Consider the following 121,896-nt stretch of genomic DNA (forward strand, 5'->3'; position numbering starts at 1 on the left):
ATGAATAGAGGAGCCTGGCGGGCCACAGTCCATGGGGTTGCAAAGAGTCGGACACGACTGAGTGGCTAACGTTTTTTCATAACCTCAATGGAGGGGAAAGGGAATAACAACTTTGTAAAAAATACATAAATAGCAGCCAAAGCTTGAGGAGAGCCCGGAGAAGCTTGGTTTGCGCGGCTTTTAGGACAGCTTTGGGACTTGCCGGGTTGCCCAGCGCTTAGGGCTTCGTCTTCCAGTGCAGTGGGTGTGGGTTCAATATTTGGTCAGGTAGCTAAGATTCCCACGTGCCTCATGGCCAAAAATCAGAATAGAAACAGCAGAAGTAATATTGTGACAAATTCAATAAAGACTTTTAAAATGGTTACAGTGAAAGAAAGAAAAAAAGCAAACCAAAAAACCCCTTAAGAAATAGAATAGCTTTGCTTCCTACACTCTCCCAGGAGTATCCCCCTCTGAAAGTTTTATTTCTTACAATACCAGTGTCTTTTCAGAAGGCAGGCTCCTCAGGTTATAAGATGGGGTGTTTCTCAGAACTTAACACTCAGAAAAATCACCTAGAGATCGTATTAAAATGCAGACTCTGATCCAATAGGCCTGGGTGGGGGCTGAGCCTCTGGATTTCTAGTAAACTCTTAACTGCTGCTGGTGGTCCAGAGACCACACTTTGAATATCAGAGAGCCAGCCGAGAAAGCCACTCGTGGACACTGCATATTTCGAAAAATCAGACATGGAGCCCATCCATTGCTGCCCTCAACACCTTTCTGGGAGCTTAATTATCTGAGCCTTTAATTATTCTGGGGCTTCCCTTGTGGCTCAGCTGGTAAAGAATCCGCGGGCAATGCAGGAGACCGGGGTTTGATCCCTGGGTTGGGAAGATCCCCTGGAGAAGGCAGCGGCTACCCCTTCCAGTATTCTGGCCTGGAGAATTCCAGGACTGTATAGTCCATGGGATTGCAAAGAGTTGGACATGACTGATTGACTTTCACTTTTTAATTATTCTGAGTTTAATTCTTCTGTCTCTTTAGAGTCTGATTTGCAAACCATGCTCATGTTGGCACAGTACTGGAGGGAGATAATGGTGCTGTGGTTGTTTAAAGCCTACACACACTAGGGAGGTGGTTTTATCTCCGATTGTACTTAGAGTTAAAAGACATGCTCCTTCGAAGAGTACTACCGGGTAAAACTGTCTGAATGCAACAGACTGAAAAAGGGAATAAAATTAGTAGGAGGTCACTCGAGTGAAAAGAAACTACCTTTCAAACCAACCATCCATGCATGTCAAGAACAGAGTCCACGCACACAGGAAATTTTACTATGTACGTTTATCAGTGTCTGACATGACCCTTCACCTCTGCCAAGTTATTCATGTGCCCAGTGGTTGTCAAGGCAACGCTGATAACCAGCAGTGATTTCTCAACGTCCATGGAATGCCCGAGCCATCGGAGCAGACTCAGTTTGAAGCCTTCCAGTTGGTCACGCTATAAAGTAAGGGACAGCTGAGGCTCTAGGGCACAGTTTCTTAGTAACTAGGGGTACTGCTGAGTCTAGGACCTTCCCAGACCTAAAACTTCAGCCCCCAGCCTCCAGGAACAGGAGACAGTCGCCATGGGAGGAACCCTGCCTGGGCTATACTGGCCCGAAAGCAAGAACAGGGACAAATGTGGGTCTGCTAACACACTACTACTGCCCACCAGCCCCTCTCCCCACCCCCCTGCCCCTCCCTGCACCCCCCGCCTCTCCCCAACCTGCCCCACCCACTGGCCTTGGCGAGGGGAGGATAGTGGAGATGGAGCTACAGATATTGCGCCCAACACGCTCCACTGCCCCCTCCCCAGCTTGATGAAGTGGTTGGCTTGGAGGGTTAGGGGGCATCCTCCCCAGCTCTGACTTCCCCTAGACAGAAAACTTTCACTCTGTCCACAGATGCCTACAGCCCAATAACATAAAACTTCACTCACCTTTTTCTTTAATATTGAAAGATATTTCAAATGTACTGAAAAGTGCAGATGATTTTGCTAATATGTAGATACTAGCTTTATCAAGTCTTGCCTGGAGAATCCTATGGACGCAGGAGCCTGGTAGGCTGCAGTCGGTGGGCTCTTTAAGAGTCGGACACGACTGAGAGACTTCACTTTCACTTTTCACTTTCATGCATTGGAGAACGAAATGGCAACCCACTCCAGTGTTCCTGCCTGGAGAATCCCAGGGATGGGGGAGCCTGGTGGGCTGCCGTCTGTGGGGTCGCACAGAGTCAGACACGACTGAAGCGACTTAGCAGCAGCAGCAGCAGCAGCAGCAGCAGCTTTATCAAATATTGACATGAAATGTTTTCAAAAGAAACCAATGTCCAGGTAGAGTTGGTATTCACTGAGTATTCGTTCCCAGTCCTTTTTCTCTTCTTTTTTCCAGAGCTAACTATGACCATGACTTTGCTAGCTGTCATTCTCCTGCATATTTTACTATGACTTCAGTTGTTAGTGATAATATAAATATGTTATCTTTTGCTTGGCTTTATATAAATGCATGCCACTGTATGCAGTTTCTTAAAAAACTTTATTTCACCGAAAATTGTGTTTATGAGATGTGTCCATGTTAACATGTGTAACGCTGGTTCATTCACTTTAATCTGCTGTACAGTATTCCACTGCATAAATTAAAAACAATTATTTACCAGCTCTCCTGGTCTAGAGCATTGAAGCTGATTACAATTTTCACTCTTGCAAATGAGGATGCCATGAACATACTTGTGAAGTCGCCTTGTGTACAAGCCCTAGATTCATTACCTAGCAGCAGAGTTGCTGGGACACAGAATGGCATAACTTTCTTTCCAAAGTGAACCAGCTTATGCTTCTACTGGCAGAGGGGAGGCCTCCTATCTCTCCACGTTTTTACCAGCACTTCGAATAGTCAGACTTTACAGTTTCTGCTCATCTAGTTGGAAGAAAATGGAATCTTCCTCCCTCTTTAAAAACAGCCTCAGTTCAGTTCAGTTCAGTCACTCAATCGTGTCCGACTCTTGGCGACCCCATGAATCAGAGCACGCCAGGCCTCCCTGTCCATCACCAACTCCCGGAGTTCACTCAAACTCATGTGCATCGAGTCGGTGATGCCATCCAGCCATCTCATCCTCTGTCGTCCCCTTCTCCTCCTGCCCCGAATCCCTCCCAGCATCAGAGTCTTTTCCAATGAGTCAACTCTTCGCATTAGGTGGCCAAAGTACTGGAGTTTCAGCTTTAGCATCATTCCTTCCAAAGAAATCCCAGGGCTGATCTCCTAAAACAGCCTCATCGACATATATATTCAGAGACCATACAAATCATCCATTTAACTGTGCAATTTAATGGCTTTGAGTTTATTCAGAGTTGTGCATCCATCATCACAGTCAACTGAAAATATTTGGGGGATTTCTCTGGCAATCAAGTGGTTAGGACTCTGAGCATCCACTGCAGGGGTCACAGGTTCAATCCCTGGTCAGGGAACTAAAAATCCCACAAGCCTCATAGCACAGCCAAACAACAGCAACAACAATTTAAAACACCTGTGAAATATTTTCATTACCCCTGAAAGAAATCCGGTTCCTTTTAGCTGTCCCCCATACCTCCCTCCTCCCATCTCCCCAGGCCTAGGCAACCACTGACGTGCTTTCCGTGCCTGTAGATTTGCCTGGTCTGGACCTTTCATATGAGTGGAACCACATTTTCATTCTTTTCACAGATTCCTACAACTTGACCACACAACATTTTACTTGTGTTTTTCTTTAATTTGGGGGAAGATATCAACATGTGGTTGGTGACCATTTAAATTTGCATTTTCGTGATTGCTAGTAATAAAGACAATGTCTTCATAAGCTTATTGGCTAGTTGGGATTCTTCTTCTTGGAGCTGCATATTTACATTCTTTTATCCACTTTTAAATAGGATTGCTTCCCTTCTCCTTGTTTTCTTGCAGGACTTACTTCAATGGTCCACCTGTGTGTATGTGTGTGCAGTTGCTGAGTTATGGCCAACTCTTTTGTGACCCCGTAGACTGTAGCCCACCAGGTTTCTCTATCCATGGGATTTCCTAGGCAAGAATACTGGAGTAAGTTGCCATTTCCTTCTCCAGGGGATCTTCCTGGCCCAGGGATCGAACCCTTGTCTCCTGCATTGACAGGCGGGTTCTTTACCACTGAGCCCCCTGGGAAGCCCCTCAATATTCTGCACAGGGATCCTCTTCGACTCTATATACTGCCGATATTGTTGGAAGACAATGCTCCCTGGATTTCTCAGGGTTCCCTGCAGTGTCTGGACCTTTCTGAGCAACATGTTACAAGGGTAGAAAAAGCTCCTTTCTCTCCAGACTCATTTTCTCGTCCTTTTCTAAAGGTGATAAACCCAGAGCCATTTGTTTACATTCCAAGTGGTTGTAAAATCCCAAAGAGCCTCCTCTCCTCTCCCTAGAGTGGAATGCTTTAGGTCAGAGAGCAAAGGTCTCATCCTCTGTGTCCAGAGTGGGAGGGAGGGACCCGTGGTGAGCGTTGGCATCTCCAGCTCTGAGGGCCCTGGGTCTCCAGCTCCTCCTGGTGGTACCGGCCCCTCCCAGGCCCATCTGCCCTTGGCGTGTGGGCTGCTGGGAGTTGGCAGTAAGACTGACAATGTCAGCAGATCATCTGTCTCTTCTCTGATCCAGAAACCTCATGTTTCCAGTCAGGATGCTAAATGAACACAGATATAAAAACTTAACCCAGGGACTCCCCTGATGGTCCAGTGACCAAGACTCTGCACTCCCAGCGCAGGGGGCCCGGGTTCCATCCCAGGCCGGGAACCACATTCCACGTTGTTGACGGAAGATGGACGATCGGAAGATCGCAAGCGCTGCAACTAAGACTGGCCCAGCCAAGACAAATAAAGAATACATATTTTAACTAAAAAAAGAAAACGTAACCAATCTCTTCTCCTGCTCTGCAGCTTGTCTTTTCCCTTTTGGAAAGGAAAGCTTATCCTTCTTTTTTTCATTGTAGTAAATATACATACATAAAATTGACCCCTTTAACCATTTTTTAGTGTAGGTTTCAATGGCATCAGTATATTCAGTGTTATGCAACTATCAACTCTCAGAACTATCCATTCCTAGATGCTTTGCATCTTCCAAAACTGAAGCCCTGCACCCGCGGAACACGAAGTCCCCTTCCTTCCTCCCCCCTCCTCCCTCCCCCAGTCCCCAGCAAGCACTGATCTATTTTTCTGTCTCCACGAATTTGGTTACTCTGGGACCTCACATAAGTGGAATCAAACAGCATTTGTCCTTCTGTGACTGGCATATTTCATTCTGCATAAAGTCTTTAAGGTTCACCTGTGTTGAGGCATATGTCAACATTTCCTTCCTTCCTGTTTTTCAAATTGTGGTAAAATACATATAACAGAGAAGTTACTATTCTAATCATTTGTAAGCGTCCACTAGAAGGAAAGTAAGCCTCGCATTGTTGTGTAACTATTACACATCCATCCCAGAACTCTTCTCATTTTGCAGAACTGAAGCTCCGTATATCCATTAAACAATAACTCTCCATCCCTCCCTTTTCAAGGCTGAAACTATCCTATCCACTGGGTGCGTACAGCATGTTTTCTTTACCCGTTTACCTGTCCCTGGACACCCGGGGTGTCCCCAGCTTCTGCCTAATATGAATAATCCTCTGGGAACATGGTGCACAGATATCTGTTTGAGTCCCTGCTTTGTTTAAGCTGTCTTCTAGCTTTTTTGTTTTTTTGTTTTGCCTCGCTGAATAGTATTTAGGATCTTAGTTCCCTGACCAGGGATCGAACTCTTCATCGAAGTGCAGGGTCTTAACCACTGGACCACCAGGTAAGTTCCTTCTTTTTTTTTTTTAAGTTTTAACTCATTCATTTTTTTTTTTTTTTAACTCTTTCCTGTATGGTCTGTGCTTTTTTGTTTTTTAACCCCATGAAACATGATTTTTTGAATTTATCACACTTGCTGCAGTGGCCTGCCTATCTCTGGTTCCTGTTGTCCTAAAATCATAACATGGAGGCTGTTCACACCTAACTCTGGCTCTAAGCCCACCTGCTCAAACCCGCCGACTGCTCGCTGGCTGAGTTCACTCAAACCTGATCCCCTGGACCCAGTAAATGGGCTCTTAGGTCTGCTGCCCTTGGGCCCAACCCCCGACTCACGGCTCCAGCCTCAGTCTGGCTCCTCTGGCTGAGTCCTGCCCACTCTCACTGGTTCTTCTAATGAAAAGCCTTGTGCCTGATCTCAGTCCTGGAGTCTGGGGCCTCGTTGCATCTGTGCCTGATTCCCGACACCCTCCCCATATCGCCCCTCCCACCCCACCCCCGCACCCTCCCATCCTCCCCCACCCCGCCCCCACCCCGCCCCCACCCCTTCATCGGATTGCCTGAACCTACTCAGCGGCTTGCTGCAGGGAGTTTTCGGAACTCTTGCAGGCCAGGGAGGTCTTAGATGGCGGGGGCGGGGAGGTGGGGGGGCGTCGCTGCTTCTTCCCGGGCGCCGTTTAGACCCCAGTCAGAGGTAACCAAATTGACCATTATTCATTCTACCTTTTTTATGTGAAAATTAAGTTGATAAAAGGAAAGCAAACTAAAATAGAATCGGGGGCCAGCGGGGGGCACTCTCACAGCCCTCACACTCTGAATCATTTCATCCCAACAGGAAGAGATTTTTTTTTTTTTTTTTTGGCTGAACTGCATGGCTTGTAGGATCTTAGTTCCTCAACCAGGGATCAGTGATTGAACCCAGAGCCCTCCAGTGGACGTGCAGAGCCCTAACCACTGGGCCACCAGAGAACGCCCTCAAAAAGATTTTAAGCAAGTATGTATTGAGGAGCTAACAAGTGCCCAGCCCTGAAAATGCAAAACAAACAAACAAACCGATTGAAATCAAGGTCTCAAACCTGTGTGCACAGCAGCCCTATTCACAAAAGCCAGAAGGTGGAGTAAGCCAAGGGTTCATCAGTGGATGACTGGATAACAGAATGTAGTCCATACTCACAATGCAGAATTAGCCAGGCTTAAGAGAGGAAACTTGGGACTTCCTGGCGGTCCCGTGGTTACGCTTCCATGCTTCCAGTGCAGGGGGCTCAGGTTTGATCCCTGGTCAGGGAACTAGGATCCAGCATGCCACACGGCACAGCCAAAAAAATAGAAAAATGAAATGAAAACCTGCCATATTCTACAAAATGGATGAATCTGGAGGCAATTATGCCAAGTGAAACACACTAGTTACAAAAGGACAAATCCTATATGATTCTACCTAAAGGAGGTGTCTAGAGTGGTCAAATTCATAGAGACAAAATGCTGGAGGGTGGTTGTCAGAGACGGTGGAGAGGAAGGAATGGGAATTTAGTGTTTGATGGGGACAGAGGTTTATTTGGGAAGATGAGAAAGTTTTGGAGGTGATGGTGGTGGTTGCACAGCAGTGTGACGGTCCTAATGCCACTGACGTGAGAACTGCAAGAACTCTCCACGGGAAAGACTCCACTCAACGCTCTCTCTCAGTGATCTGCCCAGACTCTAGCCGGCTATGGCAGCCACAGGCCCCATCCCTGGAAAGACTCTACCGCCCCCACCCACCCCTGTGCTGTTCTCTAGAAAAGCTCAAAGCTGCCCAAAGAAATTTATCATTTACCCAGCCAACCCCTTGATAGGCTCATGACCTCCCTTTCTTGGAGAATTTACTGAAAACATCAAAACAAAACAGAAAAGCTTACAATTGTAAATCTTTCCCCTGTCCTTCTGAGATGCAGGTGTTTCTATTACAACCCAGGGCAAATTTTCTCAAAGACCTAAAAGCCGTTCCTTTTAAGTGTCATCACCAAGAAGAACAGGGCCTGCGACCCCCAGGGTCTGGGGGAGGGGAGAAGCCTCGCTGAGAAATGCCAGCTGTGGACACAGTGGGCCTGACGGCGTTTCCAGGGACCAGCCCCCCATCGGCGTTTGGTAACATTTAATTTCCCCGTCTCTGCTTGGGCCCTGCCTGCTGCTCCTCCCCACTGCCTATCTTCCTTGACGGTGCCCAGGCACCTCTGGCAGTTCAGAAGGAGCTCAGCTATTTCCCCCTGAGGTGGGAAAGAGTTCAACCAGATGCGCTGTCTAGCGAAAGAAGCCAGGCACAGGACCACAGAATATCATTCTTTGTTTAAAGTGGGGAGGGGCAAGGTTTACATATATATTTGCCTCTGTATGCAAAACCTGCGAAAGTCACACAAGAAACTGGTAACCCTGCCCTTAAAAAAAAAAAAAGTTGCCACTTTATTCATTTATTTATTAATTTTTGGTCGCACCTTGGCATGTAGGATCTTAGTTCCTGGACCAGGGATCACACTCACGCCCCCTGCATTGGAAGCACGGAATCCTCCTGACCGCTGGACTGCCAGGGAATTCCTGGCAGTAAATGCTTTTTAAGTTTACTTTTGGAGAGGGGAACTGAGTAGCTGGGGGTGGATTGAAGGGGAGTAAGATGTTCTTTTATGTCTTTTGAATTTTGAAACATGTGACTGATACTGTTTCCAGGGGGGAAAGATTTACATAGCAACAAAACAAAAAGTAGGGCCAAAACAGAGAAGGAAGTTGCAGAATTGCAAAATTCTATTGCCTTCTTAGTTGAGGTGTAATTCACATGTGATAAAATTCACCATTTTAAAGTGTACAATTCAGGGATGTGTAGTATAGACAGAGAGTTGTGTAACCATCACCACTGATTCTGGAATATTTTCATCCAAAGGGAAACCCCTTATCTGTCAGCAGTCACTCCCGGGTCCCTTCCCCTGAGTCCTTGGTAACCATTAACCTGCTTTCTGTCTCTATGGATCTGTCAACTCTGGACATTTTGCGTAAATGGGATCATACAACACGTGCTTCTTTCGCTCAGCAAAACATCCAGGCTCATCCATGTGGTAGCACTTGTCAGAATTTCATTTCCTTTTATTGCTGAAAAATATTCCATGCTATGGATATACTTGTTTTGTTTCCCTGCTGATGGACAGCTGGGTTTTTCCACGTAGGGGATGTCATGAATGCTGTTCAGTCGTTCAGTCCTGTCTGACTCCTTGCTAACCCCTTGGACTGCAGCACGCCAGCCTTCGCCATCTCCCAGAGTTTGCTCAGATTCATGTCCATCGAGTTGGTGATGTCATCCAACCATCTCGTGTCATGAATAACACTGTTATGCTAAGTTGCTTCAGTCATGTCCGACTCTGTGCGACCCCATAGACGCAGCCCACCAGGCTCCGCTGTCCCTGGGATTCTCCAGGCAAGAACACTGGAGTGGGTTGCCATTTCCTTCTCCAGTGCATGAAAGAGAAAAGTGAAAGTGAAGTCGCTCAGTCGTGTCTGACTCTTAGCGACCCCATGGACTGCAGCCCACCAGGCTCCTCTGTCCATGGATTTTCCAGGCAAGAGTACTGGAGTGGGGTGCCATTGCCTTCTCCAGAATAACACTGTAGAAATGCACAATTCTGGCTCACACTGAGTCCAAGTTGCCTAATACTCAATATGAAAACTGGGCAGCGTGTCCAGCTACAAAGTCAATGTTTTCTGTACACATTTAATACACATTTAAAATAAATTCTAGTGCAACTGTGAAAAGGTCAAAATTTCACTGAAGTCAAGCCTTCCCTTTTCTGTCCCACGCATTGTCACCCGCCTGCGTGTTTCCTTTACCCTTTCCTTCCTTCTCTGTCTTCTGCCAGCCTTTATCTCTCCAAATTCCCAGTCCCTCCCCATCTCCCCCGTCCCCAACAAAAGAACTAAATGTTCTTCCTCTATTAACAAATATTTACTTATGTATTTGGCTATGCTAGGTCTCAGTTGCAGCATGTGGGATCCAGTTCCCTAACCAGGGATCAAACCCAGCACTCCTGCATCGGGAGCTCAGAGTCTTAGTCACCGGACCACCAGGGGAGTCTCTAATCTTTCTTTCCTTTACGGGGCATTTTTTCATTCCGCTTCTGTTTGCCAACATATATAATCATTATTTCCAAATTAATACATCCTGGAAAAAAGAAAATTAAAAGCTGGCACCCGGGAGCCGTCTTTGAATAGTCACATTTACCATTCACTCTCCCTGCAGGCCCAGAGGTTTGTTGAAACCCGCCTGCTCCGTGGCTCTCATGAGACTGAAGCTGTGGTCTGTTCCAGCCCAGGTTCACTGGGCTCCGGAGACTCTCTTAATGGAGATTAGGATCAGCAGCAACTAGACTGTGGGCAGCTGCAGATAAGATCTGGAGAAGCAGGAGGGCAGTCTCTGTCTCACACTCACACACACATACACACACACACACCCCCACAGGCTCCCTTCAGAGCGACCTCTGTGCCTGGAGTCTTCCCTGGGAGTCAGAGTAAACACCAAAGATAAGGGCTCAGGCGCTTCCGAGTCTGATGCCATCTTGTCCATCCGGCCTCCGGAGAGATTTCCTAGGAGGGCAGGCTTGGTTGATCGGAGAGGGGTCCTCGGGGACCAAGGGTCAGGCTTTCAGGTCATGCTGGTACAGCCTGAATAAAACCTGCTGGACTTTTAAATTTTGTCATTGTCCTTTCAGTGGTTAATGTGCTCTTTATGGGAACACAGAAACATACCTCTTTCAACTGTGTATCATCGCCTCTGTACCTCTGTCTGCTGGGATCGGCCAGCACCCTGCCTCTCTGGGCCTCCCACCACAGTGCTCACTGCTCCCGGTGCCCCGGGTGGTCCACCCTGCACAGAGCCCCAGCTTGGTCTCAGCCCTCCCCGTCAGTCACCTGCAGCTCTCACGTGTTCCCGGGACCAGCAGGACAACGTCCCAACTCCGACGTGCCCTGAGGGGCGCCCCATCTGCCTTTACCATTCTCCGCTCACACCCCGACCCCAGCCTAGTGGGCTGACTCCCTCTCCTCTGAGCATCCCAGGCTCTTCCCAGCCCCCGCTCAGACCACACTCTGCTCTCTGACCACAATGCTCTTTATTTCCCTGTTCAACAAATATTTACAAAGTCCCCACCACATCCTCGTGGGGTGACACAGCCAGTGAGGATGGGGTAAAGATGCAGCACGCGGAGGGGTGTTGTGGGGAGCAGGGCTCCCGGAGGGCAGAAATCACTGGGGTGGAGGGGACATGGAAGAAAAAACCAGCACACCGAACTTGCCATCAGCAACTGTCAGGGAGACGTGGTCCCCCCCATCCTAGAGCAGAGGAGGCAGACACCTGGCTCGTGGCGAGCTCAGGAGCAGCCGGCCGGCGCCCTGAGAGGCTGCCTCCTCTCCCAGCCTCCGCAGACCAGACCTGAGAACGGAAGCTCCTGCCTCCTGCCTTTCATCTGGGGAGCCTCGGCCTAAGCCTTGTTCTGGGCAGCGTTTTTAAGCTTGGTGTGCGTGTCTCGTCTTGCCTCCCCAGCTCTCCGGGTCCCTTTGGGCAGGGTGGAGTTCCATACACGCTGTTTTGTACAGAGTAGGCAGCCAATAAATACCTGCTGAATGAGTAAAAGAATGCATGTCGGCCTCTGCTGTGTGCTCAGTCGGGTCCGACTCTTTGGTGACCCCGTGGACTGTAGCCCTCCAGGCTCCTCTGTCCATGAGATTTCCTGGCAAAGATACTGGAGTGGACTGCCATGCCCTCCTCCAGGGGCTCTTCTGGACCCAGGGATTGAACCCAGGCCTCCCACATTACAGGTGGATTCTTTACCAGTTGAGCCACCAGAGAAGCCTATGAATACTGGACTGGGTAGCCTACCCCTTCTCCAGGGGATCTTCCCGACCCAGAAATCGAACTGGGGTCTTCTCGTTGCAGCCAGATGCTTTACCAGCTGAGCTACCAGGGAAGCCCGTGTCCTCCTAGCTTCTGCTTATCTGTCCAAACTCCACCCAAAAAATAGCTCCATAAAGCACAGAGGATTGCTTTTCCCTATTTTACAGGGAATGCCGAATAGATTCATTCATCTGTGTCCCTAATGAGGCCTGAATTCTTCTGATCAAAACCACTAAATCTTTAGCAGGCTCACTGACCTAGAGAACGAGCTATGGTTACTGCTGGGGAGAGGGAGGGGGAGGAGAAAAGCAGGGCTGGCGGATTGAGAGGGTCAAACCGCTACATCCAAAGCAAGCTACAGGGACACGTCACACAATACAGGGAACACTGCTGTTTAGTCGCGACGTGTCCAGCTCTTCTGTGACCCCAGGGACTGTAGCCTGCCAGTCTCCACTGTCTCCACTGTCCATGGGATTTTCCAGGCAATAACACTGGAGTGGGTTGCCATTTCCTCTTCCAGGGGATTTTCCTGAATCAGGGATCGAACTTCTATTTCCTGCACTGGAAGGTGGATTCTATACCACTGAGCCACCAGGGAAGCCACATAGCCAATATTTTATAATAACTATGAAGTGAAATGAAGTGAAGTTGCTCAGTTGTGTCCGACTCTTTGCGACCCCATGGACTGTAGCCTACCAGGCTCTTCCATCCACGGGATTTTCCAGGCAAGAGTACCAGAGAGGGTTCGCCAGAGGATCTTCCCGACCCAGGGATCGAACCCGGGTCTCCTGCATTGTAGGCAGACGCTTTGCCATCTGAGCCACAAGGGAAGTCCTATAATAACTATAAATGAGGTAAAAAAGGTGAAAGTGTTAGTCTTTCGGTTGCACCAGACTCTTTGCGACCCCATGAACTGCAGCCCGCCAGGCTCCTCTGTCTGTGGGGTTCCCCAGGCAAGAATACCGGAGTGGGTTGCCATTTCCTCTCCCTGGGGACCTTCCTGACCCAGGGATTGAACCCAGGTCTCCCTCATTGCGAGCAGATTCTATACCATCTGAGCCACAGATTGGCCTATTAAAACTGTGAATCACTAAAAAAATTGTGAATCACTATAGTGTACACATGTAACATACATAATATTGCACAGCAACTATACTTCAATAGAAATACACATATCGGGTTGGCCAACAAGTTTGTTTGGGTTTTTCCATACATACGTACAGAAAAACCCAAATGAACTCGTTGGCCAACCTGATATCTGATTAAGAATAAAACCCACCATATACTGGTGGTTGGGAAAAAAAGTTCATAAAATAAAATTTATCTCATAAAAGGGGGCCTTGATTACCCTCCTTTAATAACCATAAAGTCTCATTTAAACTGAAAACACAAAAAGCAGAGAGCATAGGATAAGGGTAAAAACGTATGTTCCCCTTTTAAATGTCACTTCTCTCTTTTGCAGTGTCTAGAGTGATTTCTGGAGGCTTCCCAGGTGGCTACAAGTGGTAAAAGACCCACCTGCCAATGCAGGAGACATGAGACACTGGTTTGATCCCTGCGTTGGGGAGATTCCCTGGAGGAAGGCATAGCAACCCACAGCAATATTCTTGCCTGGAGAATCCCCATGGATAGAGGCGCCTGGTGGGCTACCATCCATGGGGGTTGCAGAGTAGGACATGACTCAGGCGACTGCGCATGTGTGCATGCGCAGTGATTTCTGCGCAATGGGCAGTGCGGCCAGAATCACAAGACACGACACAGCCTTGCCCAGCTCAGGGCTGGCCTCTTCCCAGAAGCTGGAGAGCCCAGCTCCTTCAAAGCCAGGACACCGAAGCCTTGGAGCAGCTTCTCACTCAGCAAAGGGCTGGGGACGCTCCACCCAGGCCCCAAGCACTTGCCAGCTTTTGTCTCTGGGAGAAAAGGCTGCTAAGTCCTAACTGAATGTGCAAGGAGATTAAAAATAATTGAGGCAGATCCAAAGCTCTGCTCCCCACCCTTCTCCTCTGGGCACCTGTGGCTCCCTGCTCCCGGGATGCCTGCAGTGGGAGGCGGCCCCGGGGAAGACCACCCCCTTCTTTCAGGCTGCCCTCCATTTCTTTACTTCTCTGGTGGCTCAGTTGGTAAAGAATCTGCCTGCAATGCAGGAAACCCGGTTTCGATCCCTGGAGGAGGGCATGGCAACCCACTCCAGTATTTGCCATGGACGGAGGAGCCTGGCGGGCTCAGCCCATGGAGTCTGACGTGACTGAACCTCTAGCACTCACTCACTGTTTTCTCTTTGGCTGAGGCAGCTGGAGTCTTCCTCCAGCCCTGCTGACTGCTCCTGCAGGCCCGCACACTGTCCTACCCGCCTTCAAGGTTGAAGGCAGTTTCTCTTCCGGTCTCCACTCCTTACGCTCTGTCAGGCACCCCAGTTTTTCCTATAACGTCAAACCCCCCACCTGCCCCCATCCCCAAGTGGCAACTCTCGGATCTTCACATCTCTTCACACACTTGCAAACTCATTAATCCCCAAAGCATCTCATTCTCTCCCCGCAAGCCTGATCCCGCCCTCCTTTTCCATCTTGATGGCTTGAACTGCTGTCTCCCCTGCTACCTGCCACCAGGGCCGGAGTCCTGGGAGTCAGCGAGATGCTCCACCCCCGCCCGTCTCTACAGCTGCATCTCCACCTGCTGTCAAGCGGGATCCTCTACACTGAGCCCCACTGCCTCCGCACGGCCCACTTCCTCATCAGCCTCCAAAGCGGCTCCTTTGTCTCCAGAGTGGCTCCTTTGCCTCCAGTCTCTTGCCCAGTCCAAATTCTACATGTTGGTCAAAGGGATATTTCTCAGATGACAATATGATTATGTTCTTTGACCGCACAAATTCCTTCGGTGGGACTGTACCGCCTAAACCAGTGGTTTCTAAACCCGGTTAATAGACCTGAGAGCGTTTTAAAATTTTATTTATATTTTAATTGGAGCGTAACTGCTTTACAGTTTAACTGTTTCTGCTGAACGACAATGTGAGTCGGCTCTGTGTATGCATATACGTCTCCTCTCCTCCCCTCTCCCAGCCCCCTAGTCATCCCAGAGCCCCGAGCTGAGCTCCCTGTGCTATACAGCAGTTCCCCACTAGCCATCTAGTTTACACCTGGTAGTGTATGTACGTCAATGGACCTGAGAGCTTTTTTTTTTTTTAAAAAAAATGGAGATTCAGAGGATCCAAGAAAGGCCGTGTTGGGATTTCCAGCCAGTAGTAAGAGAGTAGTCCCCTGCGCTGGGCCTGATTTTGAAAATCACTTGCCTTAAAAATCCACTTTAAATTCTTTTGACACACCTCGGCCCTGACACTTGTCCTGAGTAGCCATCCTGAATGATCTCATTTCCCACAGGGACAACCCGTCTCTGCCCAGAGCCCTTGGCTCACTCAATGCCCTCTCCAGCTGAAGGCAACCTGCGCCCCCAGGCGAAATCAATACCGTTCTTCCCTGGGTCTCTTCCAAACCTTGTAGCAGAGAAAACCTTCACGTGCCACATTGTGCCTCCAGTGCATTTTTTAAAAAGACACCCCTCTCTCCAGCTAGGCCCTGAGGCAAGTCTCAGCACAGAGCTTGCATACAATCGGGTCTCAATACATAGGCATCAAACGCAGGACTAAAGGAAGGGGAACACGAGGAAACACATTCTTTCCACCTGCAGGATTTTACAGAGATGAAATAACATGCTGCTACTGCTGCTGCTAAGTCACTTCAGTCGTGTCCGACTCTGTGCGACCCCATAGATGGCAGCCCACCAGGCTCCGCCATCCCTGGGATTCTCCAGGCAAGAACACTGGAGTGGGTTGCCATTTCCTTCTCCAATGCATGAAAGTGAAAAGTGAAAGTGAAGCCACTCAGTTGTGTCCGACTCTAGCGGCTCCATGGACTGCAGCCTACCAGGCTCCTCCATCCATGGGATTTTCTAGGCAAGAGTACTGGAGTGGGGTGCCATTGCCTTCTCTGGAAATAACATGAAGAACCACCAATAATTTTTACAGTTTCTGAAGTTTTAAAATTTCTGAAAGCCTGGAAACATGCCATTTTCTGCCTGAAGTCTGATATCTCCACATCATCACAACAGGTTTCTTTTTCCAGGATCCTCAACCAGAACCTCCAATCAGCACTGTCTTAGGAGAGGGAGATGTCAGCTCAGGTGCAGACAGTAAGAGACAGCTCTGTCTGCAATGATTTTAAAGACAGCAGTAAGCCAATTAAAACTCCCTCTGCTTTTTATTGGGGCTTCTCTGGTAAAGAATCAGCCTGTCAACACAGGAGATGCAAGAGATACAGGTTCAATCCCTGGCTCGGAAAGATCCCTGGGAGAAGGAAATGGCAACCCACACCACTATTCTTGCCTGGAGAATTCTATGGATGGAGGAGCCTGGCAGGCTGCAGTCATGGGAATGGCAACCCATTCCAGTATTCTTGCCTAGGAAATCCCATGGACAGAGAAGCCTGGCAGGCTACAGTCCAAAGGGCTGCAAAGAGTTGGACGTGATTGATCAACCAAACAACAAAAACTGCTTTTTATTATCACCATGTGCTGGCAATTCTAAACAATGTGAATAATAAAATTCTGCCAGTCCTCTGCCCACCAAGTAAGCCTGTCTTCTCGTGTTTCTGTCTTTGTTATCGTAGGTGAAGATAGGTATGATCTTTAAAGCTTTATCAATAAGAGAGAGAGACCTGAGATCTGTCCATGTTATTTCTGCCTCTCCTTGACTTTCCTTGGCAGGCTTTGAAAAGACTCTTAGAATAACACAGCAATAAAACAATTACACATTCATCCAAATGTAACATTTTTTGCTTCCTTTTCTCTTAGGAGCTCACACCAACAAAGTCAGAGATGTCCAGGCTGCCTCTGTGGTGTTTGTGTATCCTTCCTTAATCAGACAAGTCTGTTAGAGTCTGAGATGCGGTTCTGAATAAAGACCCATGATGAGCACATTTAGCTCATTTCATTCCTCCTGAAATGCTAAAAACCAAAGAAATAAAAGTGGCGCAGGACCAGGGAGAATGAGAGAGGAGACAATATAAAACTCTGGAAGCTGGAAAAGGTGGACCCATGGTAAGTAACTTGGCTGAAGTGAAAGGGTTGAATGTCACCAATGAGGGAAGCTGAGCACAGCTTGACTTCTAGCCCAGGATCCTGAAAAGATGCGGGAAATGGCAGCACCGGGATCTCAGGCGTGTCAGTCACTCAGTTATATCTGACTCTGTGCAATGCCATGGACTGTAGCCTACCAGGCTCCTCTGTCCATGGGATTCTCCAGCCAAGAATCCTGGAGTGGGTTGCCATTTTCTGCTCCAGGGGATCTTCCACATCTTTTATATCTCCTGCATTGGCAGGCAGGTTCTTTACCACTGGCGCCACCTGGGAAGCCTGGGTGACCTCCTTCATTGTCCTTTATTTTCTGGGGACACCTGGGTTTCCATCACGTGCAGGCGGGGCTCACACTGCCTTAAGGCATGGACACACACCCAGCCTTCAACAGCTGCATCCAAAGCAACCCTAATTTGCCTCCTCGGATTCCTCTCCCCTCAATCCATGTGATCTGGAAAACAGATTTCTGCGCCTGCCAGGGGGCTGATACTGGCTGGCAGGAGCCCAGCCTGAGGCAGGTGGACCAGGAGCACCTGCTGAGGTTGTGCGGGGCCTCCGGGGGCTTGAAGACAGAAACAGCTGAAATTTCAAACTCCAAATGCAATGGTTCAGGGATCTTTTCTGCATTTGCCTTCTCATAGGGCCTTGCCCTTTCTTTGTCACAGAAATGTTTTCCCATCGTCAAGATCTTTGAAGGGTTTTTTTTTCTCCTTTTATTCCAGGGACTCCTGATAAGCCTGTTCCAGTCAAGAGAGCCAGATTTCCTTCTCCTGACACCCTGCGAAACTGCCTCATTCTGGCGAGCTGTCCCCAGAAAACGCGCTCTCTGTGCCCCAGGCCCAGACTCCAGCCCTCTCTGCACCATCCTGGGGCCTCAAAGCCACGCCCCAAGATCAAGGGTATTCAGAGATGCTGGGAGAGTGGATCCAGCTAAGGGCCAGGGCTGCTCACTGCTTTTCTGTTGAGGCCGCTTTCTTTAGGCTGGCAGGTGCAGCCTAAAAGCCAGCAAACCCAAAGCAGACTTGTTCAGAAACTGGGGAAGAAGCAGTGAAGTTCCTGCAGGAGGGGCGGGGAAGGTCCTAACAGAGGGGGGCTTCCCAGGGAAAGCAAGGGCCCCGCTTTTTGCTTTCCACTAAGCCGGGTAACCAGGGCTTCCCTGGTGGCTCAGTGGTAAAGAATCCACCTGCAGTGCAGGAGACTTGGGTTACATGCCCTGATCCGGAAGATCCCCTGGAGGAGGAAATGGCAACCTATTCCAGGATTCTTGCCTGGGAAGTCCCAAGGACAGAGGAGTCTGGGGGGGCTGCAGTCCACGGGATCACCAAGAGTTGGGCACGACTTAGGGACTAAACAATACCAAGCTGGGTAACTAGATGCTCCGTAGGCTGCCTTGTGCCTCAAACGCACCAATCAACCCAACAAAAGCCAGCCAGAGAGCAAAACCAGAAAGCAACCACTCTGCAAACCAACCCACGGATCTCCTGGAGAATCCTAAGACTACGTGGCCAGCTTGCCCGGGGTGCTTGGGTCCCCCGGGGAGAGGGGCGGCCTCGGCCCCGGCCCACTTCCTGGGGGGAGCGCTCACCCCTTCATCTGACTGGGAAGGCCAGCTTCTCCGGCTCGGGTGCTAGGTGTGGGTGCCAGCTCCCCAAACCAGCTCTGCCTGAGCCCCCAAGCAGCACGCCCGAGATCCCAGGCCCCAAAGCCGGGAGCGGCTTCCTAAAAGGATGACGCCGACTCCTCCCACCGTTTTAAGCCAGGGCGGAGCCCGCCCCGCAGAACTGCTAAGTCAGGAAGTTTGGCCGCCGGGCTCCTCCACCCTCCCCTTTCTAAGCATCTCCTCGCTCCCCACCCCACCCCTCCGACACTCTCTGCCGTCTGCCTCGTTTCGCGCCCCAGATATTCACTGTACAGTTTGGTGTGAATTTATCTTCAGATGAAATAAAACCCCTCATTGGCTCTTTTTCCAAGAAATTGCTTATAGCTAGATTTTCCCCCTCTGGCCGCTGCGTGGAGGGCAGGATCTTACTTCTCCGACCAGAGATCAAACCTGTGCCCCCTGTAGGGGAAGCTCAGAGTCTTAACCACTGGACCGCCAGGCAAGTCCCACCCCTCGTCTGCTCTTAAGACTCTTCTGGAAGCGACGTGTTGTGGTGAAGGCCATTTTCTCCTCTCTGCTCCCAAGGCTGTCTGTGGACTTGGGCCACTCGCTCTAGAGTCCTCATCTTTTAAGTTCCCAATTATCCTGCTTGTGAAATAAAACGTATTCATTCTGGAAGAGGGAAACAGAGCAAGATACGGACACTGCCAGGGAACTTGCCTTAACATTTCCTCGAATTCTGAGAGGAAACCAATTACTGAGTACACTGTCTTCGTTTCAGATGAAGGAGCAAGTTCAGACAGCTTGGTTTGCCCATTCAACTAGCAAATAGGGAGGTGGAATTTGGAATCAGACAGTCTGACTTGCAAGTTCAACACTTGCAACTGGAAGAGGCCTTAGCAAACACCCTTATTAAGGAGATGAGGAGACAAGGACTTATGTCACATGACTTTCCCAAGCCCAACACACAGGGAAATCCAGCCAGGCAGCAGGTATATCAGCCTATGCACGCCTGCTCAGTTGCTCAGTCGTGTCCCACTCTTTGAGACCCCATGGACCCCCACCAGGCTCCTCTGTGCATGGGATTTCCCAGGCAAGAATCCTGGAGTGGGTTGCCATTTTCTCGTCCAGAGGATCTTCCCGAGCCAGGGATCAAACCCTCGTTCCTGTGGCTCCTGCATTGGCAGGTGGGTTCTTTACCACTGAGCTGTCTGGGAAGCCCGTATCAGCCTATAGGTTTTTGTTAGTTCACTTCTCTCTTCCTCCAAATGGCTTTGTTCTTTTTATCGATAGTATTGAACATGCTGTTTACTAAAGACCATTTAACAATTCTTCAGAGGCTATAAACTATAAATAAAAAGGAGGCTCCCGGATTAAATTTCAGGGTTTCTTAATTGCGATCTGGGACTTTTTCAGTTAGAACATGTAGGCTCCTACTAAGACCTGCCTAAACATGAACAAAACTGTAAATGAAATGGGTGATCCTGTTGGTTCTATAGCAGTGCTGATACAATCATTGCTGTGAGCCAGCCTGGTAGAGTCAGAATCCTCTTGGGACAATCCTTCAGTCTCTGTCCTATTTTATATGGAACACCACCTATTAGCAACTAGCTAATAATTTTTAGCGACACTGTGTGCTAAATGACTTGTCTGCATTAAATCTCATTTAATTCTTACCGCAAGAAGATGGACACTGTTACTCTACAAGCCACAGTCCTCCTACACTAGCCTTACTAGCAACGGATTTTTTAAAATGTATTTGATTTTTGGTTGCTTGGTCTTCACTGCTGCGTGGGTTTTCTCTGGTTGCAGTGAGCAGGAGCCTCTCTAGTTGTGGTGTGCGGGCTCCTCAGTGTGGTGGCATCTCTTGTGGCGCACAGGCTCACTGGGCTCAGTAGCTGGGGCTCCTAGGCTCTGGAGCACGGGATCAGTAGTTGGGCACAGAGGCTTAGTCGCTCTGGGGCAGGTGGGACCTTCCCACACCAGGGATCGAGCTCGTGTCCCTTGCAGGCAGGTTCTTATCCACTGTACCACCAGGGACGTCCTAGCAGTCAATCGTCCTCAGATACGATTACGATGGTCCTGACGTGGACCAAGGGGACCTCGGGTTAAACGAGGGGCACCACTCCCCAGAGCACTGACGTTACTGGACAGTAATTGAAGACTTTTCCCAAACGTTAACAGAAATTTATTATGAATGCAAAACTCACATGGATTTTGTCTTTTAAGCTAAAACAAGAGATCTGGAAAAACCATCCTGTTTGGAGGCGGAGAGGAAGGCAGCTTCGGGCTGAGTTCTTGTGTCTCAGCGAAACCTCTTTTTCTTCCCTCTTTAACAGTGGACCATTTTTAAAGTCTTTATTGAATTTTTTACAATATTACTTTTTATACCTTTTTGGCTTTTGGCCCCGCAGGTATGTGGGATTGAATCTTCACCCCCTGCACTGGAAGGTGAGGTCTTAACCTCGGGCCCACCAGGGAGGCCCCTCAGTGAATCCCTCTGGTAGAAAAGCTTGAGGAGCAAACCAAGACAGTCACAAAATCCTGGGGTGGAAGGGTAGGAACAAGTTTTAATGTCGCCTTTTACTTGTTTAACACTTTTTAAGAGCCCTATTTCCCCTCATACACTATATATATGATCGGTATTTAAGCCACCTGAATGGCAATTTTACTTTCACAAATTATATATATATATATATATATATATATACACACACACACACACACACACACACACACACATTTGAACATAAAACTTTGGAACTGTCTTACAGACGATTGGTTGAGATAGATTCTGGGGAAAATTTTGCTCATTCCTTCCTTCGCTCATCCCTTACTCTGTCCTACACACCACATAGTCACATACACCATTTAAAATTACCTACCCCACAAAAAAGTAAACAAAGGTGAAATTAATTCCAATTTACTGTATTTCACCCAATATATGCAGAGTATTATTATACTGATATAGTAGTCAGTATCCAACATTACTAAGTTACTTGATATTCTTTTCATACTAAGTCTTCAAAACCTGCTGTGTATTTTACACTCGCGATCCAGACTAGCACCAAGGCAAGGACCCAGAGGTCGCACGTGGCAAGTACAGCTCAGGAACCACCAGGGGCTTCACCTCGCAGATGAGGAGACTGCGGCCCAGAAAGGCGAAGTGAGCCTCCCAGTTAACAACAGGTCAGACTCCCAGTCCAAGGCTCTTCATTTAAAATGTGATTTTAATACTGAATACTACGTGCCTATGTTCGGGTCACCATTTTTTAAAATTAATTTTTATTGGAGTTGCTTTATTTTTATTTTTAGTCTAAGTTTTACAGTTCTTTCTTTATTAATTTGTAGTCTAAAACTTGAGAAGTCTTTGTGTGTGTAGTTGATGTTCTTTTCTAATATGTGTCTAATTTTAAAGTAAAACAACTCCTGATTAAAAAGACTTTCAGGAAAAGTTATTGAGCAGCTCTTTCAAAGGACTAGTTTAAACATCAACCATCAAGCACGCACCCTCATCAGGATCCATTAGTTTAATCCTTCTTACTGTTAGTCCCTCAGTCATGCCCAGCTCTTTGCAGCCCCATGGACTGCAGCCCATCAAGCTCTTCTGTCCCTGGATTTTCCAGGCAAGGATACTGGAGTGGGTTGTCATTTCCTTCTCCAGGGAATTGTCCTGACCCAGGGATCGAACCAAGGTCTCCTGCACTGCTGCCAGATTCTTTACCGACTGAGCTATGAGAAAAGCTCTGAATCCTTCTTTAAGAGGAATGGAAAGACGTGAACTTGACCAGCCTTCTGCTTCCTATGCAGTCAACAGCCCACAGCAGGTTCCTGGAGTTCGCAGGCCGTTCATGATGAGAACGTAGGCGCACACCTCCCTCCAGAGGAGCAAAAGTTATTGCAGGACAATGAACAGAATCCCCATCACAAAAAATGGTGCACGGGTTAAAACACAAAAAACCTTCCTTATGAGATTATGAAACAAGTGAGAAGCAAAGCTGCCTGTGTGGTAACTGACACCTTAAGCCCATTCAGCGCGTTTTTTAATAAACAAACTCTTAAGAGATGTAATTGTAACCTGGTCCCTTGGCCTCTGAAGGACCTGTTCTAACATATTGATCTGCTGCACTTTTTGTCAGTTGCTTTATCAATTTTATATAAAGCCAGAAATCAAGTATATGTATAAAATGTGCCATATCTATGCAAAAACATGAGACGTCTTTGAGCATGAAATCCGAGGCGCATTTGGTCATCCTGATAAAATGACAGCATTTTGTTTAGCAATATCCAGGACTCATAAAAGAGTTATTTTAACAATCGACGGCTGTTAATTATTTGCCCTCACACGTACTTTCTTTGTGCTTCACTCCTTCTTCCTCAAGCCTTCCTGAGACCCTTTTTCTAAAAAATACATTTTTCATATCTCCCTTCGTTAAGAGTCATCCACTTAGGCTACGGTTTTTAAAATAACAGAATTGTAAAGAAGAAATTTGATGACCATCTTGTGTGATGAGAAATTCTCCTGTGAAGCAAGGTGGGTTATCCATTCCAGCATCCCCTCCCCACCCCAGCAAGCCTGGACCACACTCACATGCTGGGTGGCAGGGGGCAGGCTCCCAGCGTCGCTGCTGATGTCTCGGTATCATTCAGTAAAAGAAACCAGGCTGGGCCAGACTAAGCGCTTCCTGATATTCATGCCCACCCCTGGGACTAGGGCATGCCCTGTGTGTCGCTGTGGGAGGTCATCAGCTTCTCAGAGAAGCGGAGGTCATGTTCAAGCTTAGGACCTTCCCTTGAGGAGGAGGTCAAGATGGGAAAGTAGGAAGTGGCGCTAACACCCCACCCCACAAAAATACATCTGTATCTGGAACGATTCTCACAGGATACCACCAGAACCACCTCTTGTAATCAGTACCTCTTCAAACTTCCCGTCTGTGCTTGGGAAGAGATGGCGGCACGTGTGCACAGAAGCCTGGGCTTCTACCAGGCCTCCCGCTCTCCCATGCTACAGTGATTTGGGATTTCTGAATCACGCATCAGCTGATCCACGGCTGCCCAAGCACTCGGCTAACACTGGTGTCAAACGGTTTCACGTGGGCAAAGTCAAAGCAACAGTCCCGGTTAAGGTGCACCCATTCCCCTGGCTGGGGAGCTGTGCTGATGCCAAGGTTCTGGGGACAGAAGGCTGCAGGGGCGGCCCCGTCCCTGACGTCGCTCAGGCCGGTCACCTTAAAGTGGCGAGACCTGGTCACCGAACAGAGGGCTGGAGGGCACGAGTCAACCCACATCAGCTCCTAGTCATCGCAGTGGCAGGGTGGGGGGAGAGAGACGCAATTGATGTCACAGCCCCATCTTTAAGAAACACAGTATATCATTCATTCATTTAAGTATTTATTGAGCATTTATGATATTTTAGACACAATTCTAGGTGCGGGAACACAAAACTGAACAAAGGTAAAAACCCCTGCCCAGTCTTTAATAAAGTGGAGCTTATTCTAGGAGGCTGGGAGGTGAGGGAAAGACACACGACATGTGTAAGGAAATCTCAGACATGCACGCACAGGTAGAGCACGGACGCACCGTGTGCTCGGCTCCCAGCCGTGACACAGAGTGACTATCGAGGGAAAACACATTACACGGAGAGTTTGGTTTCCCAGTGCATATAAGAGTGATGCTCACACTTGAGTGCTGTTGCTAAAAAATGCTACCCATCACCCGAGCTGTCAGCGAGCTGTAACCTTTTTGCTGGCAGAGGGTTTGAAAGCGAGAACCACCACCACGTGGCCAGGGGTGCGAGTGAGCAGACGGCGCCAGGGACGGCAGTCAGACGCGCCGCACGGGGCTGCCACTGCCCTTCAATCAGTAAAACAGTCTCCGTGTCTGCGAAGTGCGGTAAACACGGGGCCAGCCTGTCAGAGCAGCTTCAGAAAAACGCAAAGGTCACGAGGACTGCAGGGGCCTCAGCTGAGGGGGCAGACCGCACGCCAGGAGTGGTCAGGACAGGTCACTGCGAAGGGGACGGGCAGGCTGGGCAGAACCGAGACTCAGGGCAGCTCAGCACACATGTTCTGGAACTGCCTCCACCAGGGGAAACGGAATCTCAGAACCAAAGGCATGTCAGGGGACACCGAGCTGGGCCGGTACCAGAAGGCACTAACAGTCCTCCTGAGGCCTTCCTCTTTGGCCCAGATGATTAAACAATTAAAGACCGGGCAAAAAAAAAAAGGTTACTTAAAAAGAACAAACAAAATAAAAATGCAGACACTTGTATAATACAGTACAAGTATGTGGCATTACAAGTATGTGGCAGGCCCTGTTTTAAGTACTTAATAGACTTCGATTCAAAAAAACCCCAGCTCTTTTCTTACAGAAACTGTAAGAGAGAGAAGAGTGTAATGAATCCCAAGACACCCTTTAGTACTCTGTCTCAGCAACTGTTGACCTGCTATTCTTCCTCCATTCACCGCTGTCCTTTGGGGAGTCAGGAAGGATGGAGAATTTTGAATCACAGGCATCCTATTCATTTCACCCAGTGAGACTTTCGTCCAGGCTCTGAGGGAACCGTTTCAAGCACAAATACCACTATCGTATCTGGTGAAACAAACGATCCCTTGCTCGAACGATCCCTTACTATCACGTGACACCTCCTCCATGCTTAAGTTTTCCCTGTTTGTCTGAAAAGAAATCCCAAACAGCCCATCTTTTTACAACTGGTTTCATCTAACCAGGGTCCAGCTGAAGTCCACAGCACTGGGACACGTCTCTTAGACCTCTTTTCCTTTTTATTAGACGTCTGGCTCCTTCCCTCCCTGCTGCCCTTTTTTTGACTCCACTGACCACATCCTCCCAGCATCGTGGATTCTGCTCCTGTGAGCTCGTGTTTCCTGTAACCTGCCAACCACAGCAAGAGGCTTTGTAGGTTGAAGTTCAGCCTTTCTGGGGAGAGGCAAGGTACCTTCTAGGTGATTCCGTGAACCTCTTTTCACACCGCTGCAGGAACACTGAAGATTCAGTGGCTGAGTTCCCTTTCACTGGCCTGATCCAGCCCTGGCCAAGCTCCCCGGGGCTCCTCTCAGCGTCCCTCATAGGAGCCCCACGAAGCAGGCACGGTGCTGAACTCCACACGCTGGTGGCACGTGCCTGCTTCACGGGGTCAGGCTCCCAAACCTTCACCACCCTGAGATGCTCCCTCAGGGCCGTGTGGGACCCATGCGGCGTCCGACGCCAGCAAAGCGCCTCGTATCCTCAACTGCCCCTCTGGGGGACCCCTCTCCTTGCCCCATTTAAATGTTGGCTGGCCGGACGGTAGTGATGTCATCAGACACCACTCATCCCCCATCAGTGGCCGGCCCACACCCCGGCCCTGCTGGAGACTCACACATGTCTCTCACAGACAACCAGGCCTGTCCTAACCCAGGACGGTCCTTCCAAAACGCCAGCCTAGGTCCCCTGATTGTCTAGCCTTCAATACCCTCCACTCCTCGAGGCAGCCACTCACACCCCCCGCTATACCGCAGACGCGAGCCACAGGGGCGCCTGCTCCCAGGCAGCTTTCACCAGCCGCCCCTGCCTGCCCCCCTCCAGCTGAGGCACCCGGGCCCAGGGACCTGCCATCCTGCCACGACGGGTTCACGACCCCAGGAGAGCGACGTGGCAGATGTGTAAAGGGTCAAGTTTTACCCCGAGACGATCAAGTTGCTTGGCCTTGAAATTACTACCCGGTGATAAGAAACGCAGAAAGCGCTCAGAGAGCTGGAGACAGCTGTGCTCACACAGATGACACCCTTGCTACTCTGGAAAAAAAGGAAACAGGGTATTGTGTGGCTCCTCCAGGTGGTACGAGGGCCCCCTCCCAGCGGCCGCGGCTGCCAGCCGTCACAGCAGGAAGTAGAGTGATACAGAAAGTGAAGGAAAGATGAAAACCAAAGTCACAAAGTCCACAAGTCTTCATTCTTCAAATTCAAGCCCAGAGGTTCCCACAGCGCTTCCGCTGGGACTAAGATCTCTGGGGAGCACGGTTGTGGGAGAGCTGTCTTCTCCTTTGGAAACCAGCTTAGATGCTTCCAGACCCACCCAATATTATAACCGCCCCCGGAACACCAATAAATGCCCTTATGTCCAAGGCAACACAAACCCAAAGCATATGGAAGTTAAAAACTCCAACCAAAATGCAGGGCATGTAACGACCTAGTCTGATTCAAGAAACAGAAAACATGGAGCACTCCTGTTTTATGACCACCAGTGGTTGAAAACCTCATCTATCTGACAGGGTCACAGGAAATCTTCACAGGAAATTATACAGCGAGGATCTGCTATAGTTGCTGATTCACGTGACCTTCACATCATCAAAAAGCAAGCCCCAGAAGTCCAAGTCAAGCCCTGAATATTCTATGTGTACACACAACCAAACATCAGAAGATCTGTTAAGCTCTTGAAAACAAAAAGGACTTTTAGAAATGTCAACCTTCAGAGCCCATGACACTCAAGATGCCCTTCGACTGAATTTTTTTACCAGCTTCTAGAAGAACTGTCTCAGCTTTGAAATCATAGCCACAAAACAGATGGGCCCGCAACCAAGAAACAGCAAGCTGCTTGCACTGAACTCAATAGAAACTCACACAAAGGACAGATCTTCTCCAACCATTCTTGGTACCAAACTACAAAACTCTCCAACCTTGAGTCCACCATCATAAAAGAGAAGCAAAAGTTGAAGAAAACTGGATGTCGGCTGTGGCACCCACCTACCTCTTCACTCTGAGACCAGGCTCAAATGCTGTGCTCCTGGGCGGGGGAAAGGGCCTGTCCCTGAACTGCTTCATCAAAGGAAAAATAAGGACTCCAGCCGCAGAGGAGACCACTGTGACTCCGCGCTTCCATGAAACCACCCAGATCCCTCACAGTCAACTTTGAGAGAAGAAACACCTGCACTTTTTTAAGGGATTAGAAAATCGATGAAATAGAGGACAGAAAACCAGCTATGTCCAAAGTGGACAAAATGATGTCCCAGCCTTTGGGCCAAGAGACCCCAAAGCTCACCCCTGCAAAGGGAAAAGTCACTGCACAACCAGTAATTCAGGGACACCAAACCCATCAGGTGTGCAAATTCTACTGCAACTGGAGCCAGAGAGGCGCTCTGGACGTTTACCTAAGACGGGGCTCCTTCTTCCAGATCTCCTGGCGAGAGTCAAACAAGGGAAGTGGCATCAGACCCGTCCCGAAAGAAGGCTACTGGTGGTTCCCGCTCAGCCACAGCTACAGCCCAGAATCCAGACGGGGAAAAGGCCACATCAGCACGTTGTCAGGAAGGAGGCGCTTTGAGCCAGAATTCCCCTGCAGGTCCCGTCCGAGCGCACCACAAGCCACTTCCTCTTGGCAGCCTGGGATGAAGACTGGCCAGCCGGGCAACACTGGCTCTGCCCAGGGAAACTGATTCCAAACCCAGCGACTGCACTCGATTCAGCAGAGATGGCACCGAGGAGCCTGACCACCTGGATTAAGCACACCTGGCTGGGGAGGAGGCCCAGCCCAGGCCAAAGCCAGAGGGTGCTGAAGGCGACCCCCTCACAAGGGCACTGCGTCGCTCAGCCACCTGTCTGTCTTCTCCTCCATTGTGTTCACTGTAGAATATTTCAGAGGAGACACAACTGTGTTTTGCTGGAATTTCATATTTGAACTTCAAGCCGAGAAGGGACACTATTATGAAGATAAAATTTAAGCTGCCTGCTTAAAATTTAAGACCTCAGCTGACCCTGCCCCTCCCTCAATAACCCACCGATTCTCAAACAAGCAGGGCAAGCTCCAGTTTAGGGGAGATTCCACGGCTAAAACCGGCGTTTCTCATGACACACCCTGTAGCTCCTGTACTTAGAGTCCAAAGGCCTCTCTCCGTGTCCACTGCTACCATCCTATGCCAAGCCACCGCCACCTCTCACGCGAGTCACGATGAACAAGCCACCGCCACCTCTCACGCGAGTCACGATGAACACCCAGCCGGCCCCTACCCCTTGCCTCCTGGTCGATTCTCCATGGAAGTAAGAGTGACTGCAATTCTTTAAAAACAAGTCAGACCACATCATTCCTCTGCTCAAAACCTTCCAGGCACCTACCACCACCCGGTCTAAGCCGCTATGTCCCATCTCCCTGACCTGCCCCCGCCCCCCACGTGGTTACGATGCCCTAGCTTTTGGTGTCTGAACATTTCAGGCACACTTCTGCTTCAGGGCCTTTGCACTTGCTGTCTGCTTTGCCTGGACCATTATTCTCTCCCGACAGGCACACAAGTCACAGCCTTCAAGTATTTGCTCAAATATGGCCTCTTCTAAACGTGCATACCTCCTCTGCCCCAAGCAGTGCTATTTCTTCCATGGAATTTACTAGGCTGATACACCGTCTGCCTATGAAAATGCAAACTACCTGAAGGCAGTAACTTCTGGCTGCTTTACACAGCTGACCCTGCTTGTCCCTCAGTAACCCACAGATCCAAGTCAGTGCAAGCTTCAATTTAAGGAAAACTAGGATTATCCACGGAGAAGGCAATGGCACCCCACTCCAGTGCTCTTGCCTGGAAAATCCCATGGACGGAGGAGCCTGGTAGGCTGCAGTCCACGGGGTCGCTAAGAGTTGGACACGACTGAGCGACTTCACTTCCACTTTTCACTTTCATCATTGGAGAAGGAAATGGCAACCCACTAGCGTTCTTGCCTGGAGAATCCCAGGGACTGGGTAGCCTGATGGGCTGCCGTCTATGGGGTCGCACAGAGTCGGACATGACTGAAGCGACTTAGCAGCAGCAGCAGGATTATCCATAGAATTTGCCTTTGATTTACTGCTGTCTCCCAAACCTAAATACCCAAATGTTGATGAATGAATGAATGGGCCACATATTTGAATGTGAAATAGCTTATGAACTGGGAGGTGCTAGCTCAGAGAAGAATAGTAAAGATGAAAAGTACACTATAAATAATTGTCAGTACACACAGAATGAAGCTGCAATGAACGATGAGATCAACAGCCAACTGAATTCTCTGTATCGGTGTATCTCCCTTTCGTAGAAACTATGGCCTTTTAGTCCAATAATTCCAGGTGGGTCTTTGGTACAAACAAAGCAAAAACAACTTGCCTAAATTTGTCCAAAGTGCCTTTACACTTACACAAAGGGCGGGAATGCTCAATATGTTTAAATAATTACAATGCTTTAAAAGCAACATTGCAGAAGATAAAAATATACAAAAATAAAATTGTATAAAGGTCATTAAAATATGACTTAAGTAAATCCTCTATCAATACTACATAGAGCTAGGGAATGGACCTAGACAATAGAGCTCAGAGCTGTTTACGTAATTACATGAAAACATGAGAACTGGTCCTCTGGGACACTGCAGCAAAAACCATTTGGCTAAAATCAATAACCAGTCCTCCAGAGGCAGCTCAGTGCGCAGGCACGAAACGTAACTGATGGAAAATTACTGAACATGATACGGTCCTGGTCCTATTTGCCCCTTTTCATCTTGGCTGCCTTCTCCTTTCTTTTTTTCACGTGTTTAGGAATTTTGTTTTTTCTTTTTTCTCTCTGGGCTTCCTTGACCATCTTTTTTCTTTCCTGTAAAACAAAAATAAAAAGTATGAAGATTTCCTGGTGGTCCAGTGGCTACCGATCTGCTGTGCAAGGCCCAGGGGCGGGGGGCCCCCTCCTGGTTGGGGACGAAGGTCCCTCATGTGCCCCAGCCAGCCAGCCCATGGGATGTGTGTCACCATTAAGACCCAACACCGATAAATCAATTAGTGGTTTAAAAAAAAAAAGTTCGAAAAAAACCAAAAGCAAAAAGTCTGCAAATTTCATTCATTCTGAGTAGTCATATTATTATTACAACTAAATTGTTAAATATATGTAAAAAGATAAAAAGTGAGTGTCACAGGAAAAACTGAAAATGATTATGGCTTGGTGGTGGAACTGGGGGTGAAAACTGTCTTTACAATTTATTCACAGACATTTCAAGACCATCAACACAGATGCCCATGGGGACATTATTAAATGTATGTGACTCCTTTTCTTTATATGGTTCTTATTCTAACAGAAATAAATGTTGGAATGAGAGACAAAATACGTATTTCCAGGAGACAAAGGGAGAACGTGCACTAGGGAGCTGGGGATGTCTCTTGGAAGTCTTGGAACCTACACTCTCCAGGGTTTAAAGGATTAGGCTAAGAATAAAGAATAACAGTTACTCAGCCGTCATGGATCATTGCATCAGTAGCATCTCTTATGTCTACAAGCAGCAGTGGAAGAAATATCTGAGATTCTGAAAATAGGGAGCTGGCTGTAAAAATGTCCCTGGAATGGTTTTTTGGTATTCACCACAGGGGCCACTCCAGCATCACCTGCACAAGTGCATGACAACCACTTTTAATCAATGCACTGAAACTAGTGTGTCCTCGCCCTGGGCAGTGCCCAAGGGCTCCTAGAAGAAGCCCCATCTCTAGATGATGTTACCACCAAAGCCAAGTTCACACTTCAGGAACCAAAAACTGATACTTCAGCTACTCTGATCCAGACATCTGAGCACACAGCCTCAAGGGACTGCATGGTTGTGTTGACAAACGTGGGAACGTGCGCTCTCAGCTAACCTTTCTATCAACTTCAAGGTCGGCAGGGGGCCTCCTGGAGCCGGCGTGATCCCCCTGCTCCTCAGAGTCTGTATCAGAGCACTCCGCGCTCCCTGCATCTTCTGAATCAGAACGAGTCTCTTCCTGAACCTGGCTTTCCAGGAGTGCAGGGACCTTGAAAACATCACAGGACCATGTTATTCTCAACAAGCCAGTTACCTACTGGCATTCAATGAGTTAATGACAGAATTCAGATTTCAGCCTCACAGACAGACTTTGAAAATGACATCCCGTACTGAAACATCAAAACAACAGGATCCACGCTCGGCAGGAAGCCTGAAACAGCCATTCCAGGATGGCTGAGGACGCTCCCAACGCGGGGAGCCACCCAGATCAACGGCAGGACTGTTCCACCCCCTGCAGCACATTCCGAGGGCTGAGCTGGGATTTGGAACACAGATAGGAAAGAAAAGTGAACATATCTGGATAACTTCACAGCTGTTGGCCTGCAGATTAAATTTCAAGTGGAACATTTGTTAATCCAAGAGGGAAGACAATCTTTAAACAAAAAACATGTTCACTTTTTTCCCTGAAGGTTAGCAGTTTTTAAAGCAGCAGGAAGCATTTTTTAAAGCACGAGGCTTTCTTTTCATAAGAAAAAAACAAACAAACAGATCTTTACATGGTGATGGTACAAAAAGGCTTCCTGCAGTGGTAACAGAATCTTCCTGCTCTGGAATTCAATGCGCAACTATCCTTGTCACACCTGCCACAAAAAAACCAGAAACGCAGAATCCAAGAATTCTCCTAGTCCAATTCTTCCCACAAACAAGACAGTCAACTTTCAAAATGTAAACCACAAACCTTCATATTAAGAACATCCATTAAGAACATCAGAAGAAGAACCACCTTTATTACTGCTTAAATTAGAATTAATCTCTGCTGTTTGAGATGTTAAGATACAACAAAGCTGCTGTAAGAAAAATCACTACCGGAATCTGCAGCGTGAGATGGCAGACTCGTGAGCCTGGTCTTCAGCAGACTGCGCGCCAGGCAAGACCAGACCCTGCTGGCATTTTAAGCTGCTTAGAGAAACATCTAGAAGCACGTGGTTACTGTTAACAGCTTCACCAGAGAAGATAGGATACACAAAGGATCGACGCCTCAGCTACAACAACAGACCGATTCAGGGCAGAGTAAGCAACAAACCACGCATGCCCACAGCTCAGTCTCACGGTTAAAAGGAACGAACACGATGCCCATGGACCATGAAAGTATCTATACCAGTAACAGCGCACCCTTGTTATTTCAATGCTAATAATACCTGACACACAATTTTATATCCTTTTGAGTTTTCATGTAAATGAATACTTGTTCTTCATACCTTCTGAACACCCGACAGATCTTTCTTCAGTCCTGTGACAGTTTGGTATAGAATCTTAAAACCAAAGAGACAAAAAAAAAAAAAGAGAGAATCAGCATAAAACTCAACACTGAAATATGCTGCAATATTAAGAAAGGATACTGTTGCCAGCTAAATGATACTTCATGTGAGTATAAAAAGGTGTCCAAGCTGTGTCTCACAGGACACAGCCTCTAGGGTGGGTGTGGTTCTTCTCCATAACCACAGCAGGGCTGCACGCCCACCAGGGCCTCCACACACCTGCAGCCTGGGGGCTTTTATGGATACACAGCTGTACCAGTCAGTGACAGGCAGTCCTAGCTCTGAATCTCAGCTAAGTGTAATGTTTTCTATTCCCCCAAATAACTCTATCCCTTTGTCATTATCATGAAAAGCTGTATGTATTCAATATTATAAGCATTTTTAATGTCATCAAACATTTGGGAGAAATTTTTTCTCTCATTATATAATGATCCATACAATAGCCTCAATTTTGTTTCTTGGACTGCGAAGCCTTAAATATTTACTATCTGGTCCTTTAGCAGAAAAAAATTTTCCAGTCCTTGAGACATGTGTCGATGGATCTAGCACAGTAACCGTTTATAGCCTGGACTTCTATACACATCTTCCTTTCCTGCGATTACAGCCTGTTGGCCTCACTCGTTTCCTTTCGTAAAGACCAGTGGACTGACGTCCTCCACAAGCAACGTACACAGAGGGCGCGCTGTGCAAAGGGAAGGAGCTATCTTACTAGTTCAAAGGCAACACTGGAGACCACGGCTTCCCTGGTGAACTCGCTGAAGACAAACCAAGCTACTCACATTGTCCTGCTGGGCGTTCATGGCCATGTCCTCCTCCTTCAGTTTCATCATTATATCCATATCCCTCTCGTAGTTTTTCACTTCATTCAAGGTTCTAGGAATGTAAGCTCGCTTGAACACCTAACAGATGCAGAAGAAAAGTGAAAAGGAGACTGAGTCACGGCTCCTCGCGTGCACTGAGCCTGCTCACGCCTCAGTCACAGAGGTCATCACCATCGTCACACAGCCGGTGCAGAGTCTCAGCCAGGCTGTCTGCACACCTGGTGCGGCCCGTGCTGTGTGCTGGGCCACAGGAGTCTGTGACTCACGATAAAACACGGACTGATAAACAGTTACCCTTGGAGTAACACTTCTTTCCTTCTGTATTCCAGCAAGTGGCATTTCTGAGTGGGAGAGAAAGGAGCTGCTGTGAGCAAGCACTGCCTGGCTACAAACGGCAGAGGAAGAGGTCTTCCGTGGGGAAATATCGTCTGCCCTGCGCCACAGCTGGGAAGTATGGGGTGCCCTATACTCACCCATCAGCCCAAGAGCTCTGAGGATTATTTTTTTTAAAAAGCCTGTGATGGGTCACTTTCACAAAAAACATACTGACTCCCAACATCTTAAAAAAAGTCTTCCTTTTTACCAAACGTAAATATATAAAATCTACGTTATGGGAATCAACATTTAGATCCCTTAAAAATTCACATTAACAGAAACACACTTGCAGACTTATGGTCTGAGAACAAACTTATGGTTGCTGGGGGGAAGGATGGGGAGAAGGGATAATTAGGGAGTTTGGGATGGACACACACACACGGCTGTACTTAAAATGGGGTCACCAACAAGGACCTCCTGTATAGCACAGGGATCTCTGCTCAATGTGGCAGCCTGGATGGGAGGGGAGTCTGGGGAGAATGAATCCGTGTATATGCGTGGCTGAGTCCCTTCGCTGCTCACCTGAAACTATCACAGCACTGTTTGTTAATCGACCATGCCCTAATACAAAGTAAAAAGTTAAAAAAAAATTCACATTAGCAGACTAAAATTGGCTTTTCCTTCTTGAATCACATCCTCCAGTGGGTTCTGTAAAAATATTCTCCATGCCTGACTAGGAGCAAACAGGCCAGGAATGGAAGGATATAATGGTATGTTAAGTTACACAACTTGGGTCAATTTAATCATGTAACACGTTACATCTCAAGGAAACATCATCATCATTTAAAATACTGCATATCTAATGAAATCAAGATCATGCCCCAGCAATATATTAAAAAAAAAAAAGACCTCAAGACACAAGTGTTTCCAAGGCTATAACAGATAATCAATCTTACCTCTTCATCCACATGATCTTGGCTGGACCTTTCTTCCTTGGTCCTTTGAGATGCTATTTCCATGGCCTTGGAAAGAAAACAAAAATCACCTTCCTTCACATTCAACCCACAGAACATATATCCATTACCCAGAAACCTGGCTTTACACTACAGTTTGATCCCTCATCTGTGAAATCAGAAGGAAAAGGTCTCTGGAAGCTGTCATGATGAACAAAAATGCTCCTAAACCCCGAGTCCTCAGAAATGACACAGAAACGCCACCACTACCGCTGCTTCCTGTTCCTCCCAGTCTCGGCCCCACCTCACCTTTGAGAGATACGCATCCATGTTCTCGGATGTGATTGATGGATCCGTGACAAATTCAAAGAGCTCCCGCACAGTCATCACGGCAACGCCATGCTTCAGAAAGAAATCTGCCAGAGAAGACGCTTGTGAGGGCTCTGCGAGGGAAAAGGTTGCTATTCCAACCTCTTCACAGACAGATAAAATTCACCATCACTGAGCCGAGGGTGTCAGTATCACTGAGTCAAACGATTCAGTACCACGGTTCTCTATCAACAGCTTAGCAGAGCATAGAGCCACAGGTGCAAACAAACCAGGGAGAAGCCCAGTCTCCACTCACCATTGACGTTGGCGCAGTCCTTTCTCAAGAACTCCAAGGCGTGTGGGTGGTCGTGCTCCACGGACTGAGAAACATCGATGATGTACACACCTCCGCCATGGTACCTGCATGGGCCAGGGCACAGGGGCTGAGCCACACTGCCACCACACTGCCCCAGGGCCAGGCACAGGGGCCTAAGGCACACTGCTGCTTGCCTGTTATCTTGTTTAAAACTTTCCATTTTAAGAGCAACAGAAGACACTAATAATGTGACCAAAGTGGATAAGGAGAAGAGCCACTGTGACTAACAAGAGATGAAAACTGAGAAAATTTCCCAAGTCCTTTTAACTCCACCAGTGATCAGAGCAGTCAATCCTGTGACTGAGGCCACCAAACACATCCTACCCTGTGACCCTGTGGAAGGCAACTTGAAAACTGAGAATTTAGATGACTTCTTGGATTGGGATTTAGTTCATTTCCCTACAGGCTCCGAGGGGCCTCGTGGAGGGTCACGTGGCCCACCCACTCACAGCATGTTGAATTCACTGAGGTCCGCGTGCACCAGCCTGGCGTCCTGGTACATTCTCCTCATGTACTCGATCACCTGCATGTACAACTCCCGAGCCTTGGACTCTGATAACTGGACGTTTTTCAAGAGTGGCGCTGGCCTTGAACAAAAATAAAGTGAACAATTCAGATAAGGAGACTCAAGTTTTTCTTGCTTCCTGCTACACTGTTACACATTCTTTTCTTCTATGGTTCATCACTGACCAGTTTAGTTCACTCTAGAGATACGGTTCTAAAAAGCTGTTCACAAACAGGTGCTTTGCCAGCATAAGACATTCCTGAAAAACAAGGTGAGCTCTGTTGCTCTGAAGCATTTTGAGACTTAAAAAGGTTAAACAAGTTAAAAACCCTATGTACTAATAGAGTGGGAAAGACTTATTAAAAAATATTCCAAGACAAAAGGAACTATTTAAACAGGAAATATTCATATATTGGATGATTCAAAGCACTTAAAAATACAACGCTGGGCGTGTAATTACGAGCTCTCCCATGCACTCACATGTCGTCTTTGCCGATGAAACTCATGACGAGAACATGACTTCGCAGCAGGATGGGTTCTGGGCACGGAATCTCTGCTGTGTTTAGCCTGTGATATGAAGGCAGAAGAAAAGGACAAATGAGAAGCTGAAACAAACGATCTAAAGCGTCTACTCTGAAACAACCGACAGTGCGCTTACTTGCAGCTACAAGACAGACAGGGCTACGAACGAACGGCACCCAAGCCTCTCCATTTATTACTTCATCTCATGAACTCTAAGGTGCCTAGGACTCTAAGTGGCATCGTTACACATCACCAAGAATGGCGAAGCACTGGCAACTGAACTGGGTCCCACAGCCTCTAACACCCAGTTCAAAGCCAGAGGTGTTAAAACTGTGAAGACACAGGCCCCTTAGAACTGATGAAACACAGAAGGTATGTTTGCGATTCTCTTTTGAGTTGATCAGTGTAAACAATGATTAATAAAAATAGTGGACTCGTGGCCAGTCGCTAATTGAGCATAAGATTTCAAAACAACTTTCAAACAAGTAGACTTGGTTGTTTTTCAGTCGCTAAGTCGTGTCCAACTCTTTGGGACATCATGGACTGCAGCATGTCAGGCTTCCTTGTCCTTTACTATCTCCCGGACTTTACTTCATAGTACAAAAATACCCAGTGTATGACACCTAGATATAGCAAATAAAATGTTAAAAAATATTTGAAAGAGAGATAGAAAACCTTCATTATTTAAAGCATGTTTAAAACTTCAAATGAGGAGGCCTAAAGATGCCTTTACTTGATACAAAGGTGCCAAAAGAATATCCAAGCGTGTCCCGAGTTGGACTGAAGACAAGGGAGTATGACAGAGCCCAGGGCCCAACGAAACTGCCTCAAACTCCAACACCTGCACAGGTGACGCGTCACCCTCCCAGCCTCATCATGGCGCTTGCCTGCTCCAAATCCCACTGGCTCTTTGTCACCCTCTCAGCAAACTCGAAACCTCACGTGGCTCCCAAGGCTTTCACGTGACCCAGCCTTGCACAGTAAGCGTGAGTCATGGCAGAACTCTTCCGCGATGGGTTTGCACAACCTGGAGAGAAGGTGGTTCCTATTTGCCCAGAGACACTTCCTGTTTACCTCTGCACATCTAAAGGACTGGACGAGCCCTGAGAGTCCCTGGCTTTGGCAGAATCAAGGTCTGCTGGGAGCGAAGCGCCGGGGCTGACAGGCAGACACGGAACACACAGACACACCCCCAAGTCACATGATGCATGTGCACGAGCGCACACACCCCCCGACCCCCGACAGTCACCTGATTAAGTTCCTCATTTCCTTCTCTGCCCACGTTTTCACCATTTTTCTGGGGTTGCCTTTACAGTAGCCATGGCGAAATCTTGAATGAGAAAAATACTTGTTATTTCAATCATTCCATTATTCTAGTTTTTACTTTTTAGGATATAGAAATTAAGCCACTTGGGGAAAAAAAAATCTGAGCTTACCTGAATTCCCCACTGACGTACTTATCCCGGTCTTTGAACACCAGAATTGAAGTTTTGTAAATTTTGATTGCTCTGCTCTCTCCATTTGCTGTGCGAGCATGATACACATTAGCCTATTTTAAGTCAAAAACAAAATAAATTAAGTCTGTATTAAATAAATATAAATAATATTTTGCTTTTGCAATCTATTTGACTCTTATCCTTGAAAGTTAAAAAAGTCCAGTAAACTGAAATAATATGCATCAAGAATACCATCCTCTTTTGAATACGTGAATTAAAATATACAACATAATACTAAAAGGTATAGTAACTATACCTCCTACTTACATATATAGTAAAGAACAATTTAAATATGTTAGACAAAGAAAACAAACTTATGGTTACCAAAGGGGAAAGGAGAGGGGAAGGATTAATTAGGAGGCTGGGATTAACAGATACACACTATTATATATAAAATGGATAACCAACAAGGACCCACGAGATATATATATATCTGAACCACTCAGATGTATACCTGAAACTAACACAACATGGCAAATCAACTATACCTCAATAAAAAGTAATTTAAAAACAAGTCTTCAAATTAAATAAATACCTACATATATACACGTACACACATGAGTAGTTTCAAACATTTTTATATTTCAAGTATGTGGAAAACATCTGAAGACATTCTTATATCTCATGATTTGTAAAGTGAGTTTCACTGAGAACTGCTTCTCACAGAATAAGCTGCTAACTGAAAAGCAACATGCCTGTCTTTCTCCACAGCCATACGGAGAAAGACGTGTGCTGACTCAGAGAGACTAGACCCCCACCCCTGCCCCCATCATAACTGTCTGACCATCTGAACCAGCGCTGGGCAAGCCTGGATGGGCTGGCACGTGGGGGAGGCACGCTTCTGTGCATAGCTCCTCCCAGCCATAAACACCAACACAGCCATTTTTAAGAAATGGCACTGATTCAACCATCCTGATTTGGCACAGTTTATTTACTAAGTTTGCCTGAGCTTCACTTTTGGGGGGGCTTCCCTGGTGGCTCACGTGGTGAAGAGTCTGCCTGTAATGCAGGAGACCAGGGTCTGATTCCTGGGATGGGAAGATCCCCTGGAGAAGGGAAAGGCAACGCACCCCAGTACCCTTGCCTGGAGAACCCCATGGACAGAGGGGCCTGGTGGGCTGCGGTCTGTGGAGCTGCAGGGAGTCGGACGCGACTGCCGACTGCCGCTTGCACTGTAGTTCCACTTTGGTATCTGAAGTAAGAAAGCAAACATGGAAACATTCAGACATCCAAAGCCTGCCTCACCTCTTTTCCGGTGCTGATGCAGCCATTGATCTCCGCTATGATGCCCCTCGTCAGCATCTTGAACAGGATCATTCGTGTTCTGGGGTCCAACACCTAAAAAGAAATGCGAAAAAGTAGAATGTTCAGACACAGCGGACCGAGTATCTCTCACAGAAGCATTAGACACGAAACCAGAACTAAGTGCACTGTGCGCTCTGCTCGGCGAAGAGAGAGTGGCGATGGCAGCGTTTCACTCACTCATCCGCAGTGAGTAAAATGTGAGATGAGACCCAAAGGAGCCAGAGAGGCAAGAAACCAGCAGGTTCACCCAGTCGGGGAAATCAAAGGCCAACAGGTCCAAGGGAAGCAGAAACTGACTCCAGACCCATGACAACTCCCAGAAATACAATCAAACCAGAGGTAACTTTGTATTTTTCAGCCATCATGAAAACAGGTGAAATTAATCTCTATTTAACCCGGTATATCTAAAACACTATCATTTCAACAAGCGGCAAAGTAAGAAGTTATCAGAGAGCGCCTTATCTTGTTTCTCACACACAGTCTTCAAAGTGGTGTGCTGTGCAATCCCAGCACACGACAAGCCAGCCTGGCGGCTGCCCTGAACACAAAGCTCCAAGCGACCACCAGCACTCTGCAGCTCATGAGTCCAATCGGCCACAGCCTGGTTTCTCTACAGCCTGCAAGTCGAAAAGGGATTCTACATATTGAAATATTTTAAAAAATTGGGAATTCTCTGGAAGTCCAGCAGTTAGGACTCTCCACTACAGAGGGCCTGGGTTCAATCTCTGGTCAGGGCACTAAGATCCCTCAAGTGGCATGATGTAGTCGAGAAAAAAGAGAACTGTGACCCACAATGCCAGAAGTGTTTATCATTTAGCTCTGTAAAGAGCTGGCCGACCCTTGCTAGAGGTGGGTAAATCGGGGAAAGGCTTATCTCCTTCAAGGTCAAAGCAGTCAGTCTCAAGTAAAACACAACAGAAGGCAATGAACAGAAGGCAATGAACTTGAAGGCTGCTGTGCCTGTTCAGTAACTCAGAAGAGAATCTGAAGATTCATGTCTGACTGAGTCACTGCTGTACACCCGAAACTGACATGGAACTGTAGATCAACAGGGCTTCAATTCAATACTTGGAATGCTCTGGAATACCACTACTCCAAACTGTGTCTGTGCTATGTGTACGGGATGGGTAAGGAGGCTGGCAGCGGGCAGAAGTGAGGGTCTGACCTATTTCATCACTTTCTTCCCATCAGATACCTGGGTCAATTCTAATATCCAATTACAGGCTTTGACACATGGTGGGGAAAGTCGGGTTTCCCCCCTCATTCCTGCATAAAGAATAAAACAAGTCTAACTTCCAAACCAAGTAAGGGATTCTAATTGAATATCTGAAGGCATTATCTGTCTCTCTCCTTTTCTCTACACACCTACACACACACACCTACACACACACACACACACACACACACACACTTTGTGGTAGATACCTGACTCATCTCCTGAGAAGGCTCACAAAATTTCCGCAGACCTTGTTTAAGACAAAAGAAAAGATTCCTGGTCTTACAGGCAGTTCTGTTTCCCCCAAGAAGATGAAAGCATTGCTGGGTGGCTTCATGGGCCATAGAAGCAGGGCATGATTCTAATTTATCTATTTAAAGTGCTGTTAGAAATAAAGCAAAATGTAGATCTCTAAACTCAAAACTATAAGGATGAGCAATTTTACACAGAAGCAATTCTAGGTGACATTAGCATGAAGCAAGGAGGATCAAAGCAAATTATGATTCAAAGACAGAAGTACTACTTTAAACAGCATGCAACACATTCATTTACACCATACCTGTTCTACAGTTGCTCTGTCCGCCTTATCTTTGATGCGATACCTAAGACAAAACCAAAAAAGTAAAGGTGACATTCAGAATTCAGAGGAGCCAAAATCTAAAGATTCTAAATGTACATCGTTCCATGATATTCCTAAGCAGGTAGTTCTTTAATAACACATTTCATAACCTCGTTGTAGTTTCACCCTTGAGTGAAACTTCACTGCCTTTCACAAGCCGTTCAGTTCCCTAGGGCAAAGGGAGCGTATCTGCAGTAAGAAAAAAAAACTTCCGTCCATATTTCAGAAGGATTAAATAAGAGCAGTGCGGTAAAACAAACTACGCTGGAAAAAGAACAAGTCTGTAAGTACTGTTTCTTAGACTGTTAATGATTTTCTTAGTACAGAATTAAAGTAATTTATAAGGCTTTCTCTTCAGAGTCCTTTTCTACAAAGAAACAAGCTTTTATCATTTCAACACAGCTACTGCATAAAAACAGACTCTGATTACTTTGGCTCACATACTATGTGACTCAATTCACAGACTAACCTAAACTAATAAATATCCAAACAGGCAGTTTAGTGAAATAAGATGCACTGTTTCTCAAAAAGCTGGTATCCCTTACGCGTAATAATAAACCAGAAGAAAACTGGGTTTTAAGTTCAGTTCTAACACTGCTATTTTTATGATCTTAGTGTTGTTTTCTGTAACATATTGTTAATGCTTTAGAGTTATTAGCAATAGGAGGTGAGCCAAATCTTAAATATTTGGTTTTGAGAACAGAAATGTAAATGGAAACTGTTTTCAGTTAAACTATTTAGTTTTAAATCTGCTCTTACATTTTTAAGGCTCCTCCAGGGGCTCAGTTGGTAAAGAATCTGCCTGCAATGCAGGAGACCCGGGTTTAATCCCTGGGTAGGGAAGATCCCCTGGAGGAGGAAATGGCAACCCACTTCAGTATTCTTGCCCAGAGAATCCCATGGACAGAGGAGCTGGGCATGTCCAGTCCGTGGGATTGCAAAGAGTCGGACACGACTGAGCAATTAACTTTCACTTTCCATTTTAAAAAAATACTTCATGAAAGGGACCAATCCTTAATAAGCTTTAAAAACGGGACATTTTTTTATACTCTAACATTTTAAACTGAAATCTACAAGCACTGTTACCCTGAGAGCACTTTCATGAATTTTACACAATTATAGTTTCAGCACAGATTTCTTAAGAAAACTCATCTATATTTTCAACTTACAAAGGCATAGGATATCCTAACTTAAACTTAAGAATTGATTTAGGTGTAAAAAAGAACATCCTTTGTAAAAGAATTATGACAGAGATGCTACTAATCTGTCTACAATTAGTTCGTATCAGTCACATTTTATTTACTTTATTGTATACACTTGATATATTACTTACATATCTGCTTCCTTTTGTCGAGACTTTTCGGTGACTTTGTTTATTACAGAATCAGTAACATTTAGCTTATCTAAAAAAAAATCCATAACATAAACAACATATAAGAAAAAGTTTCTGAATAGGATACTTTTCCCCTTTCCCTTCTCTACTTTTTAAATATTTTATTACACATAGCAATGTATTTTAGTAACGAAAAGTGTGTTTTGTGTTTTTAAGGGCAAGCACTTACTAACAAAGATGATCACTTTCATCATAACGGTGTCATTTCTCAGCCAGAGAAATCTAGATTCAGAAATCCCTAAAAAATATTTTATCTGCTCTTTCAGACATTTAATATTTTGTACAACTATCATAAATATTATAATTCTAAAAATGTCAGTTTCACTTCCAATCACAGGTCTGTGCTAGGGATGATCAGATATGAGAGCTGTCATACCATGCTCCTAACAGCTTTTGTCTACGACAGAAAGAAAAACCCGTGTTTCCCAAGAGGCTTCAAATTCACACTGATTCCCTGCATTCGATGGCTCATGAAATGATTAAGGCCACACCAAAAGTCAAACAAAATGTGATTATATTCAATAGTTGATTATATTCAACACTTGATTATATTCAAGTGTTTTCACCATTCTACTACAAGATAACCCTACTACAAAATCTAGTACAAACCGATGATAACTTGAATACTGCACCTTTGTATTTCCATAACAGGAGAGAACACAGGACTAAAAAAGTGTAAGCTGGAGTCTTTTCTTAAAGTCATGTTTTTAATTGCTAAATTTTAATTTCCTCTAAGCTTTAATATTTACCCTCTAACACTCAATATATCCATTGATTGATCTAATAAAATTTTATAACACTTTTTGTTGTCTTTGAAGAGTTTTCTCATTGCCTAGTGAGAGGAATTGTATCTTAAAAACTCACCTAGATTAATTTTATTCTCAAATTTCCGTAAAACTTTGTCTGCTGGAGTAGACATTTTAGCTGCATTGAAGCTGGGAGTCTGTCTATTGGCCTGGAAGAAATGAGTTCCAGAAATGAAAGCTCTAGATTTACATACAAGCCTAAAGTTCATCACATCTTCCCTTGGTTCATAGTTAACTATTAAAGCATCAATACTTAGGGGAGTACCCTAAGGGAAGGGTAGGATCAATCACATTTACCCAAGAGGTTTTTTTTTTTTTAATTTATTTTTTACCCAAGAGGTTTTTAAAAATGCACTTGAAATATTCTAGACATTCAGAGACGCCTTCTTTTTTAAAGGACTTTTTGTGGCTCTCGAATTTACTGAAAGATTTGCAGGCTATGTTGCCCTGCAGTCCTAGCCTACATGGACTTTCATTCTTCATCATTTCCATATTTCTGATAATGATGTGGATTCGTTCCATAATCAGTAAATTTAAAAAGAATTATTTAAATCATCATAAAATTAAGAGCCTTAAAAAAACTGCCTGGGAAAAGACACAAATATGCAGTTTACTGCAAATAGTAACAAAACAGAGAAAAATGCAGCTTAACTAGTAAATAAAGAAAAGCAGATTAAGTATGTAGAGGTGCTTTGTTTTCACTTATGAACCGACGAGAGACACTTAGTGCCCAATGGGGACAGAGGTTCAGCTTGGCAGAGTGAACAGCTCGGGAGCTGGACCCTGGTGGAGCTGCGCAATGTGAAAGCGTGCGGTGCCACTGAACGCTGAACTGCACGGTATCCATGGTGAACACTCGGTGTGTTGTATAGTAGGTGACTGTTACCACAACAGAAGACAACTAAAGAGGACATAAGCAAACAACACAAAGACGCACAGGACTGTGTATAAAATACCTGAGGGTTACTCCCTCCACCTGAAGCGTAACACCGGGTGAGCTTTCCGACGCCATCGCCCCACGCCCAGTCATCGTCGTCATCAAAGTCTCCGCCCTCCTCCTCTTCCAGCTCACTTTCGCCCATCTTCTCACTGGCGTTACTCTGAAGGTCTTCAAACACAACATCATCTTCCTCTTTGAGGGTCTTCAAGTCAATGTTTTCACTAGAAATAACAATGTTTTAGCCTGTTTACACATTCTTAATTGGACTTACATATGTATTTATTTAAAAGAGAGTAGACGAATCTATACAGATACATCAAAAAGGTTCAATTACAACAGGTATCGCCCAATAAATTCAAATGCCAAGTTGTCCTGTTTCTGAGTTCTATTTCAGCCGTTGGGTGATTCTCCAGGTCCGACTAAAGTAGTATTCATCAGGTTGTTATCAGGTTGTTAAATCCGCTCCTGCCTTTGTTATTTTCTCTGCCGAATGAATTAGCTCTGATCAGTACAACAGACCTGAACTCCAGGAAAACCACTCACAAAGCTGCTCTAAGAGCACACAGGGGAGGCTTTCTGACAAAACTTGGGAAAAAGTCTAAAGCTTTATTTCAAGCCTTACCTTGAACTCAATTATCACTCTACAACGAAAAGAGCTTTATCAAGACTTGTGTTACACAAAGAACTTCAAATCACCCTTGCTCCTGAAAGGAAGGATGGTGACGAGAAGCAGCACAAATGGGAGAAGAGGGCCGAGTATAACTAAATGGGAGAAGCAGGGATTGTCAAACCCAGAGAACTGGCCCAGAGAAAGGGATCACAACTAACAGGGTCTGTTTTTGCCAAGTGAAAATTCAGACCAGCGTTACTGAATCTTCTTAGTTTTTCAAGAGAAGCCAGAACTCTGCACTTTTGTGGAAAATCTCCCACTTAACTGGTATGTTCAATTTTAACAAACCACTGTGCACGCCAACACATGTCTGCAGGTCAGATTCCAAAGAGGCAGTACTACCAGTTTTGAGCCATCAGGTGGAGAGCAAGTACAGAAATCACGTAAAAAACACAATGATATGCATTTCAACGCAGTCAGAGAGGAATTTAAGTAAATTCAGATGAGCAAGCCCGACTCATTAATTAGCCAAGGCTTAGAGGGCTCCAAATCTCCATGGATATGGCTGGGAAGAAAACAAATAATCATTAACCCCCTGCTGTTTGTTAGCATTTCATAACCGTAATCCATCAATTGACCCTTCACACCGCCGACAACCTCCAGCGGCACGTTAAAGCTATACTGTCGCTTGCACCTCGGCTTCCCCACCTCAACTGAGCGATCCCTTGCTGTGGGCGGCGGTCCTGTGCAGCAGCATTTCTGGCCCAAACTTTCCAGATGCCATGAACGCACAACCACCCCCAGCTGTGACAATGTCTCCCAAGTTCCTGGAGTCGCAAAACCCACTGGTTTACATCTTCACAATGTCCAGTGCACACTCATGACCGGTAACTGTTCACCAGTCGCATGGGCTGTTTCTTCCTCCCACTTGACTTGGTCCCTAGGGACTGCTGCACGCTCACCTGAAAACACTGACCTGCAATGCCTTTCTCGTTTCTCTGGCTAAATCCTACATACCCTTCCAGTATGTAGGAAGTATCCAATTAACTTTGCTCAGGGAAGGCTGCCTGGTTCTTCTCCTCTGTACTACTTACCCAAAACGCATACAAATAATTTGTCCAGTTACTCAATAGGTTGGTTGCTCCTGCTAGAATGCAAGCTCTGTCACCCAGGGGAGCATTTACCAATGTATCAAGATCAACTGACACGCGATCTGTCACACACAAAGCGATCAACCTGTATTCACTGAAAAATAAAGCAATACCGTCTGCACGCAGAAAACCCTTACTATGAATATAAAGTAAAAACCATTTTCTCGGAATTCCAAAACGAACACTATGTTTCACTTTGCTTTCAAAGTAGAAGTTATCCCCAATTTCTTTTGACTCCCACTGCACATTTATTCTATGGTTAGAAACCTGTCCTCCTACTTCCAGAACATCCCCGTCCAGCACCCATCATCTATGAACTGAATTTTCTTAGTCCTTTTAAACCGTGTCCTCTCCTGCCCTCCAAAACCATCTCCTCCATAGCAAAATGATTCCTTTCAATCACATGCCGGGGGATGTCACTGCCCTGCTCAAAATGTGGCTTTCTACAGCATCAAGAATATCTCAGATCCTTTCCATTCCTTGTCACAGTCTTGGGCTCTGGCTCCTCACTTCTGCACCAGCCGATCTTTTCAATTACCTCCACTGTGCTCTGGGCACAATGACCTAGATCTTCCTTCCACAGCCAGGAGGGACCACACCTGCGGCCCCCTCTCCCCCCTCTGCTTCCAGACATTAGCTCCTTCTTGTCCTTCCTATCTGGACTTCATGTTCCCTGACCGTTAAGTCACTGCTTAGTTCTATCAACTGATTTTAACTGTTCGCATAGTATATGTCATCTGTGTTAAAGAAAAAAAAAAAAAAACTCCATATATTTAAATCTCCATGTACTTATGTCTCCGCCTCCTTCCCAAGCTGAAGGGGCTTAGTTTGTCTTTTTCATAACCCTCTTCAGCGCCGAGGACAGAACAGGCACACAGTAGGTGCTCAAACATTTCTGGAACGCTAAATGGTAGTTAAAAGCTCAAGCACCTGCTTCGCTGTCGCTCTCCCCAATTCTAACCCCTCAGGGATGCTGACAACCCGGGAGCTGCGAAGTTCAACTGCCGTCACCTGGATCGAAAGACCCGGTTGGGATGGAGAAAGCCCCAAACGGCTGTGAAAAGAGGCCCAAGGAAAGATGCTTAGGACCGGCCTCCCTCTCAACCGCAAACAAGCGTCAACGCCCCCCAGGAGACCGCGGCGGCGGCGGCGCGCGGCGGCCGCGCACTCCGACTGCCCACCTGTCCGAGGAGTCCGCGTCGTCAAACTGCCCGGGGACCACCCGACTCATCAGCAACCGCCGGTAGTCCATGGCGGGAGCAGCACAGGGACGGTTCCGCCAGCCGGCCCAACGGCCTCTGCGCTAACGCCCGCCTCAGAACCGTTCAGTGGCCGCCGCGCCCTACGCGCGCGCCATGTGCGGGTACCACACGCCAAACGCCCGGACCTACGCCCGCCGCGACGGGAAGTCCCGCCCCCGAACGGAAACTGTGTTCCCGACGGAAGTCCCGCCTCGCGCGAGGGCTGAGCCCTGGAAATCGAGCTTCCGCGGAAGGCGTGGGGGTGTGTGGCGGTCTTGGTATGGTCGGTCCCCGCGGGTCCTGGGCTGGCCTTCCTTCCCGGAGCTCTCCGAGTCGGCTTGCCGCTTTGTCTCCTCCCGTGGAGGCACGTGTGTCAGCTCGGCCGGGGCCGCTGGCCCTGAGGGCTCACGCCGTGTAAGCCCCTACCTGTGTGAATGGAGACCTGGAGGCGCCCTTCGCCGGGCCCGCGGGCACGTCTGAGGGGACGTCGGATGGTCCGAGAGCCGGAACTCGGCGGCCGCGGCCGGGCGGACGTCACACAGGGGCGTTCCAGCGTGTCCGCGCCCAGGCGGCCAGGCGTTGAAGAAAAAGGTTGAAAGCGTTTTACCCGCGGTAGAGCCCAGTGCGCAGGGAGGAAGCCCGAAATCCTTATTTCGGATCAGAGACTATGGACCCTGGAAGTGAGCACACTTTTGCGACCTAAAAAATTTGTTACGATATTGTGAGGTGGAAGTAGGATGAGTGCTTTTCAGAAGTTAAACTTTGACTGAAAATTAAACTTGAGGATTTTTGCCAATAACCCCAGTGACACCTCTTTTCATTCCTGTCCTAAAACAGCTTAGAAGTATCTCTGGAATATCTATCCAATCACTTGAATAAGTTTTTTTGTTATGTGTGGCAGAAGTCGGGTGAGGACAGAATGAAATGAAACAAGTAAGCCTAACTAAAAAAACAAAAAAAGGCAAATTGGTAGGTCATGCCATAGGAACAGAGTTGTAAAAGTTATAATTTGAAGTTCTGGGTTCGCAGACAAAATTTTGAAGAAATAAGGGCCTAGTAGTTTTTTGTTCTTGGAGAGCAAAAGCATGCTTTAGTCCTCCTCCACCACGGCCCACACAGCATTTATATATTTGGAAGACAGCGGGAAAAGTGAGTGTAAAGTCGGGTCTTTCACCAATCCCGACTAGGCTGCTTGGCTCACTGGCTTGTCATCAAATGATGACAGATTTGAGAAAAACCTCAATGAATTATTAATTTGATAGTTCAATAAAATAACCCAGGAAATTTATTTAAATTGTTTTGATAGAAATATATCATTGGGGTGCAGGATTTAGTCAACATATTCTCTAAACACTGGTTGCTTTACTCAAGGGGATATTGAAAAACCTTAAGTGGATTCTTTTTGTTGTGTTGCTGTTCAGTTGCTAAGTCATGTGTTTGCAACCCCATGGACTGTAGCCCACTAGGCTTCTCTGTCCCTGGGATTCTCCAGGCAAGAATACTGGAGTGGGTTGCCATTTCCTTCTCCAGGACTCCTCTTGAGGTCTGTATAATATGTGAGTTCCGACACTAACATGCTTGAAACAATGGTGAAGACTAAAATAGCAAACAAACAATGTGCTGAATTGTGAGATAGAAATTTAAAGACATTGTAGGAATTTTAAAACTAGATGAATGGTAAATAGGAAAGTTTTAGGAAGAGAAGCACCTGCCAGAGCAGATTATTGAAGTTGTAAGACACATGATCTGTTTGCAGGAGAGTAAGCCTGATCTGACTGGAGCAGAAGATTGGGTGGGTAATGTGGGTCCAGGCTACATAAGGCCTAGAAAGTCAAACAGAAGAATTGGATTCAGGGTAATATGATTGGGCAAGTTTTCTACTCCCATACCCTGACAGACCTGAGGAGGTCATGAGAATGTGGACCAGGATGATGCTACAGTGAGGGAAAGAAAGCATGGGTTATGAAAAACATCTTTAAAGGAGAAAAGGACAGGACCTGGTAACTGACTAGCCCATGGGTGATTAGGTAGAAGGATGTCAAAGACGTCTGGTTTTCAAGCCCAAGTGCCTTAGAGGATAAGCGTGGCGTAGGGAAGGGAGGAAAAACTGAAGTGTAATGTTGAGTTTCACTTGGTAATGAGGTGATAGAAAGTATCAAGTACATAGAAACAGTGTTTTGCAGACACTAACAGGTCTCTGATAATAGTAAGTGTGTCTTTTGATTAACAGGTCTCTGATAATAGTAAGTATCTTTTGATTAAGTGAGAGATCCTTTCACCTTCTGGGTCCCGACACTTCTTTTTGTACAAATCAGTATTTACTACCATACAAAGGTAGTAAAGGGAAAGGAGAAATGGAGATATACCCATCTGAATGCAGAGTTCCAAAGAAGAGCAAGGAGAGAGAAGAAAGCCTTCTTAAGTGATCAATGCAAAGAAATAGAGGAAAACAATAGAATAGGAAAGACTAGAGATCTCTTCAAGAAAATTAGAGATACCAAGGGAAAATTTCAGGCAAAGATGGGCATGATAAAGGACAGAAATGGTATGGACCTAACAGAACCAGAAAATAGAAGAGGTGGCAAGAATACACAGAAGAACTGTACAAAAAAGATCTTAATGACCCAGATAACCACCATGGTGTGATACTCACCTAAAGCCAGACATCCTGGAATTTGAAGTCAAGTGGACTTTGGGAAGCATCACTACAAACAAAGCTACTGGAGGTGATGAAATTCCAGCTGAGCTGTTTAAAATCCTGAAAGATGATGCTGTGAAAGTGCTGCAGTGAATATGCCAGCAAATTTGGAAAACTCAGCAGTGGCCACAGGACTGGAAAAGGTCAGTTTTCATTCCAGTCCTGAAGAAAGGCAGTGCTAAAGAATGTTAAAACTACTGCACAGTCATACTTGTCTCACATGCTAGCAAAGTAATGCTCGTAATTTTCCAAGCTGGGTTTCAATAAACTGAGAACTTTCAGATGTTCAAACTGGATTTAGAAAAGGCAGAGGAACCAGAGGTCAGATTGCCAACATCAGTTGGGTCATAGAAAAAGCAAGAAAATTCAAAAAAGATCTGCTTCATTGACTATGCTACAACCTTTGTGTGTATCACAACAAGCTGTGGAAAAGAGATGGGAATACCAGACCAGCTGACCTGCCTCCTGAGAAACCTGTGTGCAGGTCAAAAAACAACAGTTAGAACCAGACATGGATCAATGGACTGATCCAAATTAGGAAAGGAGTACATCAAGGGTGTATATTGTCACCTTGCTTATTTAACTTATATGCAGAGTACATTATGCAAAATGCCAGGGTGGGTGAAGCACAAGCTGGAATCAAGATTGCCAGGAGAAGTATCAGTAACCTCAGATACACAGATGACACCACGCTTATGGCAGAAAGTGAGGAAGAACTAAAGAGCCTCTTGATGAAAGTGAAAGAGGAGAGTGAAAAAGTTGGCTTAAAACTCAACATTCAGAAAACGAAGATCATGGCATCTGGTCCCATCACTTCATGGCAAACAGATGGGGAAACAATGGAAATAGTGTCAGACTTTATTTTCTTGGGCTCCAAAACCACTGCAGATGGTGACTGCCAGCTATGATATTGAAAGACACTTGCTTCTTGGAAGAAAAGCTATGACAGATCTAGATGGCGTATTAAAAAGCAGAGATATTACTTTGCCAACAAAGGTCCATCTAGTCAAAGCTATGATTTTTCCAGTAGTCATGCATGGGTGTGAGAGTTGGACCATAAAGATGGCTGAGCATTGAAGAATTGATGCTTTTGAACTGTGGTGTTAGAGAAGACTCTTGAGTCCCTTGGACTGCAAGGAGATCAAACCAGTCAACCCTAAAGGAAATGAGTCTTGAATATTCATTGGAAGGACTGATGCTGATGCTGAAGCTCCAATACTCTGGTCACCTGATGCAAAGAGCTGACTCACTGGAAAGGACCCTGTTGCTGGGCAAGATTGAAGGTGGGAAGAGAAGGGGATGACAGAGGGTGAGATTTTTGGATGGCATCACTGACTTGATGGACACGAATTTGAGCAGGCTTTGGGAGATGGTGAATGACAGAGAAGCCTGGAATGCTGCAGTCCATGGGGTCGCAAAGAGTTGGACACAGCTGAGGGACTAAACAACAACAACCATATAAAGTTACTGTGACTTTGTACCGTACTCAGACTAGTTTTTTATTTTTCCAATAACTTTCACAAATGACATTTTAGATATTCCCCCCCTACACACACACACACACACACACACACACACACACACACACCCAAGCACAGGGCCACCAACTTAAGTATGGGGCTTCCCTGATAGCTCAGTGGTAAAGAATTCGCCTGCAGTGCAGGAGACACAGGAGATGTGGGTTCGATCTCTGGGTTGGGAAGATCTCCTGGAGGAGGGCATGGCAACCCAGTCCAGTATTGTCAGGAAAATCCCGTGGACAGAGAAGCCTGGTGGGCTACAAAGCCATGGGGTCACAAAGAGTTGGACACCACTCACTGACCAAGGAGCAACAGCAGCAGCTTCAGTATAGCAGTTCTCTCTGGGTGGGGAAGAGGAAGGAATTTAGAAGGGAAGGGATATTTATTTGAAACACTTCTTTGCATGTTGTCTTTATTTGCTTCTGATTTTTAAAAATATTAAATCTGAATAACTTGTCATATTCAGAAACATAAATAGTATTCTAGAATCCCAGCTGCACTGCTTGCCAGCTGTTTCCCGGCAAGTGACTTAACATCTCTTATGTTTCCATTTCCTTATCTGTAAAAACAGGTAATAACAGTACCTAGTTCATGAGATTGTTGTGAAGTTAAACATGTCTATGTGTGTTTGCTATTACTATACACTGTGTGTTTTATTCTTTTGAAGCATTTTAAAATTAGAGTACAACAAAAGAATTTTGAAGATGCCTTAGAATTTGTTACAATGGTATTTGACAAAAATGAACTGTAAGAAGCTTCTTTGTGGTAGTTACTTGTTGACTTTTTCCTTCATGTAAAAAAGTTTTGTTGCAGCTGGTAGCACAAATAAACTTAATGAAAAAGGTTGAACTTATAATTCTTAAAAGACTCCAACAATTTATTTCGTAAGTGTGAATGTAACTGTTAATGTATAAATTTAATGCTAATTCTTATTTCCATCTTTCTTTTTCTAATAAGATGTCAACATTGGAAATTACTCACAGAATGTACTCACTCAGCCAATTGACACCAGCATTTCTTCCTTGAGACAATTTGAACCCCTTTGCCAGTTTCATCAGACAGACTCGTTTAATAATGAAATAGCATTTCAAGATCTGACGGAAAGCTTATCTTACACAGAGGAGCCAGAATTGCAGCATTATGTATGTGATGATGCAGAAGACACCAATATACAGGAAGACTCATTTAAGGAAGAAAACCCGATGGGAACTAGCACTTTCACCCATACAGATCAATTTGCTCTTGAATGTGTCAGACAGCCTTCTAGAAGCCCACCTTTAATCCACTGCAGTGAAGAGACACTGAAATTCATGGAAATGCCACTGGCTAATAGTAATGCCATGGAATCTGCCCTCAATCCTAGTCAGTCTCAAGACTTTGTGTGTGAGGAAGAAGTACACAGTGATGTTGAACAACCATTTTATAAAGAAAATAACTTTAACTTGCTTGATCTGAGAGCTAATTATGAAACAGAGGAGGTAAGACTTTTAATGATTAGTCCATAGAGTATTAAAGGAAGTGTTTAAAAAAAAAAAATTACTGCTTATAACCGGAGGCTTTTGGAAGTAGTCCTAAATCATCAGTGTGAGGGACTTTGCTTCTCTGGGGGAACTGCCTTCTGAGATCTTCCTCAATTTAGAAACAATCCTTTCTAATGAAGTAAAATCCATACTTGGAGATTAGCTCTACCACATGATAATTTCTTTGAGGGTCAGGGTGCTGTCTTACTTATCCTTTTATGCACCCCAACATCTACATGATGCCTTGAGTATATAATACTGAGCTTTTATGGCCTTCCTTGGTGGCTCAGACAATAGAGAATCTGCCTGCAATGCAGGAGACCCAGGTTCAATCCCTAGGTTGGGAAGATTCCCTGGAGCAGGGAATGGCTACCCACTCCAGTATTCTTGCCTGGAGAATCCCGTGAACAGAGGAGCCTGGTGGGCTACCGTCTGTGAGGTAGCATAGAGCTGGACACAACTGAGGGACTAACACATTCCCTTTCAAGTTTTTATACTTAGTGAATTGTATTGATTGGAACTCAGAAGTTTACAGTAAGGAAAAGGTTGAGAAGAGAAAGAAATGCAGAGATATTCATTAAATTATTTGACAAGAAAACTCATGACTTTCCTATTATGTGGAATTTCTACTGATCAGCAAAAAAAATATTTTTCTACCAAAGTGAAAACATGAATTTGTCTCTGAATTGTTAATTCTGGGTATGTAGTATCATAAGATGGAGAAGGCAATGGCACCCCACTCCAGTACTCTTGCCTGGAAAATCCCATGGATGGAGGAGCCTGGCAGGCTTGCAGTCCATGGGGTCGTTAGAGTCGGACATGACTGAGCGACTTCACATTCACTTGACACTTTCATGCATTGGAGAAGGAAATGGCAACCCACTCCAGTGTTCTTGCCTGGAGAATCCCAGGGACGGGGAAGCCTGGTGGGCTGCTGTCTAAGGGGTCGCACAGAGTCGGGCACGACTGAAGTGACTTAGCAGCAGCAGTATCATAATAGCACTGAAGATGCCAACAGTATAAAGTCTATATAGTCTCTCAAAAAAAAAAAAAAAAGAATTGGTGTGGGCAAATAGATAACAATCCAAAGGTAGCATAAAGAATATCTTTTAATTGTGAGTTTAGTGAGAAAAGTTATGGCTGTTATATTTCATTTACAAGTAAAGTCAGGATTTTTTTGTTCATTTTATTTGAAAGCAGCATTTAAAAGACAAGTCTACTTACCTGTCTTGAGTTCTGGAAAATAACATTTTAAAAAGCTGCTGAATTAGGATTTCTTAAGATTGTAACTATTTCCATTGCATCTAGCCTTTCAGTCAGTCAGTAAATACTTTGAGGCATCTGTCATGTCTGAAGCCCTGTGCTATGTGTTGGTTATAGAATGGTTGACAAAACCAGAAACAAAAAGATGTGGGCTCTGTCCTCATGACAAGAACACTCTCATAGAGGAGACAGACATTAATCAAATAATCACATGAGTAAATATGAATTTTCAACTATGGTAAGTGCTGCAAATAAAAGTTACATATAAAGTGTATATGTTATAAAATTACGTATAAACTTGCAGCTGTGGTAAGCACTATAAAGTAAGATCGGAGTCTTCCTGTCCCTGGTCAGGGAGTTTGGGTAAGACTTCCCTGAAGTGTAGTGGTAACTGAGCTCAGCTCTGCAGGATGAATGGGGGTAGTTAGGTGGTGGGCGTAGGGGAGCATTCCATGCAGAAGTAGTGATAGCAACTAATGTGAAAACCTTGTGGCTGCAGGAAGCATGGTCCCTTCCTTCGTGGGTCTGAAGGCAGCTTAGTGTTGCTGGGTTGGAAGGACGTTGTAGAGGATGGAAAGGTAGCACGGGTTAGATATCAAGATCAGTATCAGAACCTTACAGGCCTCAGTAAGGATGGTTGTCTTTATCCCAAAACGATGAAGAAGCACTATAATATAAGGGTCCAATATCCCTAAATTCTATTTGGAGAGTTATTCAGCCCATCCCTTTAGAGATCTTTTACTAGCGTATTCTGTCATGTTCATTTTAGTGTTTCCTACAACTTCCCAGGGCTTCCCTGGTGGCTCAGATGGTAAAGTGTCCGCCTGCAGTGCAGGAGACCTGGGTTTGATGCCTGGGTCAGGAAGATCCCCTGGAGAAGGAAATGGCAACCCACTCCAGTGTTCTTGCCTGGAAAATTCCATGGACGGAGGAGCCTGGTAGGCTACAGTCCGTAGGGTCTCAAAGAGTTGGACAAAACTGAGTGACTTCACCTTCACTTTCCTACAACATACTGTTGTTTTTTTTAAACCCCCTTCTCCCAAATCTGTATTGTGAGCAGAAAGTCAGTCATGAGATATGTTCATCAGATTTTCTGATGTTCACATTAGAAATCATAGAATTGTGAGATAATGGCTTGATGAGGAATCAAAAGAGGGCTCACCATATGTGATAAACCCACAGCAAACATTATCCTCAATGGTGACAAATTGAAAGCATTTCCCCTAAAGTCAGGAACAAGAAACTTAATCTCCTTAACAAGGAACTTAATCTCCCAACCCTTACTGTGACTGCAGAGTGGTTTACCAGGTATTTAATGAGGTGCTATGTTTGTGGAAAAATATGTAATTCAAAAACACTATTGAATACCAGATTGCTCTGTGTAGTACTAAGTCCTTTAGGATAATTTTAATTGTGGTCATTTTCTGATTCTCATTGTTGGAGTACTTAAGTCTTGGCAAGCATTACCAATATTAAATGTCAAAAATCCATTTAAACTTTCTTTAAAGTTGGAGCAACTGTTTGAACAGATGAAATAAAGACAGTTTCGAGTGCCCAGAAAAGAAAACTACCAATTACTAATTTGCCTTGTTTGAGGAGCCACCATATTTTTTTTTCTTGTGTTAATAATGAAGATAATTAAATTAGAATGTGGCCATTTTGTTAAACTTAAGAGACTGCACTTCTGAATTTTTGGTTAAAGGTTTTGGCTGCTATAGAAATTTTATTTTAAATATAAGAACAAAAAAATCCTTTGTACTTTGATTTAATTGATTTCCAAATTTCTGCAAGTAAGGTAATTGTAAATTTAAAGCATTAAGCATTTATTGATGAATAATGTATATATTCCCATTCTGAGAAATATAAGTGGGTCAAGTCAAAATAAATTCTTTAAAGTTTAAAAAAAAAAAAAAAAAAGGAACAAGACAAAGGTGCCCACTCTCACCACTACTATTCAGCATAGTTGTGGAAGTTTTAGCCACAGCAATCAGAGAAGAGAAAGAAATAAAAGGAATCCAGATTGGAAAAGAAGAAGTAAAACTCTCATTGTTTACAGATGACATGATCCTCTACATAGAAAACCCTAAAGACTCCACCAGAAAATTACTAGAGCTAATCAATGAATATAGTAAATTGCAGGATGTAAAATTAACACACAGAAATCCCTTCCATTCCTATACACTAACAATGAGAGAAATTAAGGAAATAATTCCATTCACCATTGCAACAAAAAGAATAAAATACTTAGGAATAAATCTACTTAAGAAAAAAAAAAGACCTATATATAGAAAACTATAAAACACTGATGAAAGAAATCAAAGATGACACAAATAGATGGAGAAATATACCATGTTCATGAATCCAAAGAATCAATATAGTGAAAATGAGTATACTACCCAAAGCAATCTATAGAGTCAATGTAATCCCTATCAAGCTACCAACAGTATTTTTCAGAGAACTAGAACAAATAATTTCACAATTTGTATGGAAATACAAAAAACCTCAAATAGCCAAAGCAATCTTGAGAAAGAAGAATGGAACTGGAGGAATCAGCCTGCCTGACTTCAGACTATACTACAAAGCTACAGTCATCAAGACAGTATGGTACTGGCACAAAGACAGAAATATAGATCAGTGGAACAAAATAGAAAGCCCAGAGATAAATCCAAGCACCTATGGACACCTTATCTTTGACAAAGGAGGCAAAAATATACAATGGAGAAAAGACAATCACTTTAACAAGTGGTGCTGGGAAAACTGGTCAACCACTTGTAAAAGAATGAAACCAGAACACTTTCTAACACCATACACAAAAATAAATTCAAAATGGATTAAAGATCTAAATGTAAGAGCAGAAACTATAAAACTCCTAGAGGAAAACAGGCAAAACACTCTCTGACATAAATCACAGCAGGATCCTCTATGACCCACTTCCCAGAGTAATGGAAATAAAAGCAAAAATAAATGGGATCTAATTAAACTTAAAAGCTTTTGCACAACAAAGGAAACTATAGGCAAGGTGAAAAGACAGCCTTCAGAATGGGAGAAAATAATAACAAAGCAACTAACAGAATTAATCTCAAAAATATACAAGCAACTCCTGCAGCTCAATTCCAGAAAAATAAACAACCCAATCAAAAAATGGGCCAAAGAAGTAAACAGACATTTCTCCAAAGAAGACATACAGATGGCTAACAAACACATGAAAAGATGCTCAACATCACTCATTATCAGAGAAATGCAAATCAAAACCACAATGAGGTACCATCTCAAGCCAGTGAGGATGGCTGCTATCAAAAAGTCTACAAACAATAAATGCTGGAGAGGGTGTGGAGAAAAAGGAACCCTCTTATGCTGTTGGTGGGAATGCAAACTAGTACAGCCACTATGAAGAACAGTGTGGAGATTCCTTAAAAAACTGGAAATAGAACTGCCATATGACCCAGCAATCCCACTGCTGGGCACACACACCAAGGAAACCAGAATTGAAAGAGACACGTGTACCCCAATGTTCATTGCAGCACTGTTTACAATAGCCTGGACATGGGAGCAACCTAGATGTCCATCAGCAGACGAATGGATAAGAAAGCTGTAGTACATATACACCATGGAATATTACTCAGCTACTAAAAAGAATGCATTTGAATCAGTTCTAATGAGGTGGATGAAACTGGAGCCTATTATACAGAGTGAAGTAAGTCAGAAAGAAAAACACCAATATAGTATATTAAGGCATATATATGGAATTTAGAAAGATGGTAATGATGACCCTGTATGCGAGACAGCGAAAGAGACACAGATGTAAAGAACAGTCTTTTGGACTCGGTGGGAGAAGGCAAGGGTGGGATGATTTGAGAGGGTAGCATTGAAATGTGTGTATTATTTGTGAAGTGGATCGCTGATCCAGGTTCGATGCATGAGACAGGGTGCTCAGGCCTGGTGCACTGGGATGACTCTGGGGGGTGGGATGGGGAGGGAGGTGGGGGGGATTCTGGATGGGAAACACGTGCACCTGTGGCTGATTCATGTTGATGTTTGACAAAAACCACTACAATATTGTAAAGTAGTTAGCCTCCAATTAAATAAATTTTAAAAAAAGGCTTTAGAGAGGAAAAAAAAAAGGGGGGGCTCACAAGAGAGGGTTGTCAGCATCATGGTAGATTGAGATATTCTCTCTGTCTCTGCTTTTCAATCTACAATTAGTAAAACATCCACAGCTCAACAGATGTGGCTCTCCCCAACACACCAGGATGCTGGAGAATTCCACACATCCATACATCTAAAGGAGGGTGGACTGGAGCACACAGAGGAGGCCGCACTGGGGGACTGTGGAGGTTGTGCCTGAGATCGTGGTCCTCCCGGGGTGGCAGCTGAGCCCACAGCCTCAAAGAACCCAGCAGCAGGAGGAGAGGCGGCACCCACAACCTCCTGGCCACTAGCCAACCGTGGGTGACTGGCAGCAGTGGAAGTGGGGCCTGCAACCATCTCTCCAGCTCCAGAGGCACCCATAACTGCCCCCCATCAATCCAGCCCACAGTGGCAGCACCTGGGAATCTGATGACACCCAACTCCTCCTAGCTCTCCCCCTCCCTGCATGCGGTAGAGCCTGTGACTCAGGAGATTTTGGACAGGGCAGAAGCAGTGCCCCAGAGCCTCAGGTGGTGACATCAACAGCAGCAAGACACAGCCACCCTAGAGGTACAGGCAGCGACAGCAAGGGCGCCTATCAGAGCCATGAGGGTGGGTAGTGCCAACTGCCAAAGGTAACCAGAGCTAGCGCAGGAAAGAGAAACCAAAGACTTAAGCCATAGATGCCACCTCCTGGCAAACAAAAGAAAGGCCTCTAATTTCTAACCCACTGAGTCATTAGAATCAAGAAAAATTAAAGCATCTTCACCTAAAGAAGGAGGGTTTTTTGCTACTTCAGATTCAGTGTGCCAGGGAACAACAAGGCACCAAGGGCTAGCCACAGTAACACTACCACGAAAAGAAAACGGCGGTTCTCCAGAAACTAGACTTAACGTCCATGGAGTACTGAGATCTAGCTGACAGTACGTTCAAAATAGGTGTCATAAACTCGAGGAGCTATGAGAAAGCTCAGAAAGCCAATTCAGTGAGCTAAGGAATCAAGTTTATTAACGGAAGGAACATTTTACCAAAATGTTGAAACTCCAAAAAAAAGAACCAAACAAATTCTGGAGCTGAAGGACTCAATAATGAACAAGATGAAGAAGGGATTAAAAAGCCTTGGAAATAGAGCAGACTATTTGGAAGAGAGGATTAACAAGCTTAGGGATAGAAACCTAATAGAAGTGATGCAGGTAGAAGAGGAAAGAGAATCTTTAAAAGTGAGGAAATTCTGTGAGAGCTGCAGAACTCTTTTAGGAAGGACAATGGTAGGGTAATGGGAAATCCCAGAGGGAGAGATGAAAGAGAGAAGGAGAAGGGAGCAGAGAGTTTAAATAATAGCTAAGGGACTTCCCTGGTGGTCCAGTGGTTAAGACTTCACCCTTCCAGTGCAGGGGGCATGGGTTCGGTCCCTGGGCAGGGTACTAAGATTGCACATGTCACAGTTCAGTTCAGTCGCTCAGTCGTGTCCGACTCTTTGCGACCCCATAAATCGCAGCATGCCAGGCCTCCCTGTCCATCACCAATTCCCACATATCACAAGGGATAGCCAAAAGATAAATAGAAATAAGGATTACTAAAACCAAGAGCATATCAGGGATGTAAAAAGATTAAGGTTTTTTTTTTAATAGCTAACCTAAAAAAATAGCAAACCTAAGAAAAGAACTGTATATACAAATCTATGAAGCTAAGAAATCATTGCTAGTAGATCTTCTCTAAGACATGTGGTATTAACACTGTCAAAAATCAATGACAAAGAGGTGTTAAATACAATGTGATACTCTGGACTGGAATTTGCTATTAAATGTGCCATGGTATATAAGACATTAACATTAAGGGACCCTGGGTGAGAGGTATAGAGTACTCTTTATGCTTATAACTTTTTCATAAATCTAAAATTATTCCAGAATAAAAGTTTTATTAAAATATTTTAAAAAGGGAAAAAAGGATGGTTATCTATAAAGGAACCCCCATTAGGCTATCAGCAGATTTTTCAGCTGTAACTATAGGCCAGGAAGGAATGGAATAAAATTCTCAAAATAGTGAAAGATAAAAACTGTCAGTCAAAAATACTTTATCCAAAAAAGTTATCATTCATATATGAAGGAGAAATAAAGACTCTCAGACAGACAAAAGCTGAAGGAGTTCATTACATTAGACCTGGCTTACAAGAGATGTTGAAATGAGCTCTTAGGCCCAAAATAAAAATGCAGAATACACAAAACTTTGAGTAAGGTGATAAATAGTCAGAAAATTGCAACTTTATGTCAGAATAGATTATTAACACTGTATTATACCATAAATGTCAAGGGAAAAAAGAGCAGAAAAAGTAACTATAACTACTTCAAATTGGTAATAAATTTACAACATTAAAGGATAATTTGAGACAGCAAAGACAAAAGAGGAAGAGGAAAAGGACAGAACCTGTATAGGCATATGAAGATCAGATGCTGTCAGCAGAGAAAAAGGACTGTTTTATCTATAAGATGTTTTATACAGACCTCATGATAACCACAAAATAAAGATCTAGAGCAAAAATGTGAAACATAAAAAAGAGAAACATCATAGAAAACCACCAAACCAGAACAGCAGACAGAAACACAAGAAAAATAAACAGTGGACATACAGAGCAATCAGAAAATAAAAGATAAAACCAAGTTCTCATCTGTCAAGAATCATCCTAAATGTACATGGATTTAATTCATCAATCAAAAGGCAGATTGGTTGGGGCTTCCCTGGTGGTGCACTGGTTGAAAATTCACCTGCCAGTGCAATGGACGCGGTTTCAATCCCTGCTCCAGGAAGATCCCACATGCCTCAGAGCAACTAGGCCCATGCACCACAACTGTGGGGCAGGTGCTTTAGAGCCCATGGACCTCAGTAAGAGAAGCCGCTGCAATGAGAAGCACAGCTCAACAGAGAGAAACTAGAGAAAGCTTGCACGGAGCAAATAAGACTCAGCACACTCAAAAATAAGTAAGCGTGAGTGAAAGTCGCTCAGGTCGTGTCCGACTCTGTGACCCCATGGACTATACAGTCCATGGAAATCTCCAGGCCAGAATACTGGAGTGGGTAGCCTGTCCGTCCTCCAGGGGATCTTCCCAACCCAGGGATCGAACCCAGGTCTCCCACTTCACAGGCGGGTTCTGTACCAGCTGAGCCACCAGGGAAGCCCAGGAAGACTGGAGTGAGTAGCCTCTCCCTTCTCCACAGGATCTTCCCCACCCAGGAATGCAACCAGGGTCTCCTGCATTGCCGGCAGATTCTTTACCAACTGAGCTATGAGAGAAGTCCTCATACCTCATACCTCCACAAAGAGTAGCCCCTGCTCTCCAAAACTAGAGAAATCTTGGGTGCAGCAAATAAGACTCAGCACAGTCAAAAATAAATAAATAAATCTTAAAAAAAAAAAAAGTGGTTGGATGGATTAAAAAGCAAGACCTCCCCGCCCCCAAAAGAGATGTATTAAAAACGAGATCCAGCTGTCTACTCCCTCCAGTAAACTCACTTCAGCTTTAAAGATAAACGTAGACTCAAAATGAAAGGATGGAAGATGATGTCCAAAGCAAATGGTAGCTAAAAGAAATTGAGTGTAGCTATGTTCATATCTGACAAAATAGACTCCAAACTCCAAACCAAAAAAGGTATCAAGAGACAAAGATGGACATATAAAAACAATAAATCTATCATAGACAGTATAATCAGTGAATTGGCCTTAGCAATATCTTTGGGTATATATCCTCAGGCAAGGAAAACAAAAGCAAAAATAAATGGGACCTCATCAAACTAAAAAGTTTTTGCACAGTGAAGGAAACTATCTATAAAATACAAAGACAACCTGCCAACTGGGAAAAGATGTTTGCAAACCACATAACCATAAGGGGTTAGTATCCAAAATATATATAGAATTCATACAACTCAATAACAACAAAAAAATCTAATTAAAAAATTAGCAGAGGAGCCAAATAGACATTTTTCCAAAGAAGACATACCGGTGGCCAACAGGCACATGAAAAGATGTTCAACATTGCTGATTGTTGCTGCTGCTGCTGCTGCTAAGTTGCTTCAATCATGTCCGACTCTGTGCGACCCCATAGACGGCAGCCCACCAGGCTCCCCCGTCCCTGGGATTCTCCAGGCAAGAACACTGGAGTGGGTTGCCATTTCCTTCTCCAATGCATGAAAGTGAAAAGTGAAAGTGAAGTCGTGTCTGATTCTTCTGCAACCCCATGGACTGCAGCCCACCAGGCTCCTCGGTCCATGGGATTTTCCAGGCAAGAGTACTGGAGTGGGGTAAGGTGGGGTGCCATTGCCTTCTCTGACCTAAGTGCCTATCAATGGATAAATGGATAAAGAAGGTATTTTGTATATTTACAATAGAATACTACTCAGTCATAAAGATGAAATTTTGCCATTTGTGGCAACATGGATGGGTGGATCGTGAGGGTATCATGCTAAGTAAAATAAGTCAGGTGGGGAAAAACAAATATGATTTCATTCATATATGGGATACAAAAAAACCCAAACAAAAACCAAAAAATAAATGAACAAAATAAATGAAATGAGTAAAATGGATCAACTGTATGGTGATAAATGGAAACTAAATGTTTGGTGGTGAGTATGCTGTAGTGTAAACAGAAGTAGAAATGTAATGTACACATGAGGCTTACATAATGTTAAAAACCAACATTACCTCAAAAATAATTTTTTAAAAATGTCTTTGCAGATTTAGGGTAATGAATAACTTTATTTTAATTCATTTGAAGTCAAAGGAAATATCTTGTATGTATCCAGAAAAGTTTGTGTCATAGAAGATGGTGAGAGTATCAATATTTAATTTTTTTTTGTAAAAGTATAATACAGATACCATACCTGCTGTGCTGCTAAGTGCAGTACATGACATTCAGCAATTAATACTTAAGTATTTTTGTTAATTAGATATTAGTGTTGGACGTACACGTCTTCCCTATTATTTCAGAGCTGAGAAAACCAAATTTAGGGATCCAGTGTTCAAGGGCAGCTCTCTTTGACCTCAAAGCTCATGATATTTCTACTCTTTCAGACTTATTTTACTTACTGTAATTTACAGATTGCAGGTTCTTCCAAAGGAGTACAGAATTCTATGGATATTCCTGAGATGTCAGTCAGACACCAAAAGGAAGTCCCAGAAAAAGGCAGGTGGAGTCCACAGATGGTCTCAACTTGGGCTCCTACAGGCATTTGTTGGAGCGATGGAGCGTCTCAGGAGGCCTGCTTGATACCTGACGCAGAGCAGAGCTTGGAAAGCTTACAACCTCTGGAAGAGGACATGGCTTTAAATGAAGTCCTACGGAAATTAAAACTTGCTAACAAAGAACAGGAAACTCGGATCCAAGACCTAGAGCATCGTAACACGTATTTAGAGAAGAAGGTTGAAGAACTACAGATGAATACGACTAAACAGCACGCGTTTGTGGACATCATCAATAAGCTAAAGGAGAAGGTCGAAGAGTTAATTGAAGAAAAGTACAGAATAAAGCTAGAGAAGAATGATACAGAGAAGACACTGCAGAGTTTGCATGAGATTTTAGTTACCACCCAAAACCACCTTCAGGAATGCAGGAGTGAAAAGGAAACCTTACAGTTAGAGTTTAAGAAACTCAAGGGCAATTATGCTAGCCTAGAGGAAAGGTACATGACTCAGTGCATGGAGATGGACAGCGCCTTGAGCAAGAAAGAAGAAGAGATAGAAAGACTGCAGCAACTCAAAGGAGAACTGGAAAAGGCCACCAGTGCCGCTCTGGATTTGTTGAAAAGGGAGAGAGAGACCAGAGAGCAAGAGGTCCTGTCTTTACGGGAGGAATTTCAGAAACGTGAAAGGAAACACCTGGATGAAAGAGAGAATCTGAAATCTAAACTCGAGAAATTGGTCGCTCAGGTTCAGAAGGTGCAATTCCTATCCGACAGTGAAAAGGCTAAGAATGCAGAACTCCAGCAGCAGATCGACGAGGTAAAAAATGAAAACACAAAACATCAGCAGCAGGTTGCAAGGAGTGAGGAGCAAAATTGTGTCCCTAAATGTGAGATAGCTCGACTCAAGGAGATCTTAGAGGGTGTAACAGAGTCAGATGTGGCCAAGGTATTAATCACAAATTCCGAATCTCTAAGGCAGAATTTCAGGAGTTTCTAATAGTCTGCTGAGGCGTATTTGGGCGTGGCCCATACCCTAATTTGTCGGCGGAGAGAATTAACAACCAAAAAGAGAGAAATGATGGAGAAGGTGCCACAGGTTTGGACGAGTTTCTTTGGGTCTCAGATACTCACATTAAAGAACAGCCATTCCTGGCCTCTTGCAATTGTATTGGTAGAGTTGCAAATGAATGTGGGAATTTTGTGGGTACCTAGGAGCCTGGTATGGAGAAGGCAATGGCACCCCACTCCAGTACTCTTGCCTGGAAAATCCCATGGACGGAGGAGCCTGAAGGGCTGCAGTCCATGGGGTCGCCGAGGGTCGGACACGACTGAGCGACTTCACTTTCACTTTTCGCTTTCATGCATTGGAGAAGGAAATGGCAACCCACTCCAGTGTTCTTGCCTGCAGAATCCCAGGGACGGGGGAGCCTGGTGGGCTGCCGTCTATGGATGGGGTCGCACAGAGTCGGACACGACTGAAGCGACTTAGCACACGTGCAGGCACTCGTACATGACCAATCATCCGAAGCTTCCTCGAGAAAAGATTTTCTGAGTGAGAATCTCAGTCTTTTCATGCCATGTCTGCCTATTCAACAGTAAAACTAAATAATACAGCTGCATATTTGGTTTACAAGGCAAAACCTACATCATATCACACAGTAATCTTGTAAAGTTATTAACATTTTTACTGAGATGGCACATCCACGAGTTTCAGGTGTGCAGCATAAAGATTCAATATCTGTATGTATTGCAAAATGATCATTCGTTAAGAACAACATGAGAGCCTCGTATCAATGTGTTTGGAGAACCTGTATTTTGTATTTGCAGTTCAGATGGCTTTTTTTGGCAGACAACTGGAAGCCTGTCTTGGTAGTGATAATCCTCACAAGCCAGAGCATATCTGCTCTATTCCAGTTTTGTAGGCCTGCCTTAAAATATCTGTAGTGCAATCTTATTAACTCTATTAGAAGGCTAATCTGAGTCAGAAAATGTATACGTTTATTTTTATATTTGTCATAATAACTTAAACTGAACTGATCTGTTGCTCAAAGATGTCCTTAGAAGACTTACTCTTGTGAATATCTAATCCGTATTAAGTATTGTTTGCAAGACAGGATCCTATTATTTTTAATGGCTCTTAGAAAAATACTGTTCTCATGGGACTGGAAATTCTCTCTGTCATCTTTTCTCCAGAAAGAAGAAAGGATTATCTAAGCCAGTGTGATTCTCAAACGTTAGCATTCATCAGCCTCAGCTATGAAACTGCAGATTGCAGGGACCACCCCAGAGTCTGATTCAGCAGGTGTGAGGTGGGGCCTGGGGATTTGCATCTCCAGGAAGATCTTAGGGACTCACTGATGCTCCTGGCCCCAAGGTCATGCTTTGATAAGTACTGACCTAAGCAGGTCGGGAAGATCCCCTGGAGAAGGGAACAGCAACCCACTCCACTATTCTTGTCTGAAGAGTCCCATGGACAGAGGAGCCTGGCGGGCTACAGTCCATGGGGTCAAGAAGAGTTGAAACACAGCTGAGCAACTAACACTTTCATTTTCACTTTTAGCCTAAGCAAAGATGACCTTCAGTTTGGCTGTTAACCAAAGCATGACAAATTTTGAATTAGTAAACACTGCGTAAATCAGTGTTACTGTGCAGTAGTTTATCCACTATACAATGTTTTTCTTGAGCTTTCTTTTTTTAAAGGCAGCTTTTGCACCATCTTGACTAATCCGTTTTTTTTTTTTTTTTTTACTTCTAGTTTTGCTTTTCATTAATCTTTAGGTCCATTTTCTCAATGTGTGTTCTGGGAGCATCTTTGATGTCAAAGCATTTTCATGGTAATATGAAGACACCATTGCCTTTTTCACTCTCATTCTTTCCCAGGTGTACAGTGGAGTTTTCCCGTGAAGCCATGTGGCATGTGACAGGGTAATTGCTTTCATGATTGATGGAATATGGAAAGCACAGTGGAGAGTCCTGCTGTCTTCTATTAAGCCAGCATTAACAATATTTGCAGAAAGTGTAAACATTCCCACTTTTCACTAATTTTTCATTTTGACAAATGTGGTAATTTTGTATTAAATTGTCGCTTATACTGACATAATACATTTATTGTTTAAATGAATTAGTAAATAAATATTTTTGAATGTTCTCAGTTGTAATTTCTAATACAATGAATATTGATAAATATAAAATAGATTCTAACACAATAAATATAAATGTAGATATTGTATTTTTAATACAATAAATATTGATTGTTATTTAAATGAATTTGTAAATCAATATTTTTTATGTTCACACTGTGATTTCTGATGCAATAAATATTGACAGATACAGCCTAACAAACAAAAGCTTTGGGATATCCTCAATAATTTTTAAGACTGTGAAAGCATCCTGAAAATCAAAAAGTTTGAGAACCACTGCTTTGAGTTTTTAAGAGTGGTATTCAGCATTTTACCTAAAAAGTAATCCAGATTCTGTGTCTTTATTGTGACAAGTCTGAATTGTGTATATGTAGGATACAAAGATGACACATTCTAATTTGTTCCCGAATCACTCACCTTGTGAAGAAGGGAGCGCAAACCCCCCAGACATGAAAAGAACTTCACAGCCGACGTCCAGAATTCTCAGTCTTCTGGCTCTGATGGTAGAACTTCTCCCACATCAGGTAATTATACAAAAATCATATTTTTATTAAGAAATATCAAGGTTGGACAATCAAGTTATGAAAGAAAAATAATGGAAGGAATGATACAGATGGATAGGGAAGCCTGGCATGCTGTAGTCCATGGGGTTGCAAAGAGTTGGACATGACTGAGCGACTGAACTGACTGATACAGATGCTTAAACCAACCAATCAGCCCTTCCTTCTTCCCACTGCTTCATCCTGTCTTTTTTCATCACCTAATTCCCACAAATCAACAGTAAGATAATGTAGTAGGACTGAAAAAAATAAGAACTTCAGGCAAAGCCTGTCCCTCAGTGCTTTCCACGTGTTAGGAAAACTCCCTCTGAGCAGTAGTCTTGGGCTCCAGCCCGGCTGCTCCTAGTGATGAGTTCACATGGCTGGGCTGTTTACCCAGTCTGATCTGAAGTGCAGCTCTGGGGCAGGGTGGGCAGTGTGGAGCTGTGTCCATGGGAAGAATGAAAAATGAAGTTAGTGTCCAGTGAGTTCCAGACATGGCCTCTCCACCTCTTGGCTGTGTGACCTGGCCAAGGAAATTTTCCTTTCTCAGCCTTAGCTGCAGTGGTGTCGCTGCTGCCCTGGGAAGTGACAGACCCTACGTTTGAAGGGCATGATGCTCGGAACAGCTCCTCAAATTATTGAACTCTCTTTCTTCCTCTTCCCTCTGATTATTGTATGTTTCTTTGAGCTTAAGTGCACTCCTCTGAGCCAAAATTTGGCAACGTGGGTTTGCTGTGTTCCTGATCTGACACAGGAACACACTACACACTACACTACTATTTTCTTTCAGCTAAAATTTGTTGAACGCCAGCATTTATTGAAGGCTGGAAACCAAGCTAAGTAATTTTAGCAGAGACCCCAAATTGACGGCCCAAAGACTGTGCCCGCCTGAAGTTTTGTCTTCATAAGGTTTGAATTTGAAAGTGTCGCCAGCGCTTCTTGCTGCAGCCTTTCCATCACCCCCGGCCCTTCAGACATCTGCTTTCTCACCATATTTGCTTGATTTTCTCTTCTCTCAGCGGATGCTGCTGTTCTTTCTCAGTCTTATTTGCTGGCTGCTTCTTCTCTCCCAGACCCCTCAGTGAGCCATCCATCAACCCTCTACTTAGTAGATCTCATTCCAGGCCAAACAAATACCTGTTTGCTCAAGGCTTCAAGATCAGAGACTCCATATGTGATATGCCCTCTGCTAATACAGGGTAAGCCTCTAATAGGCACTGGACAAATATTTGCTGGCTGCCCACCCTGTCCTTGGAGGCATTTAAATTGACTCTGCTTTTCATGGATTATCTCATTCAACTCTTACACCATTAAAAAAAATATTATCAGGCTTTTTTTTTTTTTTTTAAACATGGAAAAACAAACAGGCCTAGAATAGTTGAGTTTCTTGTTCAAAGTCTCACATAAGTTAAGTGGCAGAATGAGTTTCCATTCCGTTTCAGAGCTGCAGTAGACGCTTTCCACTGTGCTCAGTCGATCAGTTGTGTCTGACTCTACGACCCCATGGACTGTAGCCCACCAGGCTCCTCTGCCCATGGGATTTCCCAGGCAAGAATACTGGAGTGGGTCACCATTTCTTTCCCCAGGGGATCTTCCCAGCATAAAGATTGAACCCATATCTCCTGCATTGGCAGGCAGATTCTTTACCACTGAGCCACAAGGGAAGCTCTAAGTGGCAGAACTCAGATCCAAACCCAGGTAGTCTGACTCTAATGCGTGCACTTTTGACCCTTAGGTTACAAGGGTCTTCACTGTACAAGTACAGTGTACAAGTATCTTCATTCTGGGGGCCACTGAAATGTCTAGAGTTTCAATATTATTAAAGATGTCTCATTGTTCTGGTGTCAGGTATAACAATTAGTCTAAAATTTGGATTTGTAAACTGACTAGGCTAACAGGAGATGTATCTATGAATGTGTAGTCATTATAGTTACTATCAATGTGTATTAACTTCTAGCAATTATCCTAATTTGTCCCACTTACAATTTATATGCAAATGTGAATCTAAATGAATTATTTCCACATTAACCTGTTATTAGATGTCTTATGATGAGTAACTGAAGAATTGAGTTCAATATTTTTCTTCCTTCTTTTGTTTGGCCTCTTCTTTTGCATGGAACGTTTAATTTGTATTCTACCCTTCATTCTTTTAATTTTATTGAAAACTTTTTAAGAAAGCTTCTCAAAACATTACCCTTAGGACATCATCAATCCTGATGCTGAACATTTCAAAGAGAATGAGAAAGTTAGTGATATGCCACAAAAATTGAAGAGTTTTCATCTTAAAAAGAAAATTTTAGATAAAGAGGTATGTATTCTTCATTCTAAAAATTATATCATTTTTAGTGAAAAAAGAAGTAAAAAAAAAAAGCTAGTGTAAAAGTATAAAGAGGCTCCTAAAAACTTTGGATTTTTTAAAATAATTATTTCAGGGGACAAGATTAGCTTTACTTTGACTCTAAGGAGGCCTTTTGTTCAACACTTGACTTGTTTTATAACCTAAGTATGTCTTAGAAAATCCCATTCATCTACCCAAAAACTGGTATGAGTATCTGTTCACTTTTAATGGTACCACTGATTCCTGAAGATAAGTATATTTTGACATTCCTATAGGGCTTCCTTGATAGCTCACCTGGTAGAGAATCCGCCTGCCATGCAGGAGACCCCTGTTCCATTCCTGGGTCCGGAAGATTCCCTGGAGAAGGGATAGGCTACTATTCCAGTATTCATGGGCTTTCCTGGGCTCAGACAGTAAATAATCCACCTACAATGTGGGAGACTTGGGTTTGATCCCTGGATTAGGAAGATCCCCTGGAGGAGGACACTGCAACCCCCTTGAGTATTCTTGTCTAGAGCATCCCATGGACAGAGGAGCCTGGGGGTCTCAGAGTCAGACACTACTGAGCAGCTAAGCACAGGACATAGTTATTACAAACTTTATCACTTGGAATAGTGGATACATTGGAAACAGATTTTATTTCTCAAGTGAGACAAGTAAGGGAAGGCCCTTGGGACTTCTTCAGTCAGTCTCTCGGCTAGTGGTGCAGAGGTGGAGAGAGAACTAGGAGAGCCAGGTAAATGTTGTTGTTCAGGTGTGCAGTCGTGTTCGACTCTTTTCAACCCCATGGACAGCACGCCAGGCTTCCCTGTTCAAACTTGAGTCCATCGCGTCAGTGATGCCATCCAACTATTTCATCCTCTGTCATCCCCTTCTCCTCCCGCCTTCGATCTTTCCCAGCATCAGGGTCTTTTTAATGAGTCAGCTCTTTGCATCAGGTGGCCAAAGTATTGGAGCTTCAGCTTCAGCATCAGTTCCTCCAGTGAATATTCAGGATTGATTTCCTTTAGGATTGACTGGTTTGATCTCTTTGCAGTCCAAGGGACTCCCAAGAGTCTTCTCCAGCACCATAGTTCAAAAACATCAATTCTTCAGCGCTCAGCCTTCTTTATGGCTTCCCTTGTAGCTCAGTCAGTAAAGGATTTGCCTGACGTGCAGGAGACCCAGGTTCAATCCCTGGGTTGGGAAGATCCCCTGGAGAAGGAAATGACAACCCACTCCAATATCCTTGCCTGGAAAATCCCATGGACAGAAGAGCCTAGTGGGCTGCAGTTCATGGGGTCTCAAACAGTTGGGCACGACTGAGCGACTAACACTTCTAGCCTTCTTTATGATCCAATTCTCACATCCATACATGAATGCTAGAAAAACTGTAGCTTTGACTAGATGAAACTTTGTTGGCAAAATAATGTCTCTGCTTTTTAATATGCTGTCTAGGTTGGTCATAGTTTTTCTTCTCGAGGAGCAAGTGTCTTTCAATTTCATGGCTGCAGTCATCATCTGCAGTGATTTTGGAGTCCAAGAAAATAAAGTCTGTCACTGTTTCCATTGTTTCCCCATCTATTTGTCATGAAGTGATGGGGCCTGATGCCATGATCTTCGTTTTGTGAATGTTGAGTTTTAAGCCAGCTTTTTCACTCTCCTCTTTCACCTTCATCAAGAGGCTCTTTAGTTCCTCTTTGCTTTCTGCCATAAGGGTGGTGTCATCTGCATATCTGAGGTTATTGATATTTCTCCTGGTAATCTTGATTCCAGCTTGTGCTTCATCCAGCCCAGCATTTTGCTTGATGTACTCTGTATATAAGTTAAATAAGCAGGCTTACAGTATACAGCCTTGACGTACTCCTTTCCCTATTTGAAACCAGTCCATTGTTCCATGTCTGTTTCTAACTGTTGCTTTTTGACCTGCATACAGGTTTTGGAGGAGACAGGTAAGGTGCTCTGGTGTTCTGATCTCTTTAAGAATTGCTTGTCGTGATCCATACAGTCAAAGGCTTTAGCGTAGTCAATGGAGCAGAAGTAGATGCTTTTTTGGAATTCTCTTTCTTTTTCTATGATCCAACTGATGTTGGCAATTTGATCTCTGGTTCCTCTGCCTTTTCTAAATCAATCTCTGACCATAGTTCTTCAGGCACTCTGGCTATCAGATCTAATCCCTTGAATCTATTTCTCACTTCCACTGTATAATCGTAAGGGATTTGATTTAGGTCATACCTGAGAGTCCCTTGGACTGCAAGGAGATCCAACCAGTCCATTCTAAAGGAAATCAGTCCTGGGTGTTCTTTGGAAGGAATGATGCTAAAGCTGAAACTCCAGTACTTTGGCCACCTCATGTGAAGAGTTGACTCATTGGAAAAGACTCTGATGCTGGGAGGGATTGGGGGCAGGAGGAGAAGGGGACACAGAGGATGAAATGGCTAAATAGCATCACCGACTCAATGGACGTGAGTTTGAGTGAACTCCGGGAGCTGGTGATGGACAGGGAGGCCTAGAGTGCTGCAATTCATTGGGTCGCAAAGAGTCAGACACGACTGAGCGACTGAACTGAACTGAGCTGAATGATCTAGTGGTTTTCTCTACTTTCTTCAATTTAAATCTGAATATTGGCAATAAAGAGTTCATGATCTGAGCCACAGTCAGCTCCCGGTCTTGTTTTTGCTGACTAAATAGAGCTTCTCCATCTTGGCTGCAAAAAATATAATCAATCTGGTTTTGGTTTTGACCATCTGGTGATGTCCATGTGTAGAGTCTTCTCTTGTGTTGTTGGAAGGGGGTGTTTGCTGTGACCAGTGTGTTCTCTTGGCAAAACTCTGATAGCCTTTGCCCTACTTCATTTTGTACTCTAAGGCCAAAGTTGCCTATTATTCCAGGTATCTTTTGACTTCCTACTTTTGCATTCCAGTCTACTGTAATGACGGAGAAGGCAATGGCACCCCACTCCAGTACTCTTGCCTGGAAAATGACATGGACGGAGTAGCCTGGTGGGCTGCAGTCCATGGGGTCGCTAAGAGTCGGACACGACTGAGCAACTTCACTTTCACTTTTCACTTTCATGCATTGGAGAAGGAAATGGCAACCCACTCCACTGTTCTTGCCTGGAGAATCCCAGGGACGGGGGAGCCTGGTGGGCTGCCGTCTATGGATGGGGTCGCACAGAGTCGGACGCTACTGAAGTGACTTAGCATCAGCAGCAGCCACTGTAATGAAAAGGACATCTTTTTTTTGGTGTTAGTTCTAGAAGGTCTTCTCGTTCTTCATAGAACTGTTCAGCTGCTTTGGCAATAGTGGTTGGGGCATAGATTTAGATTACTGTGATACTGAATGGTTTGCCTTGGAAATGAACAGAGATCATAGTCATTTTTGAGATTGCACCCAAGTACTGCATTTTGGACTCTTTTGTTGACTATGAGGCCTATTCCATTTTTTCTAGGGGAGTCTTGCCCACAGTAGTAGATATAATGGTCCTCTGAGTTAAATTCACCCATTCTGGTCCATTTTAGTTCACTGATTCCTGGAATGTCAATGTTCACTCTTGCCATCTCCTGTTTGACCACTTCCAATTTGCCTTGATTCATGGACCTAACATTCCAGGTTCCTATGCAATACTGTTCGTTACAGCATTGGGCTTTGCTTTTACCACCAGACACATCCATAGCTGGGTCTTGTTTCCTCTTTGACTCAGCTTCTCCATTCCTTCTGGAGCTGTTTCTCTGCTCTTCTCCAATGGCATATTGGGCACTTATCGACCTGGGAAGTTCATCTTTCAGGGTCATATCTTTTTGTCTTTTCATACTATTCCTCGGTTTCTCAAGGCAAGAATGCTGAAGTGGTTTGCCATTCCCTTCTCCAGTGGACCACATTTTGTCAGAACTCTCCACCATGACCCGTCTGTCTTGGGTGGCCCTACATGGCATGGCTCATTGCTTCATTGAGTTAGTTGAGGTTGTGATCCATGTGATCAGTTTGGTTAGTTTTCCATGGTTGTGGTTTTCAGTTTGTCTGCCCTCTGATGGATGAGGATAAGAGGCTTGTGGAAGCTTCCTGATGGGAGGGACTGGCTGTGGGGAAATTGGGTCTTGCTCTCATGCGAAGAGTTGACTCATTGGAAAAGACTCTGATGCTGGGAGGGATTGGGGGCAGGAAGAGAAGGGGACGACAGAGGATGAGATGGCTGGATGGCATCACTGACTCGATGGATGTGAGTCTGAGTGAACTCCAGTAGTTGGTGATGGACAGGGAGGCCTGGCGTGCTGCAATTCATGGGGTCGCAAAGAGTCGGACACGACTGAGCGACTGATCTGATCTGATCTGATCTGGTGGGCAGGGCCATGCTCAGTAAATCTTTAGTCCAATTTTCTGCTGATGGGTGGGGCTGTGTTCCTTCACTGTAGTTTGGCCTGAGGCCAAACCATGATAGGGGTAATGGCTGTAATGGGGACCTCCTTCCAAAGGACTTATGCCAGCATGCTGTGACTCTCAGTTGGGAAAATGATAATAAGACTCAAACAGGAGCCATTTTTAATCTGAGAGGAAAACAGAAGTGACCAGTTTACCTGGCTGAACAGTAAATCTGGGATTCAATTTCAATACTGTACTAGCAGGAAATGACTTCTCTGAACTGTGAGGTGGATAGGAAATTTGTTGCAAGTGCTCTGGAGAACCTATCTTCTGGCTAACCTATAGAGAAAAGGACCAAGGAATAAACAGGCATGCAGAAAAACTACTGGTCTCCACTTCTTAAAGCAACCTTCTAAAAGAAGCCTAGTTGAGGGTTCAAAAGGGATGTTGTGCTTAGCTGCTCAGTCGTGTCTGACTCTTTGCCACCCCATGGACTGTAGCACGCAAGGTTCCTCTGTCCATGGGGATTCTCCAGGCAAGAATAGTGGGGTGGGTTGCCATGCCCAAACCAGAGGTCGAACCCAGGTTTCCCACATTGCAACCAGATTCTTTACCATCTGAGCCACCAGGGAAGCCCAAGAGGGATGTTTCAGAAATACAATTTCAGATATTTATGTTCTCTTGGTAAATTTCTGTGTCATTACTGTAATATTGGCAGACAAAATAATGTGATGTCTGTCATTTGATTGAGTGAAGGGAGTTGCAGGGAGGAGGAAGTGCTTGGGGTATTAATGATACAAGATTGATCATTAACTGTCAATAATTGGAGCTGAGTAATAGTTATATGGGGCTTCATTAGTTTTTTCTCTTTTTTCGAAATTGTTCATAATAAAAAATTCTGTACAGCATACTTTATCACTGATATTTGGAGGAGTTAGAAATATTGAATATTAAAGATCTATTATTATTATATGGAACATATAAGAAATGATACTGAATTGTATCTAGAAAAAGTTGGCTAATTTTTTCTTTAAAGCAGAGTCTTAATAGCCTGGCTGTAAAAGCAATTGGGTATTAGAATAAGCTCTGCGGAGCTCCCAAGCCCTCCCTCATGTTTGGTGACTTACAGGACTCACAGGACTCAGCACACAGTCATTCTCCCAGTTATGAGGTATTATTACTGCGAGAGGATTCAGAACAAAACCAGCAAAGGGGAAAAGCACATGGAGCAAAGTCCAGAGGAAACCAGGTGCCCTTCCCTTCCCTGGCAGTGAGCTGTGCAGCCCATGTGAAGAGTTCCCAGGGAAGCTCACTGGAGACTGAGTGTCCAGGGTTTCTATCTGAGGCTGGTCGCGTAGGCACGCACCCTCTGCCTGCCACGTACCAAAACCCCAGACTCTCCCAGTGGAAGGAGGCGTTCAGCATAAACCACATCCTCTGTGCAAATAGGTTAGACGCAGTGAGCCTTCATACCGGGAAATGATGGAGACTCTCCCACGATCCAGGTTCCTAGAAGCCAGTCAGGGGGCACCTTGGCGAGCAGGCCTTTCTGGGGGCAGCAGTCTCAGGCATGTTGTGTGAACTCTACTACACAGGAGCTCGAAATACAAGACACCTTTGAGACAGGGGTTGGGCTGTTCATGGTTTGGTGATTTTATTAGAAATGTTACTGAATGTAGTCTTATTTCCTGTCTCTGAAATAGAAAATGCCTTTTTCCTTAGCTACTGAAACATAAAGACAAAATCGCAGCTTTCAGACAGTTACTTGCTAATGAAAAATCATGTCAACATCAGGTTCCTGGGGTGAGTTAAACATTCACCGTGTCCTGTTTCTCTAATACAAAAATGCAACTTTAGATCTTACATTGAAAGCTTTCTGTTATTGAAGCCACTGGAGAGCTCTCTGATGGCTTAACTGATAGCATATTCATTGTCAAATGTTCCAAGGAAAGTGAACATATTGGAAGTGGACACAAACATGTTTCATGGCAGGTTACAGAATTTGACTCCAAGGAAGCCAAGAATGTCAGAGACGTGCCTGTTGTACTGGGAGCCAAACTGAACCAGCCCCACAACCTAAACGAGGAGCTTGATTTTTTGGTAAGAAACACCTTTCGTTGCTTTGCTAGCCTTTTTATTCACAACACTGTCTTAATAACGAGTTGTGGAAATGATCTGCCTTCAAAAACTTTGCTCCTTGAAATGGTCACACGCTGGCATAGTAGCAGTATTATTCACCCCCACAAATATAGAACTGAAGTTGGCACTCTCAGGTTTTGAAATTTTAAATATTGTCCCACATGATTTCTGTTTAGAAAATTTTTTTTTCTTTCAAAATGCAGAAATTTTCAAGTATGTGCAAGTTTTTAATAGTGAATGAAGAACATTTATATTGTGGCACATACGACCACCATTCTTAGAGCAGTAGGTGTTTACAGCAATCGAGATTAAGGGGGTGCCAGGGAAATGGCACACGTCCTTTGGATGGCACCCAGAGCCATCACAGGGGAGTGGTGATTGTGGGAGGGGTGGAGCTAATGGCGGTAATCATTTTGCAATATATCAGTGTATCAAATCAACACGCTGTACACCTGAAACTTACACAACGGTTGCATCAGTTATGTATCGATAAAGCTGGAAAAAAGAAGATAAAAGCAGCTAAAAGAGGAAAAATCTGTGGGAAGAAAATTAAAATATCTTGGTATCTAGAAAGTTACAATCCATTTGGATCCCACTATATAGTGAAAAAGAGGTTAATTAACTTAATTGGTTTTTTAACGTTTATTTATTTCTGGCTGTGCTGGGTCTTCATTGCTGCGCAGGCTTTTCTCTAGTCGTGGCGAGCCGGGGCTCCTCTCCAGTTGCGGTGCTTAGGCTTCTCTTGTTGCAGAGCGCGGGCTGCACGGGCTCTAGGCATGCACGGCTTCAGTAGTTGCGACTCATGGGCTTAGTTGCTCCGCGGCGCGTGGGATCTTCCCGGACCAGGGATCGAACCCGTGTCTCCTGCGCTGGCGGGTGGATTCTTAGCACTAAGCCACTAGGGAAGCCCCCATAATTTCTTTTTTCATCTTTAGAGAAGTCTATCGTATTTCTAAATTGTTAAAGGTCAGCATCCTGTACTAAATTCATTGCATAGGAGAAAGGGAAAAGCCCGATGCTGTGAGGGCTTATAGTTTTCTTCCTTTCTACTTCATTAATTTTCTTCATTATATAGGTAATTATTGACTTCCTTGAAAGGGTAAGCAAGGCTAGTCAGTATGGAGATATTGATGGAAAGTTACATCAAACGGAAGCCCTGCCTCCAAGGAATCTAGAAAAGGTGAGATATATAGATAGCTGTTTGCAAGGACTAAAGGGAACCTTTTTAAAAAGAGGAGGATCCCGTGACATCCAGGTGGGAGAAGCGCAGAGGAGAGCCCACGGGCTGGCAGGGGGCAGATGAAAGGGGGGCAGGCCCTGTCAGCAGCTTCTGAGCTTCAGGCACAAAAGAGGTTTGGAATGGACCGCGGTCTCCCCTGGGGTGGGAAGCTGAAGTGAGAAAACGCTCACAAATGGCAGCATCTCAGACACACTATGTTGCCTCTTACATGTGCTGCAGACTTTGTTGTACAAACTATATTTCAGAGGAACCGAATAACTCATGAGGGAGAGCTCTTCGCTGGAGAATGTGAGCTGTTAAAAGCAGAAGAGGGACTTCCCTGAGGGTGCAGTGGTTAAGACCTCGCCTTCCAAGGAGGGCGGTGCCAGTTGGATCCCTGGTTGGGGGCTAAGATCCCACTTGCCTCTCGGGCAAAAAAATAAAAAAACAGAAAACAGAAGCAGTATTATAACAAATTCAACTGAGACTAAAAATGGTCCACATTAAAAAAAAGCAGAAGACACACCTATAGAAAATTACATCTTGCATCCCTGAATAAAATAAGGCATCTAGGCACTTAGAATGGCTGCTAAAACCTGTAAGTTCAAGACTTACAAGAAACTTTTAATGACCCACAGCAGAGCCCTCTTGTCCAGCTTAACCGCACAAAAGGTGAGGTGTGCCCTTGACTGCTTGAGGCATGGAACGGGCACTGTCCGTGGTGTCTCACCTGAACCCACCTGAAAGCAAGCTTCTAGACCACACAACTCCTGAGAGGGTAAGAAGCACATCAAGCTGACCGTGATAAAAATTCCAAACGTGAGAAATGCTAGTCCCTAAAGGACTGGCACACGGAAAGGGAGGGAGAGGAAAGGAAGAGCTGCTCTCGACACAGAGGTTCAAGGTGATGGCGTTCAGTCGCTAAGTTGTGTCCCACTCTTTGCGGCCCCGTGGACGGCAGCACGCCAGGCTTCCCTGTCCTCCACTGTCTCCCGGACTCTGCTCAGATTCATGTCCGTTGAGTCAGTGGTGCTAACAATCTTAGCCTCTGCCACCCTCTTCTCTCTACTTCTAGCCATGTCCTTTAAAAAGCGTTTTAAATTCTCTTCACCTTGGGTTTATCTGTTAAACTGAGGTAATATCTGTACTCCCTGCTTTAAATAACATGTGCAGTCAGAGGAATGGGACCCCGATTTGATATTGTCCCCATTAATATATCTATGTAAAGAGAAAGAGCAAGAAAGCTTGTTCTGCCATTGTTTCCTGTAGGGCAGACTTGTAAACATATGTAAATAAATATGTTTAAATAAACATTAGAACATCAATGGCCACTCTTAACATTGTTATTTAAAGGGAACATTTCTGTCCTTTTTCTTCTATAATTGCTTTGAAAATTAAGGTAACTGTGGGGGAACTTGTGAATACTCTTTCTTGGTAATTTATCCTAGATATCATTTTTAGAAATACAAACTTTAAATTGTTAATGCAAGAATACAATATTTAAATTGTTAATGTTAATTTTTTGCAAATAAAAATTGGACCCCCCCCAAAAATTTAAAAACCCCCCCAAAAAAATTGGACCATAAGTCAGAATGTGACACACGTTGAGCTGGACCTTTCAAAAACTCTCATTTATACACGTGAGAATATTGATGAAACCTGAAAATGTGTCATCAAGCAGCACATCAGTGCTTCAGAGACAATCAAATATCCACTGGTTATATATGGAAAGAAGATAGTCTATCCATTGGTTATGAATGGAAAGAAAAGACTTGGGACTAATAAGTACTTGTATTTACTAGTAAGTGTCTAGTTGTTTGCAAAGCTATTTCATTGTATTAAAATGTAGAAAAGCTGAAACACCTTTTAAATTTCTGTTCATGTGTTCTAACTGCAGTCTAACTAACAGCCTCTCTCAATTCACCTATGGTACAAATCAGTGTAAGGGAATATTGAAATAAAGTATAGCTCACTGTTCTCATTGTTCTTAACATCAATACATGATTTTCATGGCAGTTTCCAAGTTATCATTTTTGCTGATGTTGCTCCATAGATTGCAAAATTGGAAAATCTTCTAGAGACAAAAGAAGACCACTGCAACAGACTCACTGAAGAAAATGACAAGTATCAAAGACATTTAGGCAACTTAATAAATAAGGTACAGATTTTCTTATGCACATATATTTTTTAAACTATGTCAAATATTAAAACATTAGAATTTGGATGCAAAAAAGGGATCTGAAGGATGACGTAACACATTTGTCTCAATTCCATTCACTTCATCATGACTTTGTGTTATTTTCCTTTTAGCTAAAAGCTAGCAAAGAACTGTATGTGTGCATATAGCCTTCTGTTGTCAGCAATTTCTTAGTCTTAGCCTCACCGATTCACTTGGAGGGTCCTTCTAAATCTCGCCAACATAGTGTTCTGGTTTACCTTTTAAAACCTCATTGTGGACTCTGACCCTGGGTTGACACATACACTACTTGTATGGATCACAGTTGTTTCACTACAGTTGTCCTTTTTTTGATACTTTTTCTGCATGGTGAACAGGCACATTTCAGTTCTATTTGTATCCATATTCCTGATTTCAAAATACAAGGAAGATGTTCTGCCAGTTGTAAAACCTTCATTCACAGGAGTCATATAATTGAACTTCAACTTGTGCAGATTCTTGAAAAGCAAAAAAATGAACAAAACTAAGTAAATATCTTAGAATCGATCACAGAATAATTGTTTCAGCTAATGTTTCCCAAGGTTACATCTTATGAGGAAATAATCAAATGTGCTGACCAAAGACTTGTGATATCCCACTCCCAGATTGCACAGTAAGTTCAAAAAACTTTATTTTTAATTTTGTAAACATTTGCTGGTATGTCACTTTCTGACTTGCTGAGTTCATCTTTTAGACTCCTACAAAGAGGGAAATGTGCCATTTTGTAAGTAAAGAAGACCATTCTTCAATAATGTGTTTATTCTATTTAATGTCTGGATTACTTGAACACCCAGAGTTTCCTCTTCCTTCTCAGAACTCCCTTTGATGTGGGGGTGGGTGGGTGGGGAGCGAGGTTAAGGAATTAGTGAGAAACATCCAAGAATTTTAGAAGATTATCACCACAGTGTTCGAGTAAAATAACCTTGGTATCCTTAGAATTTATCCATATACGGTTTTGAATGCACCCCAAATGAAACGTATCATGTACCAAACAGATTTTCTCATTTATTGAGATTCAGAGTGAAATATTCCAAAATTAGCGTTTTAAATTCTGCAAAGTTTTTCCACTTATTTATTCTCTTTATTTCTTACATGCTCTTTCCTCCACCCTTCTCCCAATTTCATTTGTACAGCGCTTGCTGTCATTAGAGCTTAAGCAAAAGGTCTAATCTTACACCCCCTAAAATAGGAGCTTTGTATAGTGCTAACTCACTACAAGATAACTGAAATAAATTGTAGATAAAACACACACACAAAACAAAAAGCAAAGTCATCAATACAGAGAACCTGCTGGTGGTTACCCGAGGGGAAGGGAGTGGTGAGCGGGGGAGACGGGTGAAGGGGGTGGGTTGTGTGGCGACGGATGGTGACTGGACTTCCGTGGTAATGCTCTGTAGTAGTGCATGCTGCTGCTGCTGCTGCTAAGTCGCTTCAGTCGTGTCCGACTCTGTGCGACCCCAGAGACGGCAGCCCACCAGGCTCCCCCGTCCCTGGGATTCTCCAGGCAAGAACACTGCAGTGGGTTGCCATTTCCTTTTCCAATGCATGAAAGTGAAAAGGGTAAGTGAAGTCTCTCAGTCGTGCCCAACTCTTAGCAACCCAGGGACTGGAGCCTACCAGGCTCCTCCGTCCTTGGGATTCTCCAGGCAAGAGTACTGGAGTGGGGTGCCATTGCCTTCTCCGGTATTAGTGCATACAGAGGTCAAATTATAATGCCGTACACCTGAGATTTATATAATAATATATACCAATTTTACCTCACTAAAAAATAAAGAATGGAGAAGGAAATGGCAACCCACTCCAGTATTCTTGCCTGGGAAATCCCATGGACAGAGGAACCTGGCGGGTTACAGTCCATGGTGTTGCCAAAGAGCTGGAGACCACTTAGTGACTAAACAACAGACAAGACCAGAGAAGAAGTCACTGAGAAGTTGCTGTAATTCAAATATACAGATCCCTTTGAACAGAACAAAAGCTTTCACATCATTTAAACACAGAGGAAAAAAAATTGGAATTTATGGTTTAAGATTGTGTACTTGTTTACATTGAATTTCAAATCAAAGGACTTAAAAAAAATTTTTTTTTCCATAAGGGCTGCAACACAAACATATAAATATTTCCGTTTTTAAATAAAACAATTATCTTTGATGTGTAAAAAAAATAAAGAAGACAATATAAATATAAAATAGTACATTCAATAATATAAAGATAAAATAAAGACAAATATATAAGGAGGTGTACTTATTTCAGAAATCTTAAGATTCAATATTGTTAAGACTTATTTCTCCCCAAGCTGATCTAGATTTTATTTTTATCTTTTAAATATGTTTTATTGAAATATAGTTGGTTTTCAATGTTCTGTTAATTTCTGCTGGGCAACAAAGTGATTCAGTTATACATATATATGCATATATATATATGTATATGTATATACATATATATATACACACACACACATTCTTTGGAAAGGATGCTGAAATTGTTGGCCATCCATTTGCAAACAAACAAAAAAAACAAAAACACTTTGATTTATACCTTGTATCACATGCAGAAGTAACTCAAAATGGATACTAGACCTAAATGAAAGAGCTAAAGTGTAAAACATTCTCAAAATATAGGAAAAAGTTTCTGATGTTGGGTTGATGTTGTGTTAGGCAGTGATTTAAATATGATACCAAAAACATGATTCATAAAAGAAAATTTTGATAATCGTACTTCATCAAAATTAAAAAACGTTGGCTCTTCCATGGACATCATTAAGAGAATGAAAAGACTAACATGAAAGAATATGTACAAGTCATATATCTGCTAAAGAACTTGTAATCAGAATACATAACAGACTCTAAAAACCCAAGAATAAGGAAGCAACCCCATAAAAATGGGCAAAGATTTGAACAGACACTTCACCAAGAAGATGGATACATGGATGACAAGTAAGTACATTAAATGATAGTCAACGTCATTAATAAGCAAATTAAACCCCAGTGAAGACCACTACACACCTATAAGTGTGCCTAAAAGACTGACCATACCAGGTATTGGCAGGACATGGAGCAACTGAAATGCTCATAGCCTCCTGGTGGAAATGTAAAATGGAGCAACCTCTTAAAAAACAATTTGGTGCCTTCTTTAAAAGTTAAATATACCCAATGTATGATTCAGCCAACCCACTCCTGTGTATGGATCCAAGAAGAAAGAACACATGTGTTAACACAAAAGAGAATTTCAAGGTACCCACTTCAGTATTCTTGTCTGGAAAATCTCATGGACTGAGGAGCCTTGTGGGCTGCAGTCCATGGGGTTGCAAACAGTCGGGCATGACTGAGCTACTAACAGTTACTTACTTACTTACTTATTTGTAATAGCCCCAACCTAGGAACAACCTAAATGTCCCTCAAGTGGTGAGATGACAGACAAATTGTGACATGGCCACACAGTGGAATTCTATACAACAATAAAAAAAAGAATGACCTCTGGGTAGGTGCAACAGTGTGGATGAATTGCAAAATAATTAGGCTGAGTGTAAGATTTCATTACACAAAATTCTAGATGGTGCAAAACTATAGTGAAAGAAAGCAGATGAGTGGTCATCCAGGATGTGGGGGCAAAGAGGGCTGGGAAGGAGGGATCACTCTCCTTCTTCACCACTGGAACCTTTAAAGGGAAAAATTAATTAAATAATTTGAGTTGCTAGGAAAGAATTCCAAGTTCCCATATAGCTGTCTTCCCAGGTGGCTCAGTGGTAAAGAATCTGCCAGCCAAACAGGAGATGCAGGAGACACAGTTTTGACCCCTGGGTTGGGAAAATGTGGAGGAGAGAATGGCAACCACTTCCAGTATTCTTGCCTGTAAAATCCCATGGACAGAGGAGCCTGACGGGCTACAGTCCATGGTCCCGAAGAGTTGGACACAACTGAACTCCTGAATAGACACAAGATGGGTGGATGATGTATAGAAAGCTAGACCATCATTAAATTTATCTACTCAAATCCTCCAGCGAAGTTAGCTTAGAAAAGTCCATTTTAATCATAAACTTCAGTTGTTTCTTCTTTCAGTTTAGAAGAGAGAAATAAACAGTTGGAAGATTTAATTAGAAGGTCCAGAGAGAGAGTCAGAAAACCAAGGTAAGTTGTTTCTTTTTCTAAATGATAATGTCTTTAACTTTAGAATATATGCATAATAATGTTAAACATTTTTAAAAAACACCTTTTTCCTTGTCTTAATTTGAGACAAACAAGATAAACTATGTAAAAGTGCTTGGTATCTTGCCTAGCGTGAAATAGTTGCTTCATGTCTTTTTGTAGGACCTGAATTGCAAAGCAAGGTTCACTGCCCTCAGGGAACTTATGATCATTTCTAAGAAAAATACTATGCAGATTATGAACTAAGATTTAGTTTACAATAAAACAGCTTACCCAGATCTTATGATCAGATTTTCTTCCACTGGTATGAAATCTTATAATCTGTTATGTTATTAATAGAAGACTCTCAGCTCTCAGTATTCGACGCTACAAAGGTGTATGCCCAAACCCTAAGGGGTTGATTAGAACCATCGTAGGACGTTGAAATGGAACTCTTTCTGGTCCAGTTCCTAAGATGCTCATTCGACGTTCACCAGTTCTCTGTCTTAACCCTCCTCCACCCCCACCCCACTTGCTTCTGTTTTCTTTGACGTTATGCTCTCTCTGTTTACTGCAGACCGAGAAGTCATCCGAAGCCCCTGACCGTGGTAGGTCATGCTGATTGACGATCATTATAAAGAATGCGATGTTTCCATGTCATTGTCAAATTACACAAGATTAAATAAGAGTTCCTAAAGTTATATTTCAGTAATGTTCAGCACAGCTTACCCCTCTGCCCCACATAAGGGCCTCTGGGCTGTGATTATAGCTGGTCCCGCAATTGGAAGCCCCTCCCTTAATTGTATTAGTCCCCTTGATGTCCCAACAGTTTGAAACAAAAATGTTGATTCAAATATAGTATTAGTATTATCTGTGGAGTTTATCTGTAGGTTTTCCTTGCACCCGTTTTTTTGTATGTAATCAAGAACACACTGTTTATGGAATAGGAGTTCTGTATGTGATCAAGAATTCACATGTAATCAAGAGTTAGCTCTTCTGTTCCCAAATGTCTGTCCTGCAAACTTATTTTTTTCCTTTCATTTTTAGATGCCAGTTATTTTAGAAGGAAATAGAAATGATTTAGATTAAACAGAACTGAAGATTAACAGTTAATCATTTTTGTCAGCCTCTCCAGGAGCAGAGTCATTACTGAGTACTGTACCCAGATCGATCCACACAAATGATACATTAAAATCTGTATAAGTAGTGAAACTTTACAATCCAAAAGTATGTGATTATTTTTCTTCTAGTTTCTTCCTGTGAACAATCAAACATATTCTAATATAAAATAAACAAGTGGATACAGTGTCTTCTTTTCTGAATACCTGCCAAGTTTCATTCCTACAGCACAACAGTCTTGTATTATTGTTGTTTAGACGTTAGGTCACATCTGACTCTTTGCAACTCCATGGACTGCAGCCTGCCAGGCTCCTCTGACCGTGAAATTCTCCCAGCAAGAATACTGGAGTGGCTTGCCATTTCCTTCTCCAGGGGACCTTCCTGACCCAGAGATCAAACCCACGTTTCCTGTATTGGTAGGTGGATTCTTTACCACTGAATCTTTACCAGGAAAGCCTATTGCCAGGCCTTTAATAACATTATGAAATTGTTCTCTTATCTCACCCCAACTTTTTTTTCTTCTCTGGCCAGGCATCTCTCTCTACTATCAATCAAATTTAAAAAGACTAATGCTGAAATCGTTTGGAATTAAAACCCAGGTGACAGGAGATCTGACCCTTGTAACTTCCACCTTAACATATTTTGAGGAATTAGTTCCGAGTTTAAAAAAATGAACCAGAGAAGCTGATTTTGTAATATGTATTGGAAAAATGAATGTACATAACAAATATATTATCTTTTTGATAAATCCCAGAGCCAGGGTGGAGGTTTAATTATTGAATGAAGATATACCTTGAATGGAGGGGAAGAAATTATTTTATCTCACTGAAATTAGCTTTGCACTTAAATTAGGCAGGCAAGTTACAAGGGGGAAATATATGGAGAATCTAATCTGGCCCCAAAGGAAGTGATGAATAATTAAAAAAAAAGTATTATTATTGATATTATTTTTGTTGAGGAATTTTATAAGACATCTTATATGAATGTTGAAACAAAGTTAATTTCTCAAATTTAAGAAGTTGCAATACACTTTAAGACAAACCATGAGAAATGCAAATGAAGTTGCAGCTATAATCATGCTTCGTTTGAAAAATGTAAGCTCTGAAAGCTTTGGAAGTGATCAAGTTTTAAAAAGAGACATTATTATTAGTTCCATGGGGTTCTCTAGGGAAAGTTAAGGTGTGCTACAAGAAAGACAAATATTGTCATGGCTAACATAGCATCTGGACTCTGCACACACACGTGGTGAGATCTTTGGAAGGGACAGGTTAACACACGCTGTCCACACGCAGGGCTGTGTGCCTAAGTGCTGCACTCACCACATGGGCTACTAGACGTTCATGACCTTTACCTCCAGGCTGTCTCACAGTGAACGTACCTCCTTTGGCACACGGCTCAGGGATGCAGCATCTAAGCCAGGGCTTCTCCCTATAAACATTTAGTGACTTTCAACAAACCATGTGAACAGCCTCTATGTTAGATGCCAGAGTGAAAGTGAAAGTCACTCTGTCGTGTCCGACTCTTGCGACCCCATGGACTGTCCATGGAATTCTCCAGGCCAGAATACTGGAGTGGGTAGCCTTTCCCTTCTCCAGGGGATCTTCCCAACCCAGGAATTGAACCGGGGTCTCCGGCATTGCAGGTGGATTCTTTACCAACTGAGAGATGCCAAAGGTATCATGAAAAGCCAGGCAGAGATGGCCAAGGACCACACGATGTATCAGAGAGATGGATAATTGATTCTTTTCTCGATTGGCACATGGGTCTGACCATGTGGGATGCTCTAGAAGCATAGATGAATTGGCCCTGGACATGATGATGAGAAAACCTCAGGGCAGGTTTTGCAGAAGTGATGATGCCTGAGCCCGATCCTTCTCGCTGACTAGATGTTCCCCAGGTAGACAGAAGAGGAAGCTCCTTTCACATAGCACAGCAGCCCGAGGTACCCTGTGATACTCTCTGAACCACAGGTAAAATCTAAAACCTGCCTTCTTCATACGGCAGGAGATAACCATGATCATCAATAGTCTTCCATGCCACGTGAAGAAGTGTGAACCTTGTCCTTGTGAGAAGCTCTGAGCGATTTTACGTGTAGGAGTAATGTGGTCGATTATGCATTTTGAGGGACTTCCCTGGCAATCCAGTGGTTAGGACTGCACGTTGTCATTGCCAACGGCCTGGATTCTATCCCTAGTCAGGGAACTAAGACCCACAAGCCATGCAGCATGGCCAAAAAAAAAGAGAAAAACATTATGCATTTTGAATAGTGATGTATGAAGTGTAGTGATGGTGGATGATGCTAGAATCAAAAGTACCAGATAAGATGCTACAAGAAAAATGGAGGCCAGAAACAAAAACAGTGACAGAGGAAACAAAAGGGAAGTTACGTGTGCAAAGCGATTTCAAAGACAAATGAAAAGGATAGGTGATCTTTAGCTCTGAGAGTGAAACAGGGAGGCGGTTAGGACGTCCTTGCTGGGTGAAAGAGCACAGAAGTCTTTGCTTGCATATAATAAATGTAACTTTTTTTTTGCTTGATAGTTTTTCACTTCTTATTAAGTCTACGATTGAACTTAGGTTGCAAATTTGTGAGGGAAAGATGTCACTTGTAATAGTACAACAAATGCAACAGATATTTTCTGAGTTATCACCAATGTCAGGTGCTGTTCTATATCATTGACTAAAGGTACAAAAATCCCTGGTCCCAACATGTGACAGACAGGTGATGTAATAAACTGTATATTGTATTAGAAGACAAAAGGAGCTATAAAAAAAAAAGAGAGAGAGAGAGAACAGAGAAAAGAAATGGAGAGTGCAAGGGAAGGGCTGGGGGTTGTAATTTTAAGCTGGGAGTGAGGGTGAGCCTCACTGAGGACGTTGGTCCTTGAGCTAAGACTTAAGGTCAGGAGAAAGTTATTTAGCTACTCTGCTACCTGGGGAACACCCAGAACAAAAACCAAGGTTTAACAGACAGCATCTAATGATGCTGAGGGAAATCTTAAGAAATGAAAGAAAAAGAAAGTTCTGCCAAGGAAGTAAAATAACAGAAGTGGAGAATCCACAGTGAGTTTGCCTGAGCTATAAGAATGGGAATAACCAGGGTACGGTGTATTTCTGGAAAACACAGATCTTCAAGGAGGTAGATGAGTAAGCAAGAGAAATAAAGCATAGAGGTGTGGGGATCCAGCGAGGGGGAGGGCTCTGGGTCGGTTCCCAGGGAACACTGCTCATTACGGGGAGAAGGGAAATGGCAACAGTGCACAATTTGTGGGTACCCAGATCAGGGCTAGGATTTTACTTCAATAAGCCATAGGCTACTGTGTTTTATTTTTGTGCCAGTTGGACAGTCACACAGATCTGTTTTCTGTTTGTATGATCTGATTTTCACATCAATCCCACCCCAAGAAGGCACACTTTGCCCCTGTTGCACCTTTAGTGGCTAACTGTCTAAAATTCCAGTCCCAAATAAAAATCTATTAGTAACCATTTAATAATAAAACTAGAGTCAAAGTCCCAGTTTAAGCCTAAACTGCATTATCCTCGTATGTTCAGTCTCTGGAGAAACACATCCTGAGAACTGGAGCCACAGACCTTACTAGGGATCTCTTTAATATCAGGAATGACAGTCCTCTGCCAGAAATGAGCCCTCTGAAGGGAAGAGAGTCAGGGAGATAGCCCTGGTCCAGGGACAGAGAGAAGAGGTGATTCTAAATACACAGCATGATGACATATAGAGACAAACAGTTTGAGCAGAGCCAGTGCAGGAAAAAGCAGGCCAGTGACAGCCTGGAATTAGTTCAGTTCAGTCGTGTCCAACTCTTTGTGACCCCATAGACTGCAGCACAGCAGGCTTCCCTGTCCATCACCAACTCCTGCAGCTTGCTCAAACTCATGTCCATCGAGTCGGTGATGCCATCCAACCATCTTATCCTCTGTTGTCCCCTTCTCCTCCCGCCTGCAATCTTTCCCAGCATCAGGATCTTTCCCAATGGGTCAGTTCTTCGCATCAGGTGGCCAAAGTATTGGGAGTTTCAGCTTCAGCATATTCAGGACTGATTTCCTTTAGAATTGACTGGTTTGATCTCCTTGCAGTCCAAGGGACTCTCAGATCTTCTCCAACACCCAAGTTCAAAAGCATCAATTCTTTGGCACTCAGCTTTCTTTCACATCCATACATACTCAACTCTCACATCCATACATGAAGACTGGAAAAACCAGAGCTTTGACTAGATGGACCTCTGTTGGCAAAGTTAATGTCTCTGCTTTTTGGTATGCTGTCTAGGTTGGTCATAGCTTTTCTTCCAAGGAGCAAGCACCTGCAATCACCATCTGCAGTGATGGTGGCTGCAATCACCATCTGCAGTGATTTTGGGGCCCAAGAAAATAAAGCCTGTCACTGTTTCCATTGTTTCCCCATCTATTTGTCATGAAGTGATGGGACTGGATGCCATGATTTTAGTTTTTTGAATGTTTAGTTTTAATCCAGCCTTTTCACTCTCCTCTTTCACTTTCATCAAGAGGCTGTTTAATTTCTCTTCGTTTTCTGCCATAAGGGTGGTATCATCTGCATATCTGAGATTATTGATATTTCTCCCAACAATCTTGATTCCAGCTTGTGCTTCATCTAGCCTGGCATTTCCAATGATGTACTCTGCATATAAGTTAAATAAGCAGGGTGACAGTGTACAGCCTTGAGGAACTCCTTTCCCAATTTGGAACCAGTCCATTGTTTCATGTTGGGTTCTAACTGTTGCTTCTTGACCTGCATACAGATTTCTCAGGAGGCAGGTAAGGTGGCCTGGTATTCCCATCTCTAAGAATTCTACACAGTTTGTTGTAATCCACACAATCAAAGGCTTTGGTGTAGTCAATAAAGCAAAAATAGATGTTTTTCTGGAATTCTCTTATTTTTTCTATGACCCAGCAGATGTTGGCAACTTGATCTCTGGTTCCTCTGCCTTTTCTAAATCCAGCTTGAACATCTGGAAGTTCTCAGTTCACATACTGTTGAAGTCTGGCTTGGAAAATTTTGAGCGTTGCTTTGCTAGCGTGCGATATGAGTGCAATTGTGTGGTAGTTTGAACATTCTTTGGCATTGCCTTTCTTTGGGATTTGAATGAAAACTGACCTTTTCCAGTCCTGTGTCCACTGCTGGAATCAGACTGCCAGGTTCAAATCTTAGCATCTGCCACTAGACTAGCTTTTAAGCCTTGGGGAAGTTACTAAGCTTAATGTGTCTCAGTTAACAATACACAGCTTATAAATATTTTCAGCGACTGAATGACAGGGAATGGCAACAGTGAGCACACCAAGGGTTAGCTTGTTTCATCATCCCTGTGACTTCTCCGGAAGGTCTCGTCCACTGGTACCTGCAGTTCACATTGTTTGACTGCATGACATACCAGATTGCTGGCAGCAACTCAAAGTCCACACTAGAAGAGAAGCGAAGAGTACAGCCACTGCCATCCACATTATGTATTTCCTAAACACTTGCTCTATGGGAGGCACTGTACCAGGTGACTTCTAGCACTGGACTGTCAGGTAAGAATTTAAGAACTGTTACTGTTTAACTGTGGATGAGGGTGTCTGCAAGGGCGGGGTGGTGGTGGTGGTGGTGCAGAAACAAGATTTTCCAATGTGTATTTTTTTATGCTTTGGATTTTTTTAACAATTATATATTCCAAGCATATTCTTGCTTTTCAGTGCCACACACAGGCAGTTTCAGTCAGTCAGTCAGTTTAGTCACTCAGTCGTGTCCAACTCTTTTCGACCCCATGAACCACAGCACACCAGGCCTCCCTGTCCATCACCAACTCCCGGAGTTTACCCAAACTCACGTCCATTGAGTCTGTGATGCCACCCAACCATCTCATCCTCCGTCATCCCCGTCTCCTCCTGCCCTCAATCTTTCCCAGCATCAGGGTCTTTTCCAATGAATCAGCTCTTCGCATCAGGTGGCCAGAGTATTGGCGTTTCACCTTCAACATCAGACTGATTTCCTTTAGGATGGACTTGTTGGATCTCCTTGCAGTCCAAGGGACTCTCAAAGAGTCTTCTCCAATAACACAGTTCAAAAGCATGAATTCTTTGGCACTCAGCTTTCTTTATAGTCTCAACTCTCACATCCATACATGACCACTGGAAAAACCATAGCGTTGACTAGACGGACCTCTGTTGACAAAGTAATGTCTCTGCTTTTTAATATGCTGTCTAGGTTGGCCATAACTTTGCTTCCAAGGAGCAAGCGTCTTTTAATTTCATAGCTGCAGTCACCATCTGCAGTGATTTTGGAGCCCAAAAAAATAAAGTCAGCCACTGTTTCCCCATATATTTGCCATGAAGTGATGGGACCAGATGCCACGATCTTAGTTTTCTGAATGTTGAGCTTTAAGCCAACTTTTTCACTCTCCTCTTTCACTTTCATCGAGGCTTTTTAGTTCCCCTTCACTTTCTGCCATAAGAGTGGTGTCATCTGTATATCTGAGCTTATTGATATTTCTCCTGGCAATCTTGATTCCAGCTTGTGCTTCCTCCAGCCCAGCGTTTCTCATGATGTACTCTGCATATAAGTTAATTAAGCAGGGTGACAATATACAGGCTTGACGTACTCCTTTTCTTATTGGAACCAGTTCTAACTGTTGCATCCTGACCTGCAGACAGGTTTCTCAAGAGGCAGGTCAGGTGGTCTGGTATTCCCATCTCTTTCAGAATTTTCCACAGTTTATTGTGATCCACACAGTCAAAGGCTTTGGCATAGTTTGTAAAACAGGCAGTTCATGTTCCTTATATTAAGCGGCATTACTCTTCAATTGCACAAAGACTTCCAAGCTGATCGTCAAATAAAGGAACCGCTAACTGGGAGAGAGGGATGGATGGCGCGGTGAGCGGCAAAAGGGCAGTTCGCCGCCAGCCCTTGGCCGTGATGGGAGGCGGACTCTCGCGGGATTGTCGGAGGTCTCGCGGGAATCTCGGAGGACCTAGCAACCTGTCACGTGACTCCCGGGGCTGCCCGCGCTCCCCCACCGCTGGGACCCAGCCGCCACGTCGGGAAGGGGCGTGGCGAGTGCCATGCGTGGTGCGTGCCCCGCCCCTCTCACGTAGGAGGAGCGTGATGAAGGCCGTGCGCGGTGCGTGCCCCGCCCCTCCCCCGGAGCCCGGATGAAGAGTAACGCCATTCGCGCCGGAGAGGCCGAGAGCTCTCCCGGTCGGGCCCTGGACGCCGGAGCGGCCGCGCCATGAGTTCCCTTCGCCGCCTGCTGTTGCTTCTCCTGCTGGTGTTCCCCGCCACCCTCCTGCTCCGAGTCGGCCCAGGAGGTGAGGCCGGGGCCGTGGGTCGAGGGGTTCGGCCTGGTGGGCGGGAGCCGCCGTGGGACCAGGCAGGCGTGAGGCCGTAGGCGGCCGCGGCGCCCCCCGGGTCGGGGTCCCCCCGGGGCCGGAGTCTCCCCGTCGGCCTCCCTCGGTGGCCCGTGGGCCCCATCCCCGCCCCCGGCGCGCAGTGCGGCCCCGCGCGCCAGGCCCTGCAGGGGCCCGGTCCCGGCACGGAGGGTCGGGGGCGGCGGGCGGGCCGGCCGGAGCGCTCTGGGACCGCTGACCGCCCGCGGCTGCCGCTCCGCCCCCTGCCCTGCCCTCCCCTCGGCGCTGAGCTGACGTGTCCCTGGCTTCCAGGCCTGGCGTCCTCCATTCATTTGCCGAAACCGGGGTGTTTGCGGGCCCGGGCACACTGCTCGGCCTCCGGTCTTTCCCCCGTGTATCAGCGCAGCCGTCTGCGTCCCCGGGTGTCTTGGCTTCACCAAACCCCCCGTGCTCGTCTGCCAGTGCAGCCCTGCGTCCAGACGGGCTGCGGAATCCTTGGGCACGTCCATTATTCCAGCCCTCCTTTTGCGCCCCTTTTTTTGTTAACTTTTTTTGTTTGTTTCGTGGATGCATCGCATAGTCCTGAAAAAAAATGTAGTCTGTTTCGTTATTTAGATGTATTCCTACGGTTTATCTGGTGTGACAGGGGACGATAAAAATGTGGAGACTTGGCTTCTTGCCCTGATTCTGTCTTGAACTGCAGTTTTCTCCATGGACGTTAGTCTGACCATATGATCGCTAGAATTCCTGTAAGTTTAAGCAAGCTGTGTGGCAAAGTGAATGATAGTGACAGCCCTTCACGTGTTCTTTTTGCAAAGAAAAGTGAACTGACTGATTTCTGTTTAATGGATAGAAAACCAAGTTTGAGAATTAACCACAATTGTTAATTCATTTGCAAATTTGAATAGGAATGCTTTTCCTTTAGGAGTTGCTTTCCTGGTTGTTGTTTTTATTTTCTTTAGGAAAATTTGGTGATCATATTTGTCTAGAATCGGGACTATATTTTTTCTGGCTTTAGAACATTTTCTTAAGAAACATCAGTTATCTGACTGGGTATCTTTGATTTTTTTTTTTGGGGGGGGGTGCCTTAGGGTCTGTCTTTCAAAACATATTTTCTCTTAATTTTTCCAATAGAAAAGTGTTAGATTTTTTTAAGGCACAAAATTGTTACTGGTTAGCATAAAAACGTTCAATAAATTTTGGGTGAAAGCCAGTGCATTTATTGAGAAGTCTTGAAATTTAAGTATAACTTTATCATGTCAGATGTAGTCTTCTTACTAGTTTTATTGTAAATTATGAATGCACTGTTTCGGTTTGTTCAAGAAGCAGTAGAAGCTGACTTTCAGTTCATGAAATGTGGTTCAGTGTTAACAGTTGACTTAAATCTTAACTGTGGTAAGAACTCAGGGAGGTGGAAAAGGCTTGAAATGCAGAGTTCTTAGAATTTACTGTTTCTTCTGGGTTTACAGCGTGTACACATGCTTTTTCATTTTCCCCCCTATACTGAATTGCCACATCATCATTCTTTCTGAGAAGTGTTGGAAGAGTCTCTGAAACTTTGAAATTTCTTCTGAGGGCCTTGCCTGAAATAGATTTAATGTGACATGTACTTTTGCCTATAAAATTAGGATTTATAATTTTTTGGGATTAAAGTTATGCTTAACTTTCACTATGACTTTAAGTGTAGGGATTATAAGAAGTATCTTAAAACATTTTTGAAGCTGTATGCAAAAATAAATGCATGCTTTCTCAGCTCTCAACTCTGAAATTGCCGATATAGTTTTTACTAAATCAAATGTGTTTTATGAGAGCTAGTTTTTACCATAGGTGTCATACAGATGTTTGTTCCTTGGAGTTATATGCTATAAAGTACTAAGAGTTTTGAGCTGTTGTGAACTTTAATAAACAGTTTCTTGCCTAGATATTTAGATTGCTATTTTCCTTTAGGCCTGGATTTTTTTTTTTTTTTTTTTTGGTTTGTTTTACATGGTTAATGATGGATTAAAATGTAGAGCTTTTTAGTTTTAAAACAAACTTACTTTGTTACTTTTAATATGTTTAACAAAATTGCCTGAATTTATTTATTTGGCCTTTACGGCATCTGTAGTTTTAGCAATTCATTTTTCCAGCTGCTTTTTAAAGTTAAACAGCATTTCCCGCTAAAATTAATGTGCAGTTGGTAAGACTAGCAGTAAGATAAGATCATCTGAATGTTCTTAGAGGCATTGTAATTTGTCATCACTTGAGTGGACTGGGAGATTGAGTTGTTCTGAGGGAAAATTTTTGTTGCCTTTACAAAAGGAAAAGTTGGTATTCCAGGGTAAAGGTTAACTGCTTGTTTCGTGTTTTATTGTTAGGCTCATTGGCAGTGGCGCAGGATCTTACAGAAGATGAAGAAACCGTGGAAGATTCTATAATTGAAGATGAAGACGATGAAGCAGAGGTGGAAGAAGATGAACCGACAGATTTGGTGTGTGTGCTCGATTTATTACATGTGTATAATGTATTTAGAATTTATCCCTTCTATAGACAAATATGGTATTAAACTGTTTGCCTTTAGAGGTTTGTGACTGGGATCAGAGTGGATTGAAGTTGGGAGAATGAGGCCAGTCACTGAGGATAATTCCTTAGTATTTTTGGGCAGAAGGAAGGAGACATGAAACAGAACAGTCCAAGATGACATGGACAGGAGTCTTTAAGGCAGCGGAGTAGGACCGCTGGACCGGTTGATGGGTTTGGGACATACCCCGCTTAACTTGCTGACCTTGGGCAGCTTACCTCTCTGGGTCTTCCTTTCCTCTCCTCTCCTTCCTTCCCTCCATAAGCAGTGTATCTGTGAGTTCCTGCAGTGTACCAGGCGCTGTTCTGGATTCCCTGGGTGAACAGGCCAGACAGCCTCTCTCTTCCCGCGCTCTTTCTGTTCTGGGACAGCATGTATGCGTTTTGCTGCCAGGGGTGAGGAGTAGACAAAAAACAATGTGTAAACTATGTGCCATGAAGATTCCTCATAGAGAGGGCTTGGAAAAGATCTAGAAGTTGTCTGATTTTGAAGCTTTTACTATAAAATTCCAGTATGACAGCAGACACATTGAGCTACAAGTAGGATCACTGTGGCACGCTGGTAGCTGAGACCTGGTGGGCGACAGTCCGTGGGTCACAGAGTCAGGCATGACTCAGAAACTCACACTTTCACTCCACTTTCTAGCTTATTTTCTCTCTCAGACTACTGTAATTTATCCTACGGAGAATCTTGAACCATTCTCAAACTCCAAAATTCGTTTCTCTTTGAAGTCTTCGCAACAATGTGGTCTTTGATGTCAGAGTGAAGGCCATCAGTGTGAACTCTGTCAAATGGAACTTGAGTTCTTCTGAATAGATTACTCACCGTCTTGTCTGCGTCTTTCCCTTCAGAGAGTTGTTTTTACTCTCCTCTAGGGTGGGCCCTCCCACCTTCTCCCTGTCTGGTCCTGTGGGATCTTGCTTATTATCCTCTTTCTTCCTGTGGCTTCCAGCATTGATTTTTCTCGGTGACTTATTTCTGTTAAGCTACAGATGTGCCCACACCCCTCCACTTGGTGTTCTCCACCTTAAGTTGCTAACAGGTTTCCTTTTTACCAGCACAGTTCTTAGAAGAGCGCTTTGTACAGCTGTCTCTTCTGCTCGTTTCCTGTTCGTTCTCTCACAGTGGTCGGTCAGCTCCACGAATCTCGTGAACCCATCTTGCTGTGGCGCCAGTGGCCTCGTGGCCAGGTTCCTGGCCCGGTCTCCGCCCTGAGCCTTTGCTGAGTGCCCCTCCTCGCTGGCCTCATGGCCCTTCCGGGTTTTCTCGGTTCTGCCGCTGCTGCCTGCTCCGCTGCCTCCTTTGCCTCCTCACTTCTTAATGCTGATGACTCCTGTGATCAGGTCATAGGGTGATTTCTCTTGTTTCTCAAGTGTCTCCTTTTCCCCGTATTTGACAAGTTTATGGTTCCTACGTTCCCTTAAACATATGAGGTGGGTGTGGAGAAATTTTAAAATGTAAGATAGTCTTTGCTCTGTTGACCTTTTTAAAACAATGTTATTGAAATATTATTTACATATCGTGATACTTTCTCACTTTAAGCATACGATTCAGTGATTAGTAGTAAATGTTCTGAGTCGTGCAAATTTAATTGAATTTCAGGACATCTCCACCTCATAATGGGGCTTCCCTGGTGGCTCAGAGGGTAAAGTGTCTACCTGCAATGCAGGAGACCTGGGTTTGATTCCTGAGTCAGGAATATCACCTGGAGAAGGAAATGGCAACCCACCGCAGTACTCTTTCTTGCCTGGAAAATCCCATGGACAGAGAAGTCTGGTAGATTATAGTCCATGGGATCGCAAAGAGTCAGACACGACTGAGCGATTGCTTGCTGGCCACCTCATTATTTCCCTAGTCACGTTTTTTTAAAGACTGTTTCTTCCCAATGGTGTGCCGACTTCTCGCAGGGAGGTCGTTCCTGTAAATTGGGACTGGATGACTCATAACCAGGCCTGGAGCAGGGGCGGCAGAAGCAGCCCGCGGGCCCGCGCCAACCCTGCCACCTTCTCCATGTTGGCTCTGGCTGCTCGCCTCCTGCGCCTGCAGCTGCATACTCGCAGGGGGAACCTCGGTTCCAAAGCTGAAAGGATTTGATATCTGAGTCCATAGACTGGCCCCTCCTTTTCCCTTTGTTGGGGAGGGAATTGAAGACTGTGTTTGAGACTACTTTTCTTGGAAAGTAGTGTTCCTGGCATTTAAGGGGGAAAATTAATACTGTCCATTTTAACTAGAAATTATATGTCCTTTTGAAAAATACGGTTTTCAAAGTTTCAGACTTTATAGAAAACTTACCCACTTGGGCTCTAGAACCTTGCAGTTCAGAGTGTAATCTAAGTACCAGCTTCATGGGCATTTGGTGGATCCTTGTTAGAAATACAGAATCTCAGGCTTCACTCTCAGTTACAGTTGCAGAATCCCTGGGGGATCTATATGCACGTAACTGTTCATTCCACTACTGGTCTCAGCACAGCCTTGGAGATGCAGTATACTAATATATTGTCCCAAATCCAGTGAAGTCACTATTCTTACATGATGCTGTGCTTTTCCCCATAGTAATCGGTTTTCAGCATTTCTTTTAGGCTGAAGATAAAGAGGAAGATGATGTATCGGGTGAACCTGAAGCTTCGCCAAGTGCAGATACAACCATCCTGTTTGTGAAAGGAGAAGGTGAGCAGGGGATGTGGTTGTAATTCAGACACAGGAGTGTTTTAAATGACAAGCTCACTTGTTGGGGAAGCAATAATGATAAAGATCTTTATTTCTGCAAATATAGTGCAGACACATTTTGGGGAAAAAGACCTGCTAATATATGTGTGAATACAGGTATCTGTAAAGTATCGTTTCTGGCTTTGAAACTAAAGGGGAAGATAAATACTATCCATTTTAACTAGAAATTAAATGTCCCCTTGAAAGATACTGTTTTTAAACTTTATCCAAACTGCCACAGTAAAATTAACATTCATATTTTGAGTGTAAATACTAGTGAAATAATAAATCTTTTTTTTATTAACGCCTGTGTTGCGTTAGAAGAAAATAAATGGCTAACATTTATTGAGAGCCGACGTTTTGAGTATTTTGTGTGTGTTCACTGAATCCTAACGGGAACCCCAAGAGAAGAGTTGCTGAACTGATTCAGAGGTCACTGCTGCTCAGGGTCACTCTCAGTGAACAGGCTGTGAAGACGGTTTAGACTCAGGTCCATCTGGCCCCAAACCTGTGCTTCAGCGGATTAGTAGCTCTGTAAATGATTATCGGATACTTATTATTGGAGATTATTCATTTGAGGGGCCTTCTCAAGCTCTCTGTTTTATTCCTATGTACATTCCAGCTCTATGTCTACAGAAAGTGTGATTTGATTGAAAGGTTTTTGTTTTCCTAGTATTTTTTTTTTTGTAGCTGCCTCCGTGGGTCTTAACCTTCAGATCTGCATTCTGAGTAACTGCCTAAAGTAGATAAGGGTTTTTTTTTAACGTCTGACAGACGTTACAGTTTGCAGGTGAATCTCAGGTGTCCCTTCCCTGTCACTCTCCTCCCCACTGTCTGCACAGCCGGCAGAGCCTGAGTGGCGCCGCTGGTGAGCTCTGCACCACGCGCAGCCGCCCTGGGGGCCCTGACTGCTGCAGCACAGCGCCCGCTGCTCCTGGCGACTTGGCAGCTCCATTGAGCTCTTCAGTTGGAGCGCTGGCATGTCAACAAGGGTTTCAGCTTACACTGAAGCTGCTGGAGCACGGCTGCAATGTTCTCCTGAAATGGGTTCTGAAACCAATTCCATACACAGCAGGAACAGACGTCAGAATCCATTTGTAATGTCTGTGTCTTTTGTACCTTTTAAATGTTTTCTAACCTTCTTCTTTTTTGTTTCGTAGATTTTCCAGCAAATAACATTGTGAAGTTCCTGGTAGGCTTTACAAACAAGGGTACAGAAGATTTTATCGTCGAGTCTCTGGACGCCTCATTCCGTTACCCTCAGGACTACCAGTTTTATATCCAGAATTTCACCGCTCTTCCTCTGAACACGGTTGTGCCGCCCCAGAGACAGGCAACCTTTGAGTACTCCTTCATCCCCGCAGAGCCCATGGGGGGCCGGCCCTTCGGTCTGGTCATCAACCTGAACTACAAGGATCTGAATGTAAGGCCCTCCTTAAGTTAGGGGCGCCTGAGGACAGTTGACGTCTAAGTACTATTGTGTTTATTCGTTCGAGTGCCTGTTTGGTGGTTGAAATTGATGGGCAGCGGGCAGGCGAAGGTAGATGACACATATCTGTCTTCGAGTCTGTAATGCAGTGGGCCAGAGGAGTGTAAACAGACATCACGGCGTGACCAGTGCTGCGTCCTGGAGACGAGTGAGTGCAGGCTAGGAAAGTTCTAGAAAAGAAAGTGGAATCCACGGCTTCTTCAGGTGTTCATACATATTCAGTGATCTTTGTGCTTTCTGTCACTTGCATTTTGCCCATTTTACTACTACTGGGTGTAAGTTTTAAGGACTTTCTGTGACTATTTTCCTGTCATTTTATACACTCATAAAATATAACCAAATATTTTTAGGATATTAAAAAGGCTTATGGTTTATGAGACCCAAATAGCCTCTCGGGCGTCTTACTCCATAGTGTAGGTGTGCCCAGTGAGTGAGTGAGAGGAGCCCACTAGGGTTTTGCTGCCAGGAATTGACCTCCAGATGCCAACTGTTAGGTCCTCCTTCAGATGAGAGCACATCTAAAAGGCTTTCAGGAAAGGAAATCTCATCCTTTGTGGAAAGCTTATTCAACCTTCTCATCACCCTAGTGTCAGTGTATTTATCTTAACGTCTGCATTAAATTTCTAATGCTACCATTAAGTTTTCCTTTTTTGTTTTTTTTTAAACTACTTAGTAGAATGTGGAAAAGATTTTTCCATCTTTTTTTTTTTTGGCTGTACCTCCTGGGCTTCTGTGATTTCAGTTCCCTGACCAGGTTTGAACCCGGGCCCCGGCATTGAGAGCACTGAGTTGTAACCATTGTACTGCCAAGAATTCCCCTTCCTTATTTTCAAAACAATGTACTAAATTTCCTCAATGTTACAGCTTAGTAGCTTGCAGGATTATATGTTTCATCTTGTTTTTAAGCAGAATTAAACTTGATCCAAAAGCATGCCTGTAGTTTCAGCTCTGTTTGAATGTCTGTTTCATCTTGGTTTGCTAATCGAAAGATCTTGAAATAAGACTTAAACCAAGAAAAAAAAAAAAAGACTTAAACCGTTACAGTTCAGCAATAAATAGTGACAGTTTGGAAAAGTATTACCTCAGTGCTTCACACAGAACACGGAGCACGGCTGTGTGTTGTCCCAGTGAGTCTCATGTATTTGAAAACTGAAATTGTATTGAGCTGACAAAATTATTTCGAGACCACCAAAAAAAAAGATTTTGATACTGTGAATGTCACTGACCGTTTAATGTAAATTGATTTCCAACCCATTGTCAGTATGGACTTGACTTTTGTTCAAGTCTAGTTCTTAAAACTAGGCTCTACTGCAGAATGCCCACGTTCATGCTTTTCCTTTCTTGTTTGAAGGGTTACATACAGCAGAAGCCAGGGCTTCTAGCTGAAGAGTGTTCTGTGTTCTCTGCTTCTTTCTGTACGTTTTACTGTGTATTCACTTCCCTGGTTTCAAAGAAAGTGGGGACAATTTTAGCAAAGTGGGAGTCATTCTTTGTTTTGTAGGACAAAGTAACGTCATAATGTTGAGTCCCTGACTTAGTACACTTAGGCACGACTCTGTTGAGTCTTAGGATATTGTAAGTGATTAGAGAGCTGTAGTGCATATTAGGATGACAGTTTGAAGAAATCTTACAGGCTTTCATTATTCTAGTGCATTCCAGATTTTTGTGATTTATTTTTTCTTAACAGGGTAATGTTTTCCAAGATGCTGTCTTCAATCAAACGGTTACAATTATCGAGAGAGAAGATGGGTTAGATGGAGAAACGTAAGTGAGTTTTGCCGGATGTAGATTTTGGTCTCAGAAGGCAGGACTGGGAGGCTCGCGTCTCATCCTGGTGTTTCATGGTGAAAATGGAGCCTGCTGTGGATGGGGTGAAATCTTGACCACTTAACTCTACACTTTAGATGATTCTCACAACAATGATTAATAACAGCACGTTAGGAAAGGTGGTTAAAACTAACAAAAATTGATTTAGAAAGATAGTTCACTTTTTGTTCTTCCTGTCTTTAAATTCTTTTACAGTCAACAGCCTAATGGAAGTTGCATGCCTCCAAAATTGTTACTGAAAATATATTAGGAGATTTTTATCTTGAAAAATGTATTCTTCGTGAATACCGAATCATTTTTCAGTGTATACTTGTGATTCACAAAGAGTAGTTTCTAAATAAAATCGTGCAAAATCTGTGAGGAACAAAACCTAATACATTTATTTTAACTGAGCTTAGAATATAACAAATTATGAAGTCATTCATTGTAGATCATGTGCCTTTTGGCAGAGTAGGGGGAAGACTAATTGATATTAAAGATAAAGGTAAATTCATGAAACTATTACCTTCATCTTAGTTGAATTTAAAATATTTTACTCTTTTTTTCCCCACAAATTGTTTGGAAAACATACGTTGTATTAGAATTATCATTGCAGTTACCTCACAGGTCTTCTGAGTTAAACTCAGTTGTAGTTTTAATTAGCTGTGGTATTTCTTATGAACTGAAGCAGGTTTCTGTCTTCTCCTTTGACATCAGCATATTTATGTACATGTTCCTGGCTGGTCTCGGGCTGCTGGTTGTCGTTGGCCTTCATCAGCTCCTGGAATCTAGAAAGGTAAATACGCTTGAACTAAGCAGCTCCTGTTGGGGTCTTCCGAAGTCGGTACAGTGCCAAGTACAGTCTCCATATTTGTGCCTGCTTGCTCTCACTGTGGGTTTATAGATTTACAGCTTTTTAAAATGAAGCTTGAAGATGAGACCTTGGGGGTGTGTTTGGGTTTGTTTAGAATTTTCTGCCACATGCAGTTAATGGATGTGTTATTTTACTTATTAGCCATGCAGCTTCTTGATCATAGGGCCCATTTCTAATTAGCAATTAAATGAGTCTTGGTTTGAAAAAGAAAGAGTGAAATTGGCCGAATTTTGCTCTTGCTGGAGTAGTGAAGTGTTAGTGTTGAAGGCCCTCGTGTGGTCATGGCCTCCTGGCTTTGAACACGGTGGTTAATTCTTCCCCTGCGTCCTCATCTCCCTCTCCTCCCCACCCTCCAAACAAAAGCCCCAAAATGGAATAATCCATACTGTTCCTTTCAGTGTGTAACATGGTTTGTATCAAATATATTGATGTCCACTGGCTCCAGACAGTTATTTATTAAGCAATTAGGCAGTTAAATCTCTGTGATATTGGTAGTACATGATAAGTCATTATCTTTTAAAGAGAAGTAGTGCTTAAACGTTAATTTCCATCACTTTCATTACCTCATTTTCATAAAATAGCATTTTTGCTATAAATTTATGTATTGGGATAAACCATTTTTTTCAGTTGTCTTTCTGTGTATTCAGATTGAGTTTTCAGACTGTAATTATTCGGTTTCTTATGTAAATAATTAGATGGGGTTTATTATTTTTTAAAGAATAGGATTGAAGGGTAGAGTTCCGTCTCTTTTCTTTCTTGCAGTTTTGCTGCAAATACTCAAGGAACAAAGTTGGAGGCTGTTAGCTTAACTGAGATTGCATGTTTTTGTTTTATTTATACCAGCTATTTAAGTGTATTTAGATACAGTGCAGGAATCTGCATGCAACATTTCAGTAATTATCCCACATTTTGTTGAATGTGAAAATAAATGTATTCTTCAGATTCCCAAAATGAGAAAAATCATTGTATAAATAGTAGTTCTTACTTGGTCTACCAGTTGTATTAACATATGAAGCCTTAGAGCAGAGGAAAAGGTTAAAGACTGGAAATAAATAATTGTGAAGACTTATTCCTTATTCTTTATAATTGCTGTAGATATGGTTTCCCCCTGTCTAGTTAAAAAAATAATTGAGGAATACGTTTTAGAACTAGCAGAGAACATGTTTATCTAAAGACAGTTCAGCAGGTAGCTTGATAGAGGTCGTTTTAAATGACAGTAATAAAACGCTGCTGGGGCTCCTGTAACGTGGTGCTTCTGTGTTCTCTCAGCGCAAGAGGCCCATTCAGAAGGTAGAGATGGGAACCTCGAGTCAAAACGACGTCGACATGAGCTGGATTCCTCAGGAAACTCTGAACCAGATCAGTAAGTACTCAAATTTGGCTGGAAATTTTTCTCTTAAATGGAAGTAAATGTCTTAGATTTAGCAAAAAAAAAAAAAGCCTGGTTGATGCTACTTAGCACTTACCTTTTCGTTACTTCTAGAGTCTGATGTGATTAATGAATGCTTTACATTTTTACTGTGTGCTGTATGTATACTTTTAATTTAGAAATACTTCGGCATCTGCAGTTTGTGTACAGATGTGTGAGTTCTCTATATTCCTAACCTTTCCCTATCTTTTTTTTCTTTCCTGTTGCTTCAGTGCAGAGTAGAAGAGGTGAGGCAATTAATTTTTTTAATGGTATTTGATACAGTATTGAGAGCTCTTGTGCAGCATGTGAATATCGTATAGTAAGTTTAATGAACAACAGTTTTCTACCACTGTTTATTAGAAAACAAACTGCCAGCTACCCACTGTATTTGAAAGAATAAACCTACCATACTGCCTGAGAGTTTATCTAATATAATTTCAGTTTTATTATATATGCAGTTGGTGAAATACTAATCTGTATAGGAGAATGTAGTTTTTTTCCTCTCTCCAGTGGTAAGCAGACTTTTTAAAAAACATTATAAAAGCAGTATGACCTCATTTTTTTAAGGTGAAAAATTTCACGCCACCTGCTGGCTCCACCAGTCCCATTTTCCATGAGTCACTGTGTTCACGTGTTACTCTAGCCGGTTTCTACACGCGTGTCAGTGTGCATGTCTGGTGCTTCTGTGTCTGTGTTCACAGGTGGGATCGTGTGGCACATGGTTCTACAGCCTGAGTTCTCGTGCCTTGGGTGTCTCTGTGGTGATTACTTACATGCTTACCTCGTTTTTACCAACCATATAGTATTCTTTTACAGTTCTTTTATTTAAATGTGTTAGGATTGATTAAGCCTGTTCCGTGTTGAAGGATAGAACAGTTTCTGTTTCCAGGGTTTTTTGGTTCTTAAAATTAATTCTCCAATGAATATTCTTAAAAATAAGATGATGGGATAATTTTCCAAATTGAGGTGTAGTTGACATGGGACGTTAGTTTTGCATGTACACCATGATGATTTGGTGTTGATGAAGTGATCGTGTCACCTAGTCGGCACCATCCCACACAGGTGTTTCCTTATGATGAGATGAGACCCTTTTGCGGTATGCTGTCTCAGCCGTGTCCAGGTGGCAGCCCAGTCGCCTTCCGTGTATCAGATCCTTGGCACTTGTACCATCTGGCCCCAGGCTCCTATTTTGCCCACTCTCCACCCGGGATAATTTCCTAAAAGAATAGCTAGGTCTAAGCATATGTATGTCTTTGTGGAAAGTATTCCTGTTCCCTCCCCAAAGGTGGTAGTGTCAGCAGTGTATGATGTTTCCTGTTTGTCTTCCTCTCTCACTAATCATCCTCAAGTGTTCAGATCAGATCAGATCAGTCGCTCAGTTGTGTCCGACTCTCTGCGACCCCATGAATCGCAGCACGCCAGGCCTCCGTGTCCATCACCAGCTTCCGGAGTTCACTGAGACTCATGTCCATCGAGTCAGTGATGCCATCCAGCCATCCCATCCTCTGTCGTCCCCTTCTCCTCCTGCCCCCAATCCCTCCCAGCATCAGGGTCTTTTCCAGTGAATCAACTCTTGGCATGAGGTGGCCAAAGTACTGGAGTTTCAGCTTTAGCATCATTCCTTCCAAAGAGATCCCAGGGCCGATCTCCTTCAGAATCCCAGGGCCGATCTCCTTCAGAATGGACTAGTTGGATCTCCTTGCAGTCCAAGGGACTCTCAAGAGTCTTCTCCAACACCACAGTTCAAAAGCATCAATTCTTCGGCTCTCAGCCTTCTTCATAGTCCAACTCTCACATCCATACGTGACCACAGGAAAAACCATAGCCTTGACTAGACGAACCTTTGTTGGCAAAGTAATGTCTCTGCTTTTGAATATGCTATCTAGTTTGATCATAACTTTCTTCCAAGGAGTAAGAGTCTTTTAATTTCATGGCTGCAGTCACCATCTGCGGTGATGTTGGAGCCCAGAAAAATAAAGTCTGACACTGTTTCCCCATCTATTTCCCATGAAGTGATGGGACCGGATGCCATGATCTTCGTTTTCTGAATGTTGAGCTTTAAGCCAACTTTTTCACTCTCCTCTTTCACCTTCATCAAGAGGCTTTTTAGTTCCTCTTCACTTTCTGCCATAAGGGTGGTGTCATCTGCATATCTGAGGTTATTGATATTTCTCCCGGCAATCTTGATTCCAGTTTGTGTTTCTTCCAGTCCAGCGTTTCTCATGATGTACTCTGCATAGAAGTTAAATAAGCAGGGTGACAATATGCAGCCGTGACATACTCCTTTTCCTATTTGGAACCAGTCTGGTGTTCCATGTCCAGTTCTAACTGATGCTTCCTGACCTGCATACAGATTTCTCAAGAGGCAGATCAGGTGGTCTGGTATTTCCATCTCTTTCAGAATTGTCCACAGTTTCTTGTGATCCACACAGTCAAAGGCTTTGGCATAGTCAATAAAGCGGAAGTAGATGTTTTTCTGGAACTCTCTTGCTTTTTCCATGATCCAGCTGATGTTGGCAATTTGATCTCTGGTTCCTCTGCTTTTTCTAAAACCAGCTTGAACATCAGGAAGTTCACAGTTCATGTACTGCTAAAGCCTGGCTTGGAGAATTTTGAGCATTACTTTACTAGCGTGTGAGATGAGTGCAATTATGCGGTAGTTTGAGCATTCTTTGGCATTGCGTTTCTTTGGGATTGGAATGAAAACTGCCCTTTTCCAGTCCTGTGGCCACTGCTGAGTTTTGCAAATTTGCTGGCATATTGAGTGCAGCACTTTCACAGCATCATCTTTCAGGATTTGGAATAGCTCAACTGGAATTCTATCACCTCCACTGGCTTTGTTCCCACATGTTTAATCTATCAGTATGCTATGGAATGGTACCTTATTTTTCATTTACAGTTAAAATGAGGCTTTGGAGAAGGCAATGGCACCCCACTCCAGTACTCTTGCCTGGAAAATCCCATGGATAGAGGAGCCTGGTAGGCTGCAGTCCATGGGGCCGCTGGGAGTCAGACGCAACTGAGCAACTTCGCTTTCACTTTTCACTTTCATGCATTGGAGAAGGAAATGGCAACCCACTCCAGTGTTCTTGCCTAGAGAATCCCAGGGACGGGGGAGCCTGGTGGGCTGCCATCTATGGGGTTGCACAGAGTCGGACACGACTGATGCAACTGCACACATGAGGCTTGGCTTCAGGTGTCATGATTGGGCACTGGGTTTTGCGGGGGTTAGGGGAGTGGTGAGGTGGTGGTTTTCCTCTGGAGACTGAGAGGCGTGGTATATGCATCAGTTTTCTTTGCTGAAATGAAACGCCACTTTCTGGGCTTTTGTGGCGTTTGGAGCCGCTTTCCCCAAAGCTGGATGACTCCAGGCCGCTCTCTGTTTCATGTGTCTGCTGCTTAACTGATGGGTAGACAGGTGGGTGGGCAAGGTTCTAGACTCACTGTTAAAGGTAAGCTGGAGCGGGCCGTTCTACTGTTGGAGTGAAATTCACTTGTTGAACAAATAGGCTTTGCAGGTTCTTAGAGACTTTTATTGTGTACTTCTGTATTTAAAACTCTGCTGCAGGGGTTGACATTGGGAGTCAGTAATGACCATTTCATATCTATAGTAACAGCTGTGTCCACGTAAATGGCTGATTTCTGAAGTATTTTTGTTGTTGGGGGTGGGGGTGGTGAACACTAATTAATTAGCTATTATTATTTATTTTAAAAAATAAAATAGGGGTATAAAAGGCAATTAATTCATAGTCTGGCGTTTTTGGAAACCTGGTGAAAGTTATGGGCTTTCTTCACCAGAAGGTGCGTCTGTGCTTGCTGTCAGGCACCGACCCCTGCAGCCCCTCATCACCAACCTGCTGCCTAAGCACAGAGGCCAGCTCTCATGTGATACTTCAGGCGTTTAATTCTTAAGCACAGTCTTTAGCTTGTAAACATTCGTTGTAAACATTTACTATGTGTTTTTTATACTGGGAAGATAATTTGTAACTTACTCCATAAAGAACTTACATTCCTAATAGGTTAGGTGCTCCTAGAAAATAAAAAGGACAGTGGTCAGAGAGAAGACAATCTTTTACTTGTTAAATAAACTTCAGGATGACTCCTCCCATCGGATGAAAGTGAAAGGAACAGCGCCGGTTGTTTGGTCTAATTGACCACACTAAGACTAACGTCAGAGAAGAGGTGAAACCCTGCTTGTGGAGAATGGTTCTAACACTGACACTGTTCTGTGTGGTTTCCTCTAACCTGCCGTTCATTGCAGGTGGTTTGTGAAACTGCTGAACATTGTGCCAAGTGCGTGGTGCTGTGTCTGTGAATCCTGTCTTAGTTTGTAACCAGTGTCAGTTGTTTATGCTGTTTGTAAAGATTGTCTTTTTGCAGGTATAAACATGCTCAGCTGTAGACTGCAGGAAGATTTTGCATGGTAGCTTCACTGTCACCGTGACCAGGGTTAGACCTTTCCTGCCCTAGTTGCAGAGTTTTAATGGGCAGTCATAATGGCCTGTCAGTTTCAGGTGTACAGCTAAGGACAGAGATCTGTGTACACTGGGAAGTGGTCACTGCAGTAAGCCTTGTCATCATCTGTCACCATACAAGATTACCCAGAAAAGTGTGTGTGTGTGGTAATGACCTCTAAGATTTACTTAGCAACTTATAAGTATGTAGACTTTTCATTTTGAGTTAACCTCTTGAAGGACTTGAACATTCAGTTTAGAAACCTGTGCTGGGTAAGAGACGTTTATTGGTGATGGTCTTCTTGCATGTGTGTTATTTTTTGAACTAAATGGTAAAATTGAAGAAAAATGCTATTGAATTGAACACATTTATATAGTCAGGCAAGTTAAAACTTCCTCTTTTCTTCCAGATAAAGCTTCACCAAGAAGGTTGCCCAGGAAACGGGCACAGAAGAGATCAGTGGGATCTGATGAGTAAATGTTCCTTTGTGCAACAATTCGGTCTTTACTTAACCCGCCCTAATGTTTTTCGGCCTGATGGGAATTAGTGCAGAGAAGCCATATCACCATAGAAGGCGGCTACTACTTACGTGTGGACTGAGCAATCAGAGTCTGTGGCGATCATATTGCTGAAAATGCACTGCATTTATTTTTCTAAAGTAACAAATTTGGTTTTTTTTAAACCATTAAAATCTATGTGTGTGCGTGCGTGTGTATGTGAGCAGTTGGTCTTAGCAGAATCATTGCTGGCCTGCCTGAAGCAGCCTTCAGAATACTAAACGTGTGCATTGTCTCCTCTTGGGCATGTGCTGACATTTTCTCCCCACAACTCAGCGCTTGCCCAGTATGATTGTAGAGGTCCTGCCTTGGACTGTTCACAGTTGTTTCTTGTTTAGAGTAGCTCACATCCCAACTGCTGACACAGATGTGCGGGTTTTTGCTGTTTTACGGCTAGTATTCTAAAGGCGCAAGCAGGAGCAGCTGCTTTTAGCAGTAACGTTGTTGGGTATTTTGCTGCTGTTTACTATAATGCACACCTTCAGAAACCTTCCCCAGTGAGTTAGGCAATTTGGGGATCTCTAGCACCAAAATTGTGAAACATGAAAATTCTGGTTTTGATCCATAAAACCAACGTCACTGTCTTTTAAAAAAAAAAAAAAGAAAATGGTACCTTTGTGGAGACTGAGTTGTTGTCCGTTGTTCTGTTTCTGACCCGAGAGATGCAGTGGAGTGGCTGAGACCACTCTGGTTTTGTTTTTCCCCTAAGAGATCGTTTTTCTCAACCGAACCGTCTTGCTTAAGAAACGTTGCCTTGGTCTGCAGACTAAGCAAAGTTCTAATAAGAGTTGGATAATTTTTAATGGTTAACCAGTTGTTTTCTGTCTAATCTTTGGGGTATTTTGGTTACTGATTTTTTTTTTAAAGTTAATCTGAAAAACTCCAAAATCTTAAGCACTTAGAATCTCAAAACCAAAATGAATTGGACTTCATAAAATTCCTCTTAGTCTCCCTTGTCCTTGACGGTAAATTAAGTTTGACATTGTCAGACTGGGTAAGCACCAGAGTAAAATAGTACGAACAAATAAGAGGCTTTTCCCCTCTGTCCTTAAGCCATATTCTTCTACATATATTTTGTAAGGAAATGGTAAATGAAGTTTTAGTAACTGTTTTATTCCTGATCTGTCTTCATTATAATGAACTTAATCCCTCTTTATTATAATTCCCCCTACACCCATGCTCACACAAGAAAATAACAGAACAGAAATGAAAAATCTTTCCAAGTTGCTTAAGTATTTAAACATCTGAGCCAAAGCTGACGTCAAGGAAGCAAGTGACTGTATAGCTGTGAACCGCTTTGCAAGCGGGGCTGAGGTGTCAGATTAACTGCATTGGCTGTGCTGAGCTGTGACTTTCTGTGCCTGTGAAACAGTGTTTGAGTTTTTAATTGGGCTGTACGATCAATAGTTTACTTTGGAAAAGCTCTGTGAGCTCTAAGAAACTGCATGGGTTTTACTTTGATGTAATATAGGAGACCCTCCGCCTTCGGAAGGAATATATTTCAAAACATTTTTGTGAATGTCCCAGGTTTGTGAAATTACAGGGATATAATGAAGTGAGGTGTACTACAAAATTCAGTGACCTCTACGGAGCATTTTATTGAATTCCTGGTGATACTTAGGCAGCGGCAAAGCCAGGCCCGGTTACGGGTGCCGGGCCTCTGGCTCGTGAGTAACCTGCCTTATGTACTAGCCCTTCCACTTCTGAGGTCCAAATTAGCGCACGGAAACCATCTGTCATGTTTTATTTTCTTAGCATAGATTGAGAACACTTGAAAATTCTTAAATCCTCAGATGCCAGGGGTCTCTGTAGTGTCAGTGTTTAGCAGAAACTAACTCCATAATGAATGGAATTCAATTCCACACATGGTTTGTTCAAGCACACTTAATAAGTAGCCTGTTTTTTTAAATGTCTTTTTTAAATGTAAATATTTGGATGAAGCTTTTGTTTGTTTTGATACATTAATTTGCTGCACCAACCATGGTTTCAGAATTCACCTTTTGAACACCTTGGTTCCAGAGTCTGTAAAATGAACTGAGAGTCTTGTGTGTCGAGCCTGTCACTGGGACTTGTGAGAGTAACGTGTTGATAAAGCATGGATCTCACCTCACGTGTGCAGCTGCATCGCTTATTTCACGGTCTGACTACAGGGACTGGAGAGACTTCCTCTCCCGTGAACTCCGAGGTGGACGCCTGGGGATAGGAGAAATCAGAAGGGAAGGATCATTGATTGACTTTAGTTTTTAATTTTAAATAAGTGTCAGAAAATAGTCACTTTGATAGGAGAAAAAGGCACATTTAGATCTTAAAAAATTAAAACGCTCCTGCCCTAAAGGCGTGCTCGCTTTCACAAGCCTGAAGCTGCGTTTCGGTTCTATGCGGAAGCAGGAGTGGGGTGACCCGGGAGCCCTTCTTTAAGGACTTGTGATGTTCTAGAGGAGCAGGCGTGGATAACCGTGACACGTGCGGCTCTCGCACAGCACGTGTCTCGTGTGGATCGGTGATCCCCCTTCCCATGGCTTGAGGGAAGACTAGTGCATTTAAGTAATGTGATTTTTCTTAACCAATGAACTTGGCAGTACACATCATTTCTACAGGATTTTGCTAAATTACACCCTTCCATTTAAAGACATTTCCAGATGTGAAGTAGTTTACCAGAGTTTTGGACAGCATCATTTGTAACTGTAAAACCATTAAATTCATTCTAATTTTGTTAAGTAAAGTCCTACTTTTCTTTGAACTAGTATCCCCAGCTTAGTGAAGAGCAGCCTGATGTATAAATGAGACCCTGGTTGTCTAGGGAGCGTTCTAGGTTCTCTAGTCAAGCTGATCGGTATTGGTAAGATCGTCATCCTTACAAGAGAGCAGGCAAAAGTAACAAAACTTGGAGACTGACTTGCCAGCATCTGAAATTTCTTCGGGATTCCTATGATTTTATCCTTTTACACAAAAGGCTGGACTTTAACAGTAGTTAATTACGTAATCTGAAGTTTCAGACTTTGGAATCATGTAGGAGTATGACTTCCCTGGTGGCTCAGCTGGTAAAGAATCTGCCCGCAATGTGGTAGACCTGGGTTCCATTCCGGGGTTGGGAAGATCCCCTGGAGAAGGGAAAGGCTACCCACTCCGGTATTCTGCCCTGGAGAATTCAATGGACTGTGTAGTCCATGGGGTCACAGAGAGTTGGACACGACTGAGCGACTTCACTTTCACACAGGAATACGACTAGGGTTTAGGCTCCATTAAGGCGGCAGGGAAAGAACTTAGAAAATGTCAACCACATGCTGTGTTCTGCTGGGCCTTTCCGTTCATCTCCTAAACCCTCACAACAGTCTGCTGAAAGGTGACGCTGTTCCTTTTACGCACCAGGAAAAAACCAAACCTCCGGAGTTGAAGAAGTTCGCATGAGGTTACAGACTGCCTCTGGGGTTGGCCCGACTGACTCTACGACCTTCACATCCTTTTCCCTGCACCGGGGTCAAGGCGGAAGCCATCAAACCAAGCACTGGGGCAGCTTACAAATACTGGGTTTTCTAGAATCTGGCAGCTAGCAAGTTCAGATAACTTCACGGTTATTTATTTCAAAATCATGGTGGTTAAAAACACTTCAGGATAGATGTTTGTTTTCAGGGATTGACAAGCTCATCTTGGTGTTGGAGGCGAGAGTGAAGATGCCCGTGCTCTCTGCCCAGGGCGGGGCGCAGGGAGTCATGGGTCCCGTCCACCGTGCAGATGGGGTTCCCAGGAAAACCGAGCATCCCCTAGAGTCACGTAAAGGACGAGCCTTCCGGTTCATAGATCCCAGCGAAAGACGGCTTGACGGCCCTGACTGCTGTCCCTCAGGCAGGCGTCTGTGATGGTCACCTCGTGGAGGGGTCCGCCCCTCCGCTGGCCTGCTGCCCCCAGCTTCTAGTTCACAGTCGTGTGGAAACCTAATGGGGTCTAAAGAAGACGGAAACGGGGCTAGCATTCCCTGGCCGTCTCCCAGAGAGAGGACTGGTCAGATGTTGTCCTGCGGATAAGCCAGTTCGCAGTTCCGCGAGGTGCCTCGGAGGGGTTGGGGTCGCTGTGGTGGGCCAGCCAGGGGGTCGGGACACAGGCGGCCCTGGCCAGGAGCCGGAGGTGACCGCGAGACGGCAGCTCGTCCCTCGAGGCCCAGCGGGTTTCCTAGACTGACACAGGCCTGTGTCCTTCAACGTTCAGTGGGTTTTTTCTCTTTAAAACTAGTTTAGGAGCCCTTGGGTCTGCTTAGGTTGAAATCCTATCGCCCTCCTTGGTTGGGGGCCCTGGGCTCTGGCTTGGGGAGCCTGCCCCCTGTGCCCCCAGGGTTGTGGTGCTGAGGCCCCGCAGCAGGTGACCGGGTGCTGCCGCGTCGTGGGGACACGAGGCTGAGGAGAGGCGGTGCTCCGGGGTGGCCTGACGGTGCAGGTCTGGGGGGACAGAAGTTGAACGGTGTTCGTTCTTAACGAGAGCGGAACGCCTTCTGCTGGACGCGTCGGGCGGCCAGCTCTGGCTTTAACCGTGAAGGGCCGCCCCGGGAGCTCTGGTCGTTGGCCCGGGTGGGTCCGCACCTGCGCGCCTTGCTGAGCACGAGCGCCCCGAGTGCCGTAGCCGCCCCAAAACGCTCCTGAAAGCCCCAGCGGAACGCCCTGCGGCCTCAGGCGCCCGCCTCAGCCCGTGTGTCGGGACCCTCGCCCCGCCTCGCGCCTCCGTACGCGCCCCCTTCACCGCCTGTCCCTCCTCCAGACGCCCGTCAAGGCCGCCGGCCCTGGGGCCGCGCCTGGCGCTTCCTCCGAGGCGGGTCCCGTCGGCGCCCCCGCGGCCGGGAGTCAGGGTGCCCGGGACGCCGGCTGCGACTCCGGGGGACTCCTCGCCTCCCGGCGGGCCGTCCTCGGAGCCCCGAGCGCCGCACCCTGCTCTCGAGCCACCGCGCGGCTGGGCTCCCGCTGCTGTGATCTGAGGGCGCGCCCCTCGCGGCGCTGGCTGCGGCCCGCGAGCGGAGGTGCGACCTGGCGAGGCCGAGGCCTGCCGTCCCTGCGCCGCGGGGCGAGGCGGCCCGGCCGGCGGGCTGGGGGCCTCTCCTGACGGGCGCCCAGGGGAGCCGGGTGGGCTGTGGCCAGGCCGGCGGCCTGCTGGGTGGACATGGCCGCCCCCCAGGGCGCCCCGCACGGAGACTTTCCGGCCTCAGCTCGCGTCAGCTGGTTCTGGCTCCAGGTCCCCTTCTTCGCTGGGCCGTCAGCTCGGCTTCCGCCTCGGAGACCTCTCCCGGGGTCTCAGCTCGCCCCTTGGCCGCGTGTGCGGTCTGTTCTTGGCCTTGACCCACGAGTCTGCCCCCTGGCCCTCAGGTCCCCTGCTGTTCTAACCGCCTGTGGCTCACCTTCGCAGAAACGTTTTCTCCTCACCCCATACCCCTCCATCAATGTCCCGATCTGACTTCTTGTCTTTCTTCAGTAACATGACGGGTTTATCCAGCGTCAGATCTCAGGCCCAAGGTCAGTGATTTGCCTTTAAAGTATTTAACACAGTCTTAATAATTCTACCTCTGCTGTGAATTAAATTGGGCTTGCCTAGTGACACCGTGGTAACGAATCCGCATGCCAGTGCAGGAGACACGAGAGACGCAGTTCCATCCCGGGGTCGGGAAGATCCCCTGCAGGAAGGCAGGGCAACCCGCTTCATCTGGATAATCCCAGGGATAGAGAAGCCTGGTGGGCAACAGTCCATGGGGTCGCAGAGAGTCGGACACAACTCAGCAGAGAGCACACATGAATTAAATTAGATCTCAGTTCTCTCCATTTCAAAATTGTAGAGATTTAAGGGCTTTTAAAGAAATCTGAATCCACTCAGTACAGGGGGAATGTCTCTGGTTCAGAACGCTTCTTTTTCCGTTTCCTGCTTCAGCTCAGGAGGACTCGGGTGTTCGCTGTGTTAGCCCCAGCGGCCCTGGGTGTTGGTCAGGCTGTTTATGACACTGTTCTTCTGCAGTGTGCATTTCATCGGTGACTGTGTCTGAGAATGTTACCCGGCCACCTTTCAGAACTGACTAGTTCATGAAACGTTTGAGTTAATTCCTGCTCCTTGAGCATCTGGAAGTCGAAGTTTTCCCAGCTTGGTAAACCCAAGAACACCATTTTTCCCTTGGTTATTTCCCTTAGTCCAGTCTGCCCCCTGCACTGGTCTTACAGGCTGTCAAAACACATCCTTTTATTATTTGCATATCCCTAATTCAAGCTGATTGTGAAAGGATTTTCACTCAATACAAAATGATTGGTAAAGTGCCAGTGAGTTTCACTGCTGGGCTTCAGGGTCTTTGAGAAGCACAAAGTGCGTCTAAAATATTGAGCAAAAGGAAAACTAGAATCTTGATCTTCACTTCCTTCTGGAATTTGTAAAAAGCTTCACATATTTTCAGCTTCTAAAACTTAGACCTTTCAAGTTACAGAGTCTCCCTTGAGACTGAAGATGGTTGAAGATGAGCTTTACACGTGCCGCGTGACTGTTTAAGTAAGGCCATAAGACACCTCCCCCCCACACACACACACACGTACACGCATTTGTGTATTAAGTTTTGGTTCCTAGATTAGAGACTGCTTACCCTGACTGTTCAAATGTTCTTAAGCAAGCCGAGATACATCTCTGGTTTCACCAAGTCACCAGAGTCAATACTGACTCACTATCACTGAGTCAGTACCTAAAATTTCCTTCAGGATTTGTTGAATTAATGGTATTCTTCATAGAAAAAGTAACCTTGGATAAGAAGATGTGCATATTTAGGGGATTTAATCTTTGTAACTATGTAATATTTTCAGTCTTGTATGCTAAAAGGAATGAATTAAAAAAATATTAGGGCAGTAAGAACCAGCATTTTAATTTTTCCTCTACAGCACTTGAAATACTCAGTATTAAATAAATGTCAGGTTACGCCAAAGTCTGAAAAGAAATATGCAAAACGGCGAAAGCAGTTTCTGTGGCAGGGTGGTGGTGATTTTTTTCTTTTCGAAGTGTTTGTAATGTGCTTATATTTTATAATGGAAAAAATAAACGTGTTAAATTTACGTGAGCCCCCTATGATGAGTGTAAAAGTCCCAGTGGCTGCGGGCAGCTTCACTGTAGCCCATAAAGAAAGTTAGCCCATTTAAAACTTAGACGTTTTTGTCGTTTTTACACATTCAGAGAAAATTAAGGTAGATGGGTAGAAAATCCATAAAAGCATCTTTCCTTGGAAGGAACCCAGGCCTGCTTCTCAGCTGTTAATAAACCACCTGCATGGCCATCTGGGTGCGTGCCAGGCGCTATGCCAGACCCTCCAGTGCCCGCAGGCAGACCGGTGAGGGGACAGGGAGGTGGCTGGCACCCACGGGCGATGTGGTCCTCACTTGCTCCCCCCACTCCCTGCTCCCCCGCAGCCCCGGCAGTGACCGCCTCTGCCCAGGGCTCACCCTGCGCTGGGGTGCCCTGTTTGGGCCCACCCTTCCCTGACAGCTCGCTGCGTCCGAGGCGCGCCCCCATCCCGATCCCCGCATCGCCTCACAGTCCCCCTCTGGGTCGCCCTCATCCCCACTTGGGTCTGAAGCTGCCCGGTCCTTCCACCGCCTGCCACCCCTTTTTGAATTGTAAGCTTCATGAATGACAGCAGGAATTCCCACTTAACCACGTCACCGAGTCTTGAAAATGGTACCTGGCCTATGGTTCAGTTCAGTTCAGTGGCTCAGTCGTGTCCGACTCTTTGCGACCCATGAATTGCAGCACGTCAGGCCTCCCTGTTCATCACCAACTCCCAGAGTTCGCTCAGACTCAGGTCCATCCAGTCAGTGATGCCATCCAGCCATCTCATCCTCTGTTGTCCCCTTCTCCTCCTGCCCCCAATCCTTCCCAGCATCAGAGTCTTTTCCAGTGAGTAGGGAGTGTACCAGTTAAATAACGTACTAAAAATCACCAGCTACCAAGTGGCAGAGTTGAGACTGGGGGACTTCCCCTTGTGGCCCAGTGGGTAAGAATCCACCTGTCGATGCAGGGGACATGAGTGCAGTCCCTGGTCCGGGAAGATCCCACACGCCGCAGAGAATTCAAGCCTGTGAGCCGCACCTGCTAAGCCTGTGCTCCGGAGCCCTGCTCGCTGCAACTAGAGAAAGCCTGCGTGCGGCAGCCGAGACCCAGCAGGGCCAAAGATAGATACGTTTTTTTAAAAAACTGAGATGGACACAAGCACGTCTGTCCAGAACCTTCACAGAAGTGCTGGTCTCCCAGCCCCCAGTCCCTGAAAACCCAGGAGAAAACAGGTTGCCCTGCCGGCCCTGGGTTCACACAGGCCCTCATCCCGGCACATCTGCGCGTCCGCCTGGGCCCTCCAGCCTCACGGGACGGACGGACGGACGGACAGCTGTGGGATGAGGGTGCTAGGGGAGACGGGGCTCCAGCTCCACTGCCGACACAGAGCCCCTGAAACGGCGAGAGGCCGGGGAGCGGCTCACGGGAAACCCCGTAGGTCAGCTCCGCATCGGAAGGGGACCAGTGGGGGCGTCAAAACCGGGTCTTGTCCCGAAGCGTCAGTAGACTGGAAGCCTTAAACATCTTTGTTGTTGTTGTTAAATGTGTAATCTAAGCTTAGCAAAGTATGCCAGGTTGAGACCATGAAGCCATCAGAGGTGACACGCTGACCCCCCTCCCCTGTTGCAAGACCACCACGAGGACAGAGAGCAAAGAAAACTGCGCAGCAGCACAAGCCCCCTTCAAGCAGTGTTTGAGGTCAGGAGACCCGCTGTGTCATGAAGGCTTTTTAAAAAGGGAGGAATTCCTTGCCTGCATCGGTCTTCTTGGTTTCATCAGCAGCAGTATTCCTCCTCTGCCAGAATCCTCCGAGGGAAGGGAAGCACTTTGAAGCCGGAGTTGCCCCCAGGCCCCTGGGAACGCTGTTGCGCAGGGCGGTTCTGCTGCCCCCTGCTGCTCACGGGTGGTACAGCCTCCAGGTTCATTCCCATGGCTGCCCCGGGCATTCCGGCAAGACTCAGGGATTATCCCCGCCTAAAGCCTCCCAATGGCAACCCACTTAAGTACTCTTGCCTGGAAAATCCCATGGACGCAGGAGCCTGGTAGGCTGCAGTCCATGGGGTCGCTAAGAGTCAGGCACGACTACGCGACTTCACTTTCACTTTTCACTTTTCATGCATCGGAGAAGGAAATGGCAACCCATTCCAGTATTCTTGCCTGGAGAATCCCAGGGACAGAGGAGCCTAGTGGGCTGCTGTCTGTGGGGTCGCACAGAGTCGGATACGACTGGAGTGACTTAGCAGCAGCAGCAGCAGCAGCAAAGCCTCCCTGGTGACTCAGCGGTAATCTGCCTGCCAGCGCAGGAGACGTGGGTCTGATCCCTGTGTCGGGAAGATCCCCCAGAGGAGGGCATGGCAACCCGCTCTAGTATTCCTGCCTGGGAAATCCCATGGACAGAGGAGTCTGGTGGGTTACAGTCCATGAGGTTTCGAAAGAGTCAGATATGACTTAGGGGCTGAACAACAACAAAAGCAAACCACCTACTCCAACCAGCACAGCCCACCGCCTGGGCATCCTGTGCTCCACGCCCACCCCAGGCATCAGACTTGCTTGTGCGAAGACATCAGTGAGGTTATTTGGATTGAGTTGAGTGATCACGTCAGCGGAAGGACGTGGTCACCTGGGGAGCTGACCAGACGTGGTACGTGGTCTCCTGAAGGTGTCTGGTCTCCCAGGACAAAGCTACTGCCCACTGCTGTTCCTCCATCACGTCCTCATATGTGTTAACTTCTGATGAACTTACCGAAGGCTGAGACAAGAGTATGATGCTCAACAGCCCTTGTTTGACTCAAGACGCACCCACTTAGTGGCTGAATAATGTCATACAAGTCACTTAATGGGTCTCAACCTGTTTCTTCCCTAAAATGGGGATCATCTTAACTACAGTTATTAGTTATTAATGTTCAGTGAGAATTTATAAAGCCCTCACTATATGCCGAGTGTTGAATTTTTAAAAAGATTTTGCACATACAAAGAAGCCGATCCCAGTGCTGGCCAAGGGTATGAGCTCATTTTCACTACTAGGAAGGTGTCTTTTCCTCGTTGCATAAGCAACATTTACCTGTCAGCCAACTGAAAACCATCAGCAGCAACTTAATTTTCCCTTAGAATTGTGAGATTCTGTTTAAAAGGTGTGATTTCTTTTTTCCTCCTGTATGTAAAAGAGCCTCGTACGCTATCAGAGCTGGGAAGAACCTGGAGAGTCATCAGGCCAGCTTCCTGCCCCCCTGGCCAGGCGGCCCAGCCACCTTTGGACAGCGCAGCTAGTAGTCACTCCTTTCTTGAACCCAAACCCACTTTGCTGTGGTCTGCATCCTGGTCCTGCACTGCAGACCAGCTTAGGGAAGAACCCACCTTCTCCCCCTTACAGCAGGCCTTCTTGTGTATGTGAAGACCTCTCCCCCGCCTTTGTCAGAAATCATCTTCTACCCAGGCTCGAATACAAAGTAATTATAACCACCTCCATCTAGTTTTTTCCCAGAGCAAATAGCGCCTTGATCATTGCCTGCTTGTGTGTCTGCTCAGTCCTGTCTGACTCTTTGCGACCCCATGGACTGTAGCCCGCCAGGCTCCTCCGTCCACCGGATTCTCCAGGCGAGAATACTGGGCTGGGTTGCCATTTCCTCCTCCAGGGGATCTTCCCGACCCAGGGGTGGACCTGCGTCTCTTGCTTCTCCTGCATTGGCAGGTGAGTCTTTACCGCTGAGCCACCTGGGAAGCCTTTACTACGATGGGAATTAGTCTGCTCACTTAAATCTTACATATTTTACTAATATTAAAGGGTCCAAAGTGATGGAGATAAAGGATGAAAACAGCTGTCATTTGTTCTCCCTCTAAAAACGCGTCACTTCAACAAGTTCTTGTCTTAGGCAGCGTTGGCCATCTTCACTGCCCCTGAGATGGGGGAGGGGTGGCTACAGGGGGGTTTGCCCAGGGTGCTGTCCCCAGAGCTGCCGAGTCGCACTGCGGGCCTGGGCCCAGGAATCTGCATTCTAACGGGCAGCACCAGTGCCCCCAGCGCCACGCCTTCCCCAGGAGAGTCGGTCCTGCCCGACAGTCCGCCGACCGCACTGCAGTGAGCCAGGCTGCCCCGCCCACCCTCCGGAAGCCCTTCAGCCGTGAGCAGTAGGCCGGCTCGGGCACCACAACGGTGGGCTCGGCCTGGAAGGGGGGCCGCCTTGCTCCCCTGCACAGCCCCTTCCATGTGCTGGAGGCCCCAGAGGCTGGAGGAGGAGGTGGCGGGGCCGTAACTGACCCCGGGCGGGCTTCCTCTGCCCCCGGGGCTCCTCAGCATTTCCGAGTTGACTCCGGCTGCTCAGGGCCCCAGCCCTGTCCGAGGAGGCTCCAATGTCAGCGGTTAGAGCTGAGCGGTGTGGATCCACGGAGCCGATTTTCCGGGGTCACCCAGCTAATGAGAGATGGGGCTGGGCGCTGCCACAGGCAGCCTGACTCCAGGAGCCCCCACTGCTTGGCCTCGGCCCTGGCTCTCTCCCCCTGACCTGGGGGTGTGAGGCCAGCCCGCCAGAGCCCCGACGTCCTGCAGGGCCTGCAGGTCACCCCGCTGCTCCTCAAGCCACCCCCTCCCTCGCGATGTCCTGTCTCGGCGCTGTCCCCCCCACAGGAAACTCCTTCAGATGGTCCCCGTCCACGTCACCTCCTAAGGGTCCCAAAACCCAGCCGTCCTCTGACCCCCAGACCTTCGTCCCAGGTGGCTCCCCCAGGTCAGTGAGCAGGGGACAAACGCGGCACCCACATGGTGGCCATGCCTGTGATGCTGCTGCTGATCCACCCCCTGACCCCACCACGAGCTGCCACCACGACCCCAAGGAGGAGACGGCCTCCCCCACGGCCTGCAGGACCCAGACCCAAAGCTCTCCTGTCGACTGCCGCAACCCCCGAACCTGAGCCCACACTGGCCCTGCTCCCACCTGGCCCCCCCGCCCCCCAGGCCTTGCCCGCCTGCCCGCCCCCGCTGGTCCAGCACCCAGCCTGGGAGCAGCCTTCAATTTTGACATCATTCGAGAAATTCTGCAAAGAAACTCCCTAACCCCTCCATCTTCACCCAGATCACTAACTGCTAACGTCCTGCCGGATGGACACGCATGAGCCACACACAGCCTCCCCTGACTGCTCAGGCCTCCCGCCCTGAGAGCACCAGTGTGCATCTGAGGGGAGCACGCACTCTAGGTGACCGAGTCGTGGTCGCCACCTGGCCAAGCACCTCCGGTGCTGGCTTGTCTGCCTGCTTGAGGGACAAGTCCAGGTTCCCGCGGTCCATGCACTCATCATGGGTCCACAGTCCCCTTGGGTCTGGACGCTTCCTGGGCCTTTGGGTGGGACACTGGATCTGGACGCTTCCTGGGCCTCTGGGTGGGACACTGGATCTGGACGCTTCCTGGGCCTCTGGGTGGGGGGCACTATCTGGACGCTTCCTGGGCCTTTGGGAGGGACACTGGATCTGGACGCTTCCTGGGCCTCTGGGGAACACTGGTGCTTTGAGGGAGCGCAGGCTGGAGGCTCCGCGTGTCCCAGTCGGGGCTTGTCTGTGACTAGACTCAGGCCTAGAGCCACACAGGCCCTGGGCCCCTGCCTGGCCCAGAGGCCCCGCCGCCCGCGTGGCAGCGGTGGGGTGGTAGGGCGTGTTGGTCTCCTGCTCGAAGGAGGCTTTCTCAGGACCCCCGCCCCTGGGCACCTAGGGTCAGGTCAGGGGCCAGACCCCATCAAGGCCTGGACACAGACCCGATGAGACCCAGGCCGCCGGCCCACTGCAGGTTCCGGGGGCCGGGCCTCTGGCAGAGCAGGGGCTTGATCGATATTTGCTTAGTGAGTGAAAGGATGAGAGAGACTGTTCAGGAGCTGATTCTGTACCAAAGCAAACGCTCCGCATGGCCCAGACGCGCCTGGGCGGCTTTCGCTTTATGCACGGTGCATGGCTACGCTTGCGGGGCTCTTAGGCCCGATTCTCACTGAGAGCACGGAAGCCTCAGTCCCAGTAAAGGTTCCTTCCGGGATCCACAGAGTAGACTAATTCTAGAAGCTGAACCCGGGTCCAGGATTTCTCCGTTTGATTCCTTGTGGGAGGCGGGGTGGGAGGGAAGGGGTTTCTCCGGGTCTTGGGTCCTGAGACTGGAGCCCAAAGAGGAGCCCTCGGGGCAGTCCTCGGGCCGGGCGGGCCGCCCGGGCTGACCGTCTCCCTCTGTCGTTCCAGACGCAGGCGGAGGGAGACACACTGAGGCCCCGAGGCCGCTGCACGGCGCCGCAGGAAGACCCGCTCCCGGAGGCCCGGCCCGGCCGCGAGCCCCGCGCGGGACCCTCCGCGCAGCCCCGCGGCGCTGGCCGGCGGCCGGGCCGGGAGGTGCCTGGACCGCCGCTGGGAGGGGTCTGGGTGGCCGGCTCCCCTCCGCCCCCGGAGGACGGGCCTCGGGCCCGACGGTGAGGCCTCGGGAGCCCGGGGCCCCCGCCCGGTGCTCCGTCCGCCTGCGCGTCCCCGTCACGAGCACTGAGCCCGGGAGTGACGGGGGGCCGCAGACCCCTCGGCCGCGCCTGGCGGCCCTTCGGGGCCCAGCGCAGGGAGGGCGTGGGGCCGCCCCGTGGTGCCTGTGGGAGCGGGGACTTCCCCCGGCGAGGCTGCGACGTGCGGGCCTCACCCCGCGCTCTGATTATGCTGATGTGACTGACCTGAACCGCACTGAATCGAATTGGGTGGAAATAAATGGAATTCAAAGGCTACCAACATGTCTGCCTCTTTCACTGAGGGCCAGGCCCGGCGGTGAGGACCGTCCTTGTCTCCGCACCAGCCAGGCCGAAACCGCGCTGCTGCGGCAGGAGAGGGACGGGGGCCAGCACGGACGGGAGGGGACGGAGGAGAGGGACAGGGGCCACCATAGACGGGAGGGGACGGAGCGGGAGCAGCAGAGACGGCAATGGAGCAGGTCCGGCTGGCGGAGGACGCGGACGCACGCAGACACGTTCGTGCAGACGAGAGCATCTCGGGCGTGGCCCGTGGACCCCACATGTGGAATCACCTGGAAGGTCCCCCAGGCCGACAGCAGAGTCTCAGGGAGCTGGCCCAGGAATCTG

General features: G+C 45.3%; 3 protein-coding genes across 22 annotated transcripts; 2 read left to right on the forward strand and 1 right to left on the reverse strand.

The window, feature by feature from the left end:
• Positions 1 to 23,839: 23,839 nt before the first annotated feature.
• Positions 23,840 to 47,590, reverse strand: RIOK1 (RIO kinase 1). Of its 5 annotated transcripts, XR_011563518.1 has the most exons (18): positions 47,027 to 47,274; positions 44,101 to 44,305; positions 43,203 to 43,293; positions 42,279 to 42,348; positions 40,886 to 40,928; positions 39,051 to 39,143; positions 37,746 to 37,858; positions 37,559 to 37,639; positions 36,268 to 36,354; positions 35,732 to 35,869; positions 35,223 to 35,326; positions 34,907 to 35,013; positions 34,601 to 34,666; positions 33,288 to 33,407; positions 32,449 to 32,502; positions 31,086 to 31,238; positions 28,423 to 30,060; positions 23,840 to 28,386 (listed from the first exon to the last, which is right to left on the reverse strand). XR_011563518.1 is itself a non-coding variant. In XM_070778445.1 (17 exons), exons 2-17 carry the CDS (start codon positions 44,224 to 44,226, stop codon positions 29,950 to 29,952), a joined length of 1,557 nt encoding a protein of 518 aa, XP_070634546.1. In that variant the 5' UTR covers positions 44,227 to 44,305; positions 47,513 to 47,590; the 3' UTR covers positions 23,840 to 29,949. The 5 variants fall into 5 exon arrangements, 4 of the variants coding, with proteins under 4 accessions (XP_070634546.1, XP_019841591.1, XP_070634547.1 ...); XM_070778445.1 differs by lacking the exon at positions 47,027 to 47,274 and adding an exon at positions 47,513 to 47,590 and having other exon boundaries at positions 23,840 to 30,060; XM_019986032.2 differs by having other exon boundaries at positions 23,840 to 30,060.
• CAGE1 (cancer antigen 1) lies at positions 47,565 to 86,806 on the forward strand. 14 transcript variants are annotated; one of them, XR_011563512.1, is made up of 15 exons: positions 47,565 to 47,766; positions 52,262 to 52,782; positions 63,305 to 64,204; positions 66,902 to 67,051; positions 69,270 to 69,377; positions 74,875 to 74,994; positions 75,468 to 75,548; positions 75,738 to 75,845; positions 76,960 to 77,064; positions 79,157 to 79,261; positions 79,846 to 79,931; positions 83,374 to 83,442; positions 84,017 to 84,047; positions 84,816 to 84,974; positions 85,090 to 86,806. XR_011563512.1 is itself a non-coding variant. In XM_070778437.1 (14 exons), exons 1-14 carry the CDS (start codon positions 47,754 to 47,756, stop codon positions 84,526 to 84,528), a joined length of 2,439 nt encoding a protein of 812 aa, XP_070634538.1. In that variant the 5' UTR covers positions 47,565 to 47,753; the 3' UTR covers positions 84,529 to 84,784. The 14 variants fall into 14 exon arrangements, 9 of the variants coding, with proteins under 9 accessions (XP_070634538.1, XP_070634539.1, XP_070634540.1 ...); XR_011563514.1 differs by having other exon boundaries at positions 83,379 to 83,442; XR_011563513.1 differs by having other exon boundaries at positions 79,861 to 79,931.
• A 4,884-nt stretch (positions 86,807 to 91,690) lies between these two features.
• Positions 91,691 to 121,164, forward strand: SSR1 (signal sequence receptor subunit 1). Of its 3 annotated transcripts, XM_019985729.2 has the most exons (9): positions 91,691 to 91,872; positions 94,269 to 94,381; positions 97,051 to 97,138; positions 98,338 to 98,600; positions 100,354 to 100,430; positions 101,190 to 101,268; positions 102,616 to 102,709; positions 107,622 to 107,685; positions 121,025 to 121,164. In XM_019985729.2, exons 1-9 carry the CDS (start codon positions 91,794 to 91,796, stop codon positions 121,047 to 121,049), a joined length of 882 nt encoding a protein of 293 aa, XP_019841288.1. In that variant the 5' UTR covers positions 91,691 to 91,793; the 3' UTR covers positions 121,050 to 121,164. The 3 variants fall into 3 exon arrangements, with proteins under 3 accessions (XP_019841288.1, XP_070634549.1, XP_019841289.1); XM_070778448.1 differs by lacking the exon at positions 121,025 to 121,164 and having other exon boundaries at positions 102,988 to 107,708; XM_019985730.2 differs by lacking the exon at positions 121,025 to 121,164 and having other exon boundaries at positions 91,692 to 91,872; positions 107,622 to 109,879.
• The last annotated feature ends 732 nt before the right edge of the window (positions 121,165 to 121,896 follow it).

The sequence above is a fragment of the Bos indicus genome, chromosome 23, assembly GCF_029378745.1.
Source record: "Bos indicus isolate NIAB-ARS_2022 breed Sahiwal x Tharparkar chromosome 23, NIAB-ARS_B.indTharparkar_mat_pri_1.0, whole genome shotgun sequence".
NCBI classification, from domain to species: Eukaryota; Metazoa; Chordata; class Mammalia; order Artiodactyla; family Bovidae; genus Bos; species Bos indicus.

Excerpts from the sequence above, each read along its gene's own strand:
- RIOK1 (XM_019986032.2), bottom strand. The coding sequence starts at position 47,097 with ATGGACTACCGGCGGTTGCTGATGAGTCGGGTGGTCCCCGGGCAGTTT. Across the intron at positions 42,349-43,202 it reads TGAGAATAAAATTAATCTAG|ATAAGCTAAATGTTACTGAT; the intron begins GTGAGTTTTTAA and ends ATTTTTTTTTAG. Across the intron at positions 33,408-34,600 it reads AAGATCATGTGGATGAAGAG|GTGTTCAAGCGAGCTTACAT; the intron begins GTAAGATTGATT and ends TGCATCTGTTAG.
- CAGE1 (XM_070778437.1), top strand. Across the intron at positions 75,846-76,959 it reads ACGAGGAGCTTGATTTTTTG|GTAATTATTGACTTCCTTGA; the intron begins GTAAGAAACACC and ends TTCATTATATAG. Across the intron at positions 79,262-79,845 it reads TAGGCAACTTAATAAATAAG|CTAATGTTTCCCAAGGTTAC; the intron begins GTACAGATTTTC and ends TAATTGTTTCAG.
- SSR1 (XM_019985729.2), top strand. The coding sequence starts at position 91,794 with ATGAGTTCCCTTCGCCGCCTGCTGTTGCTTCTCCTGCTGGTGTTCCCC. Across the intron at positions 94,382-97,050 it reads AAGATGAACCGACAGATTTG|GCTGAAGATAAAGAGGAAGA; the intron begins GTGTGTGTGCTC and ends CATTTCTTTTAG. Across the intron at positions 102,710-107,621 it reads GGAAACTCTGAACCAGATCA|ATAAAGCTTCACCAAGAAGG; the intron begins GTAAGTACTCAA and ends CTTTTCTTCCAG.